Here is a 124,279-nt window from a genome sequence, read left to right on the forward strand (position 1 = left end):
TGAAAATGTTTACTTAGATCCGAACTTGTTTAGATTTTAAACAAATTGTTCAACATGTTCAAGCCACTAAAGTAGTTTATAGGATCTAAACATATACTAGTATTTTAGCAGTGGAATTCCTGCTATTTCCAGGGCACCATGTCCCCTGCTGGCGACAAACTCAGTGTGATTCGTGCCAGCGTACCAACTCACTGAACGGAGTGACGGTCTGCTGCCAGCAATGTGCTGATGCACCCGTGTACCCGCTGGGCGCCAACAACTGCACGTGTCTCATGGTGCCCGTTCTTACACCCGTTTCTACACCCGTTCCTACACCCCGGAGTGGCGCCTGCATGCACCTGGTCAGCGTGTCCCTCCTGGGCCTCCATACAGTCGTCTGGGGTCTGTTTGGTCAGACACTGTAACACGGGAATAAAACGATAAACTATATCAAAGGTTCACGTTTTTTGTTGTGTGTATATGCATCTGATACAAGCAACACGTTTTATTGATTGGGCAAAGTCACGTTATTGCCATGACAACATGACAGATTACCTAGTATGAGGACGTTATAAAATAACTAAAAGCGACAAAGTCCTTGCCACAGTCAGAGGAAATCTCTGCAAAAAAACGGAATCGACTGTAGTGAGTGAGTGGGTATGGTTTTACGCCGCTTTTAGCAATATTCCAGCAATATCACGGCGGGGGAAACCAGAAATGGGCTCGAAATCGGTGGAAGGTGATGTGAAACGCTTAACATTTGACATGAAAAGGCAGGAAAGTTGAACCCTTATCTCATTTCAACATAAGTACGGAAACACAAACAATTTTTTTATTTTATAATCCTGCATAGCGAAGGGCATCAGATCGGCTCTTGTCTTATGCATATATACACATATTCACAATTAATATGAACAGATTGTGAGGAAAATACATCATTTCATGATAAGGAAGAGAATATATGGATGTCAACTTCTTTATTATGAGGGACACAACGTTTCGGAGTATATGCTTACTCCTTCATCAGGTGAATGAATATGCACCGAAACGTTGTGTTTTTCATAGTAAAAAAGTTGACATCCATATATTCTCTTCCTGTTGTGTATCACTTTTAAATGCCTTTCAAAGACATCATTTTATGATAATTTGTATGTCTAATGACAGCGGTCTGTAAAAATTCGAGTCTAGACCAGACAATCGTGTGATTGACATCGTAAGCATCGATCCACGCAATAGGGATATGATGACATGCATCAACCAAGTCAGCGAGCCTGACCATCCGATCCCGTTAGGCGGGTTACGACAAGCATAGTCGCCTTTTACAGCAAGCATGGGTTGGTGAAGACCTATTTTTCCCCGATCTTCACGGGTCCTGACGCCTTTTGCAACCCCGCACAGGAAATCGTATATGCACGTGCTGGACGCAGTCAGTAGTAGAAAGTACAGAGGCGTCAGAACATTTGGATTATTTCATGCACCCTCCCTTTTTTGAGCGCCATTGCATCTTCACCCAAAGTTTGTGCTCTGTGTGAGGTTTCCGAATCAAGGCGGCAAAAAAATGAATACGAATCGTTTTAGAAAGCTTACAGCTAATGGGCTTAAGAGCCCACGCAGCCTTCTTTTTTAGCTTGGGGTCAAAGACAGGGTTCATCTGATGGAAGTATTCGCAGAGAGTGAACGTTCTGAGGAAAATAAATCACTATCACATTGTGATGACAGCAGGTGTTCGCAAAACGAGGACCGTATCCTTCCACCCTGGTTGCCCCCGTAACAAACGCATGCAAAGGCAAGTCAATTGTTCCTATAAATATACACAGGAACATATAGTAAAAGGGAACTGCATCGGACATCATTTTGTCACAGATGCTTCAAATTTGCCTACGTGCCTAACGTAAAAAGTTTTGAAGCTTTGCAGGGGCTTTCAATGTTGTAACCCTGATCACACAACATTTGAGCAAGAGACGTATGAATGAATAAATGAGTCCTATCTCATTACATTTGTCCTTCAGAGATATTGGAAACACAATGCCAAATTGCTTTGTTTCTGTCTGAACACAACATGAATGTAGACCATTTGCTTATAAATGCCGACCGACGCCAAGCAATGATCCTTGCAACAAATTTGGTATCCTGGTACTAATTAACGACAGAAGTAATAACGCGAGGGATGACATTATCCTAGGTTTCCGACCAAGAGATTACCGCAGCGATCGCGAGTAACTCAAATCCTAACTAATCACAGATAATAGTACCAAATGTGGATTATGTCTGTCGCTGTCATACTGGGCCGAGTTTGAGGAGCAAGTCGTGTATTTTGTTCATGCACGTTCTATTGATAACTGTTATATGAAACCATGTTAAATATATTCATAATTAACTTCTGTTTACTTGGTGCTCTTTCTTCCAATCGCGTGTTGCCATGTTTTTCTGTTGTGTAGATTTTACAGTGTGGGAAACCAATTGATTTCATTGTCAAACTGACGTTAAGTGTAATCTGATCTCCCTTGCCAAAGAACGAGAAATCGGTTGACATATGCGACAATTAACCGAGATACAGGTTAAGGAGTTATCCTGATAACTAACAGTGTCAAGAGGAGAGGTTCGTTACAATCGTGAGTCTGACACGAATTATGCCCCGACCATTTAGTGTTGCGTTTATTTTGTCGTTAAATAGAATCTCATCCTAGTGCTTTTTATATCAGATATATTCTTTGAAACTCTATCAACAAATCTATCTCAGTGCTAAGACGATCATAACTCCCGTACCTTAACACAGACTTACGACTATCGTAGCGTTAAGATGTATTTGTGGAACGGGGCCCAAGGCGTGTCGAACAGGCCAAAGACTGACCTCAATGATACAATCACAATTTTTACACAGACATACACCCTTTGGATAAAGTAGAATTTGCCATTTCTATGTACATTTATACTAGACATTAATAACACTACTGTGGACAGACGTATGCTTTACAAATATTCTTCAGGGAGAACAAACAACCACACCCTTAACATTCGATTTCGGCATTGAACGCTTTAATAACTCTGCTTCTTGACTTTAATAAGACTTTGTTTGAGGATTCGAATGATATTTCTATAAAATATAAAGTGTATTGTTTCTTTCAAAAAAGAATTATAAAGCGTTTTATGTTTGGGTCCTTTACTTATTGGCTTCTTAGTGTATTTTCTGAAACTGAAATTAGTTAAAACTAGCTATCCATAGAGCTGTGATTTCTGCACGTAGAACAAAGGATAAACACGTACTGGAAAAGTTGGCCACGTGTCTCGATGAGTGAGTGAGTGAGTTGGGTTTAACGCCGCTTTTAACAGTATTCCAGTCATATCACGGCGTGTCAGCTTAATGTGGGAGGAAAGCCCGAAGTGATGCTAGTCTGAGACGTTTACCACTTCGATGAAACCAACGAGCACGGGTATGGTGCTGACAAACCTAGAAACATAATCGGGGTGAACCGGGATTCGAACTCACAATCATAGGTTTCTGGCGTGCCCAAGGGACGCAACTCTGCACACAGCGAATCGCGGCGCCTTAGACGACTGCCCCCCCCCCCCCCCCCCCCCCCCCCCCCCCCAACGTGTCTCGATGAAAGCTGAGCATTTTGTAACATGTGTTTATCTCATTAGTGTGTGAAGTCTTCAACCAGGAAAAGAAGGACGGACATAGTTTTGAATAGACAATGTGGTGCGATATGGAGCGAGATTGATCAAAAGAAAGGAGTGTGTGGAACGATAGACGTGAATTAGCCAATCAGCAAGCAATTTCTAGTGGACAACAGTATGTGCTGCTTTATTTGAAATAGCCATACATGAAAGCCATAACAACCAATCCGAGCCCAGCATTAAAGTTTAAAATCAGCCTCCATTTCGATCTGTCTTTCAGGAAGTGGCGCTTATGGTCATCATCAATGTCCTGGATCTCATCCGCCGCCCAATGGTCCTTTGGTATTCCGCAGATGACGCCAGTCCAATAAGAACACCTTCCCTCTCTTGTTTCATCGGCTGTGTTGGCGGCCCCGACTTGAAATGCTGGTAACATTAAAAAATGGCCTTGTTAGTTTGAACAGTATTTCAGTTATATGACAGAGGTCCGCACGAAGTGGGGGTGAATGTTGTTTAACGCCACAGAAGAGAGGGAGACAGAGAAATAGAGAAAGAAAGTGATAAAGAGAGATAGAGAGAAAGAGAGAGAGAGAGAAAGAGAATGATAAAGAGAGAGAGGGCGATAAAGAGAGAGCGATAAAAAGAGAGAGAGCGATAAAGAGAGAGATAAAGAAAGCGATAAAAAGAGAGAGATAAAGAGAAAGAGAGCGATAAAGAGAGAGCGATAAAGAGAGATCGATAAAGAGAGAGATAAAGAGAGTGATAAAAAGAGAGAGATAAAGAGAAAGAGAGCGATAAAGAGAGAGCGATAAACAGAGAGATAAAGAGAGCGATAAAAAGAGAGAGATAAAGAGAGAGAGAGCGATTAAGAGAGCGAGCGATAAAGAGAGAGATCGATAAAGAGAGAGATAAAGAGAGCGATAAAGAGAGAGAGATAAAGAGAGAGAGAGATAAAGAGAGAGATAAAGAGAGCGATAAAAAGAGAGATAAAGAGAGAGAGCGATAAAGAGAGAGAGAGATAAAGAGAGAGCGATAAAAAGAAAGTGAGAGAGAGAGAGAGAGGTTGTACCTACTTCGGACTTATGCCGGTGTTATTGTGCTATCCCACTGAGACACCATGCCACTCAGACACACTACACTGACCAACAGTTCTTGATGTATCCCCTTAATGCCGCGCGCCAGGCATCGTAACAACAAGTACAACATTTTTTAAGTATTTTTGAATGACGCGACCGGGGTTCGAACCACCGACCTTTGCTGTCCACAACACCACGAAGGCGGTTTTACCGGCAGTGGAATCTGGGGACCTAATCTACCCAGCGTTCAACAGACCAAGGATCATAAACCGAGTAAATCTGGATTCGAACACACAAACCGTGGCCCTGCGATAACAAAAATTCAACTCCGGGTGCATGTTATAGCGCAGTCGACATAATGAAGTCAGATGGAACGAATACTTGTGCACTAAATTCTAAACCATCTGCACGTTGTGTCTGATGTGAACATCAGGAAGTTAGTGTGAGGATCCGTTATCTTTCTTAAACATATTACAGACATAACAATCAAACATCAGGTGCAGTATTATTTAAGATACGAAGTTAATAAATCAGAATATTGAACACAAATCTTTTCTAAGTTCAACAAATATTGTAGTAAAGCGTCACTATCCCATCATATCCAGCCATTATGTCAGAGTTGCTGATGTGTACCTGTATTCAAAAAGTCTAAACGAAATGACTTGATAATGTCCTTCAAATTTATCACATAAGATCTTATTATGCAAAAAATCTTGTTATTTCACAACATGTAAAACAATGGGGTGCAATCATCGAAAATACTATGCTGAGTCATCGAAAATACTATGCTGAATCATCGAAAATACTATGCTGAATCATCGAAAATACTATGCTGAATCATCGAAAATACTATGCTGAGTCATCGAAAATACTATGCTGAATCATCGAAAATACTATGCTGAGTCATCGAAAATACTATGCTGAATCATCGAAAATACTATGCTGAATCATCGAAAATACTATGCTGAGTCATCGAAAATACTATGCTGAATCATCGAAAATACTATGCTGAATCATCGAAAATACTATGCTGAGTCATCGAAAATACTATGCTGAGTCATCGAAAATACTATGCTGAGTCATCGAAAATACTATGCTGAATCATCGAAAATACTATGCTGAGTCATCGAAAATACTATGCTGAATCATCGAAAAAATATTACTTGTGTACGACATTCTCAGAATGTTGCACAATTTGTGTCAAGAAATTTGTATTCTTCAAAACAAATGGAGGAGTCATTTGAGCCTGGTGAGTTATCTGAGCCAACGACGGGGGGGGGGGGGAGTCGTTTGGGCCTGAGGGGTGTCATCGGAGCCTACAACACCGGGTTCAAATCCCGACATAGGTACAATAGCTGAATGTTGCTGCACGTTGTTTCATGTTGTGGTATGTGTTTAATACACCCTTGTATGTTTCTCAAGATAGTCGCGGGTACTGATTTTCTTATAAACGCCTTTGTTACATCCGATTTCATTATATTCGGGTCTATCTTCACAGAAGTCGTCCCTAAACTTGCTTAACCAATTACGTCACTTGCAGAATTATTACAGCACATGCTGTTTCTTGATCTGCGTCACTAAAAGTTAGGCTTTACACGGAGAAATATTTAGTCTCTAATTAGTTAGCTATTTCTGTTCCGAGGGAACCCTGACGAGCAGTAATTCGATTAAAGGCGATCGTGGGTCACTAATTTGCGCCAGGATATGTCACGGGAATTCTAATTAAAAAATGAAACTGAACACCTTTGTTTTCAGTGATCCATTCATATAATTTCATCACTAATTTGCCTTGACGCCCAATGGAATCTGTTTCGGCAAATAATCGAGACTGGTGAGTCTATGGCATTGACGTTTTAAATTTACAGTCAAACACCTCTCTCTTTTTCCAACAAACATACGGAATGAAAGTAGGATAAATACATTGTGCATCTGTAATTTTATTCCTGGCGTTTGAAATATATAACTATGCCATAGAGGGTGTTTTCATTATTATAGACAGAACAAAGTCCTACTTTGTCTGTCAGAGTTGTCGTTCGTGCCCTGCTCTTCAAGGACGTTCGAGGAAGATTCTTCTTTCCGGCCTACCCTCGTCCACCACGTGACCCCACGAAGCTGAATAAATACAGAGACAACTGATTCAACGAAGTCAGTATTTTCATGAACTGCACTGTATACAACTCAGGCCACTCTCTTAGATCTGTGTCGGATATATCATGGCGTGTCAGCTTGCCGTGAGAAGATACAGGCGACAGACAAACATAACCAGGGTCAACGGCGGATCCAGCAGTTTTAAAAGAGATGCGTCAAAAATATCCATATATTTTTTTCAGATAGTTTAACTGCCTACAACATACAACGTTTGCTTTTCAAAAGGGGAGGGGGCGGACCCCCTGTACCCCATCCCTACCACCTCTGGGTCCGCCCACAAGTGCGAATCTGGAGTTCGAGCCTTCGTTCATAGGTTTCCGTTACAGGTGAATTACGGTTCATGAGACGACGGGACCACCCGCGACATGCTGATGAAGGCGTGTAGTCGGGGATGTGCCAGACAACCGCAGTAGTTGCTAGGAACCTGGAAACCCAGATGTTACCTCTTTCCGTCACATCTTACTCCGAATACGTAGAACGTTGTTCACTCTATCGATCTCTGAATATTGCTGAATATTGCGTCGATAAACATCAAAACAGATACACATTAGTTCTGACATATCTGGGTAAGGTTCCTTTAGACCGTGAATATGCGGTGATGAGCCCCTATTCTCGCACACACACATACACACACCACACACACATACACACACTAACACCACACACACCACACACATACACACACACACACCACACATACATACACAAACACAAATACACCACACACACCACACACCACACACACACACATACACAAACACAAATACACCACACACACATACACACACCACACACCACACACACACACACACACACACATACACACACCTTTCAGTAATTCAGGATACACCAGCAATAGATTGTCTGAGCTAATATACAGTCTTAGATTTGTTGCTGATAGGTTACATTACCCATCTGGTTGTATAAAGTGACGTGGTTTCTTAATTACTCAATTAACAGATCCGCCGTTTTCCCGACGAGCTTTAACTAATTTCAGTCTTAAAAAATACATAAAAAGAGCCAATAAGTAAAGGAACCAAGCATGAAAAAAATAATTACACACACACAAACACACACACACACACCTGCCGTGATATTGCTGGAATATTGCTCAAAGCGGCGTAAAACACTACTCACTACAGAAATGGTCTTCACACATTGTACACGTGTAGGGAATCGAACCCGGGTCATCGGCGTAACGAGCAAACACTTTAACCACAAGGCTACCATCCCTCAAGGTAGGAACAACCTACTACCGGTATTTTATCCGTCTTCCTTTCTTTCAAGGGCGGTCGGGTAGCCTAGTGGTTAAAGCGATCGCTCGTCACGCAGAAGACCCGGGTTCGATTCCCGACATGGGTACAATGTGTGAAAGCCCATTTCTGGTGTCCCCCGCCGTGATATTGCTGGAATATTGCTAAAAGCGGCGTAAAACCATACTCACTCACTCACTCACTCCTTCCTTCCAACAACATCCTAATCTGTATATTAGTACCTGTATCAGCTTTCCGCATCTCACTCTCACCAGTTTTTCTCTGATAAACCTATTAATGCAATTTACGTATACTAGCACTCAATCGCAATTGAAAATGTGTCAGTTTTTCTTGTCTTCGTATTGTGACTTTAAGAGCACATACATTGTACTCTAGACGTTTTTTGTATAATACTGGTCACTGATAAACAATCAAAAGATGTAATTTCTAAGGGGATTCTGGTTAGGAATATAGGTCCCCAGCAACCTAAGAGGAGACTAAATGGATCGGGTGGTCAGGGTCGCTGTCTTCGTTGATATCATGTCATTGTATCCCATTTTCGTGGGACCAATGAAGATCCGGGGTAGAATACGTTTTCAGCAACCCATGCTTGCCGTAAAAGGCGAATATGCTTGTCGTAAGAGACGACTAATGGGATCGGGTGGTCAGGCTCGCTGACTTTGTTGATGGATGTCATTGTATCCCAATTGTGTGGATTGATGCTCATAATATCAATCCCTGGATTGTCTGGTCCAGACTCAATTATTAACAGACCGCCGACAAATAGCTTGAATGTTGCTGACTGGGCCTTTGCAGAACAAACAAACGTGACAGGAAAGTAAACGTTTATGTGAAAGGTGACTGTAAGTACGTGTGACAGATGAATGTACGTACGTGTGATGATATGGATGAGTGTAAGTTCGTGTGACAGATGAATGTAAGTACGTGACAGATGAATGTACGTACGTGTGACGGATGAATGTACGTACGTGTGATGGATGAATGTAAGTACGTGTGACAGATGAATGTACGTACGTGTGACAGATGAATGTAAGTACGTGTGACAGATGAATGTAAGTACGTGTGACAGATGAATGTACGTACGTGTGATGGATGAGTGTAAGTACGTGACACATGAATGTTAGTACGTGTGACAGATGAATGTAAGTACGTGAGACAGATAATATAAGTACGTGACACATGAATGTTAGTACGTGTGACAGGTGAATGTTAGTACGTGTGACAGGTGAATGTAAGTACGTGAGACAGATAATGTAAGTACGTGTGACAGATGAATGTAAGTACGTGAGACAGATAATGTAAGTACGTGTGACAGGTGAATGTAAGTACGTGAGACAGATAATGTAAGTACGTGTGACAGATAATGTAAGTACGTGAGACAGATGAATGTTAGTACGTGTGACAGGTGAATGTAAGTACGTGTGACAGATGAATGTAAGTACGTGAGACAGATGAATGTAAGTACGTGTGACAGGTGAATGTAAGTACGTGAGACAGATAATGTAAGTACGTGTGACAGGTGAATGTAAGTACGTGTGACAGATGAATGTACGTACGTGTGACAGATAATGTTAGTACGTGAGACAGATAATGTAAGTACGTGAGACAGATAATGTAAGTACTTGTGACAGATGAATGTACGTACGTGTGACAGGTGAATGTAAGTACGTGTGACAGATGAATGTACGTACGTGTGACAGATAATGTTAGTACGTGAGACAGATAATGTAAGTACGTGAGACAGATAATGTAAGTACGTGTGACAGATAATGTAAGTACGTGTGACAGATAATGTAAGTACGTGACAGATAATGTTAGTACGTGTGACAGGTGAATGTAAGTACGTGAGACAGATAATGTAAGTACGTGAGACAGATGAATGTAAGTACGTGTGACAGATGAATGTACGTACGTGAGACAGATAATGTAAGTACGTGAGACAGATAATGTAAGTACGTGTGACAGATGAATGTAAGTACGTGTGACAGATGAATGTAAGTACGTGTGACAGATAATGTTAGTACGTGAGACAGATAATGTAAGTACTTGTGACAGATAATGTAAGTACTTGTGACAGATAATGTAAGTACGTGTGACAGGTGAATGTAAGTACGTGTGACAGATGAATGTACGTACGTGTGACAGATAATGTTAGTACGTGAGACAGATAATGTAAGTACGTGAGACAGATAATGTAAGTACGTGTGACAGATAATGTAAGTACGTGTGACAGATAATGTAAGTACGTGACAGATAATGTTAGTACGTGTGACAGGTGAATGTAAGTACGTGAGACAGATAATGTAAGTACGTGAGACAGATGAATGTAAGTACGTGTGACAGATGAATGTACGTACGTGAGACAGATAATGTAAGTACGTGAGACAGATAATGTAAGTACGTGTGACAGATAATGTAAGTACGTGAGACAGATAATGTAAGTACGTGTGACAGATAATGTAAGTACGTGTGACAGATAATGTAAGTACGTGACAGATAATGTTAGTACGTGTGACGGATGAATGTAAGTACGTGTGACAGATGAATGTAAGTACGTGAGACAGATGAATGTAAGTACGTGTGACAGGTGAATGTAAGTACGTGAGACAGATAATGTAAGTACGTGTGACAGGTGAATGTAAGTACGTGAGACAGATAATGTAAGTACGTGTGACAGATAATGTAAGTACGTGAGACAGATAATGTAAGTACGTGTGACAGATAATGTAAGTACGTGACAGATAATGTTAGTACGTGTGACAGGTGAATGTAAGTACGTGAGACAGATAATGTAAGTACGTGAGACAGGTGAATGTAAGTACGTGAGACAGATAATGTAAGTACGTGTGACAGATAATGTAAGTACGTGAGACAGATAATGTAAGTACGTGTGACAGATAATGTAAGTACGTGACAGATAATGTTAGTACGTGTGACGGATGAATGTAAGTACGTGTGACAGATGAATGTAAGTACGTGAGACAGATGAATGTAAGTACGTGTGACAGGTGAATGTAAGTACGTGAGACAGATAATGTAAGTACGTGTGACAGGTGAATGTAAGTACGTGTGACAGATGAATGTAAGTACGTGAGACAGATAATGTAAGTACGTGTGACAGATAATGTAAGTACGTGTGACAGGTGAATGTACGTACGTGTGACAGATAATGTAAGTACGTGTGACATATAATGTAAGTACGTGACAGATGAATGTAAGTACGTGAGACAGATAATGTAAGTACGTGTGACAGGTGAATGTAAGTACGTGAGACAGATAATGTAAGTACGTGTGACAGATGAATGTAAGTACGTGTGACAGGTGAATGTACGTACGTGTGACAGATAATGTAAGTACGTGAGACAGATAATGTAAGTACGTGAGACAGATAATGTAAGTACGTGTGACAGATAATGTAAGTACGTGTGACAGATGAATGTAAGTACGTGTGACAGATGAATGTAAGTACGTGTGACAGATAATGTAAGTACGTGAGACAGATAATGTAAGTACGTGAGACAGATAATGTAAGTACGTGACAGATGAATGTAAGTACGTGACAGATGAATGTAAGTACGTGTGACACATGAATGTAAGTACGTGTGACAGATAATGTAAGTACGTGTGACAGATAATGTAAGTACGTGTGACAGATAATGTAAGTACGTTTGACAGATGAATGTAAGTACGTGAGACAGATAATGTAAGTACGTGACAGATGAATGTAAGTACGTGAGACAGATAATGTAAGTACGTGACAGATGAATGTAAGTACGTGAGACAGATAATGTAAGTACGTGTGACAGATAATGTAAGTACGTGACAGATAATGTAAGTACGTGTGACAGATAATGTAAGTACGTGACAGATAATGTTAGTACGTGTGACAGATAATGTAAGTACGTGTGACAGATAATGTAAGTACGTGAGACAGATAATGTAAGTACGTGACAGATGAATGTAAGTACGTGTGACAGATGAATGTAAGTACGTGTGACACATGAATGTTAGTACGTGTGACAGGTGAATGTAAGTACGTGAGACAGATAATGTAAGTACGTGTGACAGATGAATGTACGTACGTGTGATGGATGAGTGTAAGTACGTGACACATGAATGTTAGTACGTGTGACAGATGAATGTAAGTACGTGTGACAGATGAATGTACGTACGTGTGATGGATGAGTGTTAGTTCGTGTGACAGATGAGTGTTAGTACGTTCGACAAACTGTTTCGTTGCTGATCTGGAACTTCATGTGCCAGTTGTGTAAACTGTCAGTACTTTCTGCTTTTAAACTGTTGACGAAATTTTTTCAAAGATGTTGTCAGTGACGGCCGAGCATCGATGAATGTAAGGTTACTTCGAGAAAAGGAGATATACTCATCCATGTTATTAGCAGTGTTACATGCACCTCTAAAGGTCGTTTCTAATTGTTTCATAATTTCATGACTGTCAAATCCCCTCAGATTGTGAAACATAATTACTTTGGTAAATTTGTTTCGTGAACACTGGTGTCATCACTCAATTTCAGTAATCCATTCATACAATTTTTATCAATATTTACGACTAATGGGATCTGTTCTGGTACGATGGAGTCCATTTATTTCCATGTTTTTAGGAAATCTGGGGCGGTTGGGTATCCTTGTGGTTAAAGCGTTCACCCATTTCGCCGTGATATTGCTGGAATATTACTAAAAGCGGCGTAAATCCATACTCACTCACTCACTCACTCACTCATAAGACATCGATTTTACGAAACCCACTATATCATGAGCTTGTTTTTTTTTAATCACTATCAAATAGTGATGATACCAGGTGTATGCGAAAAGGTGAGCGTATCCCGCCCCACCGGTGGCACCCGTCACAAACACATGCAAAGGCAAGTCAATTGTTCACCTGAAAAACACGAGAACATGTAGTAAGTCAAAACAGGATCATTTTCGTCACTGATGCGGCACGTTTGGAAACGTCCTCCACATGTCTGCCATAAACGCTTATGAAAGATTTACTCATGCATTGTTGTAGCGACGATGAAACAACGTTTGAGCAAGAGTCGTATGGTGGTCTTTGGTAACTTGATAGAAAGAACATGTTCGATTGTATCTCAAAAGTAGTGAAATCTAGACATCAAAGACTGCAGCTGTTGAATATTTCTTGACATTAAGGGAAAGTTGACAATTGGAAAGTTGAAGACATCCGTCTCGTCATACAGTCTTGTGGAGAGTGTTTAGTCACTCTGAATCTTTATACACAGATCTTAATATGAAACAGACGAGGCGGTCTCCCTGGTCGGCTTTATTCTAGTTCAGGTGGGTAAAATGATTAAATGTGACATAATTACACACAAAAGGACCCTTCTCTGAAAGAAATTACGGCACCAATGCGGACTCTGTCTTGACAAGTATCGCTTCAATTCATGTATCTAAGCACGGAGCAAGGGCCATAACTCTGTTTTTAAAACAAATAAAGGTCACCAATTTGCGAACTCAGTCTTGACAAGTATTTCTCCGATAAGCATGCACACTCTTATTCAGGTAACTTCAGTAGTTCCTGAGAAAACTTGTCCCCGTTTGACGCAATATGCACCAAGTTAAAAAACACAGAGCAAGGACTATAACTCTCAAAAAGTGCATTTAAGACACTAACTCACTTAGATCATGACCAGTGATAGACGTGTGTAAATTTCATTTCTCTAACTTAAAACGTTTTGTGAAAAAAAGGAGGAGCCTGTTTTGAGACCAACTACTATCTCCACATTTAAACTGAATTTGTTTCTAAATACGGCTACGTGATGGCCATATTGGAAATTCGATTCGACTTGAACAAATTCAGGTGTTATTATTGGTTGGAAGAGGCGTGTGGAGTTTCTGCTGTATTGGTTTCAATGTCAAAGTCAAGGTCATGATTAAATATATAAAGGATATTATACGAGCGTTCATGTTATACTATGTTTACGACACGAGTGTCTATATTGCGGTTTTTCCCGAGCGAGAGAGAAAGAAATACTGGAATTTAGGCACGAGAGTGATGGCTCCCTGACGGTCATGTTAAGATTCCAATGTTGATGTACTGAACAAACTTGAATTCCTATGTTTGTTTATTTGTTTGTTTTTTTAATGCCACATTTAGCATTATTCCAGACCAGACTATCCAGTGATTGACATCATGTGCATCGATCCTACGCAAATCGGGTCTGCAAGTTTGTCGCCTGTTATAAGCATAGTCGCCTGTTAAGACAAGCACGGGTTGCTGATGACCAATTTTTAACCCGGATCTTCACACGTCCCATATAGAGATAACCAGATACATCCACTTAGTCACCAGATGACACCGGCTACCGGATGGCAGTGCTCTTTGCCCTCTGTCCTCTTGGCTTCATTTCCGATCATGTCCTTGATATTCCGTTACGTATACAATGACCTACAATATAGTAGTGAGTGAGTGAGTATGTTTTTACGCCGCTTTTAGCAATATTCCAGCAATATCACGGCGGGGGACACCAGAAATAGGCTTCACACATTGTACCCATGTCGGGAATCGAACCCGGGTCTTCGGCGTGACGAGCGAACGCTTTAACCACTGGGCTACCCGACCGCCCCTACAATATAGTATGGTCAAGCTGACACATCAATCTGTTTTGATGTCATTGATCTGGATCCAGTGAAGTCTTCCTAAAAGATAATTGTTGTTTGTTTAACGATGCAATGTGCAACATTTCAGCTCATAAATGTAAATTATCCAGTCTTAACCAGACAACCCAGTAATTGATATTATGAGCTACGATCCACGGCGTCGGAGTAATTAACAAATGTTTGTTTGTTGTTGAAAGCCCCACTCAGCAATATTCTAGATATATGACGGCGGTCTGTAAATAATCGCGTATTGACCAGACAATCAAGTGATTGATATCATGAGCACATCCGTAAAGATCCGAAATAAGTCTTCAGCAACCCATGCTTACCGGAAAGGGCTTTTATGCTTGTCGTAAGAGGCGACTAACGGGATCGGGTAGTCAGGCTTGCTGACTTGGTTAAGGCATGTCATTGTATCCCAATTGCATGGTTGGATGCTCATGTAATCAATCACTGGAATGTCTGGTCCAAATTGATTATCTACAGACATCATCTTGTCAGTACTGAGTGAAGCCACTGTCACAGAAGACGATATCCCTCTCATAATTGAGAGATGCCATTAGAACGTATGTCGACATGACCCAAACTGAAACAATTTCATCCCCATAGATAGCAACGAAGAACCGGACATTCACTGGAAGTCGATCACATCGTCAATATTATCAGCAACCAATCAAGCCACACAAATGACGTAGACACGGATGTTGTAGTTCCGACATGTTGGTAACGCCAGAAATGCCTGAGTGATTTGGTTCCGTATTAGACACCGCCTGTCCTGACCTCGATCTCCACCTCCGCTTTTAACATTATTCCAGTTATATCACGGCGTGTCAGCTTAATGTGGGAGGAAAGCCCGAAGTGATGCAGGTCTCAGACGTTTACCACTTCGGTGAAACCCACGAGCACGGGTTTGGTGCTAATAAACCTAGAAACATAGTTGGGGCGAACCGGGATTCGAACCCACCATCATAGGTTTCTGGCGTGCCCAAGGGACGCAACTCTGCACAGCGAATCGCGGCGCCTTAGACGACTGGGCCACCCGTGACCCCTCCACCCGAAGAACACGACCACTGCCAATTATGCAGTAAGACAGAGTAATAAACGATTTATGAAAGAAGTGTACATGTTGGTTGTATTGAAATCTGGCAGCGTGTGTTAAAGAGACTATGCAGCTTAGGAAAAACATATTGTGACAACATAATTGTTGCTGCTGTAACATGGGACGATGGCTCAAGTGAATGCTGAAATAAACTACGATGACATATAATAAAGTAAAAAAAAAACATTTTCGTTCATCTTTTTTGTTTACTATTGTCTAACGCCGCACTATTCAAATTTCAGTGATCTACGTTTATAACGAACACGCTTATAACGAACTGACCGATATGACGAACTTATGTTTAGTCCGGGCCATTTGTTGTATACAGTAAACTACGGTTATAACGAACTCAAAGGGACCACTATTTTAGTTCGTAATAACCGTAGTTCGTTATAAGCATATGTACAGTACATACACAACAAATGGCCGGGACTAAAAAATATGTTTGTTATATCGTTCAGTTCGTTATAAGCGTGTTCGTTATAAACATAGTTTACTGTACATGTGTATATGCTTATAACGAACTACGGTTTCTACGAACTAAAATTAGTGGTCCATTTGAGTTCGGTAATACCGTAGTTAACTGTATATTAGCTGCCTGTAAATAATCGTGTTTGAACCAGACAAACCAGTGATATATTGTTATCGGAGTACGATGATACTCCATTAACCAAATCACCGAGCCAGACCAGCCGATTGAGTTAGTCGCCTCTCACTAACATAGGCTGCGGAGAATACAATGTAACCCGGATCAGGGTACAGGCGCATAGTTACATGGGAGCGGAAAGTAACGTTGAATCCTGTTTGCGCCTCAGTGTGGAAGGATCAGTGAAGCGGTGAAGACGAACTCGGCCGACTGCCCTGCTCCGGAGGAGTACACGTATGTGAGTAGAGTGTGTAGAATATGCTCCTCAACTAGTAGTCGTGATAAGGACAGACGTTTGTTTGTTTCTTTGTTTGTTTGTTTGTTTGTTTGTTTGTTTGTTTGGAAGATTGGGTCAGTTGTTCAGTTGTGTGTGTGTGTGTTGTTTAACGCCGCACTCAGCAACATTCCAGCTATATGACGGCGGTCTGTAAATAATCAAGCCTAGACCAGACAATCCAGTGATTGACATCATGAGCATCGATACGCGCAATTGGGATCGATGACGTGCATCCCGATCCCGTTAGTCGCCGTTTACGACAAGCATAGTCGCCTTTTATGGCAGGCATGGGTTGGTGAAGACCTACACTACATTTCAAAAGTCACTTCCCCTGTATCGCGCAACTATTTCGCTATACGTTCGCGATAGTGCCGTGAAAGTATCGCGAAAGTGACTCGAAAGTGGTGCGATAATACCGCGAAAGTGGCTAGAAAATGCCGCGAAAGTTGCGCGCTAATGCCGCGAAGTTTCGCGTAAGTGGCGCAAAAGTGCCGTGATAGTGCCGTGAAAGTGGCGCGATAGTGCCGTGAAAGTGGCGCGATAGTGGCGCGATAGTGGCGCGATAGTGCCGTGAAAGTGGCGCGATAGTGCCGCAAAAGTCGGTAATAGCCGAGAAAGTGGCGGCATATTGGTACACTGCATGTACACTTCAGAAATGCTGTCGTGCGTTACTTCCCCATGTATGTCGGATGTATGTTCAATCTAACCTGGAGCTATATAAGCATGTTGCTCGTATTATATTTAAAGAGGTGTAGGTGCTAGGTCCATTAACAGTATAAAGCTTTACATGGATAAAAAATTATGTTCTTAAAACTGTATTTTTTCCGCAAGGATCCATGACCTATTCTATATTAATCAATAAGAAATTAATGGAAAAATGTTTATATTCCCTGATGTGTGTAACTCATTTGTATAAGTTATCAATAGTCTTCGGAATTGGGAGTAGTGTATGAGAACGCAATTCCCAGTGGTGCCTGAATACACCCCGGTTTTGGTCCTCAGTTCATTTGATTCATACACAATAAGGACTTGCGTTCGTCCGTAAATGCCTGAAATGCCGAGTGTTAACAGCGGCCATCACAGTCTCTGTTTAGCATTTAGCATTCAGGATTAAATATATGAAAATACATTTCGCTTTGTTGTGCTTATGAAAACGGAATAACTTTCCTCAAAACGAAGTAGAAACCAGGTGATACACGGATGATACATACATGTAAGGAAGAGAATTTATGGATGGTAACTTTATTATGAGGAACACAATGTTTCGAAGTAATATTTACTCTTTCATCAGGTGAAGGAGCAAGTATACACTCCAAAACATTGTGTTCCCCAAATTAAAGATGTCTTCCTTATGTGTTGAACTTGTAAATGATTTTCAAAGACATGATCCATAGACGGTTTTAAAATGATAGGTCAAATACTGTGATGTTTATCTGTTCCACATAGTGGTAAGTTGTAAGATGAGCTTCTGCTCGTTAATCAGACAAACTACTGCTACACTTGGTTTGTGCAAAAGTTGATACACGTATACACATGTCGAGTGTCTCAGATACGCGGGGTCTACTTATTTACTTTTTTAAATTGGGACTTTAACGTGCGTATTTCGCGCACGGGCCCGCCAGGCCATTTAGTGTTTGGTCGAAAAGGGTATGTCCGAGAAGGTGGGGCAACCTAGGGGAGCTTTTAGGGTTGTTTACTTAATTTGGATAACAAATTTGGAATTTTGAAATATGCCATGCAAAAGATGGAGGGGGGACTAAATGTAGTTTTAGTAGATGTAGTTCTAAGTATGTTTTTGTAGATTTAGAATTTTAAGGTTTATTGGCAACTTGTTTGTTGTACTTTGTTAGATGCGGCCGAGTAGGCCTGTTTTGGTTAGATATATGCCTAGTGCTTTAAAGGTTTGTAAGTCATTTAGCGGGTTTAGTACCGTTGCTAGTGTCATTTGATTGTTGCAGTTTAGAGTGGATTGGAGTGTTGTTCTATGTTGCTGGTACTGTGTGCAACATAGTATTATGTGTTCAGGAGTTTCTTTTAAGTTGCAGTGGGGGCATTTCCAGGATTGATGTTTTTTTAGTTTGGTGTAGGGGGGAGTTTAACTTAGTGTCGCCTGTTTGTAGTTTAGTTATTTCTGATAGTTATTTTGCCACTTTTGTATTACTTTTAATTTAATCTTTTTACATTGGTAGGTTGATGCTTACTTCTTCTAATTTTAGTGCAGATTTGGCTGCTTTGTCTGCGTGTTCGTTGCCAAACACTCCAACGTGGGCAGGGATCCGTACTATTTCTATGTCTTCACCTAGTTTACGTAGATTGTTGGCGCTTTTAATTATCTGTTGTATCAGTTTTGGGCGGGTTTTTTGTGGTTTAGTTTTTTTATAGCCTGGAGCCCACTTAATGAATCTGAAAGGATTAGGGTTTTTGGTGGCGGGGTCTGCAGATATAGTTGTGATTTGATAAATTCTTTATTCTCTAGACATTCGAGAGCGAACCAGACTGCAACATTATTCACAATGAATATACTCAGAATATTTACTCCAATAAAAAAAGCACCCCACAGTTTATTATGTAACTTATAGCGAGACAACTCGGATAGTTAATTACATTGTCTACTCACAATGCTAAGCAGGTGCACGACATAACAGGAAGAGTCATGCGTTATATAACATCATAAACGTGGAAGATGTAATACACGTCCTTTCTAAATGTCTCACAGCCAATAAAGTAGGAATCTGGTTCAAACAGCACAAAATTCACTTCGACAAAATTAAAGAGGCTAACAAAGGTTTCCAAATAAGTTTTCTAGACCAGGACTCCCTAAACGCAGCCAAAAAAATCACCCAAATCTTCCAATACACAGTAACTCATCAAACCCCTAACTGGCAGCTATTCACTAGGGGCGTAATCAGAGTAAATCCTAAAGAAAACAACGAAGACTTAGACATGTACGCACAAGATGCTAACGATAACCAAGATATTTACCCCCAACCTAAAATAACTAGCACCCGAAGAATAACTTCAAATAGAAACGGTAAAATCTCAAACACACCAATAGTCATTATCAATTTCCAAAAATCAGCTCAATATCCAGAAGCACCTAAATTTATCTCCTTCGGAGCAACCACTAAATTAGAAGTCAAACCATACAGAGAATAGTCGCCTTTTTATGGCAGGCATGGGTTGGTGAAGACCTACACTACATTTCAAAAGTCACTTCCCCTGTATCGCGCAACTATTTCGCTATACGTTCGCGATAGTGCCGTGAAAGTATCGCGAAAGTGACTCGAAAGTGGCGCGATAATACCGCGAAAGTGGCTAGAAAATGCCGCGAAAGTTGCGCGCTAATGCCGCGAAGTTTCGCGTAAGTGGCGCAAAAGTGCCGTGATAGTGCCGTGAAAGTGGCGCGATAGTGCCGTGAAAGTGGCGCGATAGTGCTAGGTCCATTAACAGTATAAAGCTTTACATGGATAAAAAATTATGTTCTTAAAACTGTATTTTTTCCGCAAGGATCCATGACCTATTCTATATTAATCAATAAGAAATTAATGGAAAAATGTTTATATTCCCTGATGTGTGTAACTCATTTGTATAAGTTATCAATAGTCTTCGGAATTGGGAGTAGTGTATGAGAACGCAATTCCCAGTGGTGCCTGAATACACCCCGGTTTTGGTCCTCAGTTCATTTGATTCATACACAATAAGGACTTGCGTTCGTCCGTAAATGCCTGAAATGCCGAGTGTTAACAGCGGCCATCACAGTCTCTGTTTAGCATTTAGCATTCAGGATTAAATATATGAAAATACATTTCGCTTTGTTGTGCTTATGAAAACGGAATAACTTTCCTCAAAACGAAGTAGAAACCAGGTGATACACGGATGATACATACATGTAAGGAAGAGAATTTATGGATGGTAACTTTATTATGAGGAACACAATGTTTCGAAGTAATATTTACTCTTTCATCAGGTGAAGGAGCAAGTATACACTCCAAAACATTGTGTTCCCCAAATTAAAGATGTCTTCCTTATGTGTTGAACTTGTAAATGATTTTCAAAGACATGATCCATAGACGGTTTTAAAATGATAGGTCAAATACTGTGATGTTTATCTGTTCCACATAGTGGTAAGTTGTAAGATGAGCTTCTGCTCGTTAATCAGACAAACTACTGCTACACTTGGTTTGTGCAAAAGTTGATACACGTATACACATGTCGAGTGTCTCAGATACGTGGGGTCTACTTATTTACTTTTTTAAATTGGGACTTTAACGTGCGTATTTCGCGCACGGGCCCGCCAGGCCACTCAGTGTTTGGTCGAAAAGGGTATGTCCGAGAAGGTGGGGCAACCTAGGGGAGCTTTTAGGGTTGTTTACTTAATTTGGATAACAAATTTGGAATTTTGAAATATGCCATGCAAAAGATGGAGGGGGGACTAAATGTAGTTTTAGTAGATGTAGTTCTAAGTATGTTTTTGTAGATTTAGAATTTTAAGGTTTATTGGCAACTTGTTTGTTGTACTTTGTTAGATGCGGCCGAGTAGGCCTGTTTTGGTTAGATATATGCCTAGTGCTTTAAAGGTTTGTAAGTCATTTAGCGGGTTTAGTACCGTTGCTAGTGTCATTTGATTGTTGCAGTTTAGAGTGGATTGGAGTGTTGTTCTATGTTGCTGGTACTGTGTGCAACATAGTATTATGTGTTCAGGAGTTTCTTTTAAGTTGCAGTGGGGGCATTTCCAGGATTGATGTTTTTTTAGTTTGGTGTAGGGGGGAGTTTAACTTAGTGTCGCCTGTTTGTAGTTTAGTTATTTCTGATAGTTATTTTGCCACTTTTGTATTACTTTTAATTTAATCTTTTTACATTGGTAGGTTGATGCTTACTTCTTCTAATTTTAGTGCAGATTTGGCTGCTTTGTCTGCGTGTTCGTTGCCAAACACTCCAACGTGGGCAGGGATCCGTACTATTTCTATGTCTTCACCTAGTTTACGTAGATTGTTGGCGCTTTTAATTATCTGTTGTATCAGTTTTGGGCGGGTTTTTTGTGGTTTAGTTTTTTTATAGCCTGGAGCCCACTTAATGAATCTGAAAGGATTAGGGTTTTTGGTGGCGGGGTCTGCAGATATAGTTGTGATTTGATAAATTCTTTATTCTCTAGACATTCGAGAGCGAACCAGACTGCAACATTATTCACAATGAATATACTCAGAATATTTACTCCAATAAAAAAAGCACCCCACAGTTTATTATGTAACTTATAGCGAGACAACTCGGATAGTTAATTACATTGTCTACTCACAATGCTAAGCAGGTGCACGAAATAACAGGAAGAGTCATGCGTTATATAACATCATAAACGTGGAAGATGTAATACACGTCCTTTCTAAATGTCTCACAGCCAATAAAGTAGGAATCTGGTTCAAACAGCACAAAATTCACTTCGACAAAATTAAAGAGGCTAACAAAGGTTTCCAAATAATTTTTCTAGACCAGGACTCCCTAAACGCAGCCAAAAAAATCACCCAAATCTTCCAATACACAGTAACTCATCAAACCCCTAACTGGCAGCTATTCACTAGGGGCGTAATCAGAGTAAATCCTAAAGAAAACAACGAAGACTTAGACATGTACGCACAAGACGCTAACGATAACCAAGATATTTACCCCCAACCTAAAATAACTAGCACCCGAAGAATAACTTCAAATAGAAACGGTAAAATCTCAAACACACCAATAGTCATTATCAATTTCCAAAAATCAGCTAAATATCCAGAAGCACCTAAATGTATCTCCTTCGGAGCAACCACTAAATTAGAAGTCAAACCATACATAAAACAAGTTAAACAATGCTCTAACTGTCTCCAATACAACCACACAGCCAATCAATGTAAATTCCAAAAAACTAAATGCAGGAAATGCGCCCAAACTGACTGCCCAGGGACATGCACACCCTGATGCATACACTGTAAAAGCATACAACATTCCTCACTATCCAACCACTGCCCTCATAGACACACCCTCACACAACAGGCCAACAAACACATCAATATCGACACGGCCAAACTCCAAACAAAAAGACAACCACAGCATACAAAACAACCTCTGCTACCCACACCACAACCAAACAACACCCCACACTTAAACTCGGCATGGGATGGCACCCTGCAAAGAGTACACCCAGCACCCAAAACACACATCCACCACACGTCCATCCCACAACCCTCCACCTCCACTAGCACATTCACAACATCCACACCTGCACGCAAAACAAGCAACAATACACCCGCCACAACCCAACCCGGCACCATACAAACCACAGCCGCTACGGCAACAACAACCGATCCCAAGCTATCACAACCCGAAACAACCCGAAACCACATCCAGACCACTACCACTACCACAAACACAAGCACGCACGCAAACCACCCCCATGGAATATGAGGAAACTAAACTTAACAACACAGAAGAATACGAATGCACAACCGAGGAAGACATAAACGAAATAACTCTCTCAACCCCCCCAAAAAAACAAAATCTTTAAACGCAGGCCTCAGCAAATGTCAAACAACAAACTAAACAACTTAACCATCCTTCTCGCATACATGCTAAAGGAAATAAACCCAAACGCTAGCACTAAAGCTTTCTATACCGTAGCAAATAAGCTTAAACTGACAACCCTTACCTTCGAATTCTTCAGCATAGGCCTCGAATTAGTTAGCCCTACCTCAACCAAGTAAAAACCCCTAGCCTAAATCAAACCTAACCTCCAAACACTAAAAGCCCAAATAATGGAAGGCCTAAACATATTTCAGTGGAATGCCAACGGACTTAACTCCCACGGCCACGAACTAAAAGCAAAATTTAAACAAGATAAGGTTCCGCACATTGCCTGCATCCAAGAAACCAAATTCTCAAAAAAATCTAAATTTACTCTACCAAACTACAACTCAGTTAGAACAGACCGAGCCAAACCTAAAACCGCTAGAGCCGCAGGAGGATTAATAATACTAATCAGAGAAGACATTAACTATGAAGAAATCAAAATAAACACACCAAACCTAGAAGCAAACGGCATCCAAATAACTCTCAAAAAACAAAAAATAAACATCATAAACATATACCACTTGGCAGAACAAAAAATTCAAGCTGAGGACCTAAACAAATTACTCCAAATAAGCAATAAATCAACTATATTCCTAGGAGACTTTAACGCTCACCACCCCACCTGGAGCATAGATGAAAAAATAGATAATCATGGCAAACTAATCTCTGAATGGATAGAAACAAATCACCTTGTACTCCTAAACAATAACCAACCAACTAGATACGATAAGAAAAACCATAAAATGTCGGCTATCGACCTAACCATATGCACCCCAGATCTGGCCCAAAGTACTCAATGGGAAGTTCACGACGCCCCACTAGGTAGTGACCACTTCCCTATAAACATTACCATAGGCAATACAAACGTTCCTACCCAAACAGAAAACCTAGAACCAAAATTCAACTATAACCAAGCTAACTGGGACAAATTTCAGGATATCTGCAACCAAGCCAACCTAACCAAACTAGAAAATAAGGACCCAGAAATCTACTGCAAAAACCTAACAGACTACATAATTAACGCAGCCAAAGCATCAATACCTTATAAAACAAATAAAGTTGGCAAACCCTTGGTACCATGGTGGAACGAGGAAATAGAACAAACTAGACGCAAACGTAAAACAGCCTTCAATAGAGCCAAACGCGACCATAACCATATAACGGTAGCTCACGAACTAAACCACAAGGTCCAAAAACTAGTCAAAATAGCTAAAACAAGAGATTGGAAATTATTTTGTGAAGGAGTAAATAATCGCACAGATGCCAGAACAGTCTGGCGAAAAGTCCACGCCATTAGAGGCTTAAAACGTCACAAAAATACACCCAACATAAACAATTCAACCGACCCTACCGAAAAGGCAAATAACCTAGCAAACCACTTCTCGGCCATAAGCAGCAACAATAACTTCAGCGAAAAATTCCAAAAAACTTAAAGCAGAAGCCAAACCTACTAAAGAATCAAATAATGATAACCTCGAAATAAACCAACCTTACTCAATGGAAGAACTCCAGTACGTACTCCAAAATAGGAAAAAGGGAACTGCCCCAGGACTAGACCTAACATCCTACCAAATAATAAAAAAAACCCCTACATCCCATTTCCCCTACAACCCAGTTCCCCTACAATTAGTTAAAACAACACGTGGCATTTACCTGTCTGGCATTATGAACTCACCTAAAGGAGAGATTAAGGTCTGGAGTAGAGGTAGTAGAAATGAAAGGGTTAGAGCTTTAGGGGATAAGGGGACGTAAAGGAAAGTTTTTAAAAAAAAGAATTAATGTAAGTGTAATGAAAGATGCCTGTTTGATGAGAAGACAATTTTTAGAAATTACAAAAATAACAATAGGAAGAAACAATTATTATCCCCCGCCCCGCCCCGCCCCGCCCCGCCCCGCCCCGCCCCGCCCCAGCGTGCGTGCGTGCGTGCGGAATCGTTTCCGGAGCATAACTCAGAAACCGTTAAATATTTCTCTACGAAACTTTGCATGTCCATCAGGCTCATGCTGAACTGGTGCCTTTTGCTATTTTTTATTTTTCACGTTTCCATGGCAATAAGTTGGACTTAGGTTCTACAGGGAGGGTGTTCGTTTCCAGAGTGTAACTCAAAAACCGTTAAATACTTTCTTACAAAACTTTGCATGTCTACTGAACTGGTGCCTTTTGATATATAGCACTTTTAGAAATGTTTATTGTTTATGTTTCCATGACAACAAGTTGGATTTAAGTTTTAATATAGGATTGGTTTACTTAAGTAGTATAACAAATAAACTGTTAAATATTTCCTTGCCAAATATTGCATGTCTATGTATAAAGCGCATACTAAGGAGTTTTGGAAATGTTTATTTTAGAATTTCCATTGCAGCTATTTTGACATGGGCTAAGAGAAATGTTGGGTCAATTTTATCATAATGTATTATGAATTTTGAATAATATCGTAATCGTAATTAAATATTTATCTCAATCTATTCGAGTTTCTTGGGTTGTTCCATTGTATGAAATAGGTAACAGACTAGGGATTAGCAGTGCCATGGACCGTGAACTTTGTTGTCTTAAGCTGTAGGGGAAATGGGATGTAGGGGTTTTGGGAGGTTACCATCAACACAGGACAACTCAACAAACAATACACAACAGGCATCTTTCTGGATTTCTCCAAAGCATTCGGCATGGTTTGGCACAACGGGCTAATACAAAAACTTAAAAAAATAGGACTAAAAGGACAAATAATAAACTACATTCAGGACTTTCTAAACGAACGTAAAATAACAGTGGGGATAGACCATACTCTATCGGACCAGTGTCCCCTAGAAAATGGCACTCCACAGGGCAGTATCCTCAGCCCCACACTCTTTAATATAATGATAAACGATCTCTTCGATGGCCTATTCCCTAAAATAAACACATCCAAATTCGCGGATGATGGAGCCCTCTGGATCCGCACTAAAAGCATTAAAATGGCCCAAAATTTACTACAAAAATCTCTTAATAAAATACAACAATGGGCTGACAAATGGGGCTTCTCCCTTAACTCAGAAAAAACAACAGGAATAGTATTCAAACATAAAATCATGAAACCCGCCTCCCCAATCCTCCAGCTAAACAACCAAACAATCAAATTTCAAAAACAAACCAAATTCTTAGGACTTATTTTCGATGAACATCTCACCTGGGATGCTCACATCCAAAACCTAACAACTAAATGCAGTAAAGATCTAAACACCCTAAGATGCCTAACTGGCTCAAACTGGGGAGCCTCAAAAGATACCCTCCTCTCACTCTACATAACACTAATTAGATCAAAACTAGACTACGGCTGCGCCATATACAACACCCTAAACAACTCTCTATCTAAAAAAACTTGACTCAATACAATATCAGGCTCTCAAACTAATTACACGCACCCAACATGGCACCTCCTACACTTCACTTCAGGCCTTGACAGGAGAAATGCCACTAAGTCTACGCAGGGAACAGCTAAGCTTAACTTTCTGGGCCGCATCCCAATCAAACCCTCTAATCCAAAACTTAATAAACCAAAATATCAGCCCCAAAAACCAAGCTCTAGCTCGTAAACACCCCTTACTTACCCCAATATCCCAAAGAATAACAAACTACCTAAATGAACACCAAATTAAAAATCTTAAACAAAACTGCAAACAATCAAATATCTTCACCCCTAAACTTAAAATACCCAAAATAGACACAACACTAGCTAGCCAAATAAATAAACAAACCGACCCAAACATAGCTAAAACCACCACACTAGCATACATACACGAAAATTGGCCAAATTGGTGTCACATTTACAAGGACGGATCTTCAGATCCGACCTCCAAACACACAGGTTTCGGAGTCCATACCACACAACCAACTAAAACCACACCATCCTTCCGACTCCCAAACAACCAATCAATATTCACGGCAGAACTAATGGGCATGGCCTCAGCCCTCCATAATCAAGAATCCAAAAACCACAATAAAATCCTAATACTTACCGACTCCCTAAGTGGACTGCAAGCCCTCCAAAACAAAAATACCAAAAACCGACCTAAATTAATAAATCTAATACTTAAAAGCTCCAACGACCTAACTAACGCAGGCAAACAAATAACCTTCTTGTGGATACCCGCCCACGTAGGAATATACGGTAATGAAAACGCCGATAAGGCAGCTAAACTATCCCTCAAAATCCCAGAAATAAGCTTAAACTTACCCATCTCAAAACCAGAAATTAAAAGCGTAAATAAGCAAAAAAACACCAAAAAATGGCATAACCTATATCTAAACTCAAATAGCCAAATCAAAAAAGTACTCAGCAAACCACTAACCAAACCAAAAATTCTCCATCCATCAAAAAATATCGACAGAGTAATCACTAAACTCCAAACAGGACACACCAACCTAAATAACCACCTAAAAAAAATTAAAAAAACATACTACAGGTAACTGCCCACACTGCAAACAACTAGAAACCCCAGAACACGCACTCATCCACTGCACACACTACCTAACACATCGAACCGCATTACAAACCACCCTCAATCTAAACAAGGCTCTCACTCTAGAAACAATACTAAACCCACAAAATAAACTAGAAAACTTCAAGGCCTTAGGCGTATTCTTAATCAAAACTGAACTAATAAAACGCATCTGAAAACACTACAATCTACCAAATCAAAATTACATAAACACACAAACATCCACCATACCCAGCTCCCTTAGTTCTCCCCCCAACCCCATCGGCATCTATTCCAAATCTCAAAATTCCCAAATTCTATATAAGCAACCCCTAAAGCCCCCTCTTGGGTTGCACACACCACTTTCGCCCCTTTCGGAAACACATTAAATGGCCTGGTGTCCCGTGTGCGAAATACGCATCAGTCGGAAAGCGCACGTTAAATCTCCAAAGTAAGTAAGTAAGATGAAATCCACCTTCCAGCAAATTTTATTCATTAGGAGTAGGGTAGATTCAGCTGTGCAGGCAATTGAATAGTAGCGTTAACCAGTGGCATTTAAGACGTTTTTACATTTAAGAACATATGTAATACTCATGGTCATTAGGACGGAAGCGCAACAGATATGAACGATATCGATAGGTTATGCGAGGAACAAGGATTACCATATATTTGTGACACAAGATCTACATGTATACTGTATTTTTCAGTGAGTATTTGTACGTGGGCCTATACTGAAAAATAAAGAATTGAATTGAAATAAAGAATTAAATTGAGTTGACACAAGATCATATTTCTTCGTCAGCAACATCTCACATATCCTGTGGTATCGTGTTTGCTCAGAATATAGAACAATGACTTCAAACACATTACACTATGCAGTCATTTTGTTGTCTTGTTCTTAACATTCCTTCACTGAAATAGGATTGCTATGCAGTATTTAATTAACTTGTTACGTTGATTCGAGACCAGAGAACATGTTATGTATCGATACCGGTTGTTTATTAATGTTCACTAAAGGAGGGAGGGCTACAATTGCCAAGGACCTCTAGGCTACAGGTCATGAAAATATGTTTCTCATGTCGTTGTGTTTAGTTATACGTGTGCGCCTGCACTAATGAAGTAAGTGAATGTTAAGAAGACGAGATAGCATGTACCTGTATCATCCATCACACAAAACAATGTAGGTATGGTTTGACACTGTTTTAGAACGTTTTGTAAAACGGATAGGACAAAACAAGTGCTGGCTTCTGTTGCTGCCTCTCCGAAGATCTGAATAAAAAGGTTATCATACTCATTGCCAGATATTACGTTCTAAAATAGGAACATTTACAACGCTCATTTATTATGTACCACACCATATATTTAAGGAGTGTAGGACATTTCCCCCACACCGACAGTCCCCTACTCGGACAATATCCCGTACTGACATTTCCTCACATTGAATAAATTAATAATTTATATTACAGTTTGACAAACTATTATAATATAAACATGAAAAGTCATCATCACATGTCAAATTCACTACATGTCACCAGCTGGAAGTGACATGGGAAATAGATTTTACTCTTTGTTCAGCTGTCCTTCATTTAAAGACACATTTGACCAAAAAAAAGCATGAACTGGTTGAGTGACCTCCTTTCATCAGGTTGAAAGGATTACCCACTGAGAAAGAAAGGATTAGAAATCGACATGCCATTACGTATTCACTACCAACGTCCTCTAATATTAAACTGATACCCTTGTTATCCCCTAATGAGATCTTGTATACTTTGTCACACCCGGTTATTGTTAAGATTACAAATCCTATCTACAGCCAGGCAATCTATACATGTTTCCAATACCCTGTTATAATTAGTGGTGAATGCTAGAAAACACATCCTGAAAGATATCCTGAGATGCCTCCAAATGTCCACTTCATAATTCTTACAAAAAGTGATATTCTACAGTAATAACATTTGAAGGCTAATCCATAAATACCATCGCATCAATTGTTACGGAGTGGTGACCAGCATTCGTAAATGCAAAAATTGCAAAAATCAAACTGCCGAGGATAGAATGCACTTTAAAGCGAGCTGCAATCGTCTTTCTGATATTAGATATTCGTTAAGGAGATATTCATAATAATAAAAATTATTATCGAAATAAATCAACTAAATTATCATTTTTAAACTCTTAAATATTCTAGATTATGTCCCTAACTTACGTTAAGCATCCGACAGTTATAGTTATAGTTCACCCAATATGCTGCTGATAAGACAATAATATTTGAATGCGCCCCGGATTTAATCGGAGCATATGTTAACGTTGTATAGAGGTCTGACGTAAATTGACTATCGCCTGTCTGTAAAGTGTGACCCTCATGACGCCCTTATTTATTGTCACTGTCTTACTTAAACCATTCGAGTGACTCCGGTTTTCATTTCGTGTGACGGTGAGGCATTAAAACATTCTTACACCCCTCACGTACTTTGACTCGTCTCGATAAACATATCAATACAAAGCTTATGTAATCACTATCAGAACTAACAGACGGGCGCGAAGTTTTAGTGACAATACCCTAATTACTTCATGATATACATGACGATGACTGAGCGGCGACAGTCGGTTCAAATGTGTGCCTTTGTTGTCTAAGCGTACGCTTATAGCACCTGGTCGTGTTTAAAGAACAGTTAACATTTTAGATATAATGGAGGGTTTACTACCGAACGTAACGGTTGTCACAAGAATGATGATCTAGTCAAGGATACATAAGCGATGGTCCTGAAGCGATAATTCAAATACGAATGTACATATGTTGCTCTTTCTAAATAAGCACATTTACATTTATAAGCAAACATAATTTGACACAGTGTCATGATATTGCTGAATGGTTGCTGGCCACCCATAGCAGGTGTTGGGTGGTCTGCAGGGCGTTATCAGGCGCCCTATTTTTTCCTATTAGGTGTCAGGCGACCCCCGGCATTCAGCTGCATGATCAGGGTTTCTGTAGCTTTTTGTTCCGTCTATAAATGCGTGTCTGATCGAACCCCGCTTACTTTTATTAGAATGCCAGCCTTCGACCTGGTTGGTTGTTTGGGATCCTGTGGAGCCGAAACCTCTGCTCACCATCTTGAGCTTCGCTCACTTGCCTGTGAGACGCCCCCTATAATCCTCTATTGTTTTACCGATCAACACGCTTCATTGGCTATCATTTTACAAAAACGCTTTTCGCAATAGAGTGATTTGGGTTTTTTTAAACTCTTTCTGGTAAATATTCCCTGGATAGAAAAAGATATTGGCGACATGGGTTCCAAGCATCGTTTGATATTTGTAAACAATTCAATTCATTAATTTGAGCTCGAACATATGTTTAAGAAAGTAAGAGAGGTTCTGATTACTCGCGAGTGTGTTATCGGATATGTCGACAGATGGATTCAAACTTCAAATGGTATATTTCGAAATTCAAGCGTCTATACTGACTACACTAACAACAACAATGTTAGTGAAATATTTAATATGCTACAGTTTCATAATAAAAGCGACACAATCCTTTTCATATTCAAAAGAAAATCTCTGCTAACAGCATTCCGACTGTATCGTGAGCATGTGTTTATAAATCACTATCAAATAGTGATGGTATCGGGCGTTCGTGAAACGTTAATTCCATGTAAGTGGAAAATAATACAACACAATCGTCTTGCCTCCTACCATCCCAGATAATATTTCCACCGGGCCCCTTTCAAGGATGTTCTTTTAAACACATACATGCGTATCTAAAGAAAGAAGTCTGTGTATTGCTTTAATAACAAATATTGCATATATTTAAGGCAAAGCATTAAACTGACACTTTTGCTACGTACACTTGTTACAAAATGAACCTGTTAGACCACTTCAGGAATTTATTTATGAAATTGCGAAATGTCCGGGTCCAACGGGTTGATGAGTATGTGAACCAACTATTTAATTATCTGTTTTAGAACATTGAAATGTTTCTAACACTGACAAGAGGTATAATAAGTGAATAGTTAGAAGGGGCACTACTTATCAGAACGAATCACTGAAATCAGTGAGTGAGTTGGGTTTCTATAATCTCTAGCTTCTTCTCGGCAGTCTGACATTGGCCGCTTGGTCACACTAGCTGCCGTGAGTCGATTTTGCTCGCAAACGCAACTGAGCGTGACAAGAGACTGGGCTACCGTCTGCAAGGACAGCTAAATAAACTTGGAGGCAATATTTGTTTTACGCATTTTTCAACACTGATTGGTTACCCGTGATCTATGAAGATTTAGACAAAGGGCGCATGTTAATAAATTTCTTCAGCCTAAACAAACAGACAAAAAGAACGACAGAAGCTCCTCGGATGTCGTTATTTGGAAATACCCCTGGTGGTTATAGTTTATAATAAGAAAAGTATCCCTGCAGTGAAAGCATTTTCGGATTTCGGATTGCGTGGGTAAACCACTTCCTAGTTGTCATCCATGTTTTCTGGTATAACCCTACACTTGTGTATTTGTCGTCATTCAATTGATGCTCAGTTAATTTATTACAGGTATAATTACTGGAGGCACCACTCAGATTACCTGATAAAGGTTCCCATTAGGGATTTCGTGTGTCTGGGGTATTTATTAAATTCAAATCCAGGTTTAAACCGAATCCCGGTTTGAAGTGAGGTGAAATGTATGTCATATAATATGCACGTTTCAGCCCAGCAAGAGGAGTGATCACCATCATTCCTCGCCATCAAGGATCAGCAGAAATTACATTGATTGAATAATCGCTGTTATTTTGCACAGTGGATTTGTCAAAAGTAAGCGTTTACATGTGTATGTTTCCTAAAGCAGACGGAATACCCCAATATCTGGGCGTGAAGTGCCGATGTGAAAACAACATACTTTGTTCAAAGCCGATATAACGTTGATTGATTGCTCATTGTTATCTAACTCAATGGATTTTTTTAAAGAACCGTGGACATTATGAAAACAGTTGTCACGTGGGCTTTCTCAGCTGACCTTTGAGACTTGACACCTATGTGAAACAACTGAAACAAACTAAGTGATCAGTTGAGAAACCAAACACAGGTTATAATATCCCGAAACGATAAATATATTTTGAAATATTTGATTGTTACAGAGACACGTGACATCCAAAAAGTTTCTTTGTACAGCTGCAGATGTGTGGAATATTGTTCCTTTATGTGAATATTTACGGTTGCATTCCTCGAACAAGGCAGCTGACTAAAAATATACATATAACTTTGGTAGGTTGTAATTATGATATTTGCATTTTGTTTTCATTCATTTGCTGTAGCATTGAACAGAATCATTCTTGTTCCTCTACGTCTTGGTTGAGAAGTTCTTCGATGCGCGATAGACGTTGTTTTTCACAAGTCTTTTCCTTTGTATGCGTGTATATGTTAAAGTCAATGTGTAAAATATGATTCACTCAGGCAATTTATAGAATGTCTAAATATTTCAGGCGATTGACTGAAAAATCTGTTCATTTATTTAACAGATTGACTAAAAATGACTCAGACTGTCAAAAGGGCTTAAAAACATCACAATAGATTAATAATGCTGGGATTAGAATCCAAACAATATAGAAATGTACTTTTAATATCCTTACATTTTCAGTCACTTGGTGATGATATTAAACATAAAAATGTTTGGATTTCGTCATCATAATAATACAGATGGGCATATTTTTCAATCAATTTGTGAAATAACTGAATATTTAGGCGTTTAATAAATTTCCTAAGTGAAACGTTTGCACATTTTGACTGTAAAAAAAAAAACACCATAAAATAAGCAATGGGCAGGTGAAATATTTTCTTTGTGTTGCAAGTCAAAATAGTGTAAACGAAAATCACACAATTACCAAGCAAGTGACTTATCAAAACACCGTCACCATTAATGATGCTACCCACAAAGATACCTACATTTCCTTATTATTTCCAAAACTGTATTTCATTTTGTTGATAAATGTGACCATACGCCCTTATACTGTCAATTAAAGTGACAACTGCGCTTACGAATGGCGCAGCACAGGCCGCGAACTAGTCTAGATCTCTGCTATATCATCCGGGTACTCACGGGGAAAAACAATAACAAAGGCAACAACTCTCGGGGAATTGCTTTAGGTAATTGCCCATTTAACAGTATTCAAGTTATATCACGGCGTGTCAGCTTAATGTGGGAGGAAAGCCTGAAGTGATGCAGGTCTCAGACGTTTACCATTTCGGTGAACCCCACGAGCACGGGTATGGTGCTGACAAACCTAGAAACTTAATTGCGGCGAACCGGGTTTCGAACCCACAATCATAGGTTTCTGGCGTGCCCAAGGGACGCAACTATGCACAGCGAATCGCAACGCCTAAGACGACTCGGCCACCCGTGCCCCCCACTGAAATCAAAATCGGGGCACCATGTTATAAATCCTGAAGACGCTCAAATAGCAGTTCATGGAAGATTTACATTCTCTCATCAATTCTAAGAAATGTACTTGAAAAAAAAATTGATTAAAATTTCCCAATCAAATCTAGTTATAATCAGCCTGATAAGTCTATGTAAATACATACATGTGTATTCTAGTGTCTTCCTCTAAAACACGAAACCAGCTCTTCCCTAAGTTTATTTTAGAAGCTTCGTATAAAGTTGTGTTATTTCAATGTGGTAACTGTACATGTATGTCTTTGACTTGCAAATACCTGACTTGCATTTGCATGTGTTTGTGGTGGATACGCTCTAACCTGATTCATGAGTATGATTCATTAACACATGCTTATGATATAGTCGGAATGGAATGGAAAAGAAGTAAATTATGGAAATGGTTTTGTTTATTTTGTTTCCAATAAAAAGCGTATTCTTTTACAATGTTAATAGTCGTCCACAAATAAAGAACAAGTCACTGTGTAATACAAATACCTAACGACGTAATATTTGTGAAGGACTTCGTTTACCATAGGAAATCTTTAATAACCAAACGATTTTGTCCAGACTATTTCACATTATATTCAGAATGAAACTTATCACGAAACATTATGGGATACTAGACATGCACAAAACATTAGTTGGTTATGAGGTTTCCTGACGGTCATTTTGGCCGACACATGATAGTGTTTGATTCTGTTCTATCTTATTTGTTACCGTGAAAATCACCTCAGCTAATGTGTGTACGAGTACATGTATTTGTGATTGGAGTCATGACCACAAGATCACCTTACATTTGCAGTCTAAATAAAGTATAGATATCGGTAATGGTAAAAGGAAAAGAAGCTTTACACTATGATCTTAAATAATGCAGAGTAGCATGCCATGGAAAACGTAACTAAAAATCAGTCAAGGAAAAAAGTAATACAATATATTGTACCGTACATTTAGCACAACTGTCACAAGATAGCGTGAATATTCTGTCTCGAAAGTGTCGCGATAGTGGCGTGAAAGTGGCGCGATAGTGCCGTGAAAGTGCCGCGAAAGTGCCGCGAAAGTGCCGCGATCTTGTAAAATGTTATCGCGAAAATGGCGCGAAAGTGTCTCGAAAGTGGCGCGATAGTTTCGCGTTAATGGCTCAAAGGTGGCGCGATAATTCCGCGTTAGTGCCGCAATAGTGGCGAGAAAATTTTCGCGAAAATAGGGGAAGTTACTTATGAAATGTAGTGTATTCTACCCCGGAACTTCACTGGTCGATAAGGACAAACGAAACAGTTGGGACCAGTAACGTGGCATTGTTCCGGTGCTCCTCTTGTACAGCATTAGCTCACCTGGTGCAGTATTAGCTCACCTGGTGCAGTATTAGCTCACCTGGGGCAGTATTAGCTCACCTGGGGCAGTATTAGCTCACCTGGTGCAGTATAACCTCACCTGGTGCAGTATTAGCTCACCTGACCGAGCGCCTAGAGAGCTTAAGTCATGGACTGTTTGTCCTTCGCCCGTTGTTTATAGTTTCTCACATTCTTCTTCACACAAGTGATGACAACCCAATTTGTACAAGGTAACCATATTGAAACCGCTATTTATGGCCATTACTCTATGTTTGTGTTAGACTTTTCATGGAATGTTTCATGACATTTGGTTTAATGTATAGTTTGTTGTTAAGCTCACTGTACATTTTCCGTTTTTGTACGATATTTTAAATTTCGACCTCGATGTTACCTCTGAACTTTGACCGTACTTAAGAGTGAAACTTCTTATATCCCTTATTCTCTGCTTCCAAAATGTAATTAAACTTCGTATACGTGTAGTTAGTAGCCTCAGTTTTCGCGATACATTAAATGTTGATCTTTGTGTTTAGACCATGTTCCTATAATCGCTTAAAATTCATTCATCTGACTGAACATTGTTGCCTCATGAGATTGAGTGAGTGAGTGAGTTGGGTTTAACGCCGTTTTTAACAGAATTCCAGTTATATCACGGCTTGTCAGCTTAATGTGGGAGGGAAGTCTGAAGTGATGCAGGTCTCAGACGTTTACCACTTCGGTGATAGCGGGAATGTAGACACCAGAAGTTGGAGCTGGTTGTATATTGTTCGGCATAAAGGGGAAATGTAGACACCAGAGTTGATATTATACTCTTCAAAAGAAGAAACGCAAAGCCAGATGATTTGTGTGAGGTAGGAAATTACTTTTATACGAGGAACGTACAAGGCATTGAACCCAAATGTTGTGGAGAAAACACTTGGTGATTGCAGTCATCTCAGTTATCAGTACATAGGAAACGTCCAAGGTCAAGGTCAGCTACCATCAATAACGCGTATGTCCCACGTTGGAATCGAATCGTTTACATCCCCTGCCCATTGAAGAGACGAGTTTGCGAATCACATCCTGGGGAATGGTAGCCCACTCGGCCTGCAACGCAAAGGCCAACTGCTGCAACGTCTTGGATTGTGGTTGACGTCAACGTAGCCGTCTATCCAATTCATCCCATGGGTGCTCTGTCGGGTTCAAATCTGGGGATCTGGGGGGCCAGAGGAGAATATCAACGTTTTTGTTGTGTAGACAGGCTCTTGTGATCCGTGCTGTATGCGGTCGAGCGTTGTCCAGCTGGAATACACCGTTGCCGATGGTTGAAATTGGGAGGACGTGTGGTAGGAGAATTTCGTTGATGGATCGTTGAGCTGGTAGATTGCCCTGGATATGGACCAAACCTGTATTGCTATGATGAGAGATAGCCACCCACATCATAACGCTACCACCACCAAACCTGTCTACTTCTTGTACGCAGTTTCCGGCGTAACGTTCTCCCCGACGTCTGTAGACCCTGCTCTTCCATCCCCTCGACGGAGGACGTCTTGCTCATAGACCTGAAGCTCTTAAACGGTTTCGTATGGTCTGGTTGGAGATTCTGCGCAGTCCGGGTATTTGTGATGCGGTTGAGGTGGCTGTGGTCGTCCTTTTACGATGGTGGCGCAGTCGGATGTAGCGATCTTGGGCGGGGGTGGTTACTCTTGGTCGTCCCGAGCTTGGCCGATCACGTGTTAACCCATGCTGTTGAAACCAATCCCATAGTCGTGTGATTGTCCTGGGCGCTACATTGAAAACCCTGGCTACAGCTGATCGGGATTCCCCTGCCTGCAAGCGACCTATCAGGCTGTTTCTTTGCACTGCTGTGAATCTTGGCATGTTGTTGAACTGTGACTGTTCGATTGACGCAGATGCCAGGCAATAAAAAACCTGCACTTTAATACCGTTCATAGTGCTGCTGCACGTGCAGTACGTGGAGCTCCATGGCCCTTTTGTTGATGCACTGGGTGCGTTTTTCCGAATCGTACGTGTTTCCCGACTAATGGTTTGCATGTCCTTGTTGTGATCATTTTGATCGGGGACATTTGTCACTGACACTATAACACATAAAACCTCAGTCTTCATGTTGCACCTCTTGGTCCGCTAATCTTTGGCTTTATGGCCAAAAATATCCGTATTGTTTCTTTTCTTTTGAAGAGTATATATCAACACTCGTTGATAAAAGTTAAAAAAAACACCTTGCCAAGCCTCGGAGGTTTTCCAGTTTTATCAACTCGTGTTGATAGATTTGACATCAAAAGACACTCGGGTGAGATTCTCGATAACAACGCTGACATAAACGTTCATATAATGTCTGAATTTGTTGACATTTTTAACTGATGACTTCATATCCAAGTAGGCTACAGTACTGTGGCACTATCTTGAATCTGATTCGGCAGATTCTACAGTACTGAGCATCTTTGTAGCTATTCAATGTATATTACTGTTTTAACAACGTGAAGATATGTAACTATCTGTGATTGGACGTTGACAGCGAAGTTGTGAAAAGTGTGTATTAATCGATTTACTTAAATATTTAAAATGATTTATCCCCGAATATGAAGAAGGGACTATGTGAAGAGCATTGTGGTTATTTAAATGGTAAATGAAATTCACAACAGAAATGCAGGATCACGGAGGCGAGTGGTATAAAACCTACTGAAGACGTATAAAACCCCAGGTACCCCGAGCGATCTTGCTACAACGAATTTATCTTACCCACATGTTTTAATATGACACTGTAAAATAATTCAAATAAATTCAAAATTGATAGGAAACAGCTGCTCGATTGAGCTGGGATTAGCTTGCGCTATGTCACGTGACTTCCATAGACTCGAAAAAGTTTTGCTTTGAAGCGGGGTATAAAGGATTTATTCTGTCTCTCAGAAATGAACGTGCAGCCTATATTGCTCGTGGCGGGGTATAAGGGATTTATTCCCCCGCTGAGAAATGTATTACCCTCCAATGCGGGTTACACAGTGTTTTATCAGATCTCATCATTCTCATCATTCTGACATGGGTGTATGATAATCTGTATACTAATGTATGTATGATCTTATATTTAGTTTAATATATTTTTTGCAAACACATTTTACAAAATACCCCAAAGCAACCAGTTCAGACCATGATGCACCTGTCCATTGCGTTGTGAGTACCTACATTTTTCTGTTAATGTTTAGCCCTTGTTGGACAGAAGAAGAGCTGATTCAACATTCTCCGTGTGTACTTGTCTCCTCAAACCCTGAACATGTCCCCCGCAGCTGTGTTATTCGCCATTCTGGCTCTCTCCGGGATGACCGCTGACGGACAAGACAGTAAGCATCACTTGATTCAATTTTCTATACATATCATCTATTCAGAAGCAATTACTGAAGTTTACTTTAATGTGGCTATCTGTGTTATTATTATAGAACACTTTCTTGAGCAACATTTCGAAAGGGATCAAGATCTAATGGACGCATAAGGCGCCATCCATTGTATTATGACATCATTTATTGTATGACGTCATCCATTGTATTATGACATCATTTATTGTATGACGTCATCCATTGTTTGGCCCTTACTCTGTGAAGGTTCATACTCCAATGAACTCACACAAAGTGAAGGTCAGTTCTTATAATTTTTATCACAATTTCTTAACCAAAGGGTGTAGGCCAAGATCTAAACACAATTTTATTTAGTACGTGGGACTTCATGTTTACACTCACGGCCATACAACAACCAGCTATATCGCGGAGTAAAATAGTTCCTCAAAAAGAGAGGTGACATGAGCGTATGGATGCACAACTTGCTCTTCAGAAACTATCTTACGCAACACATGTATTCAAATAATATCACCATTAGATTAGAAAGGTCTGTTAAGAACAACCTCAGTAAGTCAGTCACGATGACAGCGCGTCGTCGTACACTTACATTAAGTACAAAATGGCAGACACCATAAACGTGACGGGAGAGATTTCGGGAGTTGTTAATGAACCAATGGCGGTTATATGGTTTAGTCATCATTGATCAATTGGCCGATCATTGAAAGGTGATTAAAGATGTGTCAAATAGACACAAAGGTAAAGTCATAGATTACTGGAGACAGTCACTGCCAGCCTAGACACAGATCGAGTCGATACTACCACAGTTTGGAAGTGTATTTCTTCGTTTTGTTCACTAGGATGGGTCGTAGCGAGAATATTCGTGAACGATCGTGCAGTCAAACTCTAACGTTTCTCAATGTATTGTAAAACGCTGAGTTCAAGATTAAAGGGTCTAAATGATCAGAAAGAACGCTTCTGTATGTATTCGTGCTGGGGAATTCCCAGGGGTTTCCCCAGGAATGTGGAAGTAGTCCGTCGGTGTTTACGTCATTTCAAGAACATGGTCACGTGAAAAACGTATGAACATCAAATTGTGTCGTTCATACACTTATGAACGTCAATGTCGCGGTCAGGTGACCTAACACTCGTACATACACACAAACACTTGGAGATGAAGGTAAGTCAAACTTCTGTATACGTTGGTAAATTATTTCGATTTGAGCAACATCTGTCTCAGGTGAAGGAATGTCAGCATGAGTCAGCGTACATTTAAACTTCCCCGGATACACTGTAAAAATGTTTTTAGGGATAAAATACGAACTAAATATATTGAACTCTAAACGTTTTAAGGGTTCTGTTTTAATCCTGAAAGAAACAAAACCATGAAATGATCTAGGATTTCAATTTGTGTGTCCTAAACACGTTTAGCAATGTGTTTAACATCTAAGCATATTCCCAACTCATATTCATGGTCTGAACTGACTTGGTAATAAAATTCAATAGTATCACCATCTCGCGAGGCAACAGGAAGTACGTTACAATGTTTAGAGTAGATGGGTGTCGTATCACTTGTGTCAAATTCATGAAGGTCCTTGAGTTGGTGAGTGAGAGAGTTTGGCTAACACCACTTTGAACAGTATTTCAGTAAATAAAAAATCAGATAATAAGCAGACTCGATTATGCGACGAAACAGTTTACATTGACCATAACAGATAAAACAGCGGTAAAAAATATAGGATCACTGAAAATGAATGATAACACCAGGTGTTCACGAAACGGTTAAACATGTCCTGCCCTACCTAGCATCAACCACTGTTGAATAAAAAGGTATGTGATTACTAATTGACATCGCAAAGCAGCACTGTGCGATTGGAATTTATTCTAAATATGGCCATCTTGAAAACATTTTGAAAATGATTACTTACATCCGAACTTGTTTAGATTTTAAACAAATTGTTCAACATGTTCAAGCCACTAAAGTAGTTTATAGGATCTAAACATATACTAGTATTTTAGCAGTGGAATTCCTGCTATTTCCAGGGCACCATGTCCCCTGCTGGCGACAAACTCAGTGTGATTCGTGCCAGCGTACCAGCTCACTGAACGGAGTGACGGTCTGCTGCCAGCAATGTGCTGATGCACCCGTGTACCCGCTGGGCGCCAACAACTGCACGTGTCTCATGGTGCCCGTTCTTACACCCCGGAGTGGCGCCTGCATGCACCTGGTCAGCGTGTCCCTCCTGGGCCTCCATACAGTCGTCTGGGGTCTGTTTGGTCAGACACTGTAACACGGAAATAAAACGATAAACTATATCAAAGGTTCACGTTTTTTGTTGTGTTTATATGCATCTGATACAAGCAACACGTTTTATTGATTGGGCAAAGTCACGTTGTTGCCATGACAACATGACAGATTACCTAGTATGAGGACGTTATAAAATAACTAAAAGCGACAAAGTCCTTGCCACAGTCAGAGGAAATCTCTGCAAAAAAACGGAATCGACTGTAGTGAGTGAGTGAGTGTGGTTTTACGCCGCTTTTAGCAATATTCCAGCAATATCACGGCGGGGGACACCAGAAATGGGCTTCACACGAGTCGACTGTATGATTCCGACTATATCATGAGCATGTGTTTATGAATCACTATCAAATAGTAATTACACCAGGTGTTCGCCAAAAGGTAAGCGTATCCTGCCCCACTGGCGGCACCCGTCACAAACACATGCAAAGGCATGTCAAATGTTCACCTGGAATAACACGGGGACATATGGTACATGACAAAATAGGGAATTGCATTTGACATCATTTTTGTCACTGATGTCACGGCGTTAAACCCAACTCACTCACTCACTCATATAACACTTAAACAAATACTGAGCACATAAATTGCGATAAGATTATGACACTGATGTACATTGCTATCACTTCTTATACTTCAATGGTAAGTGATTTTACCTTTCCGCAGACCGCTTCCGTGGTCTAGTGGATAGAGCGTCTGCCTGGTGGGCGAAAGGTCGGTGGTTTGATCATTCAGCCGCGTCATACCATGACGTCGACGTTATATTATTGTACTTATTGTTATACCCTGTTTAGCGCTAGACATTAAGGGGATAAAACAAGGACTGGTCGGCTCGGAGTCACTATGGCATGGTATATCATTGAGCATGCACTATAAAACTGACTTTACTACGCACAAAACGCACATGCATGCACTTTGCTACATAAGTGCAGTATTTTTGAACGCCTCACCTCATCTTTTCCAAAAAATTACCCCCCACTTATCTTATGATGCAATGTTTTCAAAACTATATCTTGTACTGCTAGACATGAGTTACAAGCCAAGAGTAGTAGCAATCTGCCGCCGGAGATGTGCAGATCCAGAGTCGAAAAGGTCTTCAGCAACCCATGCATGTAAGAGGTGACTGCATGTCGTAAGAGGCGACTAACGGGATCGGGTGGTCAGGCTAGCTGAGTTGGTTGATACATTTCATCGTATCCCAATTGCGTAGGTCGATGCTCATGACGTCAATAACTGGATTCTCTGGTCCAGACTCGATTATTTACAGACCGCCGTCTTATAGCTGGAGTGGGGCGTTAAACAACAAACAAACAAACCGGGGATGAGTGGGGGGGAATTATTTCGAACTTCCTGTGTTAAGGCATCGCGTTGTTAACATTTTATGTCTGTTTCAATTAATTTCTGCAGCTGTAACACGTGAACATCTTATTGAATTGGAACCCCGTCAAAATCCGAGTTAGAATTGTCTTAAGCAATCCATGCTGTCGTAAGAGGTGACTAACGGGATCAGGTGGTCAGGCTCGTTGAACCCGGTTGATGCATGTCATCGTATCCCAATTGCGTAGATCAATGCTTATGATGTCTATCACTGGATTGTCTGGTCCAGACTCGATTATTTACAGACCGCTGTCATATATCTGGAAACAAACAAACAAACTCACATATGACTATACATCATACATGGAACATCTTATCCCAAGAAGACGCCAGTTAACGTTAAATTGTTCCACGAATGAGCTTTATGTAAAGCAATTAGACATACAAATTATCATAAAATGATGTCTTTGAAAGGCATTTAGAAGTGATACACAACAGGAAGAGAATATATGGATGTAAACTTTTTTACTATGAGAAACACAACGTTTCGGTGCATATCCATTCACCTGATGAAGGAGTAAGCATATACTCCGAAACGTTGTGTCCCTCATAATAAAGAAGTTGACATCCATATATTCTCTTCCTTATCATGAAATGATGTATTTTCCTCACAATCTGTTCATATTAATTGTGAATATGTGTATATATGCATAAGACAAGAGCCGATCTGATGCCCTTCGCTATGCAGGATTATAAAACAAAAAAATTGTTTGTGTTTCCGTACTTATGTTGAAATGAGAATAGGGTTCAACTTTCCTGCCTTTTCATGTCAAATGTTAAGCGTTTCACATCACCTTCCACCGATTTCGAGCCCATTTCTGGTGTCCCCGCCGTGATATTGCTGGAATATTGCTAAAAGCGGCGTAAAACCATACTCACTCACTCCACCGATTTCGACGGACTCGTAAGGACCGATCATTTGATATTCCTGGGTGAACCTGGGAATTTATCGAAAAAAATCAAATGTCACAGAAAATTCTTGAAAAAAATAATTATGCCTTAGACTATCGAAAAAGAAGAAAATACTTGCAAGGTGATTTTCCTAAAAAATAATCAGGCTCTTAGTCGTCATTAAAACTATATGTGGCGCTGCTGCTGTAGCTGAAAGAACTGTCTCATCTCCAGACAAATACACCCCCACCCCCACCCCCACCCCCACCCCCGCGCCAGAATATGAAATGATGACCCTATATGCAGGTCAATGGTCCTTTACCTACTGATGGGTACAGTGTCGACCAAAATGAAGTGACGATTTAATAAGAATACCGGTGCCTAATTGCGGTTGTTTTCTTTTCATTGTAAGCGACCCATCGTTTAATATCCCTTGCTAGGTCAAGTCATAAATAAGAAAAATAATATCATTATTAATACAAATATCGTATAAATAATACAACCAGTATATAAATAAAGACACAATAAGACGCCCCGCGAGTCCCGCACATTAAGCCGTCGAAGACCTGTGAAGACTTAGGGTAGAATAGGTCTTCACCAACCCATGCTTGCTGTAAAAGGCGACCATGCTTGTCGTAAGAGGCGACTAACGGGATCGGTTGGTCAGACTCGCTGACTTGATTGATGCATGTCATCGTATCCCAATTGCGAGGATCGATGGTCATGATGTCAATCACTGGAATGTCCTGTCCAGACTCGATTATTTTCGGACTGCCGTCATATAGCTGTGATATTGCTGAGTGCGGCGTTAAACAACAAACAAACAAAACAAAAGTCGTCGAAGCGGCTGTAAAATAAATAAATATTTTGTTTCTTTCTCTGCTGTTTAATGCCGCACTCGGCAATATTCCAGCTATATGACGGCGGTCTGTAAATAATCGAGTCTGGACCAGACAATCCAGTGATTCACATCATAAGCAGTGATCTACGCAACTTGGATACGATGACATGCATCAGTCGGGTTCAACGAGCCTGACCACCTGATCCCGTTAGTCACCTCTTACGACAGCATGGATTGCTTAAGACAATTCTAACTCGGATTTTCACGGGGTTCCAATTCAATAAGATGTTCCCGTGTTACCGCTGCAGAAATTAACTGAAACAGACATAAAATGTTAACAACGCCATGCCTCAACACAGGAACTCCGAGCCGACCAGTCCTTGTTTTAACCCCTTAATGTCTAGCGCTAAACGGTATAACAATAAGTACAATTATTACAATATAACGTCATGGTATGACGCGGCTGAAGGATCAAACCACCGACCTTTCGCCCACCAGGCAGACGCTCTATCCACTAGACCACGGAGGCGGTCTGCGGAAAGGTAAAAACACTTACCATTGAAGTATAAGAAGTGATAGCAATGACAATCGTGTGATTGACATCATAAGCATCGATCCACGCAATAGGGATATGATGACATGCATCAACCAAGTCAGCGAGCCTGACCACCCGATCCCGTTAGGCGGGTTACGACAAGCATAGTCGCCTTTTACAGCAAGCATGGGTTGGTGAAGACCTATTCTTCCCCGATCTTCACGGGTCCTGACGCCTTTTGCAACCCCGCACAGGAAATGGTATATGCAAGTGCTGGACGCAGTCAGTAGTAGAAAGTACAGAGGCGTCAGAACATTTGGATTATTTCATGCACCCTCTCGTTTTTGAGCGCCATTGCATCTTCACCCAAAGTTTGTGCTCTGTGTGAGGTTTCCGAATCGAGGCGGCAAAAAAATGAATACGAATCGTTTTAGAAAGCTTACAGCTAATGGGCTAAAGAGCCCACGCAGCCTTCTTTTTTAGCTTGGGGTCAAAGACAGGGTTCATCTGATGGAAGTATTCTCAGAGAGTGAACGTTCTGAAGAAAATAAATCACTATCACATTGTGATGACAGCAGGTGTTCGCAAAACGGGGACCGTATCCTTCCACCCTGGTTGCCCCCGTAACAAACACATGAAAAGGCAAGTCAATTGTTCCTATAAATATACACAGGAACATATAGTAAAAGGGAACTGCATCGGACATCATTTTGTCACAGATGCTTCAAATTTGCCTACGTGCCTAACATAAAAAGTTTTGAAGCTTTGCAGGGGCTTTCAATGTTGTAACCCTGATCACACAACATTTGAGCAAGAGACGTATGAATGAATAAATGAGTCCTATCTCATTACATTTGTCCTTCAGAGATATTGGAAACACAATGCCAAATTGCTTTGTTTCTGTCTGAACACAACATGAATGTAGACCATTTGCTTATAAATGCCGACCGACGCCAAGCAATGATCCTTGCAACAAATTTGGTATCCTGGTACTAATTAACGACAGAAGTAATAACGCGAGGGATGACATTATCCTAGGTTTCCGACCAAGATATTACCGCAGCGATCGCGAGTAACTCAAATCCTAACTAATCACAGATAATAGTACCAAATGTGGATTATGTCTGTCGCTGTCATACTGGGCCGAGTTTGAGGAGCAAGTCGTGTATTTTGTTCATGCACGTTCTATTGATAACTGTTATATGAAACCATGTTAAATATATTCATAATTAACTTCTGTTTACTTGGTGCTCTTTCTTCCAATCGCGTGTTGCCATGTTTTTCTGTTGTGTAGATTTTACAGGGAAATGATTCAGTGTGGGGAGCCAATTGATTTCATTGTCAAACTGACGTTAAGTGTAATCTGATCTCCATTGCCAAAGAACGAGAAATCGGTTGACATATGCGACAATTAACCGAGATACAGGTTAAGGAGTTATCCTGTATAACTAACAGTGTCAAGAGCAGAGGTTCGTTACAATCATAAGTCTGACACGAATTATGCCCGACCATTTAGTGTTGAGTTTAATGTGTCGTTAAATAGAATCTCATCCTAGTGTTTTTTTTATATCAGATATATTCTTTGAAACTCGATCAACAAATCTATCTCAGCGCTAAGACGTTCGTAACTCCCGTACCTTAACACAGACTTACGACTATGGCAGCGTTAAGATGTATTTGTGGAACAGGCCAAAGACTGACCTCAATGTTACAATCGCAACTTTTACACAGACATACACCCTTTTGATAATGTAGAATTTGCAATCTCTACATACATTAAATTGTATACTAGACATTAATAACACTGTGTGGACAGACGTATGCTTTACAAATATTCTTCAGGGAGAGCAAACACACCCTTAACATTCGATTTCGGCATTGAACACTAGTCTTTAATAACCCTGCTTCACGACTTTAATAAGACTTCGTTTGAGGATTGGAATGATATTTTTATAAAATTTAAAGTTTATTGTTACTTTAATTTTATTTTTTTTCAAGCGTTTTATGTTTGGGTCCTTTACTTATTGGCTTCTTTGTGTATTTTCTGAAACTGAAATTAGTTAAAACTAGCTATCCATAGAGCTATGATTTCTGCACGTGTTAGGATAAATACGTAATGGAAACGTTGGTCACATTTCTCGATGAAAGCTGAGCATTTTGCAACATGTGTTTATCTCATTAGTGTGTGAAGTCTTCAAACAGGAAAAGAAAGATGGACAAAGTTTTGAATAGACAATGTGGTGCGATATGGTGCGTGAGTGATATCAAGGAAGGAGTGTGTGGAACGATAGACGAGAATTAGCCAATCAGCAAGCATTTTCTAGTGGACAACAGTGTGTGGTGCTTTATTTGAAATAGCCATACATGAAAGCCATAACAACCAATCCGAGCCCAGCATTAAAGTTTAAAATCAGCCTCCATTTCGATCTGTCTTTCAGGAATTGGCGCTTATGGTCATCATCAATGTCCTGGATCTCATCCGCCGTCCCATGGTCCTTTGGTATTCCGCAGATGACGCCAGTCCAATAAGAACACCTTCCCTCTCTTGTTTCATCGGCTGTGTTGGCGGCCCCGACTTGAAATGCTGGTAACATTAAAAAATGGCCTTGTTAGTTTGAACAGTATTTCAGTTATATGACAGAGGTCCGCACGAAGTGGGGGTGAATGTTGTTTAACGCCACAGAAGAGAGGGAGACAGAGAAATAGAGAAAGAAAGTGATAAAGAGAGATAGAGAGAAAGAGAGAGAGAGAAAGAGAATGATAAAGAGAGAGAGAGCGATAAAAAGAGACAGCGATAAAGAGAGAGATAAAGAAAGCGATAAAAAGAGAGATAAAGAGAAAGAGAGCGATAAAGAGAGAGCGATAAAGAGAGAGCAATAAAGAGAGAGATAAAGAGAGAGCGATAAAAAGAGAGAGATAAAGAGAGAGTGAGCGATTAAGAGAGAGAGAGAGCGATAAAGAGAGAGATCGATAAAGAGAGATAAAGAGAGCGATAAAGAGAGAGAGATAAAGAGAGAGAGCGATAAAGAGAGAGATAAAGAGAGCGATAAAAGGAGCGATAAAAAGAGAGATAAAGAGAGAGAGCGATAAAAAGAGACAGAGCGATAAAGAGAGAGATAAAGAAAGCGATAAAAAGAGAGATAAAGAGAAAGAGAGCGATAAAGAGAGAGCGATAAAGAGAGAGATAAAGAGAGCGATAAAAAGAGAGATAAAAAGAGAGATAAAGAGAGAGAGCGATAAAAAGAGACAGCGATAAAGAGAGAGATAAAGAAAGCGATAAAAAGAGAGATAAAGAGAAAGAGAGCGATAAAGAGAGAGCGATAAAGAGAGAGCGATAAAGAGATAGCGATAAAGAGAGAGATAAAGAGAGCGATAAAAAGAGAGAGATAAAGAGAGAGTGAGCGATTAAGAGAGAGAGAGCGATAAAGAGAGAGATCGATAAAGAGAGAGATAAAGAGAGCGATAAAGAGAGAGCGATAAAGAGAGAGCGATAAAGAGAGAGATAAAGAGAGCGATAAAAAGAGAGAGATAAAGAGAGAGTGAGCGATTAAGAGAGAGAGCGATAAAGAGAGAGAGATAAAGAGAGAGATAAAGAGAGCGATAAAAAGAGAGATAAAGAGAGAGAGCGATAAAGAGAGAGAGATAAAGAGAGAGCGATAAAAAGAAAGTGAGAGAGAGAGAGAGAGAGGTTGTACCTACTTCGGACTTATGCCGGTGTTATTGTGCTATCCCACTGAGATACCATGCCACTCAGACACACTACACTGACCAACAGTTCTGGCTTATCCCCTTAATGCCGCGCGCCAGGCATGGTAACAACAAGTACAACATTTTTAAAGTATTTTTGAATGACGCGACCGGGGTTCGAACCACCGACCTTTGCTGTCCACAACACCACGAAGGCGGTTTGACCGGCAGTGGAGTCTGGGGACCTAATCTACCCAGCGTTCAACAGACCAAGGATCATAAACCGAGTAAATCTGGATTCGAACACACAAACCGTGGACCCTGCGAAAACAATAAATTCAACTCCGGGTGTATGTTATAGCGCAGTCGATATAATGAAGTCAGATGGAACGAATACTTGTGCACTAAATTCTAAACCATCTGCACGTTGTGTCTGATGTGAACATCAGGAAGTTAGTGTGAGGATCCGTTGTCTCTGAGTTGACTACAGGCCGACCATTCAGTTACTGCAGTCGAGGTCTGATACATAGAGGTTATCACGCGAGTGTGCTTGGGGATGGTAAATATCCTGCATTAGGAATAAACATTGTATTTAGCGAGCCTTGGCGAGCTAAATACATAGTGTTTATTCCTAATACAGGATATTTACCATCCCCAAACACACAAGCGTGATAACCTCTTTATCATATAATGTCATTCTTTAATTCTGTGCTTTAAAATCGCTTTCCCTCTCTCACAAACATTACCGAAACATTGCGAGTTTTCCTGGAATGCGCGCATTAATATTTATTACGTCACAGGGTAAGTGATTAGTCAGTCGGACAGTGACAGTAGCCAATATAGTTCCAACTGAAATCTGTTTCTTATACAGTGGCGAAGCAACTTATAGGCAAAACAACAGTTGTTTGTAAATGCCTTTCGCGGCAATCCATCGGTCTGTCCGCTAGAGTAACTGCCCTTTGTCAAAGGGAAGCTACTCTAACTCTAGTCTATGAGACGTCATGGCCACGGTCAGACGTTGTTGACAGTCGGTCTGTCCTTTCATAACGTTAAGAAGTGTAGTCAGATGTACACACAGCGACAAAACGAAACAAGGTAACAGTTCAAACATATTTCGGCCGAATCCAACCATTTTGATTTGTGGAGAAGGTTTCAAGCCACAGAGGTCTACAAACACAGATATGACTACTGATCCCGCTTGGCTAGGCCTCGTGCCCTCGCAAAATTGTTTCGAAATTTATATCTCGAAAGTTGCCAAAACTTATAAAATGCCTTAGCTACGTCACAGTTAGACACTGATTTTCAGTATATTAGACTGTTCGTTTGATAATGATAGCAATAATCCCTGTAGTTTATCCAGATTCACGATGGTTAATTCTGACTCGATCGCCGAATGACGAGGGCGACGCCATGCTTGTTTATAAACAGTGAAAGTAGTCCTACTTTACCTTTGATATTTGCATCTCTATCCGCATATGACCCCAACGGATATCGTTTTTATCCGTTGGCTTTATCCTGCCGAGAAACCTACCCATTATATGATAAAGTAAACTCCATCGACCCTTACATCCATGTCATGCCATATCATCGCGCCGAGTACGTTTTGAACAATATTAATTTCCATTAATTTTGTTACATAATGATCGTGCGTGTATAAAAACATTTCACATGAAGAAATAAGATTGCCAAACAGGTCATAGTGCCAATATAATTATCTTTCTAAAAAATATAATAGACATTACAATCAAACATCAGGTGCAGTATTATTTGAAATACAAAGTTAGTAAATCAGAATATTGAACACAAATCTTTTCCAAGTTCAACAAATATTGCAGTAAAGCGTCACTATCACATCATATCCAGCCATTATGTCAGAGTTGCTGATGTGTACCTGTATTTAAAAAGTCTAAACGAAATGACTTGATAATGTCCTTCAAATTTATCACATAAGATCTTATTATGCAAAAAATCTTGTTATTTCACAATATGTAAAACAATGGGGTGCAATCATCGAAAATACTATGCTGAATCATCGAAAAAATATTACTTGTGTACGACATTCTCAGAATGTTGCACAATTAGTGTCAAGAAATTTGTATTCTTCAAAACAAATGGAGGAGTCATTTGAGCCTGGTGAGTTATCTGAGCCAACGACGGGGGGGTGGGGGGGTGGGGGGGGGGGGGGGGGGGGTGGGTCGTTTGGGCCTGGGGGAGTCATCTGAGCCTAGGTTCAAATAACTCTAGTCGTCTGACCCTGGGGAGTTATCTGAGCCAACGACGGGGGAGTCGTTTGGGCCAAAGGGGTGTCATCTGAGCCTAGGCTCAAATAACTCTAGTCGTCTGGTCTGAGCCTGGGGAGTCATTTGAGCCTACAACACCGGGTTCAAATCCCGACATAGGTACAATAGCTGAATGTTGCTGCACGTTGTTTCATGTTGTGGTATGTGTTTAATACACCCTTGTATGTTTCTCAAGATAGTGACCGCCTCCGTGGTCTTGTGGTAGAGCGTCCGCCCGGAGAGCGGAAGGTCCAGGGTTCGATCCCGGGCCGCGTCATACAAAAAGACGTTAAAAGATTGTACTTGTTGTTACCATGTCTGGCGCTCGGCATTAAGGGGCTAAAACAAGGACTGGTCGGCTCGGAGTCAGTATACTGTGTCTGAGTGGGGTATTCATGTTAAACTGCGGCATGGTATCTCAGTGAGCTAGCACTATAAATCGGCATCAGTCCGGACTAGTACAAGCAGCCACACACACACATACACGTGCATGCACGTCGCTATATAAGTGCAATAATCTTGGACGCGACGTTAAACCCAATTTCACCTCACCTCACCTCAAGATAGTCGCGGGTACTGAGGTATAACACCTGGTGCAAAGATGCAGACTCACTCACCGTGTCTGAAGCAATTGAATTGGCCATTGCCTAGCAACAGCCAGTAGATAATCGATTTTCGTTTCTGTGTTTCAACATGAGTATATTTAGTCAGAAAAGTATTACAGGAAGCAATTTCTAATAACGGCTCTATTATATGGAATGATAGTTTATATCTCGAGGGTGCAGGTACTGAAGCAGTGGTGACTGTTGACACCGTACTTATTGGCTGTAGCCTTATTTAACGTTTTATCCGATTGAAAGCATTTTTATCCGAATTCTTTATATCAAAATTCTTTATATCCGATTTCTTTAGATTATATTCGAGTCTATCTTCACAGAAGTCGTCCCTAAACTTGCTTAACCAATTACGTCACCTGCAGAATTATTACAGCACGTGTTGTTTCTTGATCTGCGTCATTAAAAGTTCGGCTTTACACGGAGCTATATCTAGTCTCTAATTAGTTAGCTATTTCTGTTCCGAGGGAACCCTGACGAGCAGTAATTCGATTAAAGGCGATCGTGGGTCACTAATTTGCGCCAGGATATGTCACGGGAATTCTAATTAAAAAATGAAAGTGAACACCTTTGTTTTCAGTGATCCATTCATATAATTTCATCACTAATTTGCCTTTACGCCCAATGGAATCTGTTTCGGCAGATAATCGAGACTGGTGAGTCTCTGGCATTGACGTTTTGAATTTACAGTCAAACGCCTTTCTCTGTTTCCCACAAACATACGGAATGAAAGTAGGATACATACATTGTACATCTGTAATTTAATTCCTGGCGTTTAAAATGTATAACTAGGCCATAGAGGGTGTTTTCATTATTATAGACAGAACAAAGTCCTACTTTGTCTGTCAGAGTTGTCGTTCGTGCCCTGCTCTTCAAGGACGTTTGTGGAAGATTCTTCTTTCCGGCCTACCCTCGTCCACCATGTGACCCCACGCAGCTGAATAAGTACAGAGACAATTGATTCAATAAAGTCAGTATTTTCATGAACTACACTGTATACTACTTAGGCCACTCTCTTGGATCTGTGTCGGTTATATCATGGCGTGTCTGCTTGCCGTGAGAAGATACAGGCGACAGACAAACATAATCAGGGTCAACGGCGGATCCAGCATTTTTTAAAGAGATGCGTCCAAAATATCCAAAAAAAAATTCAGATAGTTTTACTGCCTACAACATACAACGTTTGCTTTTCAAAAGGGGAGGGGGCGGTCTTCCTGTACCCCACCCTACCCCCTCTGGATCCGCCCATAAGTGCGAATCTGGAGTTCCAGCCTTGGATCATAGGTTTCCGTTACATGGTGAATGACGGTTCATGAGACGACGGGACCATCCGCGACATGCAGATAGAGGCGTGTAGTCGGGGATGTGCCAGACAACCGCAGTAGTTGTGAGGAACCTGGAAACCCAGATGTTACCTCTTTCCGTCACATCTTTCTCCGAATACGTAGAACGTTGTTCACTCTATCGATCTCTGGATATTGCTGAATATTGCGTCGATAAACATCAAAACAGATACACAATATTTCTGACATATTTGGGTAAGGTTCCTTTAGACCGTGAATATGCGGTGATGAGCCCCTATTCTCGCACACACACACACATACACACACCACACACACATACACACACCACACACACATACACACACCACACACACATACACACACACACCATACACACACCACACACACATACACACACATACACACACCTTTCAGTAATTCAGGATACACCTCTGTGCCATTCCAGCAATAGATTGTCTGAGCTAATATACAGTCTTAGATTTGTTGCTGATAGGTTACATTACCCATCTGGTTGTATAAAGTGACGTGGTTTATTAATTACTCAATTAACAGATCCGCCGTTTTCCCGACGAGCTTTAACTAATTTCAGTTTTATAAAAATACACAAAGAAGCCAATAAGTAAAGGACCCAAACATGAAAAGCTTTTGAAAAAGATAATTACACACACACACACACACACACACACACACACACACACACACACACACCTGCCGTGATATTGCTGGAATATTGCTCAAAGCGGCGTAAAACACTACTCACTACCTGACTCTAAAGCATCGAACCTGCTCCTCTGTTGGCGGTTTGGCGGTGTAGCTGAAGACGTAGATGCAGACGCAGGTGAAGAAGAAGATGAAGATGCTGAAGTAGGTGTAGTGGACGTAAGACACTATCCGCGGACGTGTGTCCGGCTCACCGCAGGGAGGCAGTGGGTACACGAAGTCTAACACCATCCGTATCACGCCGCACATCTGACTTATCAACAAGCCCCAAAACGCTCCCTATAAAGGATATAATTATGATAATCAGTCTCAGTTAATCCGATCTATTACTCCTCTCAACGAGAAGATGTCACGAACCTTCCTTTAGAGGAGGTCTCGTAAAGGACCGGCCAGGTAGTGTTCCTGGGGCAGCCTGGGATGTTCATTGTAGCAAAAACAACATCTAACATTTTCAAGACATCCAGTAAACAAACCTTAGTAGAACATCTTTTTCTGGATTTTCTTCAAAAACACTTTTTCAAAACAACCCGAGGATCATGGGTTAGAATCCAAGATCTCCCGATTATGATCCCTGACATCTCCGTACTATATCTCTTGCCACTTCGTGCTTTTTTTTATAAATAATCTTCAAAGCTGTAATGAAATTGAAGGCTGTCCATTTCGTCTGTCTCCCTCACACACTAATAAACACAACGTTACCTCACAAACAATGCATTGTAAATTCTGTGATAACAAAGCTGAAACCCTCACTGCTTCATTCATCCGTTTCCAGAGAACCGCCATGATGAAAAGAGGCCCTATCGGGGTTCCTAGATATCCCTGTATAGCCTGGATGTAGTTGAAGAGTTGTCCCCCTTGGGAGGAGCGAACCATAGGAATCCACAATATGCTGACTCCGCACAAAGCTACGATAGCTACCCTGAAACAGGAAGGAGCGTGTTGTAGAAGACAATCTGTGTGATTGGGATGACCAATTCATTTGTGTTCTTAAATTATTTATGGAGTATAGAAGTATGGAAGTCCAGTGTGGATTCCGGGTTAGAATTCGTTCCTAACAGTCTCTGCTGATCATAAGAGGTGGATAAATGGATATTCCTGGATATATACATATACTGAACCGCAAAAGAAACGTCACCCCAAGTAACATTGCATGAAAAGGTGTCATTTAAATATCTGGGTAACTTTTGTCTAAAATTCTAAAATTTAACATTACCTTGTCCGGAAAAATTAAATTTGATGATAAAAAACAAAGCAGATGACAATAAAATCGATCGCCCAAACGCATCACGGCAACGGCCATGGTAACCCGATGCACGTGGACAGCAAGCCCTTGGACGATTGCAAGCTGGACAAACCGCCCGCCGGTAAGTAGCCAATGCATTTCAAGTCCACGTTAGGACCATATACAGGCCCCAGCAACGGTACCAGACCACCAACACTACAGATGACCGATCACTTAGTGGAAGACCAAGGGTCACGACCCGACGTCAGGATCGTCAGATTGTGCGACAGCATCTTCAAGACAGCATCTGCTGCGGAAACTGCTCGACAGATCATGGGGACACACCAGCGACACATTAGTGCGGACACCGTGCGTCGACGATTGACGAGCAGACACCTTCACTGTCACAGGCCACACCGAGGACCCATTCTGACACCACGTCATCGCCAGAACCGTCTTCAGTGGGCAATACAGCACCAGCATTGGCGCCGCCAGCAGTGGAGAAGAGTACTCTTCTCAGACGGGAGCCGTTACTGTATCTCGACAGCAGATTGCAGAGAGAGAGAGAGAGAGAGCGAGAGAGAGAGAGAGTCTGGCGACGCCGTGGGGAACGTTATTCGGATGCTTGTGTTGTTGAAAGAGACTCATGGAGTGGTCAGAGCATCATATCATGGTGTGGGGTGGAATTGGTCTTGCACAGAGGGTCGGCCCTGTGGTCTTCCCGAATATCGGTCCAGGGAGAGGCAATGATGTCACAGCAGCTCGATACACTGATCAAGTCTGGAGACCACACGCCATACCTCATTTGGCACGTCGCCGCACCCACGAGTTTCAGCATGATAGCGCCCGTACCCACACTGCGATAACAACAAGAGACTTCCTCCAGCAGAATGGCATCAGAACCATGCAGTGGTTTGCTCTCAGTCCCGATTTAAATGCCATTGAGCACATGTGGGACGAGATTCTAAGACGGCTGAATGACGTCCGACCAAGGCCGACAACTGCAGCTGAACTGCGTTCATCAACCGCCTCATCCATTCCATGTGTCGACGTTGCACGGAAGTCATCAATGCACATGGCGGACACACGAGATACTGACTTGTGATGCCAGTTTCTCAGAGACTAGTGTTGTGTTTCAATAACATTTGACACTTTTATTTCAACCTTGTTTCATCTTTTTGTAATGTCTCAAAGTATGTTTACAGTGTTTGGACAAATAAGGTGTCTCATATATCTATCCATGGTGACGTTTCTGTTGCGGGTCAGTATATGTAGAAATGTAACATACGCTCAAATTCCATGAATAACGAAACGCATGACCAGGTATGTTATCTATAACCTTCCAACAATGAGCAGCTCCCTCTGTCGGGCTCTAGGGCGCATGCGCCGCCAGAGGTCCATGGTGAAGAGCGTGCTGGCGCTGTTGAAGATGGAGGTGAGGGAACTCATGATGGCTGACAGCATCACCGCCATCATCAGACCTCGCAGACCTACACGGGAGAAGGGAAGAAGCCAACATGACTCGCAGATCTACACGGGAGAAGGGAAGAAGCCAACATGACTCGCAGACCTACACGGGAGAAGGGAAGAAGCCAACATGACTCGCAGACCTACACGGGAGAAGGGAAGAAGCCAACATGACTCACAGACCTACACGGGAGAAGGGAGGAAGTCAACATGACTCACAGACCTACACGGGAGAAGGGAAGAAGCCAACAGGACTCGCAGACCTACACGGGAGAAGGGAAGAAGTCAACCGGACTCACAGGCCTACACGGGAGAAGGGAAGAAGCCAAAATGACAAAATGACTTGTTTCTGACTTATCCATTCACAAAATTGTAGACGTTGAACAACGAATCGAAGGCAATTTGTATGGAATACGGAACCGCCGGCTCACAATTTCACAAATTTGGAAAGAAGTAAATTTGTGCGTCTAGTGCTTTTCCTTCCCAAACCATTCACAATCTATGCATGTAAACATTTTTTTATAAATTGGTCAACATAGAAAGGGGTGTCGTACCTATAGTACGTCAATGAAGACCTGCAGCACACAGTACTGTGAAGTAACTATTGAAAATTTATGTTGAAGCAATAAATGTTAATAAATTATCACTCATTTCCTCATCCTCTACGTCATGTGAGACGAAGTCCTTACGGTGAACACCTATGTAAATGAAACGCTAAAAATAATAGAAATGAGGATGCACATGCACATGAACGTTGACATCAACATAAAGCTATGTGGCAGTATATATTGTAACTTATTTCTCATGTTAGTGGCAGCTAATTGAAGCGCTCGTAAAAAACAGTGATTTCATTTTGTTGTTTACAGTCCAAGCTCCACCCCGACGCTTCACACCTTCGTTACCTCCCGATATAGAGACTCCACTTTAATGAGCTTCTTTCCAGTTGTCAATTCACCTCATGCGAAGAAACTGCGTGAGATAACCCTTTGTAGAAGGCTGGTTGTACCTCTTTAAGAGCGAGACGAGGTCAATTCGATGCATTCGTTGGTCTGACTTGCGACTAATCTACTTACCCCGTGCCGATTGGGTGCTTATCTAAATGTGCCGACTTTTCCGCCTGTTTTCAGCATTGTGTCCTGTGTTCGAGTACGGAGAACGTGCCTCTGTCACGACTATTGATTGTGTCAAAGTGTGGACATCCGTGATAGCACCGATAAGTGTAATAGGGCTTGTTACAAATTGCTGCTGACCCATATTTGACCCACTGTACTGTCTTTTATAATCATTAACCTAATCCTGTGTGTTTCAGTATAATTTGTTAATTGATCATGTGTGGTTATTTACTGATTTGGCAATTTAGCTCTGTACGGACCGTTTTCTGCGTTAAACTTTACGTTTAAACCTGGGAATCAAGACGTAACAGTAAGAAGCAGTAATATCGAGACTCCTGCACTACACACCTACGGGCAGGATCTCCAGCACCAGCTTGGGGTAGGCGATGCTGGAACACCCAGCTGGGTTCTCACACTGTTTCTGGCACTCAGCAGCATCAGCGCACGCTATCACGTCTAGACACAGAAAGTATGGTGAATCCTCACCGATCTCGATGTAATATACATATATAACATCTGGAGGATGAAAATAGTGTAGCTCTGCTTACAAATCCAAATGTCATTTACACGTGATAACATCTGGAAGGAGAATGTATGGTGACTGTACTTACAGATCCTGATCTCTCATACACACTACAACATCTGGATAAAGAAATTATAGTAACTATTATCACAGATCCAGATCTCACATACACGCTATAACATCTGGAGGGAGAATTTATAGTGACTGTACCTACAGATCGATATCTCACATACACTCTATAACATCTGGATAAAGAAATTATAGTAACTATTATCACAGATCCAGATTTCACATACACTCTATAAAATATGGATAAAGAAATTATAGCAACTATTATCACAGATCCATATCTCACATACACACTATAACATCTGGATAAAGAAATTATAGTAACTATTATCACGGATCCAGATCTCGCATGCACGCTATAACATCAGGAGGGAGAATGTATAGTGACTGTCCTTACAGATCTAGATCTCACATACACTCTATAACATCTGGATAAAGAAATTATAGTAACTGTCCTTACAGATCCAGATTTCACATACACGCTATAACATCTGGATAAAGAATTTATAGTAACTGTCCTTACAGATCCTGATTTCACATACACGCTATAACATCTGGATAAAGAATTTATAGTAACTGTCCTTACAGATCCTGATTTCACATACACGCTATAACATCTGGATAAAGAATTTATAGTAACTGTCCTTACAGATCCTGATTTCACATACACGCTATAACATCTGGATAAAGAATTTATAGTAACTGTCCTTACAGATCCAGATCTCACATACACGCTATAACATCTGGATAAAGAATTTATAGTAACTGTCCTTACAGATCCAGATTTCACATACACGCTATAACATCTGGATAAAGAATTTATAGTAACTGTCCTTACAGATCCTGATTTCACATACACGCTATAACATCTGGATAAAGAATTTATATTAACTGTCCTTACAGATCCTGATTTCACATACACGCTATAACATCTGGATAAAGAATTTATAGTAACTGTCCTTACAGATCCAGATCTCACATACACGCTATAACATCTGGATAAAGAATTTATAGTAACTGTCCTTACAGATCCTGATTTCACATACACGCTATAACATATGGATAAAGAATTTATAGTAACTGTCCTTACAGATCCTGATTTCACATACACGCTATAACATCTGGATAAAGAATTTATAGTAACTGTCCTTACAGATCCTGATTTCACATACACGCTATAACATCTGGATAAAGAATTTATAGTAACTGTCCTTACAGATCCAGATCTCACATACACTCTATAACATCTGGATAAAGAATTTATAGTAACTGTCCTTACAGATCCAGATTTCACATACACGCTATAACATCTGGATAAAGAATTTATAGTAACTGTCCTTACAGATCCTGATTTCACATACACGCTATAACATCTGGATAAAGAATTTATAGTAACTGTCCTTACAGATCCAGATCTCACATACACGCTATAACATCTGGATAAAGAATTTATAGTAACTATTATCACGGATCCAGATCTCACATTCACGCTATAACATCTGGAGAGAGACATTATAGAACCTGTCCTTGCAGATCGAGATGTCATATATATGCTATAACATCTGGAGGGAGATATTAAAGAACCTGTCCTTGAACAGATCCAGATTTCACATACACACTATAAAATATGGATAAAGAAATTATAGTAACTATTATCACAGATCCAGATCTCACATACACTCTATACACTCTACACTGTCGTTACATTTTCACGCGGGAAGTATAAACGAGCGCTAGGTAGAGCTTATTCTGCTTTACAAGAACCTCCATAGCTAAATCTCCTATCTGTACATCTATTCTGCCTATCAATATATCTAGACAAATATACCACTGACTGAATGTACTTGTTGTTACGGTGCCTGTTTACGTAGTACCATAGCAACTATTACCTACCTGGGAACAGCGCCCTGCTGATCATCCCCGGGAAGATCATGATGAACAGAGGCAGAAACTTGAGGTAGCCAGCCAAGATAACTCCTGCTTTGGCGTGACTCAGACTCTTCGCCGCCAGGGTGCGCTGTACAATCACCTTGAATCCAATTCAATGAGTAAAAACGCTTACTTAATTGATTTTGATACGTTTTGCAGATGATTTCGTGAAAACATAATTTCCGAATTAATGTAACATTACCTTGATTGTCGAAAGGAATTTTTTTAAAATTCGTAATTGGTAAGTAGGAAGTTACAAACAAGTCTAATCTTGTCATTGGGTTGTACAAGGGCGCGTTGAGCGCATGATTCAAATAATTCCAATGAGCCTTTAAATATACTCGAAATATCCCACTCGCATTACCCAAAACCGTTTATTTAATTTGCTCACGGATAAGGTTGCTCGCCATAGCAACTTAGCCTTTGACGGTGTTTTCACTTAACCCCGACTGTCGCTGTTTGTTATCAGTATTATCACGGGAGCCTTTTAGAATCTACCCTTCAAACCAGCATGGGGCGGTAGTGGTTAAATCGTTGGCTCGTCACGCCGAAGACCCAGGTTCGATTCCCCACATAGGTACAATATGTGAAGCCCATTTTCCCGTGTCCCCCGCCTTGATATTGCTGGAACATTGCTCAAACCGGCGTTGTTGGAGAGTAACCTGTGTGAGGCCATTTTGTCAAGGGAGACCACTCTAACCTGATCACAGCACCAGTACCACATGACTCCCAGAGACGAGTGCACTAGCAGGCCTGGCCAGGGCTGGTCAGAGGTCACGGGGTCACGAAAGATGTGGAAGGCGTCGTCCCTGGGTAGGCCGCAGGTGGTGTTGTTGGCGCGGACGCTTGGGATGGCGTTCATGTAGCGGTGTTCCAGATTGTCAAAACCACCAATCTTCTGGAAGCCTGAGAGAGAGGTGTGAGGATGTTACTCCTGGTGTGTACTTCCAGACTAGAACATCTACTTGTTAAAGAGACCGCCTCCGTGATCTAATGGTAGAGCGTCCGCCCGGAGCGTGTTCTGAAGGTATGCTGCCGGAGCGAATTTCCGGGTTTGGAGGGTAGAGGTGTGTCGGGGTGGGAATGGGCGGGGGCGGGGGGAGGGGGGGGGGGGGGGGGGGGGGGGGGAAGGGGGGGGTAGGGTGGGATGGGTAGGGGAGGGAGCGGAGGTTGTGGGGTTTTTCGGTAGCTATGTTAAGGTCGGGGTGGGTAGGGATAGGAGTGGTGTGTGTGGGTAGGGTGGGATGGGGAGGGGAGGGAGCGGAGGTTGTGGGGTGTTCGGTAGCTATGTTAAGGTCGGGGTGGGTAGGGATAGGAGTGGTGTGTGTGGGTAGGGTGGGATGGGGAGGGGAGGGAGCGGAGGTTGTGGGGTGTTCGGTAGCTATGTTAAGGTCGGGGTGGGTAGGGATAGGAGTGGTGTGTGTGGGTAGGGTGGGATGGGGAGGGGAGGGAGCGGAGGTTGTGGGGTGTTCGGTAGCTATGTTAAGGTCGGGGTGGGTAGGGATAGGAGTGGTGTGTGTGGGTAGGAGTGGGATGTTTTGTACGGATGAGGCTGTTTACAACAAGGGCCTGGTACAGAAGGGATCTCCGGGCGGACTAACAGGGGTTTCACGGTGTACATGTTTCCCCTAATCTTGGCTTCAGAAGGAAGACTTACCCAGCACTGTGAGGGAGATGGCGCCTGCCGTCATGACGACCGTCTGGAATGTGTCCGTGTAGATGACCGCCGTCAGTCCGCCTGACAAGTACAGCAGGGTCAATACATGCAGTTCGGATATGACGAAGTTTGATGTGCCGAACACGACGAGGTCCTACCTACGTACCAGTGGAACCCTACATCGGGTGCAGAAAATAGTGAGTGAATGTTGTTTACCGCCGTTAACAGCAATACTACAGCTATTTCACGGCGACCTGTAAATATTCTGTTAGTCCAGACAAACGAGGGGTGGATATTATGAGCAACCTTCTATGACGTCGGGGGAGAATGATCCAGTTCAGTTGATTCTTACGACAACCAGATGGTACTGGGGAGAATTCTATTCTGGACTCCCAAAAAGCGATTGCAGTGAAGAGTATAGAATACAGTTGAGGAAATGTACAACGCCAGCTAAATGGATATCTTTAGCACTGAGCGACATTAATGTATTCATACGTAATACTGACGACGCACAACCAGAGACGTACATGTTCGATCTTGAGCCATCTTGTGGAACCCTTCACCTAGTACAGTACACAAGCAGCCCCACTATAGAGATGTACATGTTCCATTCTAGAGCCATCTTGATGAACAGACCCATGCGTAGATGCTGATCTACAGTACCGGACATAACTAACTCACCTAGTATAGTGTACACGCCCGTGACGACAAGCAGCCCCACTATAGAGATGTACATGTTCCATCCTAGAGCAAGCTTGATGAACAGACCTCCTGCGTAGATGCTGACCTACAGTACAGGTCAAAAACTAGTTGCGCCTTCGGAATTTACAAATTTCAGTTTCAACTATAACCATAAAGTTGTATGTTTTCCTTATTGAGAAATTACAAATTATCTTTAATCAGTGAATGCGTAGTCTTGTTTTAGATGTTGTGTATCAAGGTGGGACCCGTTAATCCCCTACAAGTTTGTCCTGCATGAGGGAAACACACAGCGAGGCAGGCAATGTCTGAACACAACAATCCGGAGACATCGATAAGTTCGTATTAAAGAGGTTCAGATTTATATATTTACGAAAAGGACCGACCAATTAATATAATATGGGTGGGTGGGGGATGAGGCTGGTTGGTGTCGGGGTCGGTGTTTCGGTTCCTGGGGGAGGGGGCTGAGATTATTGTTAGAGACTACTTTTTTCCGTCACTGCTTCGAAACATACGCTCGGTTTCTTTTCCAGGACTTAAATCATATCCATATTACTCGTGGACGAACCTGACGTCCCTAGGAAGTCCTATTGTAACACTTTAGATCACTATTAAGAGATACTAACGGCGAGTTTTGTGACAATGTAGAGCACGAGGGAAAGGACGCTGAGGTAGATCCTCATCCTCTGGCCACCAAACCGCCGCCCAATGTACTCGGGGAGAGTGTATACCTGCAAGGTGAAGGTCAATGTTCACAATAACGTCTATACGTCCATAAATACTACAACATACTTTATCACATTCTAAACGTTTCCAACTAACTTCCATAACTTACTGAGCCTTTAAAATGATCACTGTTATTTCATTTGAATTGGTTTCGTCATATTTCGGGGCGGTCGGGTAGCCTAGTGGTTAAAGCGTTCGCTCGTCACGTCGAAGACCCGGGTTCGATTCCCAACATGGGTACAATGTGTGAAGCCCATTTCTGGTGTCCCCCGCCGTGATATGCTGGAATATTGCGAAAAGCGCGATAAAACCTCTCACTCACTCACTCACTCACTCACTCACTCACTAACCCGGCATTCCCCCGGGGGCCATGTCAGTAACATATGTGGGAGTTAGTTATGCACTGTACTGTACCGGTGTGATATTTACTCACCCCAGCCGAGACATACACGGGGAGAAACAACCAGCTCAGTCCGATCAAGTCCACCATCCCCTGTTGACACAGCAGAGTCATTAACACTGTGTTCGTCTTTAAATGAAACTATTCAGATAAAAATGATAGGGAGTTTTTAACAGTATTCAAGTCATATTACGGTGTGTCAGCTTAATGTGGGAGGGAAACCCGCGAACACGGGTACAGTGCTGACAAACCTGGAAACACAATCGGGGCAAACCGGGATTCGAACCTACTATCATGGGTTTCTGGCGTGTCCAAGGGCACAGCAAACTGAGGCGCCTAAGAGGACTGGGCCATCCGTGTCCCCTTAATTTACACTTTAATATATACTTTTTCTATGTTAACGCATATAATTTCAGAAAAATCAGATAGTCCATAATTGATCCATGTACAGGTGTCAAACTACTAACAGATACAATGTTGGTAAATTGTATGTTGGCAGAAATGAGATATTGTTTTTCTGTGAACATTATGACATATATCACCTGACTTATAAAACGATGGCTGACTGCCACGGGCCCCAACTTACACTGAATTCATAGGTAACCATGGCGATCCCCGCCGCTGCCCCCTGTCCAGCCAGGCCAAGGAAGTGCTCGCTGCCGATGTTGCTGGAGAAGACCGACGCACCAACCTGCACGTGCATGGACACAAGGAATAGAGAATCCCACCCTCGTGTCCTTTGATATCAAGTAAATCCACGTGAGTCGATAAAAGTTTAAAATTCATAGACTAGCTTTAAACTCTTATCGACGAGTGTTGATATATTTGATATTAAAAGACACTTGGGTGAGATTCTATCATTTAAAAATCATTCTTCCAACTTTTCAAAAACAGTAATAAGCAGTTTCGCTAGAGTAAAATGCAACGCTAACAAGCCACAATGTCATAGAGATAAGGGACCTCACCCAAACGATATCTCTTAGTTTAACTGCTTAGATTGCTGGTGTCAAATGTGATCAACTGTATACTATCACAATGACTGTAAGTTCCCTCTGGATTTTGGGTTCTGGGTTCCACCTGCAGTGTATTCGGGTCGTACGAGGAGACTTAATGGACTGGGGGGTCAGGCTCGGTGTCCTCGTACCCCGACGGTGTGGGACGTTGTTCATAACATCAATCACAGGATTGTCTTGTCCAAACACGATTTATGATTTATGATTGTATCTACATGCGTAACTCTCTCTTGTAAATGGGCCGGAGGCCTTTTGTATAATAAACTTATTTTGACTTTGATTATTTCCATGCTGTCGTCTTATAGCTGGAATATTTCTGTGAGCGGGGTTAGTTATTAAAACAAAAACAGTAAGATATCAATGACGTCATGGTTTGAGGACAGAAGGACTCACGGGGAACCAGCCGATGTTCCTCCCAGCCAGGTAGTAGTTCTCTACTGTACCACGGTTTGGTCGACATATTGCCTGAAGCAAAACAAGCAGTGGGCGTATATTTTGATTTAAGGGTTGTACTGAAGCAAAGAAAAGGACGAGTGCTGATGGTACAGGAGTATAGGGCAAAGGCGGATCCAGAGAGGGGTCCAGGGGGGGTCCAAGGGGGTCCAGGGGGTCCTACCCAGAGTTCCTTGCGGCCGGCAGCCAGCCAGCATAGTATTATGTTATGCTAAGTCACCACTGCGCCGGAGTGTGGGAGCATCCGCCGTAGGATATCAGCCAATACGGTGAGGTCTTCGTCGGGCAGGGGCGGTCGGGTAGCTTAGCGGTTGAAGCGTTTGGTCGCCACGCCGAGGACCCGGGTTTGATTCCCGACATGGGTACAATGTTTGAAGCCCATTTCTGGTGTACCCCGCCGTGATATTGCTGGAATATTGCTAAAAGCAGCGTAAAACCAAATTCACTCACTCACTCACTTCGTTGGGAATGTCTTCGAGCCAGGCAGCCTGTACGACTGTCACTTTGACGTCTACGACGTCAGTAGTGTCATGTCCACAGAGTGTAACCTCGCCTGCGATGGAGAGTTGTAATTGGGCTATGGAACCAGACAAATATCAATCAAATTCTGAGATCACCTGGCATAATGATATCAACATGTAAATATACTTACCCAAAGTCCTAGAGCCAGGACAAGGACAAAGTACGCAACAAGGATAGTAATATCTCCCCAGTGCTCGAGGCCAGGCGTCGACATCCTTTTCACATGAGACAAACCCCAGAAATTGTAACAAGACACTAGGGTCAAGACCCTAGCTCGCCTCGATTCACTGGGATCTGGTTTAGCATACCACACACCAGATGATAGTGTGTCCCTCGATAACGCGGCCAGAATAGAGCACTGCCTGGCTAGGGATCGGCTCCGTGGTTCAGTGGTAGAGCGGACAGCGGAAGGTCCGGAGTTCGCACCCCGGCCGCGTCATACCAAAAGACGTTCAAGGATGGTACATGCTGTTACCCTGTCTGGCGATCGGCGTAAAGGGCTAAAACAAGGACTGGTCGGCTCGGAGTTAGTATACTGTGTCTGAGTTGGGTATTCATGTTAACATGTGGCATGGCACAATAAAAACGATATTAGTCCGGGGTATTACAAGCACACACACGCACGCACGCACGCACGCACGCACGCGCGTTCATTCACTATATAAGTGCAATATTCTTGAACGCGACGTTAAACCCCATTTTACCCACCTCACCTGCTTGGCTCAACACGTAATAACGGCAAATGACAATGGTGGGTTCTAGTTCATTAACTAACGTTGTTTGGTATCATAAATTACACCCATTACTTATGAGCAGATGCAAAGTTGTCGTTAAGAAGTCAAACCAATTTCAAGATCAAGACTGAGAAGATCAGTCTAACAACAGTCTAACAACAGTCTAACAACAGTCTAATACGGTCCAGCGGAAGTGCTCGACTTCGCAGATAGTTTACGTTCTGGTTTATTTTAAACGCATTGCACTGAGTCTAAAAGACCGTATCTACGCTTATCACAATTGTAATGAGGCGCGTAGCTGCCTACTCAGGATGTACGCCAACGTACATCCACATTAATTTCCTACATATAATTCGAATTTTGCAGCTAAATCAATAAACAGAACATGCATGTCATCGTATGTCAATTCCGCGGATAGATGCACATGACTTCAATCACTGGATTGCCTGGTCCAGACTCAAACAAAAAACAAACAAACAGTCTAGATACAACATGCACATTGATGTTTTGTTTTTTAACTCCGCACTCAGTGATGTTCAAGCTTTCCATATTACTAAAGTGCTGCTCCAACTGGCCATGTGCGGAATTGTCCCCCGCAACTTATGGGGGTCGTAAGAGGCGATTTTATCATCTTTATCTTTTGTTTGCTTCAAACACCCAACGTTGGTTCAACATTGTAAAACATAATAGTACATTGAATAGATAAACAAATATACATAGACAAATAGCAATGATAAATACATCAAGCATACATATATACACTGCGAGAAAACCAAACAAAATCAATATCCGCACCAAGATGAGGGGTTATCAGTACTTACTTTCAGACGAACAATTGACGTGACTTTGCATGTGTTTGTGACGGGTGCCACCGGTAGGGTAGGATATGCTTACATTTTCGCGAACACCTGGTGTCATCACTATTTGATAGTGTTTCATAGACGCATGCTCATGATAGTCGGTATCGCACAATGGACTGCTTAAACACAGACAAAAAGAAAATTCCTAAATACCAAGCTTCTCATCCTCATCCTCATCCTCAACATCAATAAAACATAACATAATGTCGTTAGAGCCAACTTACACAATCCCTGACTTACGTGTGGACATGTGAAAATACGGTTAAACATTTATAACGACCACGCTTATAACGAACTGACGGATATGACGAACTTAATTTTTGGCCCGGCCACTGCTGTATATATGCTGTACATATGCTTATAACGAACTACGGTTATAACGAACTAAACTTAGTGGCCCCTTTGAGTTCGTTTTAACCGTAGTTTACTGTATTTGCAAGTTTTGCAGTGTGGTGGTATTAAAGATGAGGATCGCTGTTGCTTGTTCGTCCATTGCATGTTCTCGAAAGAACAAGATTACAATAAATGGTTTTTTTCTTGATCCTCATATTTATATATTCTACTTATCAATACGTCTTGCCAATTTTGTTATTCTGAGTGTGTGCGTATGGGTGGCTACACACGTGCCTGTGTACGTGTGTGTGTGTTGCAGAACGCCACGCTATTTAAGCTTTTTGACGCGTCCTGTAAATATACATCTTCCCAAGGCAATGAGGTTAACTGACTGCAAAAGTCCAGTTTCCAGCATTTGCCGAACAAGGCTGGAATTATGGATTTATATTTTGGCTGGATTAACGAGTCTTTGCATAGTCCAATCAAAACTGCGGAACGAAATCGACTTCCTGTTCGTTAACTGCTGTGCAAATTTCGCTCGATTGCAGGATTTGCAAACCATGGGTACTGACAACAAAGCGTCAAGAGATAGTTTCAAACTCCTTTCATGGTTTTAATCACGGTGCTCACGTGATTTGATGCCCTTCACGAAGTAAGACTAGTTTTATTACAATATAGATCTTGACAATCGATCAGATCGTCTTTACTGGGCGACGCCATTTTATTTGAAGCAAATGTAAGTGATATGAGAGGTGGAATCTGTTTGGACAATAGGGGAATGTAGAAGGGATATAACACGTAATAGCCACTGGTAGCGCTACAGTCGAGCCCGGAAATTCCAGCCTAGTTCGGCAAGAGTGGAAACTGTACATTTGCAGTCAGTGAACTCCCTTGCCACGGGGAGATGGTAAGTAATCGAGTCTGAATTGATATTGTGCATTTGGGCAACGATCCACGCCGCACGGATACATTGATACGCCATCAACCTGACCATGTACCCGATCCAATTTAGTCGCCTCTTACGACAAGCATAGGTTGGCAGAATCCCAATAGGGATTAATGATGAGAATTATGTCGTGTCATGGATTTGAGCATATCGATGCAGTCCTATTGTCGTGGGGGCACGGGTGGCCAAGTCGTCTAAGGCGCCGCGATTCGCTGTGCAGAGTTGCGTCCCTTGGGCACCCAAGAAACCTCTGATTGTGGGTTCGAATCCAGGTTCGCCCCGATTATGTTTTTAGGTTTGTCAGCACCATACCCGTGCTCGTGGGTTTCACCGAAGTTGTAAACGTCTGAGACCTGCATCACTTCGGGCTTTCCTCCCACGTTCAGCTGACACGCCGCGATATAACTGGAATACTGTTAAAATCGGCGTTAAACCAAACTCACTCACTCACTCACTCACTCACTTATTGTCGTGTCCACCTGTGTCCATCCAAGTCAAATGGTCACCTTCAGAATCATGAATAAATATTGATTGAACTTGTGCATGTTGTGTAACTCTGCATTCATCAGTATTCATTTTATATGACGGCAGCGTGTAACTGATCGAGTCTGGACCAGACAAACCAGTGGTTGACAATATCAGCATCGTCCATTGCCAGGGTCAAGCAAGTGATTCAAGTCACAACTTTAGCAGGTGATTTTTGCATCGGGTACAAGGGGACCTCTTCTAAACTTGACAGAAGAAGTAAATAATATGTGTCACAATCTGTGTCCCTGCAATGCCGAGCGACTGTGTGTGAGTGGCTGCTTGTACTGATGTCGATTTTATAGTACTAGCGAACTGAGATACCATGGTTAGCATGAATACCCCTCTCAGACGCAGTATAATGACTCCGAACCGACCAGTTCTACTAGAACACACACATACACACACACACACACAAACACACACACACACACACACACACACACACACACACACACACACACACACACACACACACACACAAACACACACAAACACACACACACACACACACACACACACACACCAATGCGTTTAAAGCTTAAAGCATGAAGCCTTGCACAACGTCACAGTCAGCATCTAGGGTCCCGTTTTGAATCTCCTGCAATTTCACAAAGTCGAAATATGTCCGATACTTACGCCATGGGGGTTGGGGTGGGCTTGGGGGGGTGGAAATCGCTTTTACGGGGTGCAAAGGGGGACAGGGAACCTACCTTCGAACTAAGTTGCCCATCTTTTCCTCCATTTCCTTCGAAGTTTTCAGAAATCACAGGGATAGGCTACGCTAATTAAAAGAAAACAGTATAGTTCACAAGGTGATAACATCAAACATTTTGGATTGAGTTCGACAGTAGCAACTGTTACCCTCATGGAATGATTGGTTTAGGAACCACTGAAGTGCCATTGTGTTTCCCAATGGATGAGTACCCATAGGATTGTCGGTATACCAGACGTCTTGTTTTGGATATTTCAATGGTCTGAAGTAGAAGCCTGTGCCTTTAGAATCTTTGGGTCAGAAACGAATAGTTCGTGTGTGTTTTACTTATGTGGACATTCTATCTAATTATCTAATAATTCCACAAAATCTGAACCTTCAAATTACCCAAATTGCAATTGATGATCTTTATTAATACTCTTTTTTATTTGATAGTCTTTTCATAGTCCACTGGCACGTTTTATTCTCTAAAACCCCAAATCTCACCTTTGTTTGTTTGTTTATTTGTTGTTTAACTCCGCATTCAGCAATATGCCAGCTATATGACGGTGGTCTGTAAATAATCGAGTCAGGACCAGACAAGCCAGTGATTGATATCATGAGCGTCGATCCAAGTAACTGGGATACGATGACATGCATCAGCCAAGTCAGCGAGTCTGACCACCCGATCCTGTTAGTCGCCTCGTACGACAAGCAAATCTCTTTCTACGACAAGCATGGATTGCTGAAGACCTATTCTACCCCGAATCTTCACGGGGATATTCTCGCCTTTATGTATATTTAGTGTGATATTGCTTGACATCCAGCAGAGAGCACTGTAATACTAATCACGTTTGATGAACCTGCAGTATATCAACTACCAAGCCAGAGAAATAAGGAGACGGCGTGTATCACGTGGCCAACTAGTGGCGGGAAAACTCTAATTGTGGGTCGGAATCCCAGTTGGGCCAGATTATGGTTTGAGGTTTGTCCCCACCATACCCGTGCTCGTTGGTTTCACCAAAGTGGTGAACGTCAAAGGCACGCCGTGATATGGCCTCAGACCACAATTAATTTCCTTCTTAGCTATCTACAGTGACATGGCAGCCCACCATAATTATTATCAGTCGGAGGCTGTTCTCCTGTTGCATGCTGGACCAACCTATCACTTGTCACTTAAAACGCAGAGTTTCGGCCAGCATCCACCACCTTGCTTTCGCAGCAACCACTGTCAACAATGCTCACCGGAAGTTTCGAGGCGAAACACACACAGCGGCCTTCAACTTGGGGTCAACTTATTGGAAGCTGGAATCAATACCTTCACAGATTGTGGCTAACAAAAAATTGACAGCAAACTACAATGTCTAATCTTTCATTATTTAAGCTATCATAAGTCACTACCAAAAAATTGCCACAGGCTGAACAGCCCATTTAAACTGGGCACTATATTCTCCTATTTTTCTTCCGGTTCATGGTAAAACTTTGGGGGGGGGGGGGGGGGGGGGGGGGCGCTAACTGTGGTCTGAGGCCATATAACTGGATAACCGTTCAAAGCGGCGTAAAACTCAAACACTCACAAGACACAGCATATGTTTCTTGAGTAGGAAGTCACACAAGATACAGTATAGGAAGACATGACACTTTTGACGGATAGCAACTTCTTTATTCTTTGTCACGACGTTTCAGGACTACTTCTTGCTCCTTCATCAGGTGAATGCTTAGTAAGTGCAGAGAGTTGTTTATCATGCTAGCCAAAGTAGGCCTTCAAACAACAAAAGCGACAAAAACCTGCTTATTTCATAACTGGTTTAACAAACGGATATATGAATTGCCAAATAAAATTATTGCATTTTGTCATCTGGTGAACTAAAAGTAACATATCACACTTTAAGGACAACAATAGAGTATATTTAAATTATGCTAAATATTCCTAAACTATGGAAACAATAACAAGAGAGTTCAAATTGACTATTAATAACCAAAATATGTACCCATCCTTATATATGGGATTTGTCTACGTCTAACTGCAGCAGATGGTGAGACGGCCTTGGCACTCTTGGCAGCTCAATTCAAATATGTCATGGTAATGTCAAAGTGTATTTTCTCAATTCAGAAAATGTACCAAAGATGTTAAATCATTAGATTTTCAGTACAGATTCCCCAAAAGAGTTATTCATAGTGCAAGATAACAGTTGAAACTGAAGTTAGTTGGTGATAACATTTGTCTTTTCGTGGATCAGTATCTGAGAGTTTATTTCATGTATATTTAGAATGTAAAGTAAATAAAGTTTGGTTGAAAATTTGGAACATTTAGTAACTTGAACTTTACCAGTAAGCATAATTTGACGAATATAGAAATATATTGCCATATCCAAAAAGCTTACTTTTAAATATCACACTGCAAACACGAAAACGTCGTTTTTTTCCGTATATGGTCATTGGACGGAAAAACGACTAAAAATTCATTAAAATTGATTAATTGGTCAGCGTCTAGAAAGTGTCCAGAAAAGGGTCGAGTTTTTCAAGCGTAAAATGGACGGAAAAACGATGCTTTTTGCTCCGCCTTGTACAACTGTTAACGGCCAATCAGATAGCGCTGGTCCCCCGACGCACGTGATGTCCAAGGCTTCCTTTCGGAAGCTTTAGGTTTCGTATTTCTGGCATGCCTTGCTCTAGTATCTCTCGCGCGCAGTGCAGCGAGATTTGCTGATAAGCTAGTTTTAGGATATGTTACATGTTAATGGAATTCAGACACGCGCCAAGAAGTCAAACCAAACAATGTTACTAAGTTTATTGTGGTAACGGCTATGTACAGTTACCCCTATCGGACAATGGGTTGTGTTTCATTTGGTTATAACAATAACTTTTTTTTTAATGTAAAGTTTACAAGATATACGACTTGGACGCGAGGTCGGTCTCATGACGTTCTTCACGTGACTGTATTCTTGAAAAGGCGTAAACACTGACTTCTTCCACATTCCTGGGGAAAACCCTTGGAATTCCCTGGTACGAATTCATACAGAAGCGTGGTTGCAAGCTCATTTAAGGATACCCTCGCTACAACCCATCCCAGAGAGAAAAAAACACGAAAAAATATCCAAACTGTCGCAGTGACAATTTACAGAAATCTATGAATTTACCTTAGTATCTATTTGACACATCTTCACAATCACCTTTCAATGATCGGCCAATTGATCAGTGATGCCAAAGGCTTGAAATAGCCACAGGTTAATTAACAACTTCGAAAATATCTCCCGTCACGTTTATCGTGTCGGCCAATTTGACGTATTGTACTTGATGTAAATGTATTACAACGCTCTGTCATTGTAATTGACTTACTGAGGTAATTCTGTGAAAGATCTTCTCATCTAATGAGGATATTGTTTGGAATATATTTCTTGTAAACAAACTAAAACATATGTTCCTCGCTTTGGGGGGAACTATTTTATTCCGGGGTGGCCCATTAAATCTAGTAGTAAGTCAAGGCACCATGCGTGATCTGTTATTTTATGTGTTTAAATTACGATTGGGGGCGTTAATAAAATACACTGATGCAAGTATATTCTATTCAAATCAATTGGCTAATTGAATATGCTTTCTTTTACATATTACATAACATCACTGCACAAAATATGAACAGTTGCAGTAACACACTACGGTAATCGCATTAAACATCATTTTCAACTGTACAGTATATCAGTATTTCAGTTATATCATGGTGTATCAGACTGATGTGGGATAAAAATCCGAAGTGGTTCAGGTCATCCAATGGGTGTTCGGGAAAAGGTGAGCGTATCCTGCCACACAAGTGGCACCCGTCACAAACACATGCAAGGACAAGTCAATTGTTCACCTGAACAAAGCACGGAAACACACAATGATGTCCGTCCTCAGTTTTACCGAGCATGTAAATTATTTTGTCCGTCAAAAACATGGACGAGTATAAACAATATGTTCATTCACGTAATACATGTCATACATTTGACAAAATGTATTGACTCGGAGCATTATTGTTAATCACAGCGTATGCAGTTGAACTCATCACCCATCCCATTATTGATAACCCTTCTTGAAGATCTATGAAATCAGAAGCTGCAACACTCTATCTTTTAACTGGCATGTCAGACTTCTATTTCATTACTCAGTTTTATTTGCACGGATTACTATGGAAGGGACATTGTCGCATTGTCGCATTGACGCCTTTACAAAATCAAGCAAAACGTGTCAAAATTAACAAAAGTGCGACAATTAGCCATTTGTCGCACTGTCGCGTGTTCGCATTGTCGCTCTTTGATAATCCTTTTCTTTATTTTACAAAAGGGCGACGATGCCGTAACGCGACATTTTCAAGGTCAAAATATGTCTCGTTGTCGCATTGTTGCCCCATCACAAATGTGTATAAAAGGCGTAAAGTTCAGTTATTGTTACAGTTAGGAAGTTCAACCTGATAAATGTACGTCTTGAAATGAAAACACAAGTCCGTCCGCGAGTCCATAACGTTTTATTGTGAGCTCTTCTCTAAACGTGCTTAGTGTTCAACTCCCAGTTCCAAACACGTAGTACCTCCTCAATAATCCACATACCTCCAGTGCAGTGGTCTTCCGGAAGATCTTACTCTTGACCGTATTAGACAACCGATGAGGGCATTGCCTAAAAGTCGGGCCAAGACGGGCCAAAGTGTTATTGGCTAATTACTTCATTATCGGCGATCATACCTACATATTATTGATGCAACATACACACATGACATTAATGAACAATCACCAACCAAAAACGTGAAACATAATTAGGTATTTCGGAGTAAATCGCTTGAAATCCAGAAAGTGGAGCTGTGTGTAAGCGTCGCTGATCTAGGTAACATGTAAAAGAGCAATCGTTAAACGAAATAAGATTTGAAACGTATCAAATACTTCTAGCTCTCGCGATACGAATTTCCATCTGTCGGCATAGTGTTTATATATATAGGATAGTACTATATCTATGTAAATACCACTTAATAATGTCACTGTTCATCGTGTGTAAAGCAGACACGTTGGTTAAAGTAGACCTCTTCTCCCCATACTCTCAACAGTCTCACAAGTGTTCGGTCTGACTTGGCCCGGGCTGTCAAAATCAACTTAAACCTCACAGATGTAACATGAAATGGATTCACACCTATAGATTAGTATTATATCTACCTAAATATCTCTTTATAGTGTCTCAGATCGCGGTTTTTAAAGAAAACAAGGTGCTCAAAGTGAAGCCCTTTTCCCTCTACATTCTCAACATAGTCTCTATCAGAAGTGGTGCTCGGTCCGACTTGTCCCGGGCTGTCAAAATCAATTATACACACAGATGTATCATCAAATGTGTTAATATCTGTAGCTTAGTATTGTATCTACCTATACAACACTTTATAATGTCACAGTACATCGTATTTAAAGAAAACAAGGTGCTCAAAGTGAAGCCCTTTCCCCTCTACATTCTCAACATAGTCTCTATCAAAAGTGTATGGCTTGTGGTAGGTCCGACTTGGCCCGGGCTGTCAAAATCAACTTTAAACACACAGCTGTATCATCAATGTAGAGGGAAAAGGGCTTCACTTTGAGCACCAAGTTTTCTTTACATACCGTGATCTGAGACACTATAAAGTGGTATACAGGTAGATATTATATCATTTTGTCTTGGAACATCTATAAGATGTACAGCTACATGTATTTACCAAAAGAAAGAATCTACGTTTTTACGTCATTAAATAAACATTCACTCACTGAACATCTCCAACAGTTTTGTCCATGTTGAGATCCACTGAAATGGTTAGTTCACTTGTTACATTTATATAGAACAGAACGATATTTGTGATTAAATATGATTGTGGATACATTTACCTTGGCTATATTTTAAAATTCAACAATAGCTTGCGTGTGGTTTGTTTGGAAACATAAAATCAACTATTGTTTGTAAAAAACATTTGTGTGTGTTAATATATATGTTTTTTAAAGGAAGAGGTGTTTGAATAAATAATTATTTGTGTGTTCACAAAATCCTATCATGTAATTATATTTTCCTGAATAACATGTTGTTTGCATGTAAAATAAATGTCCCTGTTCACCTATGTAGAAAGTCGATAAGCGAAATAAAACTGAGTAACAGACTGTGTATTATAGATCCATAGAAATACGATTGCATAGACGATCAATTCAGAATACAACAGGTGTAAGGTGTGGCTAATTGACATGTATCTCGATGACTAATTGAAATGTATTTCGCAGGTAATAATCAATAAACATTGTGACAGAAAAACAAGTGAAGGATTGAGTTGAATTTTAGTTTTGCGAAAAAGGTCCGTGGTTTCTGTGGATGAAACTAGGTTTGACAATGTTGCAAATGATCACTTTCTTTGACTTCATTACGGATTCCTCAACCTGTATCGAGGAGAATTGTTTACAGTTAAGTAAAATTCTAATTAAGATTTCTTAAAGCTGTCACGGTGGCAAATTCAAACTTCGATATCATGGTACACAGTTCTATTGTAAAGTCAGATTGGGAGTTCGAATTGGCGCTATGTATTTTTATCTCGAATTTGAAATAAGCGGTTAAATTTATATGTTTTGTTTGTTTGTTGGTTTTTTTTGTTTAACGCCACACTCAGCAATATGTCAGCTATATGACGGAGGTCATGCAAATAATCAAGTCTGGACCTGACAATCCAGTGATTGACATCACGAGCATCAATCCAAACAATTGGGATAAGATGATATGCATCCAATCAACCAAGTCAGCGAGCCTGACAACCAACCCGATCCCGTTAGTCGCATCTAACGACAACCATAGTCACCTTTTAATACAAGCATTGGTTGCTGAAGATCTGTTCTAACCCTGATCTTCACAGGTCCAAATCTATATGTATTTTTATGGTGAGGCGGTCGTGATCGGAGAATAGGTTCGAGAGTTCGGTACACACATTCGTGGTCAATATCTCTCGTGTTGTGGATGATAGGGATTTTGTCATGTTTTGAAGAAATGTCATCACTGGCATGCTTTTGATGGTACACAAAACATGCTCGAACATGCTAGTTCCGGTCACAAAATATATGCTTTATCTTTTACTGATTTTGGTATTAATAACATTACAACGTTTCTCAAGGTTACAGACTCCAAGGATTCATTAAAGTGCATGTTAAGCACCTAAAATTGACAACTAACACCCTGATCGCAAAACTCCTAACGATTTTTACTAAAAATAGATACGAAAACATTTGCTGAACCCGAGATTTAAATGACTGACAAATCCGTACTTTCTTGTGTTCTCATACATAAAACAGCAGTGTAAACATGATCTAACATGGCTTAATGTGGAATGTGTCTAGGATTGTAAACTGTCCATATTATTCCAAATTGTATGCATACACATGTGTCATGTCTTTATTTGGTTTTGTGTCTCTACCCGCAAACATATGTGGCAAGATACACCTTCCAGGATAGTGGACGATGTGGACGAAAATTTCTACAACATGTCCAAACATTCCCAAACAGACAGAATCATATGCTTTCTGAAAGTCAAACCAGCACATCGTTGTTGTCGTTGTCGTTTTTGTCGTCTACGTCATCATTATCCTTCAAGGATAGTGGACGGTATGGACACTGGAATATTTCGAATATTTGGAAATGTGTGCATTTTAATTAATATAAACACTATTTTAAGCGTCAGGAAACGGGATTTTTCTTGTCATGAATGGCGAGTATATCAACTTGGGAAGCTAGCTTGACATTTCGTTAGTACGGTCCTCATACTGTCTTTGCCTTGTTTCTCCTGAATCTCATTAGTTTCAAAAGAAACAGATAAATCGGTCATACAATGCTTTCATTGGATTTATCAAAAAGGACCATATCAGGTTTGTTCACTTGGATACGTCTGACTCTGTATGTGGGCGTATTCCAAAGAATTTTATATGTAATTATCATTTCCCACGACGCCCTCTGCATATTCTGGGTCGTACCATTGATGGTCTCGGAGTCAAAACCACACATTACGGTAACAAGAGGATCGAACCATGCCAAAGATACTGTGTTTGTGTCAAGCTGGACATCAACTTTGACACAAAATCACACATTGACGTTTTCGAGTAGCAGGTGACTGGTTCTAGGTCGATTTGATATGGCACTTCGCTTGATTGACACTCATTTCTGTACCGTCCAGCACCATCAACAAAATAAACATTAACATTGATATTCAGTACTGCATCAATGGGTCGTTTAGGAAAATCCATTGAATGACTTGTTTTCAGTCTTGACATGCTCCACAAGAGGATCTTCAGATAAATAAATATGTGCAATAGTGCACGATTAAATTCAATCATGAAAGGCCTCCTTGTTAATCACAACTCAGACGTTAAAATATGGTGATCATCCTCATCATAAACAACTATCATCATCATTATCATTATGATGTTTATGTTCCCGTCAGAGTACATCGTATTTAAAGAAAACAAAGTATAGATATAAACACATTTGATGATACAACCGTGAGTTTAAAGATGACTTGACAGCCCGGGCCAAGTCGGACCCAACACAAGCCAAACACTTCTGATAGAGAAAATGTTGAGAATGTAGAGGGAAAAGGGCTTCACTTTGAGCACCTTGTTTTCTTTAAATACAGCGAACCGAGACACTTTAAAGTGGTATATAGGTTAATATTATACTCGTTTATAGATGTGAATACATTTGAATATACATCTGTGAGGTTTAAGTTGATTTTGACAGCCCGGGCCAAGTCGGACCCAACACTTCTGACAGAGATTTTCTTAAGAAAATACAGGAAAAGTGTTTGACTTTAACGGACCAGTTTTCTTTAAATACGATGTACTGAAACATTATAAAGTGGTATATAGGTAGACAAAATACTAATCTATAGATATAAAACACATTTGATGATACATCTATGTGTTTAAAGTTTATTTTGACAGTCCGGACCAAGTCGGACCCAACACAAGCCAAACACTTTTGATAGAGACTACGTCTAGGATGAAGAGGGAAAAGGGCTTCACTTTGAGCACCTTATTTTCTTTAAATACAGCGAACTGAGACACTATAAAGTTGTATATAGGTAGATATAATGCTAGTCTATAGATTTAAAGACATTTGATGATACATTTGTGTGTTTAAAGTGCATTTTGACAGCCCGGGCCAAGTCGGACCCAACACAAGCCAAACGCTTCTGATAGAGACTACGTCTAGGATGTAGCGGGAAAAGGGCTTCACTTTGAGCACCTTGTTTTCTTTAAAGACGATGTACTGATACATTATAAAGTGGTATATAGGTAGATATAAAACTGATCTATAGATGTAAACACATTTGATTATACTTCTATGTGTTTAAAGTTGATTTTGACAGCCCGGGCCAAGTCGGACCCAACACAAGCCAAACACTTTTTATAGAGACTATGTTGAGACTTTGAGCTCTGTGTTTTCTTTAACTACTGAAATATGAGACAATAAAGTGGTATATAATTAGATATAGTACTAATCTTTAGATATAAAGAATCTTAGGAACTTGAGAAGTGCTTGGACAGTTATCAACACGTGTCCTGTCAGTCCTTTGACATTCGCGAATATCCACTTCCAGAAAACATCCTGTGTTGGTTAGTAAAGGTTAATTAGGGATGCCCAACACGTTAATTAATGAAAGAAGAGTAGTCAAAACACTGTCGTTTCCTGCCCAGGACATCACACCCCTACACGCCAAGGTCGGTGAGAAGCATTCTAATCAAAGAATACACACAGTCAATACACAGTCATCTCGGCTTGGACACTCGCCCCGTGCAGACGTGTCCTTCCAAGCTCGCTACCCACGCTCAACTATGAGAGACATCGCTCTGTCGCTACCGAGGGAGCTAGTTGCCATCCTGGAGCCCTTGCTGGCTTTCAGGGTTGGGGACTACTCCCTCAGGACTTCCTACAAGTCCAACTCCTCCACCCTCTCCATCTCCTTTGACTTAGGTCAAAGGAAAAGGCCTCTGGTCAAAGCTCCGGCCAAGACCAAGCCTAAGGAGAAACCACCCCGGCCCCTATCCCTGCTGCACCACGCCCGGTACAGAAGGCCAGGCCGCCCAAAGTGAAGAAGGCCCCACCAGTCGCCGCCATGGAGATCCAGGAGAGCCTACCCACCACCCCTTCGCCCCCAACAGCAGCATTGGAACTCGCTCCCCTCGAATCCAGAGGGGAGGAGCCCTTTCGCACGCCTGTAGGGACAGGACACGGAAGGAAGAAGAGAAAGAGGAAAAAAAGTATCTTCTCCCCTGACCCCCCCCCCCCCCCCCCATCACCACCTACAAGCAAGACCACGGAAACACAGACCGCCGTAACACCAGGCCCCTCCCTCAACACCAGCCAAGTCCAAACCGACCCGGTTCCGGAACCAGTTGTTGAGGAAGACGTCCTTTTCGACCTTGCCCACAAGGCCAGCCTCATCCTGGAGCAGCACAAGGTCCACCCTAATCCCTGCTACCAGCATGAGAGCGGCAAGGTATACCCCAGCAACCGCCCACGGCCACCCATGGTGCTGGTGCAGTACTGGGGAGAAGAGAGATTTGAGTATGAAATCCACAGCTACCAGGATCTCACGGATTTCCTGGTCGACTGCGATCTTCAAGTCAGCCCCCTCTTCATCACCAACGCCACCGCCCGCCTCACCACCGCACTGTTCCAAGCTCTCCCTCCAGGGGAGCTTGACCTAGACAGGAGGATCCTGGCTGGGGAGAAACAGTAGGCTCCAGCTTCCACCACCACCCTTGCTCGCCAGCCGACGCCGTGCCTTCCCACGCCTGACCCCCCCCCCCCCCCCCCCCCCAGCCCGACTTTTCCATATTATTATTATTCTCTTATCACCCCCTCCTTCCCAGCCAAAACACACACCCCTAGATTATCATTTTACGTTTACCTAATTTACATTTTTTGGGGTCGCACTTCTTTATTTATTCATTGTGCTTTTTCTCCCCAATAGTATAAGTGTTTCCCCGTGTGCGAGATACGCTAAAGTGTAATTTATTACACGCGGAAAGCGCACGTTAAATCTCCGATTGAACGAACGAGCACAGTCAAGACACTGACTTTTCTACGAGACTCACGGTATGTAGTCATAATCATCAGTTTATTACATTGTTGAAGGTGCATTTTTATTCAAACTCAATTAAATGAGCAAAACGTTTGTGGACATTAGAGATCTGCCTAGATATGCGCGTTTCGTTTTATTATTCTGCAATCCATTTTTAGGATTACCCGCTGGCCCGGCCCGGCCCTACTTTTCTTGGCCCGACTTTTAGGCAATCCCCCCACTGACGAGTGCACGCCTGACCTGTGACCTCGTTGCAACCCTCGTGATGTGTTTGCCGAAGGGAGAAGTGTAGGAAATGTGTGCTCCAGCCCAGCGCAGAGCTCGCGACACACTGTATACTGATGTATACAGTATATTGCAGTTGATATACTGTATACTGCATGTGATACATATTTGCGGAAATGTTACAACTTTCAAGATTCAATTTGCATATATTTCATATACAACAGACCGCCGTCATATATCACTGGAATACTGCTGAGAGCGGCGTTAAAACAAATTGTTTTCATAATGGAGCGCTGCAGTCATTTAAAATAGAACCGTATACATATGTACATGTAGTACCAACTCACTCTATTTGTTTCGAATATTCAGCAGAAAATATATTATTAACCAGGTCTTTGGGAAAAGATATCAGATTTTTATAAGCAGCCACATAGGGATGATAAAGGACCCCTCGCTGATTAGGTTCTTGTTTACTTAAGAGCAGAGTTGGCCATGTTAGATGATATAACCAAAATCCAGGCGCTCCGGCGGGGGGCAAGCTGGTCTTGTTAGTGTATGGTATGAGCTGTGACGTTGACCCAAGAGAATAATGTAAAACATGAGACCAACTCAAGTCTATAATGATTGGGAAAGTCTAGATATCCACAGCTCTAGCCTGAAATTAAGAATTGTTCTATGCTCCATTTTAATTGTATTATTTTCATTTTGTAGACATGGATGGACCAACCAGGAAAGAAATTGTTGGAATATTAATATCACATGTTACCACTGATCCAGTTAAATTCATCACACAATAATAAATTAGTATTTGACATTACGGCATTTGATTATTAGGGCATGATCATGTACATGTTCACTGTAGTAATGTACACACCAGTCAACTTGATTATAATTTTTATCAAAGTGTAGCGCGGCATCAACGATTACTTTATGATATCCTCAATTGTCATCGATGTATTGACATCGAACAATGGACGGCGTAATCAGTGTAATCGGATATGTTGTGGAGTTTCGGTTTTGGGCTGTTTGCTGAATATATAGAATTGCGAGTTATGTATACTCTGTATTCTTTCATCATGGTAGCATATATATTTTCTATGTTGCTTTTTGAATTATCCACAAATAATGAGAACTACAATGTAAACCTCTCTCTGGAGATATGCAATAATACTACTGAAGGGCATATCTGAAAAATGGGACTTCTCGACAAATATTTCTTTCTTAAATACTACCCGTTACAGGCATTCTGATCATTATATCATACTTTGTACAGTGTAAAAGTCAAATAATGGCAAATTGTGTATCTTTCTACATTTTGAATTAATTATATTTTCTGAAATAAAACCTTAGCATCAGATAGTGATATACACGAATATGATCTATACTATTATAAATGAATTATCAATTTCGCATTATGAATTAGATAAACAGAAATATGATAGTAAAACAAATTATTTTAATCTATTCTTGTGAGTGGGTAACGAGAGATCTAGGCAACGCACTAACGTAGCCATTTATGAAAAATGAAATATTAAAAGTTTAGGGGTTTGAACATGCACATTGAATGACAGGGAAGAAAGCAACGCAATAATTAAATTATGAATCAAATAATGTTTTAAATATAACAGAATATTTATAAAATATAAGTTTAATTTCTCATTGTTGGAAGGTGTTTAATAATTATATAGATTTTGTTTGATTGTTTGTTGTTTAACGCCGCACTCAGCAATATACCAGCTATATGACGGTGGTTCGTAAATAATCCAGTCTGGACAAAACAATTTAGTCATTATAATCAAGAGCACTGATCTACGCATTTGGGATACGATGACATGCATCAACCAGGTCAGCGAGCCAAGTCGCCTTCGTAGAAGCATGGTTTGTTGAATGCCTATTCTAACCCGGATCTTCACGGGTATTTATTTAAATAATAAGGTACAATGAAATTCTGTATATGTCCATAATAAGTGTGTATAAGTAGATAGATAATATGTCCATACACGCCAAGTAAATGGTATATGCATTAATTTAAATGCAAATGATTCAATGATGAGTTCTTTCACAAGTCCATATTTCAAGGCATGTATTTGATATTCATAATAACTCCACAAAAGCTACACAATGGCAACAAAACGGTACCAGCATCACAGATACCAATAATACATGAGATACATATAATTACTTTAAAGTTAAAACATGTATCTAAATAGAAAATTAGAAGGATACACTTCCGACATTTTTCGTATTTTGTTTTCGTTTGGAGAGAGAAGTTGTGATTGGTATCTGATGGGTGCAAACAGGTGTTCCCTTCCGCCCAGGCCTTGCGGCAATGCTATAGTCCAAAATGAAACAAGCCTTGTTCAACGGGTTCAGACTCAAATTTCTATCCCACTGGGGCTCCTTTTAAATTTAAATATAATTTCTCGTGTCGATATGTGTCAGAAGAAATGAAATATTACAGCACTGGTGAATAGGTTATATGCGCATGTCAGCGTCGATCCTATAATATCCTTTTATGCAAAATACATATATACTGATGAATTAAGGTAGTAATACTACGCAAATATATGTCCAGATGCATACATCAGTATCATCTCGTGATCTTAATTCGTGCTTTGAGCCCTTTTCTACCGGAGATTCTGGGGTGTTACATCACACCAGAAAGCCAGGTCCAAATTCAAGTCATAATTTCATGGTCCGTCTTGTATGTTGGAAACCAATATCGCAATATGGCTAAATATTGCTGAACGTGGTTTTAACCCGATTACTCACATAATTATTCCTTTTTCTACAGTCATCTACGAACACTATCTTTAAGGAGGTATATCTGTATCATCCAAATGTCCATACATATATGTCCACATTTATATGTATAAAGCAAGTCGTCCTGCACTCTTCCTTAAAATATAAATGTTAAGCATTTCCTCTGTATGGATTTATATAATGTAATATCGTTTTAATGTAATGCTGATGCAGTAAACGTACCACAGACCTAATGGTAGAATAACATCTAATTTCTGAAATGAACATATTTTACAGAAAAAAACAGTTGTTTAAACAATACTTATAAAATATAAGAACAAGGAGCCAAGAGCCAAATATTGGGCTGTGTTGGACATATTTGTTTCGGGGTCTTATGACAGACAAACCTGATGCCTTTAAGTATAAAGATAAGTAAGTATAGATGTTGTACATATTCAAATATGTTCGTGTTTAACCCAACCTTGAAAAATATTGAAAGATGAGTGGTAACTATTTATGCCATTATTTTAAATTAGAATGAGAGCACATCAGGAAAGCATGGTACTTTAATATACGTATCTTGTTAACCCAATATTCTTTTTTAAGTAAGAGCAGCATGTATATCGAGAGTATAGGTTTGGTGCGTGACTTATCACACAGTACTTTCAGAAAGTGTGCATATTCTGTTTATCGGTAATAAATAACGTAAGACGATTCATACGGGTAAATACGATTTACTTCAGAACTAGTATAGATTATTTTAGGTTAGGGGGAAATGTATGTAATTAACAGAACTTTGGCCGGGTTTGAAGGATTTGGGTCCTGGCTTGGGCTTTGTGTTGGACGTGTAGACGGCATTTCCAGGTTTGACGTATCAATGACAAAAATGATGTCAGATGCAATTTTCTGCCTTTTCGGGTGAACAATTGGCTTGCCTTTGGATGTGTTTGTGGCGGGTACCACTAGTGGATCGGAATGAGCTCGCGTTTTTGCGAGCATCCAATGTCATCATTTATTATGATGAATCATGAAACATGCTCCTGATGTTGTCGCAATGGTGCAGTTGGCGCTACCTTTGGCAAGGGTTTCTCATGATAATGGAAATACTTATGTCGCTTTTGTTGACCGATAAACATGAAAAGATATAATGTTAGTGTATATGGTCATGTAATTAAGAAACAAACGACGAGTGGGAGTTGTTTATTGTACGATAAACAACGACCGAGACTCGTTTATTTCTATATGAGATATCAACATTACGTACAGCCTCTTTTAGGTTGTTAAATTAGGAAAAAATACACGCTTTACAATATTTACCCGTAGTTAAATAATGATGATTCCTTGAATAGAATCCTACAGCGGCCATGCTAGATAAATCCATTTTAGGATTTGAGTTTGGTCCCGCATATTCTCACAATTTTCTCGTCAATCATCTGTACCTTTTCTCCCAATACCGATTGTCATATCACTCTCATTTTCGGATTCTCCAGCAACACTTATTGGGAACAACTCACTAGACACATACCTCTCAAAAATAAGGTCAAATTTACAAATTTTACTTTTCAAGTTGCGAGTGCATGTTCGAATCTCAATAAATGACGTCATGATAGAACAATGTTTTATCGTGAAATAAATATCGCTTCCTTCTTTGTTCTTTGTGATTTATCGCGTAGCTATCTTATATCATCAAATGCCAATTTCTAACGTCTATCAGCCATCTAATCTATTCATGAAGAACATTTCACATGGGACCAACAGAGGGAATTATGACTATCGACTTGCTAATTATTTTTTATATTCATGCCAGCTCAAACGATCTATTGGTTTGATTTATTGTTATGGTATCCACAAAATAAGTAGGATCCGATTTTTTCCGTTTTTGTTGAAATAAAACAGAATAATATTTGCTGTTTACATATCAAAGTTTGCCAAATTGTTACAAAATGTTTGCCCACAGCAAGGCTACGTATCCCCAACATATTGTGCTAGTCACAGTATCACTGGACTGAGGGAGGGCGGTATTCCTCCTTGTGGGTCACCTGCTTGGCAATATGGGACGGGAAAACTGCAGGGGGTGAGGGCAGTTAAGTTGATGGTACAGACAGATAAGAGAGATCATTTTACAAATGTGAAACCTCAGTCCACAAAGGAAGAGGCGAAAGCTGAAACTTGCATTGGTGAGGTTTACCGAACAAAGGCAGTTATTTCTAGTTTCTTACTGACTCTCGAAGATACATTTGATAAAACAATTAATGCGAGCGCGCGCGCGTGCGTGCGTGCGTGCGTGCGTGCTTGCGTGCGTGCGTGCGTGCGTGCGTGCGTGCGTGCGTGCGTGAGTGCGTGCGTGCGTGCGTGCGTGCGTGTGTGTGTGAGGTAGAAGAAGAATTGTACACCATAAAAATGGCTACGTATGTAGTTGGGGTAGATATGTTGAATGCCCGGCCAGTATGACCTTTGAGTCACTACAGTTTCAGTCATTAAAATGCGTAAAACAGTATTTGAGTGAAAGAAAACACTATAAGTGAGTGAAACAAAAGACCTCAGTACAATCATCTGACAACATGTTCGCCAACCCTCGTATCACAACGCATGCACGCACGCACGCACGCACGCACGCACGCACGCACGCACGCACACACACACACACACACATCACATTCTTCTTTCCCCACCATTTTGTCTACGTCAGCCATCATGGATCCATGCGCATGCTTTCATACATAATCCATCCTCCCACCATTCCCCAACATCCATCGAACTATAACTATATCCGCCCTCATGTATCGGTATTCGTGCTTTCATACATACATACACACATTCCCCTACATCCATCGCAGTATAACTATGACTATAACCGCCTGCGTGCATCCGCACTTATGTTCACATTGCATTGCATATGCATCGAATTACACGTTTAACATATCGTAAATATTTTACAACATGTACATATTATATATCAGCAAACAGAGATTATTATAACGCAATAGATTTCATCCGTCAAAACATCACAGAAAGAGGTGCAGCCTGGAATTTTACAATGGCATCTGAATGCACTAAGACGTTCAACTGGTCAGGAGGTGAGAGTTGCGGAAAATTACGGTAAACTTCAGTTACAGATCTCCATTACGAATATCTAAAGTATGAATAAAGATCACAGCTTGCTATGACGTGTACTTCATGCCTGCAGAATTAGCAATGTCCTTAGCTCTAAATTGTATGTCTAAATGCTTATGTAGACAAAGACCCAAATGTATATAGGCATGACCATTTTATATTCTACGCAAATATCACCACATTTAAAAACAAAGCTAGATTGAGTCTTTGAAGGGCATTAAGAACTGATACACACAAGGAAAACTATTTATGGATGTCAACGGAGGAACACTGCGTTTCGGAATATATACTTTCTCCTTCATCAGGTGCATATTATTAAATGCTATGAGGCAGAGAACATATGTTTGTACCTGTAAGAACAACAAAAGTAAAAAGATAGCAAAGAGGGGAACGCAACAAGGGAAGCCAACAGATAACTGGCATGGCGCTGATTACCCCGCCTCCCGTTTGCCCATTGTCCATTTCCCATTACCAATCATTCTTAAGTTAAGATTTGGCTTTAATTTGTCCATTGATAATCAACCATCAACGTCTATTATCTCCACCCTAAAAATATGTAGTTTACTGAGAAAGTGGTATCCAAATATAATGTGTGTTACTGTTGACCACTTTCTTAAAGGCATTGTTGGTTCAAAGCTTTCGGTCATAGAAGCCGTGCCATTTTTCTCTTGTCAGAGGAGTACACAAAGTATACGTCATCTGGACTAACATTTTTGGTTCGGTGGCTGGGTTAGATCGCCAACTTTGTGTTCTGGCGATTGGGTGCCTCACTCACAGTGTGGGTTCAAATCCCGGACGGGACTCAACCCAAGAACGTACGAGAATCTGTACTTTACTCAGAAAGTGTTATCCCAATTATAACATTTGTTGTCAAGAAAACACAATAAATGTATATTCGGCTTTGGATGGGTAATGATATCACAGACATATACGGATATTGATGATGACTTGGAGGAGCTTCGTAACGCACGTCTTCTCAATTCAGGGATTGGTAAATCCAAATATGTGTGTGCGCGTGCGTGCGTGCGTGCGTAAAACATTCATCTTGAGCGGGATGGTAGTCTTAATTGTTATTGTTGAACATGTAATATATTTTTAAAGAAATAAAACAGTGACATAATAACTACAACTTTATGTGAGCGCGAGTAGCTTTTTTGGAATGAGATGAATAAGTCTTATAAAGTTGTAAGCTTCTTCACAACCGTGTAACTATGAATTGACTTTATTGGGTAATCAAAAAAGAGATAGGACCTAAAATAGCCAAATTTCATACGATTTCACTTGTCCGCCATCTTCGATGCAAAGGCGAAAACATTTCAGCGCGTTTGAAGCCACTGAGAATGCCCCCTGCAGAGTTGGACGAACATTCTGCGGTGGCGCGGCTGAGTTGACCAGAGGCTATCAGCAGTATTTCCTGTCGAGGTTATTTAGGTCAGTTGTTTGTGTGTGTGTTCGTGTGTGTGTGTGTGTGTTCGTGTGTGTGTTCGTGTGTGTGTTCGTGTGTGTGTTCGTGTGTGTGTGTTCGTGTGTGTGTGTGTGTGTGTGTGTGTGTGTGTGTGTGCGCGCGTGTGTGCGTGTTTGCGTGCGTGCGTGCGTGTGGGGGGTGGGGGCGGGGGGGGGGGGGGGTGAGATTGGGGGGATAGATGATAGATTTAGCAACATGTAAGGTCATCTTGAGTGGGAGGGTATTCGCAGATGGATTAGCATATGAACTATGATTCTCTTTAGGCAGAAAATGAGCATCCACGATGTTCGACCTGGTAGAAGTGTGTTATCAAACCTCACATCATTCGTTTTTTGACTGGCTGTAGCGTCAAAACAAACTCATTCATTTACTTGAACTGAATGTTCATCTTAACTGCTATGGATAGTCACGGAGCCATGATCCAGAGAACAGGGTGTCATTAGATAGAAATAAACTAAGTAATAATTGGATTACCAGAAAAACGGGGTTTTACACACAAGCCAATAAACTTCGCTCATTAACACCAGAGTAAGTCAGTACAAGATTGAAAACTGCCCCATAATTATGTATGACATGCTTGTCGGGTATTGCTACATATATATGTGAAAACAAAGTTATTAAAATGAAGAGCAAAACTGATGAAAGTTAACAATAAACGTGTATACGTGTTATATCGTCACTGCAAAAATAATGATTGTTTGTCTTTAGTATTAACATTCAAATACGATTTACTTATATCTGTATTAGCGATATTGTCTTTGTTCCACCGGTGAGTCAGCGTTAGCCGTACTATCTCGTAGTATAATTGAATTTCTGAAGACATCACGATACAGTTTTTACGATGCATCACGTCTGCACTAGCGCTTGATAACAAGCCTTGTGTTTGGGTGTTTCAGTGGTTTAAATCGCTGCTCTTGATATTGTTGATTAAACTTTGATACTATGAACAATATAATGTTGTGTGAGAGGTTGACTTTAGAACGGTAACATACTAATAGTATATAGGATGACATAAACAGAACAATGAGAAGTTCGTCGAGATTAGTGTATAGGCAACATTTAATAATTAAAATAATTACATTCAACAACTCCCCTTTTAAGTCCATTTTCCTGACTTATAAGTAAATGCAAGAACAATCGGCCGGAATACAATGTATAGTTCTTGTCCACTTCCATATGTCTATATAGCATACAATAAGCTATCGGGTCCCGTTTAGATCGGTTTGGGTGGCAGCCTAGATAGCCATAGAATAGTTTCATCTTGGAATCTCCCATATCACTGGGGATCCTCTTCAATTTAAATGGAGTTACTCGTTACGATTCCGAACCTTCACGTGACTGTGTTTATGAAACTTTGTCAAATAGTGGTGACATTAAATCTAGGAAACAATACGCGAAATCGCGCATGCACAGAACGGAAAATTTGGTCAAGGCATTAAGTAATCCGCATGCGCAGAACGATTGATTTCAGTACTTCCGCTAAGCGCTTCGAGTGCAGCGTCAAACGCGGGCCTGTAATCTAACACGCGGGGACTGACCAATGAAATCTGAGAAGTAGAAACACCGGTAGACGCTGTTGCTTGATTGACAATGTCAATCAAGAAAGGGAGGAGCTTAACGCTATCGTTCTCTCCCAGTAAATTCCGATGTCAAATAACGACGTTATTTGGACGGAAAAACGATGGTTTGAAAACGTCCAAATAACGTCGTTTTTCCGTCCAATGACCATATACGGAAAAAAACGACGTTTTCGTGTTTGCAGTGTCATGTCATTTTTTACGACCAAAAAATATTCATCAGCATCAAAAACAATATCTTGACACACGTGCATTCATTTAAGTGTTGACAATGTTACGTGTCCATTCCCAAATTGAAACAATGTGTTAACTCAGAAATCTGTTCATAATAGCACTTCGTGTGAAACCAACAAACAAATAACAAATGGTGGACAATCAACAAATGTAATATTCACCCAGCGGCGACAGCGGTCCAGCTACCTTCCGGGACGAGCCCAGGCAGGGAGTCAAGGGTGATGACTGATCCACACTCGAAAGTTGGTATTGATGTGTGAGATGAAAAGTGAGAGAGATGCGTAAACCCGCTCTTGCCCCCTTATATACAGCCTAACTAGAGACTTGAAATGTCTACACAGTGCCATCACCAGTCCACTTGTTTCTATAACGCACCGTCCGGTATGCCGGACCGGAAGTTTAAGACCACATAAGCATAAAAATAGAGTAACTTCCTGACGACTGCTTACATTAAATAGTACTACATTCCTGACGACTAATCACTGTCCAAGCAAGTCTACCGAATTTCAACAGAAACAATGTTACACAGTCACAATTACAATAAACTACGGTTTTAACGAACACGCTTATAACGAACTGACGGATACAACGAACTTACTTTTTTGGTCCCGACTATTTGCTGTAGTTATGCTGTATATATGCTTATAACGAACTACGCTTATAACGAACTAAAATTAGTGGTCCTTTTGAGTTCGTTATAACCGTACTTAACTGTATTGTTAAACAGTAAAATACTCTGTCATATAACAACAGATTTAAACGAAGCTAAGATTTCAACACAATAATACAATACAGTAAACTACGGTTATAACGAACTCAAAGGGACCACTAATTTTAGTTCGTTATAACCGTAGTTCGTTATAAGCATATATACAGCAAATTTTAGGGACAAAAAAGTAAGTTCGTTATATCCGTCAGTTCGTTATAAGCGTGTTCGTTATAACCGTAGTTTAATGTACTATGAAAATTACAGACTGAGTATATATGTAGGAAAACTATCAGTCACTTATTTCCTCCAGTTCTTAACAGCAGTCGCAACAAGTGCAGGAGACAATGCAGGAAAGTAAGTTGAATACGCTTGTAGAAGCATGTCATCGTTCTCCAGCGTCGTGACGTCGAACTGACGGTTGTCATTTTCCAGCATTAGTCGTAAGTTGACAATCACAACCGCTCGTTTTTCTTTAAATATCATCGCTCTTAAACTGTCGTGGAACGGTGTTGCCTCGTTCTTTGTATAAACATAATCGAAATGTGCATCAAAATCAGACAAATCTTGGGAAGGTTCAAGCTTGAACTCACAGAAACGTCGAAATTTCCCGACAAAAAGGTCAAACGGAAGTTTGCCCTGTGGCCGGAAGTCACCATCACCGTGCATGCGCATTATCTTCCCTTCCTTTTTTATAAACTTGTACTCCAAGTACGAGTCGTTGTAAATCTGAGATTCTTTATCAAAATTCAGACAAATAGCTTGAAATGTTGGATATCCAACACTGACCTCACTCAGATAGATGTCGCCTTCTTGTTCCACATTCTTCACAATGACGAGCACGTGATTGTCGGGATAAGTGACGGATGATGTCACCGTGCAGCGGTTCAAGAAGACCTCATAGCCTATAGCTTTGAGCAGACCAAACATGAAGACGTTCTGTGTGTAGCACAGACCCCCCACGCCGCTCCACATAGATTCAGCGATCTCCGACAAAGATGGTCGATGCCGTGTTTCCTTGTCCTCGGCAATAAGGGACACACTTTGAAATGAAAACGTGTGCTGCATTTTGAAAATCAAGAGATTGAGAAGGTCAAGTTTGCTGGCTGACAGTTTGGATCTTGGACTGGAGACACCAAGCTTGTCCTCGATGAACGTGAACGCTTCCCCTTCGTTAAACATGATCTGAGAAGACAAATGGACATAGATACATGTGGTCACATAAATGTCAACGTCACGATGAAGGCTGTATTGAGTAAAATGATAACAGTCGTCATCAATACTGATATCAATACACAATGCCATTTAGAAAGTGGTCAAATGTAACAAATGTTATATTTGGGATAACACTTTCTTAGTAAAGTACAGATTCTAGTACCTTTTTTGGGTTGAGTCCCGTCCGGGATTCGAACCAACACCTGCCAGGGTGAGGCACCTAATCGCCAGCACCCCCCTACTCAAATTACGTGATCTAGACTACCAGTTGTCGGACTTTCATTTTTGTGGAAGCCTCGGTGGCTGAGTGGGTTATATCACTGACTTTGTGTGCTGGCGATTAGGTGCCTCACCCTGGCATGTGTGGGTTCGAATCCCGGACGGGACTCAACCCCAAAAAAGGTACTAGAATCTGTACTTTACTAAGAAAGTGTTATCCCAAATATAACATTTGTAAAATACTGATATCATTAAAGCTAGGACATATAAATAGTTTTTTTCAGTAACATGGCTGCCACGGAGGCCATACTGAAAATCGGATTCGAAAAAATCTTGAAAAAATTGTGGGGTTAGTCATGGGAACAAGCATGTGAAGTTTCAGCTTCATTGGTCGAGTGGTGTCTTAGAAAAAAACAGTTTTACGATACACGGCGAGGGATAAACAGGCCTCTATATAAAAGATAAATAAATAATATTAGTTAGGTTTACAGTGTGATATCAGGGATTACGAGTGCGGACAGATTGGCTTAGGGTGATGTGATAGTCACGTGGACTAGTGACACTAGTGAATCTCTTTCCAATTTGGATACTGGGCTATGGGGTAGCCTAGTGGTTAAAGTGTTCGCTCGTCATGCGAAAGGCCTGGGTTCGATTCCCCACATGGGAATAATGTGTGAAACCCATTTCTGGTGTTCCCCGCAGAGATATTGCTGGAATATTGCTAAAAGCGGCGAAAACCTCACTCACTCACTCTCACTCACTCACTCACTCACTCACTCACGCACTCACGCACTCACTCACTCACTCACTCACGCACTCACTCCAATATGGATTCCTACCAGTGATGCCGGCATAACTCATAACCCAAGTAAGTTAAAAATGGTGAAATGAAATTATTCAATGAAAGAGCGTCATTGGGTCAGGTAGAATTACATACGAAGCCTTTTATCGTTTGTTTGTTTGTTTGTCCAACGCCGCACTCAGCAATATGCAAACTATATGACGGCGGTCTGTGAAAATAACCCAGTCTGGACCAGACAATCGAGTGACTGATATCATGAGCATCGATCTACGCAATTGAAATACGATGATATGCATCAGCCAAGACAGCAACCTGACCTCCCGATTCCGTTAGTCGCCTCTTGCGACAAGCTTAGTCGCTTCTTACAAGGATGGGTTGCTGAAGACCTGTTTTATCCCAGATCTACTGTAAAGGACGAAACAGGCTGTCGGGGTTCATAATCGAGACAAGTAATTGATATTGTAAGCGACGAAACACGCTGTCGGGGTACATACATGTACTAGTAATCGAGACAAGTAATTGATATTGTAAGCGACGAAACACGCTGTCGTGGTACATACTAGTAATCGAGACAAGTAATTGATATTGTTAGCGACGAAACACGCTGTGGGGGTTCATAATCGAGACAAGTCATTGTTATTGTAAGCAAAGAAACATGCTGTCGTGGTACATACTAGTAATCGGGACAAGTAATTAATAGTGTAAGCGACGAAACACGCTGTCGGGGTTCATACTAGTAATGCAGACAAGTAAGTAATATTGTAAGCGACGAAACACGCTGTCGGGGTTCATACTAGTAATGCAGACAAGTAATTAATAGTGTAAGCGACGAAACACGCTGTCGGGGTTCATACTAGTAATCGAGACAAGTAATTATTATTGTAAGCGACGAAACACAATGTTGGGGTTCATACTAGTAATCGAGACAAGTAATTAATATTGTATGCGACGAAACAGGCTGTCGGGGTACATACTAGTAATCGGGACAAGTAATTAATAGTGTAAGCGACGAAACACGCTGTCGGGGTTCATACTAGTAATCCAGACAAGTAATTAATATTGTAAGCGACGAAACACGCTGTCGGGGTTCATACTAGTAAACGAGACAAGTAATTAATAGTGTAAGCGACGAAACACGCTGTCGGGGTTCATCCTAGTAATCGAGACAAGTAATTAATAGTGTAAGCGACGAAACACGCTGTCGGGGTACATACTAGTAATCCAGACAAGTAACTAATAGTGTAAGCGACGAAACACGCTGTCGGGGTACATACTAGTAATCAAGACAAGTAATTAATAGTGTAAGCGACGAAACACGCTGTCGGGGTACACACTAGTAATCGAGACAAGTAATTGATATTGTAAGCGACGAAACACGCTGTCGGGGTTCATAATCGAGACAAGTAATTGATATTGTAAGCGACGAAACACGCTGTCGGGGTTCATACTAGTAATCGAGACAAGTAATTAAAAGTGTAAGCGACGAAACACGCTGTCGGGGTTCATAATCGAGACAAGTAATTGATATTGTAAACGACGAAACACGTTGTCGGGGTTCATACTAGTAATCGAGACAAGTAATTAATATTGTAAGTGACGAAACACGCTCTCGGGGTTCATACTAGTAATCGAGACAAGTAATTAATATTGTAAACGACGAAACACGCTGTCGGGGTTCATACTAGTAATCGAGACAAGTAATTAATATTGTAAGCGACGAAACACGCTGTCGGGGTACATACTAGTAATTGAGACAAGTAATGAATAGTGTAAGTGACAAAACACGATGTTGGGGTTCATACTAGTAATCGAGACAAGTAATTAATATTGTAAGCGACGAAACACGCTGTCGGGGTACATACTAGTAATCGGGACAAGTAATTAATAGTGTAAGCGACGAAACACGCTGTCGGGGTTCATACTAGTAATCGAGACAAGTAATTAATAGTGTAAGCGACGAAACACGCTGTCGGGGTACATACTAGTAATCCAGACAAGTAACTAATAGTGTAAGCGACGAAACACGCTGTCGGGGTACATACTAGTAATCGAGACAAGTAATTAATAGTGTAAGCGACGAAACACGCTGTCGGGGTACATACTAGTTATCGAGACAAGTAATTGATATTGTAAGCGACGAAACACGCTGTCGGGGTTCATAATCGAGACAAGTAATTGATATTGTAAGCGACGAAACACGCTGTCGGGGTTCATAATCGAGACAAGTAATTGATATTGTAAACGACGAAACACGTTGTCGGGGTTCATACTAGTAATCGAGACAAGTAATTAATATTGTAAACGACGAAACACGTTGTCGGGGTTCATACTAGTAATCGAGACAAGTAATTAATATTGTAAGCGACGAAACACGCTCTCGGGGTTCATACTAGTAATCGAGACAAGTAATTAATATTGTAAACGACGAAACACGCTGTCGGGGTTCATACTAGTAATCGAGACAAGTAATTAATATTGTAAGCGACGAAACACGCTGTCGGGGTACATACTAGTAATCCAGACAAGTAATTAATATTGTAAGCGACGAAACACGCTGTTGGGGTTCATACTAGTAATCGAGACAAGTAATTAATATTGTAAGCGACGAAACACGCTGTCGGGTACGATGGCACGCCTATCAGTCGAGTTACCCAGTCTTGCCACCCCTTCAATTACGTCCATTTACAACAAGCATAGGCCACATGGGAATCATCACGGAATTTAAATATTAAGTTGATCACACCATGTTGTTGGTATATTTTTAGAAATACAATCTCTCGACATCGTGGATATGGCATTCCTTCATAATGTTTTTGCAATGAATTTAAACAACATATCAGAGTACTATTTATTAGCACTGTCCATTAAAGTACAAATTCAGTCATGAAATAAACGAGTTTTAAACTGCCTCTCTCATCTGAATGTCTGACAAATTCATCGTTGAAATTATTTAAAACCTTGAATGTTTTCTTTTAAATTAATAATTTGCAAATACACGATGACAGCAGAAAGTGAAAAGGTGAATTATTGCTTACCAAATACATTTTTGAAAAGGATATATTTATTTAAGTTAAGTTCAATACTTTACAACAGGAATAATCAGGGACTCTACATAAGAACCCTGTTTGTAAAGCCTCCCTGGAATAAGTGATCCCTGCTGAAAGGCCAACATTATACCATAAAACGCGGGTAGAGGAAGAGTCATCGTTCTTGGCTTGAAATGGTTCTCGTGCTAAAACCCCATATGAAAACCCTCGAGTCTCCATCATGCCTGTCCCGGAAGGGTACGAGTTGGTCACGAATGTTGTACTTTTTGTATTGTGGGTAACTCGTATGCTGGTGTGTGAAGTGAGCCAAATGTCAAAGGTATATTTAGGTTTAAACATAAGAATGGAAGGTGAGAGCAAGCGGATACACTGAACATCGGCTTAGCCCCGTGTTGCTCGTGCAGATGGTAAAGGCAGATTGTCAGCTATTTATGGGAATGTCAACCATGGTTCTTTTATGTGTGGTTCTTTTTTTATGTTAAGTAATTATTTCCGAGAAATGATTTTTTGCAAGGCAAGGCACAACTGAAGCTGTAAATTCATTTGTGGACGGTGTATTCGGCCCATAAACTGTGTAAGTCTGAACAAATACCATAAACAACAACCTGGAGAATAGTCCGTGCGAATGCTACATTATAATAATGTGCACTTATCATATGCCTCCATGTGGCAGTTCATACTCAAAGCGTTACACCATTATTACCCGTGTCAATGGATCGGTGAGCACTCAATTTTCATTCTCAGCTCCCTGGGGAGTATACAACCCAACTTCTAAGGCGCTAGAAAGTTAACAGACACATTACCATCTCATCCTACCGGGTACCCACTCACTGCTGGGTGAACAGAGGCACATTTCGAACAAAGTCGCTTGCCCAAGGAGACACCACATGTGGTACATGTGCTTCAGCGTGGGGCAGGACCGAAGCCCTAGAAACTCTCAGGAGTCAAGCTGCTTAACGCGGTCACCCATCCATCTACTCTCCGAGATCGACGTTGCTTCACCTGATTTGTGAAAGGGTGCATGTCTCGCGGATCGGGTCGGGTGTGGGTTCTGTGGTTGAGCATGAGAACCCCACAGGCCACCGCTCCACCATAGGCCACGTTTCGGCGTAGGTACTTAATACTTTTAAATATTCATGTTCTGCAAAATTGCAGCAGTAGATGTGTCAGTAGGAGTAGGAACAGAGTTAGTAGGAGGTGTGTGTGTGTGTGTGTGTGTGTGTGTGTGTGTGTGTGTGTGTGTGTGTGTGTGTGTGTGTGTTATTTATTTTCTCTTTGTTATTTATTTTTTAATTTTCATTTGCGGTTCTGCCCTACTTACTCCTCTAGTGAATATCGTATGCTGCTTGTCGTAACAGGCGACTATGCTTGCCGTAACGGGCGACTAACAGGATCGGGTGGCCAGGCTCGCTGACTTGGTTGATGCATGACATCGTATTCCAGTTGCGTGGATCGATGTTCATGATGTCAGACACTGGATTATCTGGACCAGACTAGCTTATTTACAGACCGGCGTCATTTAGCTTGAATATTGCTGAGTGCGGCGTTGAACAACAAACAAACAAACAAAGCATTTCGTGCACCAAACATATGGGAGGCGGGCGCTCATGCTCAATGTGAATATGACCTAGATACGGCTGCACTGCAAGCTTCGTGCTTGTCAAATTTTGCTTGGCCCATCACACAATGAACTGTGCACCTCGGTCCTATCATCTCGCCGACAGAAGCAAGCTTGTATATGACATTAATAGGTTCCGCGCCGTTGGGTTGAGATGCAGTGCAACTCCACTGACAAGGAGTATTTCCGACGAAAATAAAACATTTTAGAAACATATTTTGCCAGTCCATATATCTACCAACCTTGCCCACGAACAATTGTCAAATTCTTTCACAAAGAGCATGGTGCACATAAATCATCCTTTGTTTTGTTTGTTTGTTTAACGAACTCAGCAGTATTCAAGCTATATGATGGCGGTCTGTAATTAATCGAGTTTTGACCAGACAATCCAGTGACTGATGTCATGAGCATCGATCCACGCAAATGGGATGCGAGCCTGACCACCCGACCTCGTTAGTCGCTTTTTATAAGCATTGTCGCTTCTTTACGACAAGCATGGGTTGCTGAAGCCCTATTCTTCACGGGTTGAATCATTCTTTGTATTCAGCATGCCATTGTGTGTATGTGCGTGCGTACGTACATGGATGCGCGCGCGTGTGTGTGTGTGTCTGTGTGTATGACCAGACAATCCAGTGATCGACATCATAAGCATCGAAATTGGGATACGATGGTTTTCAATCAACCAAGTCACCGAGCGTCAGAACGAGGTCTGTTTTGTTTCTTCTTACGACCAGTTCATGCATTGGGGACCGATAACAACCCGGAACCCTTACCTGCGTTACGCAACCATTTATCACCTGCACGACTCTTTGTATTGACTGTGACTATACTTTGTATAGTACTAACTAGAGAGTTGAAGGTTTCAGAAAGCGACTATGAACACGTGGAAAGACTGCACTAATATGACTACCTACCTTCTCATCAGCTTACAAGTGATGCAATGAGGATCTCGACTCGGTGTAATATGACTCGTGAAGTAATTATGGCGTCGTTGCATGAGCGAGTGTCCGGGGTGACAGAAAGTCCTCGTTGGTGGAGTCAAGTCGGCCATGGGTGAGAGAAAATCTATCCCATCAGGTGTCCCATCATTCATAGCGTATTGGGGATTGACAGGTAGCCTAGTGGTTAAAGCGTTCGCTCGTCACGCCGAAGACCCGGGTTCGATTCCCGACATGGATACAATGTGTGAAGCCCATTTCTGGTGTCCCCCGCCGTGATATAGCTCACATACTCACTCACTCACTTACTCATTCATGTATAACTATGTTACTTTTACTAACGGCCAAAAGAAACGTTACCATAGTTTTAGATCACTCTAGTTTAAAAACCACAAAAGATAGATGCATGAGGTAAAATGTATTGAAAAGATCAAAATCTCAATGAAATCTACATTTACAACGACAGTCATGCAGCATCCGATATTGGCATGACAGTTCCCCGAATTGAGTGAGTGAGTGAGTATGGTTTTACGCCGCTTTTAGCAATATTCCAGCAATATCACGGCGGGGGTCACCAGAAATGGGCTTCACACATTGTACCCATGTCGGGAATCGAACCCGGGTCTTCGGCGTGACGAGCGAACGCTTTAACCACTAGACTACCCGACCGCCCCTCCCCGAATTGAGGTGGGGTAGCTAAAATAAGCTTCAACGTAATGGACAAAGGGCACACGCTACTAAAATCGCTCTCATTAATATCTACTCCACCATAGGGCTCGACCTCCTGAACACTACGTGTCGCCGTTCGTTCTCCCCTTCGGCGGTAAACACGATGACTTCTATCAGCTCTGAACAGACAGAACCGGCTTTCATCACTGAAAATGGCCCTCTGCCAGACACGTCGCTGCCAACGACGTACAGTCCGGGCCCATCTTAATCTCTGACGACGATGTTGCACTGTCAATAACTGTCCTCTGTAAGGTCTTTAAGCCTTAATTCCTTGAGCGTTGAGTCGCCTGTCCACTGTCTGTCGACTAACCATGTGCCCATAGGCATTCGTCGCTTATGACATCACTGTTAGAAATTGAAAGAAATCCGGAGATCAAAGTACGCAAGTACCGTTCTTCATTGGGCGCAGTTACCCTAGGTTTGCCTCTTCTTTGCCTATCTGATGCCTTTCCGGTGTGTCTGTAACGTTGTATCAGGTTAGTTACAGCAACATGGGAGCAACCAAAAGTTTTATCAATGTGGGCATGGGTAGCACCCATCTGTATCATACCCAGTACCCGCTCGCGTTGTTCGGGTTTCAGTCGTGGTACGGTATTTCTGGCGTGGTGTTTCATCACTGTGAGTATCTAACAGGCCGTCCGTATCATTTATACACCTTTTTTTCACGTGTAGTTTCGTCTGCCCATGCCGTACATGTTTTTCACTCGTGCCGTGGACGTGAATCGCTTTCTACATACAGCATTGTAGTGTTTGGGCGATGTGTTTTGCATTGATTCAATTTGAACTTGGTTTTACATTTTTGCAATTTCTTATCTAATGTGGTAAAGTTAATTTTGGCAGTCACCTGGGTAATAGTGAAGTCGTTCGTTGTGGACATTACATGATGTATAGAGGTATATCCACAAACACTTGAATCAACTGATCAAATTGTTTGGCTGTGACAAGTTGATTGTGAGTGAGTGAGTGAAAATTTAACGTCGCATCAGCATTATTTCAGCCATATGGCAACGAGACCAAGTTAATGTATTTACAATTTAGTTATTTATGCAAAGTTATATTCAAAAACAATTCATGAAACACATTTGAGCATAACAATATCATGTATACAGTTTAAAAACATGGGCTATAGGCCACCTAGCAGGGGATCATAGGGACTTACAGTACCTCTGCTTCCTGCATGATACCCCAGCAGGAATTACGTCATCACTTTAGCTACTGGTGGTTGTGCACGATACTAGCCAATATTATAAAATACTCAGCAATGAGTTGGCTTAAAAACACTGGTTGATGATAGTTACGTGTCACACATGGGGACAATAATTTTACTGTACTTTAACCCACTGGACAGAGCCTTCAATAATGCCAGTTGATAATAGCATCACACCAAAGTTAAAAACAATCATTTAATTATTCACATACATATTTAGAATTTATTATACAGACCAATTTCTTTCAAATAGCTGATAATCAGATGCCCGCTCACACGGGAAATGAGATCTTTCAGATTTACGTTTTGTTAATTTGAATCCCTTGCGATTGCAAAGTCCACACAGTCAAGCAATATATGCTTGATGTTGAACCTTTCATCACAAGGGATACACTTAGGAAGGTTCGTCCTCATCTGTCTTCAGCAGATATTCGTGGGTTAACCGACTGTGGCCAATACATCGTCGTAAAACGACCTCGTCATGTCTTGACTGACGACCAAAGTAGGTATGACCAAATTGTTGATTTTAAATCGTGAAGTTTATTGCTTCCTATTTGGGTGTCCCAACTCTTTTGCATGAGATCCCGAGTATAACTCTTGATGGTTGGTTTGAAATCACGGTACGGGATCAGTAGTGGAGATAATGGTTTGTCAAGAGCTGCTTTAGCTGCAGCATCGTTTTTTGAGTTACCTGTTATTCCTACATGACTTGGCAACCAGCAAAAGACGATGTCACATTGGCCTGTAGAAAGATTTTTATAGAGTTCTAAAATGTCCAGAATAAAAGGGTGATATGATGAGACACTCTGAAGTGCCTGAAGGCAAGACAACGAATCAAAGAATATGATGATTTTTTTAGATTGGCTTTGATGTTTGATATAGGTCAAAGCTGTTAGGATAGCTTTGGACTCAGCAGTAAAGATAGAACTAGAATCTGGGATTCTGGAGGAGACAGTTCTGGATCCAATGACGGTGACACTAGCAACTGCCACCATCCTTGGACCCGTCTGTGAGAATTATATTTGGAGCGTAATTGGTTATATGATTGTTGATATACCAAAGGATTAGTATCTGACATTTTTAGATGGGTGAGAGTGAGATCTACCTCTGGCTTCACCATCTGCCAGGGAGGAGAGGACAGAAGACGGTAAGGTGATATAATATTTAAATCTATTTTAGCTGCCGTGATGTGTGGTTGAATTCTGATTTCAAGTGGTGGAACCAGGTTTGATAAATTTTGAAACAGGTTTTCATATTGAGGGTGGAAAACACAATTGTAGGCTGGATTAGATTTATTTGGGTGCAATTTGGTGATATATTGCAGTGAAAGTTTAATGCAGCGCTGTTCGAGTGCAGGTTCCTCAGCCTCCACATACAAACTGTCCACGGGAGAGGTCCTAAAAGCTCCAAGACAGAGCCTTAAGCCCTGATGGTGTATTGTGTCTAATGTTTCTAAATTGCCATTACAGGCTCAACCATAGACAATGGAACAATAGTCTAGTTTGGAGCGTATTAACGATCTGTACAAGTGAAGAAGGGTGGTCTGATCCCAACCCCACTCGGAATTTGAAACGACTTTTAACAAGTCGAGATCCTTCGGGCACTTTGCCTTTAGATATTTGATGTGTGGTAATTATGTGAGATGACGGCCAAATATGAGGCCCAGGAATTTGGCCTCCAAAATAAGCAGGGGTCTAGCCATTAGACAATGTCCATCATCAAAAAAGGCAAAGATTTTCTCATCTGCTGGAAAGGTTATGGCCTCAGTGTTCTGGGACGCCATCTTAAGTAGGAGACTATCTTCCAAAATGCCAGACAATAAATGAGACATATCAATACTTCTGAGACAATTATGGAATGACATTAAGAGTACGAGACGTGTACTTGTGTAGCTTAGAAAAGGTATACTTGTCAATGAGTACAATGCGCCGGTCATTGCCATGGCTACTATACACGACTGTGGCTTCGAACTCCTTCAGCACCCACCTTATTCTCCTGATCTAACTCCTTCAGCACCCACCTTATTCTCCTGATCTAACTCCTTCAGCACCCACCTTATTCTCCTGATCTAACTCCTTCAGCACCCACCTTATTCTCCTGATCTAACTCCTTCAACACCCACCTTATTCTCCTGATCTAACTCCTCCAGCACCCGCCTTATTCTCCTGATCTAACTCCTTCAGCACCCACTTTATTCTCCTGATCTAACTCCTTCAGCACCCACCTTATTCTCCTGATCTAACTCCTCCAGCACCCACCTTATTCTCCTGACCTGGCTCCGTCAGCAACCGTCTTATTCTCCTGATCTAACTCCTTCAGTACCCACCTTATTCTCCTGATCTAACTCCTCCAGCACCCACCTTATTCTCCTGATCTAACTCCTTCAGCACCCACCTTATTCTCCTGATCTAACTCCTTCAGCACCCACCTTATTCTCCCGATCTAACTCCTTCAGCACCCACCTTATTCTCCCGATCTAACTCCTCCAGCACCCACCTTATTCTCCTGATCTTACTCCTCCAGCACCCACCTTATTCTCCTGATCTAACTCCTTCAGCACCCACCTTATTCTCCTGATCTAACTCCTTCAGCATCCACCTTATTCTCCTGATCTAACTCCTCCAGCACCCACCTTATTCTCCTGATCTAACTCCTTCAGCACCCACCTTATTCTCCCGATCTAACTCCTTCAGCACCCACCTTATTCTCCCGATCTAACTCCTCCAGCACCCACCTTATTCTCCTGATCTTACTCCTCCAGCACCCACCTTATTCTCCTGATCTAACTCCTTCAGCACCCACCTTATTCTCCTGATCTAACTCCTTCAGCACCCACCTTATTCTCCCGATCTAACTCCTTCAGCACCCACCTTATTCTCCCGATCTAACTCCTCCAGCACCCACCTTATTCTCCTGATCTTACTCCTCCAGCACCCACCTTATTCTCCTGATCTAACTCCTTCAGCACCCACCTTATTCTCCTGATCTAACTCCTTCAGCACCCACCTTATTCTCCTGATCTAACTCCGTCAGCACCCACCTTATTCTCCTGATCTAACTCCTTCAGCACCCACCTTATTCTCCTGATCTAACTCCTTCAGCACCCACCTTATTCTCCTGATCTAACTCCTTCAGCACCCACCTTATTCTCCCGATCTAACTCCTTCAGCACCCACCTTATTCTCCCGATCTAACTCCTCCAGCACCCACCTTATTCTCCTGATCTAACTCCTCCAGCACCCACCTTATTCTCCTGATCTAACTCCTTCAGCACCCACCTTATTCTCCTGATCTAACTCCTTCAGCACCCACCTTATTCTCCTGATCTAACTCCTCCAGCACCCACCTTATTCTCCTGACCTGGCTCCGTCAGCACCCGTCTTATTCTCCTGATCTAACTCCTTCAGTACCCACCTTATTCTCCTGATCTAACTCCTTCAGCACCCACCTTATTCTCCTGATCTAACTCCTGCAGCACCCACCTTATTCTCCTGATCTAACTCCTTCAGCACCCACCTTATTCTCCTGATCTAACTCCTTCAGCACCCACCTTATTCTCCTGATCTAACTCTTTCAGCACCCACCTTATTCTCCTGATCTAACTCCTTCAGCACCCACCTTATTCTCCTGATCTAACTCCTTCAGCACCCACCTTATTCTCCTGACCTGGCTCCGTCAGACTTCCATCTGTTCCAATACATGATAAAAAATCTAGCCGGAACCCATTTCGAACCCAATGATAACAGCAGCTATGGAAAAGTGTTTGGCCAGCATAGAGAAGGTTTGTTTGTTTGTTGTTTAACGCTGCACTCAGCAATATTCCAGCTATATGACGGCGGTCTGTAAATAATCGAGACTGGACAACACAATCCTGTGATTGATATCATGAGCATCGATCCAGGCTATTGGGATAGATTGGTTAAGGTGTATTTATGTTGAAGAGGATTATGTAAAAAGAGAAATCATTTCAATGTCTTTCAGTTAGGTTCAGAACTTATCAATCACCCCTCATAGTCGTGCTTTGTTCCGATGTTGCTGTGCTTAGTAAATCATAAAATAACTTACAATGGTCCATAAAGCCTGAAAGAAAGCTGTTGTGTGTCTGTTATATTTTTTTTTAATGCAGGTACCTGGCGTCAAATGGCTGTTTCAAAATTATTTTTGTTTGTTTGTTTGTTTGTTTTTTTACGCCACCCTCAGCAATATTCCAGCTATATGACCCTTTTCGAGCATACCCTTTCTTCGAAGATTTCAAGGAGCATGATACGACGCTTGCTCAAAAGTTTAGAACATTGGAGGCCTCAGTAAAGCTTTCTATTCTGACCTTGCTTCCATACAGCCTCAGGAACGATAATTCAGCATGACCATGCCCGTCCACACACAACAGCTGTCAGCACAGACGTCAAGACTTAGCGTGTTGTCATCGCCACCACGATCACGGGAGATGGATAAACAAATACGTCAACGTCAGCCAGCGCCACGGCATCTGCATCAACTACACCAACCACTACAGGTTGAATTGGCGTGATTCACAGGATTTGCGGGTTTCATGGGCAGAAAACCCGAAACGTCCCTTATAAAGTAAAATAAAGAAGTTGATATAAATAAATTGTGTCTCTTTATCATCCGTCATCTTGCATAAACAATTCAGTGTATAATGTGTAAAATAGATACATTTACTATACACAAAAGTCATCTTTTAAAGAAACCGCAAAAAAATCGAAAACATATCCATCAAACATTGAGGCATTGCAGTAATAACTAGAACACTAATACCACTGTCCACCCACTCATGGCGTGTATGTGTTTACCATCAAAGGTTCGTGTTCACGTCAAGCTTGCGTTTCATATAGTTCAGGTTACAAGTCGGTCAATCCTGCCTCCGATCCAGGCCTCGTCGGTGACAGAAGTGTCCTTCTCAGGTAGCCCATCACGACGACGCTCTCCAACAGCTCTTGGTGCCTCAGGCGAGTGCTCTGTAGTGACTCTGGCATTCAACACAGCGTGTGTATTCAGATGGAGAAACACACTGAAGGATCAGACAATGATTATAATAAATATTGATATGTCCCTTTTGTGAATCCTGGCTTCAATTAGGCCATCCATATGTTTTATGTGTTTTCATCTTCAACCTCGACCAGCAAAAGAGCGGGTGGGTAAATTTTGTTTTTTAAATAACAATGTTTTTCTCTAAGAATATCTCTAACTTTAGAACACGTGGTAACAGCTCTTAAATTAATTTATAACGTAGATCAAGTGGCTTTGTTTTGGAAACAAAGTTTTAATAAATATAGCTGAAGAAAGATCAAGCTGGTCTGAGGGGACACGGGTGGCCCAGTCGTCTAAGGTGCCGCGATTCGCTGTTCAGAGTTGCGTCCCTTGGGCAGGACAGAAACCTATGATTGTGGGTTTGAATCCCGGTTCGCCCCGATTATGTTTATAGGTTTGTCAGCACCATACCCGTGCTCGTGGGTTTCACGGAAGTGGAAAACGTCTGAGACCTGCATCCCTTCTGGCTTTCCTCCCACATTAAGCTGACACGACGTGATATGACTGGAATACTGTTAAAAGCGGCGTTAAACCCAACTCACTCACTCACTCAAGCTGGCCTGGCTTTTTTTTTCAATATGCAACTGTAGGAGTATGTTCTTATCATATCGGGGCATACATCTCCAGAGCGGCGGGGAAAATTGAGATGAGAATTCTTTAAAAAAAATTACGTCGGAATGAAAATTCAGGACGGGCGGGAGATGGGAAACACAGAACCAGATACAGACAACCTCATCAGTAGATTAACAGGAATCAGGTCAAGAAGGACATCAGCCACACGTAGGTGACAACGGCTCAGGTGTCGCTTTTTAAAACGGTGAGTATGGACATGATCGAAGGGCTCACAAACTAATTAGGTTAAACCTAAGAATAGACACACAAGAAATCTTGGCAGCGACCCAATAGTTAAAGGGGATTACAACTCGCAATATCACAGGATTGGTGATTCACGAATACCGCAAGTCTTGAGATGTCTTCCTATTGTTCTTTCAGTTGATTATTTCCCCAGTGCCGTCTGGCTTGACGCCTGTTCTAAGTCCGTAGTAATTCGACAGCCATGTTTCTCTTGCACGTGCAGCCGTATCACGACATGTCCTTGTACACAAACTGTGTTATATTTCCATATATGGCGCAATATGACGGCTCCCATACATTCATCTAAGATGGCGGACTCAGAAAATTTCGAGTTTAAGTACCAGGTGTCGTCATTCTCTTTAAATAAGATTACTAATTAGGTAAAGTCACAGAAACAACCAACCACCTCTATTTGAATGCACGCATTGAATTACGCCATTATGAAAACGCGACACCCCCCATTACAATAGGCAACACATGTGTTTGTGGATGCGACAGGATTTGTCAGCTCTGTTCATTAGTATCGTATATCCATATTTACATATTTATTAAACGTCGACACTAAAGAAAATAGCAATTTCGATTACCGGCCAAACGAGTGAGTGAGTGTGGTTGGTTTTCCAACGCCGCAATATGGCAATATTCCAGCAATATCACGGCGGGCGACACCAGAAATGGGCGTCACACCTGCCAAAGAGATTCCATTGGGCATGAAAGTCAAGTAGCTGTGAAGATGATATGAATGAATCAGTGAAAATCAGTAAAAGACACGAAATATTACACACGGTAAACATTATCTGACTATTTGCCATTTTTTTTAGCATCGGAGCACCTTTAGAATTCAGGATTCCGGGGTAGAATAGGTCTTCAGCAACCCATGCTTGCCGTCAAAGGCGACTATGCTTGTCGTAAGAGGCGACTAACGGGATCGGGTGGTCAGGCTCGCTGACTTGGTTGATGCATGTCATCTATCCCAATTGCGTGGATCGATGCTCATGATATTAATCACTGGATTGTCTAGTCCAGACTCGATTATTTACAGACCGCCGTCATATAGCTAGAATATTGCTGAGTGCGGCGTTAAACAACAAACCAACCAACCAACTTTAGAATTCAGATCCTCGAGTTATCGTGAAGACAAGCTCTGTTATAGGTCACGTGTCACTAAGACAAGCTACCAGTTTTGTGAGAATCCGCCGGACGCGAACACGCGACATTCAGATTTGTATCCCGCCAGTTAACCGACTGAACAAGGGAAATAGTTCTATGGCTATACATCTTCTTTAACGCAAGAAATGCGACGTTTCGGTGGAGATACTAACGCAAGTGGTGTTGCTAAATGTAAAGAAGGAAGCTTAGGTACATGTCGATAATTGATGTTTATTCCAGGTTAAGAGATGACAGATTGATGTTTACACAACAGATAACGACCTAGCATGAGCTTATCACGATAATCAGACAGACAGATAGATTTTTAAAAAAATATGTTAAACTGAATATGATTTTGAAAAAAATATTATGTACATATTAAATGCGTTTTACAGCCCAAATTATTAAATCTATACCTTAAAACAGACACAATAACAAATGAAAAACATTTTCACTACAAAATGGTCCTTGTGAAACAGTGCGCCACCGCAGGCTATTTTAAGCATTATTTCAATGGAAATCCTATCCTCACACATACAATTCACCCACTCAACGCACCCAATGACCCCAGGAACCTTGTTGCTAGGGTGACGTCATAAGACATCTCACAAGGTGTCTCTTGCCAGCACGTTTTTTCAAATTACGTCATAGGGTATTATGACATGGTTTTTTTTAAGTTTGTGATACCACATACTCTAAAGGTAGGCCAAAATCCACTCTCCTGCCCGGGGTTCCCTGAGGCCTGGAAGGGTGTTTTGGACGACAAATATGCCCGAAAGTCACTAAAACTCCTGTGTATGATAATACAGGTGAACAAAATATTGGATTCCCCGACATTCCGCATTCGTGACCAACTGGTGTTATTCCTGGACAAGCCGAATTGCTACTCGTGTCCCTCTCGTGGCCGTTTTTTTCAAACTGGGTTTCGTGTAAGCGCACACGTGCATAGCTAAAAGAATTGTCAACTCGTTGCGTAATGATATATATATATATATATATATATATATATATATATATATATATATATATATATATATATATATATATCCTCACAACCATTCGTGCTCTTACTCCACAGATGAATCTTGGATCCATAAGCATCCGTCAGCTCAGTCACCATGGTTCCCTCACCCGTATCCGTACTGCTCTTCCATTCTCACGATGCGATGGGTTTTTTTTCACAAGTGACTCCACTCGATTGGCGCGGTGCGCTGATTTGTCCGTTCCGCAGTCCAGCCTGAGCCTCGACTTTTCCAAAACGGACCAACCCTTGTGTTTCTTTTCCATAGGAAATGGATTTTACCATGAGAGAGAAAACACAGCCCGGTTTGATCAGAGGCCAGAACAGGCGAGCAAGCCCTCTGATTGGTCGACAACCCATGCTTCTGATTTCGATCCTGTTTTTTTCTTAGGGTGTGCATGTCGATCCTGTTTTTCCCTCCGGTGTGCATGCCGATCTCCCATCTTAAAGACAACACATCTAAAAAAAATTAAATTGTTTTATTTCCCTCGCTCACATGAACCAACAAAACAAAAGTCACTGGATGAGGGGGCGTCCCTGTGATTTTTTGTGAACAGAAACTTTGTCACTAGCTTAGGAGTGAACAAGACACTCTGCTCTTCCATGCTTCTTCGGACAACAGACGTGTGTATTTTTCGTTCACTTCTCCATCAGGACAAAACACAAACAAGTATTCGCAGGGGACTTTGGCGTGCTTCAGATGTTGTTTCCACGGTTTGTCTGTGGCTTCCCATTGGCAGACCGTCACACCGCAGCAATAACAGATAACACGATCACCTCGTCCTTGATAGAAATAGCCAGCAATGGCCACGTCATAAGGGGTCTGCCCCATCTGTTTAGGCCAAGTTTGAAAAGACCTCAGACGTTGTTGAAATGAATCATAGCCAGGATGAGAAGGATGACGCAAGGTGTAAGAAGGAGAAGGTCGTGCCTCCAGAATGTCATCGAGCTGCCATGTGTCGTCCATAAAGAGTTAGTGTTTTCTCCCTTGTTCTCTCACCTTTTCAGACACCTCCTCGGTATCAGGGACATCTGGGGAAGGTGGCATGGCATTCATAGAAAGTCTAGACAGGCGGGCACGTACGCGATGGTCTTGCAACGTGGTCGGCTTCAAGTCCAAGAACAGGTAAGTGTAAGTGGGTGGCGTCTTCATAGGCTTCACACAGAAAAGGAACTTTGCCTGGAAACACCTGGTGAGCCAGACTGTCGATCTGCAATGCATCTCTCGGATTTTTAAAGTGACGATGTAGTGAGCATTCAGACTAATGTTGCGATGTTGCGGTGATTTGGCAAATAAGTTCTGAGTGAGATACAGCACAGATGTGTTTCGGTGATGACTATCCTTGGTGAACCATCGCAGCACTTCCGTTTCTTCTTCTTTCGTATTGTCGCCCAGCAAATCATCGATGACCAGCCAGTGCGGGGCCACTTCTTTTTCAGGCAAGGCACGATCAGGTTCTTTCATGCTGTGCACAAACTCAAGAGTGACTCTTTAGCGGTCTGACATCTCTTCCAGCTCATGATGGAGCGGTTGCCATTCGCTGTACACCCACACGGTGCGATGGGGTGGCGTATCCAACACCTCAGGGCGAGGCATCTGCTCCATATATGATTTCATGAAGGAACTTTTTCCAGATCCCGTGGGCCCCACAATGAACATCTTAAAAGGGTGATGTAGTGTCAAAGGGGAGGTCATGACTTCTTCATCATCATCATTATCATCACCACCACATGACGCCATCCTGTGTTCGGGGTGACTGACACATGGCAGCGTCAGTGGTGGTGGTGGTGGTTGTGGTGGTCTCATAGGTGATGGTTTTGGTGATAAGCCATGGACGTGTTTTTTATGACGAAGTAAGGCATCTCTTCTAGAAAATGTCTTACAACAGTCTGAACACGATGTGGACTCCATGACATCTTACATGTCACTGACGATGTGATAACTCTCTATCCTGTGTTGGGGTGACTGATGACACCAGGCAACTGATCCTTACAAGCATGGCCTGACTCTTTTATCTTTTTTTTTCAATGAGCATGCGCACAGACATGACAGACAGACAGACAGACAACATAGATGACATCTCAACTCAGCCTCTAACCTCGGTTTGGCACCCTATCGGAGTTGAGATCAAACAAGACACAAAGAGTCAGTTCAATCAATCACTGTTTAATGATGAACAATAACAACTTCAACTTAGATACAAGGGAACAATGCAAACAATGCGAACAATACGAAACAATGTGAAAAAAACGGATGACAATCCTCGTCACAGTCATCACACATGCTGCTGCAGCTGCTTCTGCTGCTGCGCGTGTTGCTGCCGTTGCAGCTGCTGCCGCTGCGTATAGTGCTGAGATGAGTTGTTCTGCTGCTTCTGCTGCTATGGGTGTTGTTGCTGCGGATCATGTCTTTACCTTTGGCGGACTGCTGCCATGGTTAGTGCTGCGAGGAGTGTTGCTAGTGAGGATGTTGTTGCTGCTTCTGCTGCTGCGGGTGTTGTTGCTGCCGCTGCTGCTGCTGCGGGTGTTGTTGCTATGAATGAGGGTTCAGTCCGCCATGTTGTTTTTTGGGGTCAGGTCCCTCTTCCACACGTAGTCCCAGGGTGGGGATCCAAATGGCATACCCCGGAGCTAATGACGCCACGGCGATCTTTACCTTCTCATTTATCATGACATTGAAAGCTGCGTACAAGGCACTCGATCTCAGCATCTGCTGATGGAGAGCTTTCTGATCCTCCATGATGTCATCCATTACAAGACGCCCGTCATTGGTCATCAGACTTTGATGTTGTTCAGGGTTTAGAACGGTCTCGTACTCGCGCCCCTCTTCTGGGTCTCCCCTCTTCTTCTGTTTGAGGAGGTAGTAGTAGACGTTTTCCGAGTGATACATGATGCTGTTGCTTGGACAGTTCAGTGAAAAGTGATGGCAAGAGAACGTCTGTCATATTGCTTCCTGATTGGTGGAAAATCCGACCTTCTCATTGGTGAAGAACCAGACCTTCTCATTGGTTGGTTTCTGTCCGACACGGCACAACAGTGTTTCGACCAATCAGAGGAGAGCCCAGGGCGGAGACGGTCTCTGATTGGTCCAAACCCTAGTGTCTCATTGGTTAGATTTCGATCCTGTTTTTTTTAGTCTCGCGGGGTGGTGTATGTCGATCCACTTTTGGTACATGGGTTCATGGCTTCACGGATGAAGTGAGCAGGGCATGCTACTCTCTCCAAACACATCTGTCTTCCAGATAAAAATGCCAACAGCCAACACAGCGTGAGGAACATCATGAAATGGTCCAGTCTCTGTACCCAAAGGGGAGCGTATCACAGGCAGGCCTGTGGTTTCATTGTACATGATGCGTCGCTTGTTGTAAACGGTGCTGTAGTCTTTTTTGGTGGGTTGGGTCACAAGATCTTTGCCATGCTGAGATCCTTCACGGACGATCTGATGGGGGTGATCCAAGCTGATTTTCTCCCCCTTCTTCCCAGACCGTTGTCCCATAATCAGTCTTTTCATGGTGTCAAAGTTGAGGCATTGTTGGTTTCTGTAATTCAAGGTGAACCCTCGCACTTTGCAGGTCGTGGGCGTTCCATTGGGTCTTTGGTTCAATAACTCATAGGTATAGTTTTTGGGACCTCCTGACACAAACGTCTTGATGGTGTTGAGTTCGTCTCTAAAATCACCCAACGAATTGCCCAGCACTGGATTTTTTTCGGGTTAATGAATGTTTAAGACACTGTCCGTGCGAGCCAACGGGCTGAGGGTCTTGTACAGCTCGAGATGCGCTTGTGCGGTGACCCAAGCAGCCACGACGACATTGGCATAAGGATGGGGGTGTGAGGAATTCTTCCTTGCGGGTATTGGTCACCTTCACCATATGTTCGGTGATGACGGTGATATCGTGGATGGTATTTTTCGTTCATCTCTCAACAGAGCAAGGTACTTGGCAGGATCACTCATAGAGACAGACAAGTCAAACAAGGCTCCTTCTTGAACTTTCTTGGTATGCCACTGGAGGAAGACGGTGCGTTCGGTGGGAGACATGCCCTCGGGATAGTACATATCAGCTGATGGATAGGGACCTCTGTAGGTCTGGTTGGCTTTGGTATTGAACAAGTAAGGAAAATACCCTTTCTTCAGTTCATTCAGTTCAAAGGTCTCTGGAAATGTTTTCAGCGCCCATGGCAGGAAATTCATACTGTCTTTGAAACACAAGCGTCTCATGGTCGTCTGGAAAATCTGTAGCGCTTTCGGTTGGGAGTTTCACCAGATGCGGGAGCATGCCCTTCATGATCAAGTTCAGATCATACCCCCGCACGTTATGAGCTATCACATAAATAAGGTCATCCTTCTCAGGTGGTTGGACAGGGGTGTTCTTTGTCTCATTCGTCTCCTCCTCCTCCTCAAACGAGGTGGGCGCATCCACCTCCATGGCATCCTCTCTGATGGCAAAATCCATTTCCTATGGAAAAGAAACACAAGGGTCGGTCCGTTTTGGAAAAGTCGAGGCTCAGCCCGGGTTGCGAAACAGACCAATCAGCGCACCGCGTTTTGGACCAATCAGCGCGCAACGTGTCGGCCGTCGTGTCGGAATTTCCATCCGGTCCCTCTCCTATAAAGAGTGAAGCCACTCGAGTGGAGTCGCTTGTGAAAACAAATCATCGCATCGTCATGATGGCAGAGAGGAAGAGCAGTACGAATACGAGTGAGGGAACCATGGTGACTGAGCTGATGGATGCTTATGGATCCAAGATTCATCTGTGGAGTAAGAGCACGAATGGTTGTGAGGATAGGTCGCCGTCTCCACCACCGCAGTCGCCGTCCAGTTAGCCGACGTCGCCATGTCATCAATCTTTTGAAAGCAGGGTCACTTCGTTTGTGGCGTGGCCGATGCAGATGGCCCAGACTCCTGAAGACATGGCCCATGCGGGCTTCATGTACACGCAAAGCACTGATAGCGTGTTCTGCTTTCATTGCGGCGTGCAGGTGAGAAGATGGGCGGCCCATGACCATCCTTGGGTGGTACACCACAAGCCGCCCCCTCACTGAGCCTACCTCAAGCTGACGGGGTGGTGAAACACAAGAACATTACAGCTACTTTCTTGCACTACCTGTATGAGGATCAGATCTACCAGGAGGCTGCAATCAGAGCAACGCGAATGAAGTAGCATGTCCGCTTTCCTAGGATGACGTTTCCGTTCCCGTTTTCCCGTTCCTGTTTCCCGTTTCCGGTTCACGTTCCCGTTTTTTCATCTTCTCCAAACGGTCCTTTTCAGGGCCATCCATCTCTCCCGAAAGAAACGTTTTGATCATTGCTTTGCCAACACAAACAACAATCCAAAAGAACCCACATCCTCCCCGTCCTCTTGGAGGTACACGTCTACGAGTAAAACACACGCCTACGAGTGAAACACCACGTATGTCTATCGATCTCTCTTTCTCTCTATCCCTATAAATATAAATATATATAAATATATATATGTATATAAACGTCTGTTTGAAGACACGCGTGACACCACGTTTGCATGGAGACACGAGTGGCACCACGTTTACATGGAGACACGAATGACACCACGTTTACATGGAGACACGAATGACAGCACGATACGTAGGCATACACGAGTGCCAACACCTAGGCGTGGATGAGCGGGTAACAACGTCACGTATGTCTATCGATCTATACCTCTATAAATGTCTGTTTGTAGTCATGAGTGGCACCACGTTTGCATCGAGACAAGAGTTAAAAAAAACGCCACGCAGGCATACACGAGTGCCAACAGCTCGGCATGGATGAGCGAGTGACAACACGACGTATCAAAAACAAAAACAAACAAAAACAGTGTCTGTTTGTAGTCACGAGTTTGTCACGTTTGCATGGAGACACGAAGTACATCACGTAGGCATTCCTACATCACGTCTATGTCTGTCCATGTGGGTCCACCTTTAGAATTCAGACGACCGTTCCACAACATGATCGTGGTGGCGGTGGACATGTCTACCAAAAGGAACAGGATCGAAATCTGACCAATCAGAAGCTTGGGTTGTCGACCAATCAGAGGGCGCGCTCGCCCTGTTATGGTCTCTGATCGGTCGGACTGAAGCGGACTACTTTCATCACTACGGAAAGTCTATTCATCACCACTCGCCCCTTTCCGTAACCTGCAAGAAGACTCGTCCCCCTATCGATGAATGTTATGTGCGAAAATACAACAAACCAATCAATGCGCGTTTGATTTCAAGTACTTCTGTCAAACAGTCCATCGGGAATACATATGATTTTACATATGTCTTGCATCTAACAATATACCCTTGATGCAGTTAATTGTGTTAAAACAGGGCCACCCATCTCTCCCGAAAGAACGCTTTCATCCTTGCTTTGGCTACCCTCCACTCTCCACCACCACTCACAAACCGAAACAAAGAACCCACCTCCTCCTTCCTCCTCCCGCTTCCCTTCCTCCTTCCTCCCCCCTCCTCCCCCTCCTCCTCCCGCCTCCCTTCCTTCCTCCTTCCTCCTCCCTCCTCCTCCTCACTCTTGGAGGGCGATGCCCCTAATGCTTCACGCCCCTAACACATCCGGGCCCGCTGTAAAGTTAAAGATTGGAGTTAGTGAGTCAGGCTTCACGCCCCTAACACATCCGGGCCCGCTGTAAAGTTAAAGATTGGAGTTAATGAGTCAGGCTTCACGCCCCTAACACATGCCGGCCTGTTGTAAAGTTAAGGATTGGAGTTAGTGAGTCGGGCTTCACGCCCCTAACACATGCGGGCTTCTTGTAAAGTTAAGGATTGGAGTTAAGTGAGTCGGGCCTCACGCCCCTGTAACAGTGCTAAACTTGCTATATTTTATTCAACTTTTATTGTGAAATTCGCCTTCAATTCATAAGTTGTCGGTTAACCATTTAAGACCTGTCGGTACATACTAGCGATAAGAAATTGTATAACAATACCTGGCACTTCAGATTTACGCCGCCACAAACAGGTCGGTGGGCGAAACTTTAATTACATTACATTGCGTTCGGCACTTACCAGTGTACCGTCACACTGCATATTATTCAAGTTTTACTGACATGAATTAACTACAGTAATTTATATGCGTGGGTTTCATGTAGAAATATTACTATTCCACAATCAGCGTTCGTATGCCACATGTTTATTTATCGGGTTAAAACTACTAGGCAAATAATTTTTAATCACATTTTTAATGTCGTGGATGCTTCATAATTATCATGTTTCAATGTGAATAACCTACATTATATTAATAATGTATGAATTATTTGTCCGTGTATCTATAGGACCAATATTCATATGTGTGTCGTGTTATTTACCTGATTGCATGCTGTATCGTTAGTAGAGTGGTTTTATAATGCAACATCGTTAAATGCGTCAATCTGCATTAACATGATCCAGTTACTCGATGTAATTTACATTATGTATATTTGTTTGCGTTTTTATGCCTGATGAATACGGTTCTAGAATATAACTTATATCCGATGTTCATGCATCAAATATATTCTTTATATACAAAACCAGATCAGTGCAAGTACAGCAAAGTATATTATTCTTATCTGTAGCCCAAGCTACAGATAATGTAGAAGTTTTATGTTGTAGAATAGTTATAATGAAACAGGCTTTCCTATAGTAGTGTTTATATCCATTTCTAAATTACAGTTCACAGGCAATTTCTCTGTTTTGGCGAAATCTCCAATAAGGTTCATAAACATTCGGGGCGGTCGGGTAGCCTAGTGGTTAAAGCGTTCGCTCGTCACGCCGAAGATCCGGGTTCGATTCCCGACATGGGTACAATGTGTGAAGCCCATTTCTGGTGTCCCCCGCCGTGATATTGCTGGAATATTGCTAAAAGCGGCGTAAAACCATATTCACTCACTCATAAACATTCACAATAGAATATATGTTCACGAATAATCAGTTTTAATTCATATATATTTCAAGTTTCAAATACGGTATTCATTCATGCGTGATTTGTATAAGCTCGGCCCGCATAGCGCGGCATGCACAGGCGGCAACGCTCATTGTTACATACGGCGCACTCACCAGCGCTTGGCAGTCACGTCACGTACCGTATTTAACCATTTTGCGCATAGCTGTTATCTGAATTTAGTATAGTGTATTCAATCATTGAATGCGGGTCCCATTATTATTTACCATATTAAATCTTGCATTCACTATTAACTCTGAAGTGTACATCTGAATCAGCTGTAGTTCATGACGTCACATGTACCGTATTTAACGTAAAATAAGTTATTAGACATGTCATTGTTCAAGAGAGGTGTCATTATAACCTTTCATATGAATGCTTTTTGTAAACATTTTTCAGATGTTATTTATGAGTACCTTAAATGTATACCAAACATTATGAGTAATTCAATGTGAATTGATTATAACGCCTGCATTATATCAAAGGTTTACTATTATATATCAACGAATATCTTAACAGTTTTTGTATTACTGCTTAATTATTTGTCTGATTATGTCTTTGTGTTTGATGATGATGAAGTTTGTCTGACTATGTCTGTATGCTTTATGATGATGAGGAAAACATTTAATAAAAGAATTCCTGCTTTGCCTGAGAACCTCTCTCTGTTTGTCTTTGAAGGTGTGTTGATCCCGTGGCTAATTCCCCGAAAGTCATTCTAGGTTTTGATCAGTTTTAGTGTAAAAACTAACTCTGTTTCATCCCTAGCACATGCGGGCCTGTTGTAAAGTTAAGGATTGGAGTTAGTGAGTCGGGCTTCACGCCCCTAACACATGCGAGCCTATTGTAAAGTTAAGGATTGGAGTTAGTGAGTCGGGCGTCACGCCCCTAACATGGGGGCCTGTTGTAAAGTTAAGGATTGGAGTCAGTGAGTCGGGCTTCACGCCCCTGACATGGGGGCCTGTTGTAAAGTTAAGGATTACAGTTAGTGAGTCGGGCGTCCCGCCCCAAACACATGCGGGCCTAATGTAAAGTTAAGGATTGGAGTTAGTGAGTCGGGCGTCACGCCCCTAACATGCGAGCCTGTTGTAAAGTTAAGGATTGGAGTCAGTGAGTCGGGCTTCACGCCCCTGACATGGGGGCCTGTTGTAAAGTTAAGGATTGGAGTCAGTGAGTCGGTCTTCACGCCCCTGACATTGGGGCCTGTTGTAAAGTTAAGGATTAGAGTTAGTGAGTCGGGCGTCACGCCCCAAACACATGCGGGCCTTTTGTAAAGTTGAGGATTGGAGTTAGCGAGTCGGGCGTCACGCCCCAAACATTCGAGCCTATTGTAAAGTTAAGGATTGGAGTCAGTGAGTCGGGCTTCACGCCCCTGACATGGGGGCCTGTTGTAAAGTTAAGGATTAGAGTTAGTGAGTCGGGCGTCACGCCCCAAACACATGCGGGCCTTTTGTAAAGTTGAGGATTGGAGTTTGTGAGTCGGGCGTCACGCCCCAAACATTCGAGCCTATTGTAAAGTTAAGGATTGGAGTTAGTGAGTCGGGCGTCACGCCCCAAACACATGCGGGCCTTTTGTAAAGTTGAGGATTGGAGTTTGTGAGTCGGGCGTCACGCCCCAAACATTCGAGCCTATTGTAAAGTTAAGGATTGGAGTTAGTGAGTCGGGCGTCACGCCCCTAACATGCGAGCCTGTTGTAAAGTTAAGGATTGGAGTTAGTGAGTCGGGCTTCAAGCCCCTAACATGCGAGCCTTTTGTAAAGTTGAGGATTGGAGTTTGTGAGTCGGGCTTCACGCCCCTAACACATGCGGGCCTTTTGTAAAGTTGAGGATTGGAGTCAGTTAGTCGGGCTTCTCGCCCCTAACATGCGAGCCTGTTGTAAAGTTAAGGATTGGAGTCAGTAAGTCGGGCTTCACGCCCCTAACACATGCGGGCCTTTTGTAAAGTTGAGGATTGGAGTCAGTGAGTCGGGCTTCACGCCCCTGACATGGGGGCCTGTTGTAAAGTTAAGGATTGGAGTTTGTGAGTCGGGCTTCAAGCCTCTCACGCACGCGGGCCTGTTGTAAATTTAAGGATTGGAGTTAGTGAGTCGGGCGTCACGCCCCTAACACATGCGGGCCTGTTGAAAAGTTAAGGATTGGAGTTAGTGTGTCGGGCTTCACGCCCCTAACATGGGGGCCTGTTGTAAAGTTAAGGATTGGAGTCAGTGAGTCGGGCTTCACGCCCCTGACATGGGGGCCTGTTGTAAAGTTGAGGATTGTCATCAATCTTTTGAAAGCAGGGTCACTTCGTTTTTGGCGTGGCCGATACAGATGGCCCAGACTCCTGAAGACATGGCCCATGCGGGTTTTGTGTATACGCAAAGCACTGATAGCGTGTGTTCTGCTTTCATTGCGGCGTGCAGCTGAGAAGATGGGCGGCCCATGACCATCCTTGGGTGGTACACCACAAGCCGCCCCCTCACTGAGCCTACCTCAAGCTGACAGGGTGGTGAAACACAAGTACATTACAGCTACTTTCTTGCACTACCTGTATGAGGATCAGATCTACCAGGAGGCTGCAATCAGAGCAACGCGAATGAAGTAGCATGGCCGCCTTCCTAGGATGACGTTTTCGTTCCCGTTTTCCCGTTCCTGTTTCCCGTTTCCGGTTCACTTTCCCGTTTTTTCATCTTCTCCAAACGGTCCTTTTCAGGGCCATCCATCTCACCGGAAAGAAACGTTTTGATCATTGCTTTTCCAACACAAACAACAATCCAAAAGAACCCACATCCTCCCCGTCCTCTTGGAGGTACACGTCTACGAGTAAAACACACGCCTACGAGTGAAACACCACGTATGTCTATCGATCTCTCTTTCTCTCTATCCCTATAAATATAAATATATATAAATATATATATGTATATAAACGTCTGTTTGAAGACACGCGTGACACCACGTTTGCATGGAGACACGAGTGGCACCACGTTTACATGGAGACACGAATGACACCACGTTTACATGGAGACACGAATGACAGCACGATACGTAGGCATACACGAGTGCCAACACCTAGGCGTGGATGAGCGGGTAACAACGTCACGTATGTCTATCGATCTATACCTCTATAAATGTCTGTTTGTAGTCATGAGTGGCACCACGTTTGCATCGAGACAAGAGTTAAAAAAAACGCCACGCAGGCATACACGAGTGCCAACAGCTCGGCATGGATGAGCGAGTGACAACACGACGTATCAAAAACAAAAAACAACAAAAACAGTGTCTGTTTGTAGTCACGAGTTTGTCACGTTTGCATGGAGACACGAAGTACATCACGTAGGCATTCCTACATCACGTCCATGTCTGTCCATGTGAGTCCACCTTTAGAATTCAGACGACCGTTCCACAACATGATCGTGGTGGCGGTGGACATGTCTACCAAAAGGAACAGGATCGAAATCTGACCAATCAGAAGCTTGGGTTGTCGACCAATCAGAGGGCGCGCTCGCCCTGTTATGGTCTCTGATCGGTCGGACTGAAGCGGACTACTTTCATCACTACGGAAAGTCTATTCATCACCACTCGCCCCTTTCCGTAACCTGCAAGAAGACTCGTCCCCCTATCGATGAATGTTATGTGCGAAAATACAACAAACCAATCAATGCGCGTTTGATTTCAAGTACTTCTGTCAAACAGTCCATCGGGAATACATATGATTTTACATATGTCTTGCATCTAACAATATACCCTTGATGCAGTTAATTGTGTTAAAACAGGGCCACCCATCTCTCCCGAAAGAACGCTTTCATCCTTGCTTTGGCTACCCTCCACTCTCCACCACCACTCACAAACCGAAACAAAGAACCCACCTCCTCCTTCCTCCTTCCGCTTCCTTCCTCCTTCCTCCCCCCTCCTCCCCCTCCTCCTCCCGCCTCCCTTCCTTCCTCCTTCCTCCTTCCTCCTCCCTCCTCCTCCTCACTCTTGGAGGGAGATGCCCCTAATGCTTCACGCCCCTAACGCATCCGGGCCCGCTGTAACGTTAAAGATTGGAGTTAATGAGTCGGGCTTCACGCCCCTAACACATGCCGGCCTGTTGTAAAGTTAAGGATTGGAGTTAGTGAGTCGGGCTTCACGCCCCTAACACATACGGGCCTGTTATAAAGTTAAGGATTGGAGTTACTGAGTCGGGCTTCATGCCCCTGTAACAGTGCTAAACTTGCTATATTTTATTCAACTTTTATTGTGAAATTCGCCTTCAATTCATGAGTTTTCGGTTAACCATTTAAAACCTGTCGGTACATACTAGCGATAAGAAATTGTATAACAACACCTGGCACTTCAGATTTACTCCGCCACAAACAGGTCGGTGGGCGAAACTTTAATTACATTACATTGCGTTCGGCACTTACCAGTGCACCGTCACACTGCATATTATGCAAGTTTTACTGACATGAATTAACTACAGTAGTTTATATGCGTGGGTTTCATGTAGAACTATTACTATTCCACAATCAGCGTTCGTATGCCCCATGTTTATTTATCGGGTTAAAACTACTAGGCAAATAATTTTTAATCACATTTTTAATGTCGCGGATGCTTCATAATTATCATGTTTCAATGTGAATAACCTACATTATAATAATGTATGAATTATTTGTCCGTGTATCTGTAGGACCAATATTCATATGTGTGTCGGGTTATTTACCTTATTGCATGCTGTATCGTTAGTAGAGTGGTTTTAAAACGCAACATCGTTAAATGCGTCAATCTGCATTAACATGACCCAGTTACTCGATGTAATTTACATTATGTAAATTTGTTTGCGTTTTTATGCCTGATGAATACGGTTCTAGAATATAATTTATATCCGATGTTCATGCATCAAATATATTCTTTAAATACAAAACCAGATCAGTGCAAGTACAGCAAAGTATATTATTCTTATCTGTAGCCCAAGCTACAGATAACGTAGAAGTTTTATGTTGTAGAATAGTCATAATGAAACAGGCTTTCCTATAGTAGTGTTTATATCCATTTCTAAATTACAGTTCACAGGCAATTTCTCTGTTTAGGCGAAATCTCCAATAAGGTTCATAAACATTCGGGGCGGTCGGGTAGCCTAGTGGTTAAAGCGTTCGCTCTTCACGCCGAAGACCCGGGTACAATGTGTGAAGCCCATTTCTGGTGTCCCCCGCCGTGATATTGCTGGTATATTGCTAAAAGCGGCGTAAAACCATATTCACTCACTCATAAACATTCACAATAGAATATATGTTCACAAATAATCAGTTTTAATTCATATATATTTCAAGTTTCAAATACGGTTTTCAGTCATGTGTGATTTGTATAAGCTCGGCCCGCATAGCGCGGTATGCACAGGTTGCACCTCTTATTGTAACATAACGGCGCACTCACCAGCGCTCGGCAGTGGCGACACGTACCGTATTTAACCATTTTGCGCATAGCTGTTATCTGAATTTAGTATAGTGTATTCAATCATTGAATGCGGGTCCCATTATTATTTACCATATTAAATCTTGCATTCACTATTAACTCTGAAGTGTACATCTGAATCAGCTGTAGTTCATGACGTCACATGTACCGTATTTAACGTAAAATAAGTTATTAGACATGTCATTGTTCAAGAAAGGTGTCATTATAACCTTTCATATGAATGCTTTTTGTAAACATTTTTCAGATGTTATTTATGAGTACCTTAAATCTTTACCAAACATTATGAGTAATTCAATGTGAATTAATTATAACGCCTGCATTATATCAAAGGTTTACTATTATATAACAACGAATATCTTAACAATTTTTGTATTACTGCTTAATTATTTGTCTGATTATGTCTTTGTGTTTGATGATGATGAAGTTTGTCTGACTATGTCTGTATGCTTTATGATGATGAGGAAAACATTTAAATTTAATAAAAGAATTCCTGCTTTGCCTGAGATCCTCTATCTGTTTGTCTTTGAAGGTGTGTTGATCCCGTGGCTAATTCCCCGAAAGTCATTCTAGGTTTTGATCAGTTTTAGTGTAAAAACTAACTCTGTTTCACCCCTTAGAGTTAGTGAGTCGGGCGTCACGCCCCTAACACACGCGGGCTTGTTGTAAAGTTGAGGATTGAAGTTAGTGCGACGGGCGTCACGCCCAAAACACATGCGGGCCTTTTGTAAAGTTAAGGATTGGAGTCAGTGAGTCGTGCTTCACGCCCATAACACACGCGGGCCTTTTCCAAAGTTAAGGATTGGAGTTAGTGAGTCGGGCTTCACGCCCCTAACACATGCGGGCCTGTTGTAAAGTTAAGGATTGGAGTCAGTGAGTCGGGCTTCACGCCCCTAACACATGCGAGCCTTTTGTAAAGTTGAGGATTGGAGTCAGTGAGTCGGGCTTCACGCCCCTAACACATGCGGGCCTGTTCCAAAGTTAAGGATTGGAGTCAGTGAGTCGGGCTTCACGCCCCTAACACATGCGGGCCTGTTGTAAAGTTACGGATTGGAGTCAGTGAGTCGGGCTTCACGCCCCTAACACATGCGGGCCTTTTGTAAAGTTGAGGATTGGAGTTAGTGAGTCGGGCGTCACGACCCTGACATGGGGGCCTGTTGTAAAGTTAAGGATTGGAGTTAGTGAGTCGGGCGTCACGCCCCTGACACGCGGGCCTGTTGTAAAGTTAAGGATTGGAGTTTGTGAGTCGGGCGTCACGCCCCTGACACGCGGGCCTGTTGTAAAGTTAAGGATTGGAGTTAGTGAGTCGGGCGTCACGCCCCTAACACATTTGGGCCCGTTGTAAAGTTAAGGATTGGAGTTAGTGAGTCGGGCGTCACGCCCCTAAAACATGCGGGCCTTTTGTAAAGTTAAGGATTGGAGTTAGTTAGTCGGGCTTCACGCCCCTAACACAAGCGGGCCTGTTGTAAAGTTAAGGATTGGAGTTAGTGAGTCGGGCTTCACGCCCATAACACAAGCGGGCCTGTTGTAAAGTTAAGGATTGGAGTTAGTGAGTCGGGCTTCACGCCCCTAACACATGCGGGCCTTTTGTAAAGTTGAGGATTCGAGTCAGTGAGTCGGGCTTCACGCCCCTAACACATGCGGGCCTTTTGTAAAAATAAGGATTGGAGTCAGTGAGTCGGGCTTCACGCCCCTAACACATGCGGGCCTTTTGTAAAGTTGAGGATTGGAGTCAGTGAGTCGGGCGTCACGCCTCTAACACACGCGGGCCTGTTGCAAAAGTTAAGGATTGGAGTCAGTGAATCGGCCTGTTGTAAAGTTGAGGATTGGAGTTAATGAGTCGGGCGTCACGCCCCTAACACACGCGGGCCTGTTGTAAAGTTAAGAATTGGAGTTAGTGAGTCGGGCGTCACGCCCCTAACACATGTGGGCCTGTTGTAAAGTTGAGGATTGGAGTTAGTGAGTCGGGCGTCACGCCCCTAACACATGCGGGCCTGTTGTAAAGTTGAGGATTGGAGTTAGTGAGTCGGGCGTCACGCCCCTAACACACGCGGGCCTTTTGTAAAGTTTAGGATTGGAGTAAGTGAGTCGGGCGTCACGCCCCTAACACATGCGGGCCTGTTGTAAAGTTGAGGATTGGAGTTAGTGAGTCGGGCGTCACGCCCCTAACACACGCGGGCCTGTTGTAAAGTTTAGGATTGGAGTAAGTGAGTCGGCCGTCACGCCCCTAACACACGCGGGCCTGTTGTAAAGTTGAGGACTGGAGTCAGTGAGTCGGGCGTCACGCCCCTAACACACGCGGGCCTGTTGTAAAGTTGAGGATTGAAGTTAGTGCGACGGGCGTCACGCCCAAAACACATGCGGGCCTTTTGTAAAGTTGAGGATTGGAGTTAGTGAGTCGGGCGTCACGCCCCTAACACACGCGGGCCTTTTGTAAAGTTGAGGATTGGAGTTAGTGAGTCGGGCTTCACGCCCCTAACACACGCGGGCCTGTTGTAAAGTTGAGGTGGAGGGAACCATGGGAGGAAACACGTGATACACGGATCTGGGGCGTTTACCATTTAGCAAAGAAACCAAGAATCATAATCGAGCGACAAATCTGGGATTCGTACGAACGATCATGGGCTCC

General features: G+C 41.9%; 2 protein-coding genes and 1 long non-coding RNA gene across 5 annotated transcripts in view; 2 read left to right on the forward strand and 1 right to left on the reverse strand.

The window, feature by feature from the left end:
* LOC124145567 overlaps positions 1-438 on the forward strand; it is a 2,507-nt gene extending 2,069 nt beyond the window's left edge. The window contains exon 2 of the mRNA XM_046515386.2: positions 133-438. Coding sequence (XP_046371342.2) covers positions 133-404 — 272 coding nt within the window. The 3' untranslated portion in view covers positions 405-438. The remainder of the gene's footprint in view (positions 1-132) is intronic.
* Positions 439-16,560: 16,122 nt separating this feature from the next.
* Positions 16,561-41,182, forward strand: LOC124145637. The gene is made up of 3 exons (XR_007219388.1): positions 16,561-16,711; positions 38,735-38,869; positions 40,901-41,182. It is a non-coding gene; the product is annotated as an uncharacterized LOC124145637 (long non-coding RNA).
* Positions 41,183-46,544: 5,362 nt separating this feature from the next.
* On the reverse strand, positions 46,545-98,358 carry LOC124145585 (sodium/glucose cotransporter 5-like). 3 transcript variants are annotated; one of them, XM_048389184.1, is made up of 16 exons: positions 98,262-98,356; positions 69,311-69,381; positions 64,618-64,689; positions 63,798-63,902; positions 63,245-63,304; positions 62,712-62,816; positions 62,068-62,173; positions 61,387-61,467; positions 60,430-60,635; positions 59,694-59,829; positions 57,557-57,664; positions 55,969-56,119; positions 54,158-54,326; positions 53,471-53,686; positions 52,221-52,320; positions 46,546-47,387 (listed from the first exon to the last, which is right to left on the reverse strand). In XM_048389184.1, the coding sequence occupies exons 4-16, from the start codon at positions 63,816-63,818 to the stop codon at positions 47,149-47,151; spliced, it is 1,698 nt and encodes a 565-aa protein (XP_048245141.1). In that variant the 5' UTR covers positions 63,819-63,902; positions 64,618-64,689; positions 69,311-69,381; positions 98,262-98,356; the 3' UTR covers positions 46,546-47,148. The 3 variants fall into 3 exon arrangements, with proteins under 3 accessions (XP_048245140.1, XP_048245142.1, XP_048245141.1); XM_048389183.1 differs by lacking the exons at positions 69,311-69,381; positions 98,262-98,356 and adding an exon at positions 65,330-65,611 and having other exon boundaries at positions 46,545-47,387; XM_048389185.1 differs by lacking the exons at positions 64,618-64,689; positions 69,311-69,381 and having other exon boundaries at positions 46,545-47,387; positions 98,262-98,358.
* Positions 98,359-124,279: the final 25,921 nt, after the last annotated feature.

This window comes from Haliotis rufescens, unplaced genomic scaffold, assembly GCF_023055435.1.
Source record: "Haliotis rufescens isolate VD_foot unplaced genomic scaffold, xgHalRufe1.0.p SCAF_8, whole genome shotgun sequence".
Lineage (NCBI taxonomy): Eukaryota > Metazoa > Mollusca > Gastropoda > Lepetellida > Haliotidae > Haliotis > Haliotis rufescens.

Bases quoted from the DNA above. Each gene is read 5' to 3' on its own strand.
- LOC124145585 (XM_048389183.1), bottom strand. From the start codon at position 65,413: ATGTCGACGCCTGGCCTCGAGCACTGGGGAGATATTACTATCCTTGTT. The intron at 57,665-59,693 runs GTAGGTAATAGT...TTCTGTGTCTAG, and splicing joins CAGCAGGGCGCTGTTCCCAG to ACGTGATAGCGTGCGCTGAT. The intron at 56,120-57,556 runs GTGTGTAGTGCA...TCTCCCGTGTAG, and splicing joins GCTGGAGATCCTGCCCGTAG to GTCTGCGAGGTCTGATGATG.